Source organism: Chenopodium album, chromosome 21 (assembly GCF_948465745.1).
Source record: "Chenopodium album chromosome 21, dcCheAlbu1.1, whole genome shotgun sequence".
NCBI classification, from domain to species: domain Eukaryota; kingdom Viridiplantae; phylum Streptophyta; class Magnoliopsida; order Caryophyllales; family Amaranthaceae; genus Chenopodium; species Chenopodium album.
Window position 1 is genome coordinate 8,362,021 of NC_137854.1, and position 113,360 is coordinate 8,475,380.

Below are 113,360 nucleotides of genomic sequence, written 5' to 3' on the forward strand. Positions count from 1 at the left end.
ATGTTGCTTTTCTGAAAAACCTACTTGGTTTTCTATATTTATGTTTATAGTACTTCTTTTTATAGGTTTCTCCTCTTGATCTGTCAAATTTATTTTTCTTATAATTCCTTCTCTTATTATAGTTTTTTCTTTCACATCCATAGTTATTTGGGAAATCCCAACAAGTGAGAAATTGTCTCTTCATTTGTTGAGTTCCTGCAACTTCTCTACATTTCTTTTCAATCCATTTTCTTAAAAAGGCAATTCTGTTTCCTAGGGCATCTCTAGCTAAGAATTTTTCTTTCCATTCCAGATATTTTTCACTAATTTCTTCATTAAGGGGACTTGGTAATTTATCATAGAACATTCCAAGATTTGTCTCATTTTCTCCAATTTTATAATAATATGTTTCAAATTCCATAATGTAACTCTCAACATATTTCATATTACAGATGGACAAATTACTTAACTTTCTTTGATATTCTATTCGTTTTTCATTAGGATCAGCTCTTGGACCAATGAATTCTAACTCAATGAATTGACATAACTGCCTAAACATTCTAGTAGGAGATTCACTAGTTCTTAATGTAGCTTTGACTTCTTCATCTATTCCATCGTACCAATCTTCTACACAGCCATAAAAACTATGTTCGATATAGTTTAAGAAATTCTCAGAAGTCCAGTCAGTATTCAGGTTGAGTATACTACTCATGCTCTTTTTCCACTGATCTAAAACATTTTGTCTATCTCTTATTCCGTCTAACTTAAGCATATATCCAGTTTGACTTATGGGTTCAAGAGATACTTCTTCTTGTTTAGGAATTTGATTTGGCATAACCTTGACACTAAACCGGGTAGTTTTCCTTGGTATGTATCTTGGTCGTGTACAACTTCCTTCACCTTGAAATCTAGGTTTTTGGATAACATTATTTACGTTAATGTTTTCATCAATAATTTCTTCTCCCACATCATTATTGTCCATTATTCTTTTACCTAGTTTATTTTCAATCTTTTGTTGGACTACTTCTATGGGTAGAAAATCCAGATCATTTAATTTCATTAATCCCATTTGTTGATATAAGTCTTCTTCTAAAGTAACATAGTTATTTTCTTCTATAGAAGAAATCCCTTTTTTAGAAATTAAATTCATTATTTCATTAAGTTTATTAGGGTCTTCTTCCTTATCGAATAAGACTTGTAACTCTTCAAGTGTTTTCTCCTGAAGATGATGGCTCATTTTTAGTCTCTTGGTTCTTTTCTTGATTACTAATAGGTCTTTTAGGAAATGATACAGTAAACTTCTTATTTTTATCTAGATTTTGAAAAGGATATTTATATTTATATGGAACAATCTTTTCCTTACTAGGTGATACCTCTTTGTTAAACTGATGCCTAACCTCGTTTGTCAAAGCAAGTTGTACTTGTTTAACTTGTTCCTTTAGCTCACTTAAATTTTTATTAATCTCGGATATTTCTGTTGATAGCTTATGCTCACTGCTCATGCAACGACAATGTATACTACCAACTTCTACTTTAAGCTCACCAATTTGATCTACAATATAATTAAGGACTGGGCCAAGATTATTAGAATTTTCTGGAATATGATAGTAATGCTTAAAATCAGGCTTTTTACACTCAGTAGATGGTCTAGTATTCTCCAGTTTTACCTAATTATTACAATCTAATTTAGCTCTTAATAGTATGGCTCTGATACCAAGCGAACGCAGCTAGATACCAACAAAGTTTTAATAGGATATCAACTATAAAGCTAATTACACCAACAAAAATATTTGTTTAAAGTGATACCAACCGTAGTACTATGATGATACCAACAAGTTATAGGATGGTATTTTGATACTACTCAGGATGGTATTGGCTATATCTATCGTTGGCACTCACAGATAAGGTACTTTTTTTTTTTTTTAAATTACGAAAATGACCTTACTAGAGACCACCTTGGTCTCTAGTTACTTGAGACCAAGAATTTCTCGCATTATAAAGCTAAATATAATAATTAAAATTAAAATTATTACTTTATTTAATATTAAAGGATCGTACATAAGAAGATTATTTGCTAAATTCGGATAGATGCTAAGAATTATATAAATCAAAAAGAAATTGAATTTCGCTTTTAGAACTGATGTTAATTTATTTATAATGACATAATATGATTAGTACGGAGTAACAAATAATCTAGGACCACAATAAAGACGTTGCTAGTTTCGTAGCATTTTTCTCATTAAATGATGGGATGGTATAAGGCCAATTGGTTGTTAGTACATTATGACTCTTAAAAATAAAGGGGTAGTTGTATTATTCTTATCTATTACTTGTAAATTAGTACGTCTCTTTCTCTAAATTTTTATGAACACAAAATTAAATCTTCGTTATCCCAATAAGAAACTAATTAGAAAAAGGTAAAGTTTTGGGTGAGACGGACTCACGTGAGTCCACTATCATGTTTTTGGTGTTGCGGGGCTCGCGATCGGGTTTAGTTAGCCCGCGCCTTTTTATTGGACTTTTGTTATTGAGCCCGGTCTCACGTGAGTCCAGTCTCACACAAAACCTTTTGTTAGAAAAATTAATTGAAGTGTAATGTGTATAATATACACCCCTTAGTATGACATGCGTAGAAACTATCAAAAATAATATATTTTAGTCTCATGAATGCATTTTCATGTCTTAAAATCGGAAAGTATTCAATGATTATTATTAGAGATAATCTAGATACTCTAGGATATTATTGTGATATATTTTAGGAAACATATCTTATGAAAAGATATGGTAGAATTTTGTAGGGCTAAGGAGTTTGTTACCCTAGTGTTATATATACTTGTATTAGCCGTGAATATGAATGAGAGATATACAGAGAATATTTTCATAATTTACTCTGATTTAACATGGTATCAGAGCCTTGTAAAGGTTTAATATTTTTTTTAAGTGTTCAATTTTCATAATTGATACACGATTTTTTTTCTCAAGATCAGTGAGTCTGTTTCTTTGCCAAATTGTATATATATTATATATATTATGATAAAATTTAATAATATTAATTTTAATTTACTTTCGTTTTCAAAGCCATTAATAATAATGAAGACCATCTTTGGATTAGAGTGATACCTTTTATAATGGTTTAATTCCCTTTGATGTAATCTTTACTTGAATTGTGAATGCAGTTTTATCTTCATACATTGCTGATTAGACTATTGCGATTGCATCCTTGTCACATTCAATTTGTATATATATGTTGAATCATTTATCATAATTCATAAGTTCATAACCATGCATATTATAAATGTTTTATTATGTCAATTCGGAGGAAAAGTTTAAGACTTCCTTTTTTTTAATGAAATAACCATCAACGTTGGTTTGCTTTAGTTTGTCTATATTATTTTGATCAAATTACAATATCTCTGCATGTGAGCTATTGTACTTCAGCAGATAAACTGACAAAGATGCAAAATTTGGCATGTATTGCTTTGCATCAAAGCATTGGCTTAATAATTAGAGTGCTAAAATTTGATATCGGGACACTAGAAAATATTCTCGTAAAATTATTAAATCATTCAAGTATATCACTAGATCATTGAATATAGACATCATAATGTATAGACGACATTTAATTTGAAAAGGTCTAAAATATTTCATTGCATTGCTATGCAAATCATCAAGGTTACACTAGAACGTGTTCGACAAAATATAGCTGTGAAGGTAGCTGTAAATTGTGTAGGTAGCTTTTAGCTGTTAACAAGCTGTAGCTGTGAATATAGATAATTTAGGTATGAGTTTTCGGTAAAGTAACGGTCGACTAGCTGTTACATATAAAAATCAATATTTTATATTTAAAACTATATATTAAATTTTCAACAGCTACCTCCACTTTCAAAAGCTAATATTTCTAACTTTTCATAAAAGCTACCTCCACCACTAAAAGCTACCCGAACCACTACTTTGCCAAACACTCACATTTTTTGTTAAGTAGTGGTTTGACCAAGTCAAACCACTAAAAGCTACTCAAACGCTAGCGTCGAACACGCCCTAATTATTAGCAATTGTCACCTTACAACGAACTCTTTAACCATACTTACATTTCCCATTATTTCTCAATATAAGTATCATATTAAATTGAGACAAAAGGAGTACTCCGAATGATTTATTCACAATGATTGAAATTATTTTCCATCAACTTATCCTCCATAATCATCGTCATTCATATATTTTTGTTAGATTTTAAATTAGATAGGACAATAAGATTGTTGTACAAGTTACAACAACTGTTGTGTCCCACTATCCCATTTTTTTTATTAAGAGAGGCCTAAATGATTAAGGAGTATTCTAATTTCTAAGATAATGTCGATCATAAATCCGTACATTGTAGATGACTGTATTTTAACTTACTCTATCTCACATATTTTTTGTTATTTATTTTGTTCTTCTTTTCTGTTTTCTTGCTTCTTTGAGTGTAATCGTTGAAATTATTTATATTTCTCAAAAAGTAGAGAGTCCCAACTCTGATCCCACCAATTATTGGTATGATGACATTTGAATATTTTTTGATAGGTGATGAGGTAAGTTGGTTGGCAGATGATTATGGAGCGTAGAATTTGGCAATGATAGAGGATTTTGATCAATCAAAATTTAACTTCAAAAAGTAAATAGCGATTACTTTATTCGTTTCTTTGAGTTTGCTCTTTTATTATAAATTATTATCATTATTATTATTATTATTATTATTATTATTATTATAAAATCTCAAAAGATTTACATAAAATTTGTCCCACTCCTCTTCTATAACAAACCAATTCTAACAAACATGTGTGTTGCCGCTTGAGCCCCAATATCTTGAGTTTATGAGTCCATTATTTTACTCTCACATTCATTACATTTGAATACTTAATTTTTTAAACTTTCTTTTCTATCAACAATACTACACGATCAAAATTTAATATGTAGTGACTGTATTTCAATGTAATAAATAAAAAGGAACAGAATAAGTAATAACGAGCAGTACAGAATATAAGATAAGGTTTATCAACCCACCATCCTTTTATTCCCCTTTCTCCTCCTAATTAGTAGCTAGATTGATTTTGTCCCCTTTACCCCACCCCAATCTTTACGGCCAGCCGACCATATTGCACTACAAGAAATAGGTCATTTTGCGACGGAAACCTTGCAACGGACTACAATTCCGTCGCAAAAAGGGTTAATTTGCGAGGGAATAAATTCCGTCGCAACTTTGCGACGGAAACAAACTTTTGCGACGGAATTTCCGTCGCAAAGTTTGCGACGGAATTTATTCCCTCGCAAAAGTTTGTTTGCGACGGAAATAATCGTCGCAAAACAATATTAAAAAAAAATAAAAAAAAAAACATTTTGCGACGGATTCTGCGACGGAAATTCCGTCGCAAAAAGTTTTTAAATTTTTTTAAAAAAAACTGAAGTTTCGCTGAAGGAGAGAGAAAAAGAAAACGAAGAACAGAAAGAGGAAAGCGTAGAGAGAGATAGAGGAAAGCGTAGAGAGAGAAAGAAAATCCGGCCACTTCACCGCCGCTGTCGCCACCGGAACGACCGGAATCCGGCCACTCACACCTACTAACGCCCACCCCTTCCGTTCACTCCCACTCACGCGCACTCACGCCCACCCACGCCACCCCCTCCGTTCAAGCCCACTCACGCCCCTCCGTTCGCCGGCGGTGTGCAGCCACCACACCACCCTCCTTCCGGCAGCCGGATTTCCGCCACAACACCCTCAAATCCCGGTGAGTATTCCACTATCCCCCTTTGTTTTTGTTTTCAATTTAATTTTAATGTAAACCCTAACTTTTTCTAATTATGTTTTTTAATTTAATTTGTAACTAAATTTTATTATTTAATTACTTGTGTTTAGTGTAGTGTAGTTTAATTTATATTGCAATGTTAGAATTAGTTTAATTTTTAAGATATATTGCAATGTTAGAATTAGTTTAATGTATGTTAGTTTAGTTTAAAATACATGTTAGATTAGTTTATAATGTATGTTATTTTAGTTTAAAATATATGTTAGTTAGTTTATAATGTATGTTAGTTTAGTTTAAAATATATGTTAGATTAGTTTAAAATATATGTTAGATTAGTTTAAAATATATGTTAATTTAAAAATACATGTTAGTGTATGTATGTTTATTTGAATGTGGGTAATTGTGTGTTAATTATATGTGTTTCATCACTAGGCATACATTCACTAGTGAGATAAGATGTCCAAGGATGGGTTAGGTTGGAGTGATAAGGACCCCTGGATATATGTCATAAGTTTACCTTGTTCAAGGTATAAGTTTAACTTATAAATAATAGGTGTCATAAATTTAACCAAATGAATATGTAACTAATAGAGTTTTTTGTATATTCAGCAACATTACAGTTGGGCACCTGCTTTGGAGGGGCAAGTGCGTAGGGCGTTTGATACTTATGCTGCAACTCGGTTGCGACAAATGTTCTACAACGTCACTAAAAGGATGGGAGGGAGAAAGCCAGACTGGATCTCAAAAGACATCCACAAGATGATGATGGATATTCCCCAAGTGGATGACGTTTACAAGAAGAGGTCAGCACAGAACAGATTGAACCGACGATCTGGCTCTATGGATAATGAAATAGAACCGACCCATTTTCAAGGTTCCATCTCTGCGGTACAACATGCAAAAAAGCTGGTAAGTTGTTGTATAAAAAATTGAATGTACGTATTTATATGTGCTTAATTACATTTGTATCTAATAATACTGTTCACTTGTTCACATTGCAAGGCGGCAAAGAATCAAGGGAAGCTTCCATCAGCACCTGATCTCTTCTTGCATACACACTTCAAGGAGGTGCCCGGGAAAGGGAAGGTTCCTGCGAACAAAAGAGCGAAGGAAATTGCGGTAATAACTAGTTTTCGCCCATTTTCAAGCCACTTGTTTCCTATATTGCCACTTATGAACTATTTCAAGCCTCGAACTCAAGTAACTATGTTAGGTAGGTGTATTATGGTCAAAAATAAGCTCATTTGATAACAAATGTGAGAAATAGGCAAGTTAGAACCAAAAACGCCCCATTTTCGCCCATTTTTTCTAGTTTTAGGACCTAGTGAACCTATATTGCCACTTATAAACAATTTCAAGCCTCAAACTCAAGTAACTATGTTAGTTAGGTGTATTAAGGTCACAAAAATAGGTTCATTAGATAACAAATGTGAGAAATAGGCAAGTTAGAACCAAAAACGCCCCATTTTCACCCAATTTTCCTAGTTTTAGGACCTAGTGAACCTATATTGCCACTTATGAACTATTTCAAGCCTCGAACTCAAGTAACTATGTTATTTAGGTGTATTATGGTCAAAAATAAGCTCATTTGATAACAAATGTGAGAAATAGGCAAGTTAGAACCAAAAACGCCCCATTTTCGCCCATTTTTTCTAGTTTTAGGACCTAGTGAACCTATATTGCCACTTATAAACAATTTCAAGCCTCAAACTCAAGTAACTATGTTAGTTAGGTGTATTAAGGTCAAAAATAGGTTCATTAGATAACAAATGTGAGAAATAGACAAGTTAGAACCAAAAACGCCCCATTTTCACCCAATTTTCCTAGTTTTAGGACCTAGTGAACCTATATTGCCACTTATGAACTATATCAAGCCTCAAACTATTGGTTCTCATTCTTTATTTTTATTTCTGCATTGTATATCCTTTGTTTGTTACAGGAGGCGTACCAACACAGACAGGAGGAATCAAGAACCCAGGGTTCCCAACTGTCTGAAAATGAAATTTTCTTTGAGGCGGCTGGTGGTCGTAATAAGAAGGGTCGTGTTAGAGGTCTTGGTGTTGGTGCTGACTTGTACTACGGCACATCTAGGGGACGAGGATCGGGTTCTTCCAGCCAATACGTACCGTCGGTCATAACTCAAATGCAGGAAAACTTCCACAAGGAGTTGAATGAGAGGGTGGAAGCAATTGAGAGCCAGATCGATAGCCGTGTGGCGGAACAGCTCGATGCTCGAGTGGAGGCTCGAGTGGCAGAACGGATGGCTGAAATCGAGAGGAAGAACAAGGAGTTCTTAGAGGAGTTAGCCAGTAGATTTACAGGATTGACCACTCCTTTCACTTGTTCTACGATTCAGCCTCAGATTCGAGACCCCAGGAACGACCCGGGTGGTGGTGGTGGTGGTGGTGCAGGCCAAGGACAGCCAGCTTGTGTTTAGTTAGGTGTCATTTTTCGATTTTTGTATATGGATGACATTGTAGTTTAAAAAATTATATCATGTACCGTACTTGGTAGTTACGGCTACGTGTTGTATATATTTGAATTATGTTAGGGCGTGGACTTTTTGACTGAAATTATTTTAAATGCACGTATTTTATTAAACAAGATTGCATGAATACAGGTTCCAGGAAAACAAAACAAAATACAAAAAAATTAAACAGGATTGCAGGAATACAGGTTCCAGGAAAAAAAAACAAAATACAAAAAAAAAAAAAATTAAAATTACAATAACTTTGCGACGGAATTTCCGTCGCAAAATGGAGTATTTTGCGACGGATTATTTTCCGTCGCACACATGCGACGGAAAATAATCCGTCGCAAAAAACTTCATTTTGCGACGGAATTACATTCCGTCGCAAAATTTGTGACGGACTATTCCGTCGCAAAAGAATCCATTTTGCGACGGAAATACATTCCGTCGCAAAATTTGTGACGGAATATTCCGTCGCAAAATGACTCCTCTTGCTACGGAATTTTCGTCGCAAATGTTGTTTTCAGCTACAACTACCTTTCCGTCGCAAAATCCGTCGCAATTCGTTTTGCGACGGATATTCCGTCACAAAAGGACTGTTTGCTACGAAAGTTCGAGCGACGCCATGCCTGTGACGGAAATCCGTCGCAAAGTCACTTTGCGACGGAATTTTGCCAGTTTGCGACGAATTATTTCCGTCGCAAAACGGCCCTTTTCTTGTAGTGTTGTTTACTTTGTATTTATATGAATTTATAACTTATATTAATAAAACCATCATGGTCATATTATAACACCACTAAATATGGAAGAACAATTGTTGGGTCACACACTACATACTGTAGAAGTGCTTTAGCAATATAATTATATTTCATTGGATTGTGTTTTACTACTTCAATTAGAGCGCGTTGTAGAATTTAGTCAAAACTAACTTGCAATAATAGTGTGTGAATGCAATCTTTTTATGCCTACGAATCATCCAATTTTAAGCAGATAATGATTTTTAGTTTGTACTAGATTAAGCTCATCATTTGGTATAACTTACAATAATAGACTATTGCAGTATTTATTTATTTGCTTAATTTTGTAGATTTGTGCAAGCTAAGCTACGTAGTAGATAGGTTGGATTTGGATCGGATAATAGTATATATATGATATGCATCCACGCATTATTCATTTGAATTTAGGTTTGAGTAGTTTCTTTAAGATTGATCGTCTAATTTCTTTAATAATAGGTACTACATATACATATGTTAATTGTGAAGAGTTTTTATTAGAAGTAGTTTAAGGGCCTCTTCTCTTACGTTGAAATTCAGTTCAGTTCAGTTCAGCTCAGTTCAGTTCGGTTCGGTTCAGCTCCTAATTTCGTCTCTCATAAAATATTCAGTTCAGTTCAGCTTAGTCAATGAGAACAGGCCCTAAATGTAACTTACCATATATACTTCATTGAACTTCTTTTCTCCAAGGAATTGCTCACTATTAGCTTAAGTAGTTGATTTGATATCATTCAATTCCTTTTCTCGAGGAATTGCGATAATGATAGATAGGTAGCTACCGATCGACTTACCGTATTACCTAAAAGTTATTGTCGAACAGAACTTATAATCTTAAGATAGGATCCATATCACGAGTAGGGCTAGCCATGTACCTTCCTAAAAAAAACTTGATCGATCGTTCCATACAAGTCAGAACCCCACTATACTATATTACGACTGGCTACCCAACAAGGCCACAATTAAGAAAGGCCCACGACCCACGAGGCAGTCCCACAGTAAAATAGGGGAAACAATGATTAGATAAACAAGAATTAGGAGAGACATCAGACATGTTCATCTGACGTACAAACAAACAACCACAAATTTATTTGACCAGGTACACCAATTTTATTCTAATTAAATAATCTTTAATAGGTTATACTTTTATCCTCTTTGTTCGACTCACTTACTATTTATAAGGTCAATTTAAAAAACTTTGGCGATTCATTATAATTTTTATAACTTATAAGTAAGTCAAAATTAATCACATAAAATATTATTAAAATATTTTCAATATATAATATCATATACTGGTCGTATAGTATAAAATATAGATGAGTAGAACAAAAAAGAACAGAAGAAATAGAGGAACCGAGTACATATATATTTTTATTATGAAGTAGTGATAGTGTTAGGTTAGGTTCGTTCTTGAAATTGGGTGCAATGAATATATAATATAATCATGATCATATATTATATACATTGAAAAAAATATGATCATATGATATGTGCATGGTTCCAATATGGGGGGCTCTTATTTTTTGGCCCCTGGAATGGGTGGCATACGGTTATGGCAATTATATGCTTAGTTAGTTGGATCACACCAAAGTATTCACATGCAATACTGGTGGAGGGGCTCTTAAAATCATGGCACCCCATTTTTTATTGTTCACTAATTATATATTATATGGTCTATCTACTTCATATGTTTGTGACTTTGAGTCATGATCACACTTTCCTTCCATTAGGGTACGTGGCTATTACCATATTATTGGGACGTATGTTTCATATTAATTGTCTTATTAAGGCTGTTAGATAAGGTTTCTTTCTTTTAGGGATTATGGAAGTGTTTGGAAACTTGTCTATTTTTATAGTCGGTAAAATGTACTCAAACGGTTTGATATGTATATATGCATCCAATATGTTTTACACGAATTTTTAATATTGATTGGCCGGATTTATTGGATGGGTTGGTAAAATTGTTTTTCAACTTGTTATTAGTGAGAAAGTAAAGTAATGAGATCACACGACTATATATTAACATGATGAAATTTTTTTAGATACACTCAACAAAGTAAAATAAAATCTACTTACAGGCATATAGGGACATCGAAAGTAGACAAGTAGCTGAGTTACTCCCTCCATATTTCTAAATAATTGACACAGTTAAATTTGTCATATATGTATGTTAATGCACCAGTTTAACCTTAAATATATATATAATTAAATAGTTAGAATAGAAATAGTGATAGTCAAACTGTCAATTAGAAACAAAAGGAATATTTACTTGCATTCGATTGCTTATAGGAAAATGGAAAAAAATATTTGAAGATTGGTGTTATTCAAGCTGATGAGCGAACCAATTAGAATATTAATTAACATAACTATCATTGATTAATGTCTCTTTAAATTATGTGTCCCATTATTTGCTATTCTGATCCATATATAACATCCATGTGATAATTAAGTTTGATTACGAAAAACTATAATGTGCAACGGACAAACACTAGAAAAATCATCAACTTAATTGACACAGACCAATCACAAAGTAAGGCAATTAATTGCCTTTAAAATTATTGTTTTCACCTTTGTGATTTCATGAAGAGGAGAGGGCAACCGGGCACCGGCCAAGGGATGGTGTGGACTCCTACGCAGCACCACCACGGCACCACACTCCGATCCTCCACATTGCATATGTGTTGCTTAGCTTTTAGGTTGCAATAAAGTATATAATATGATGCATAGCCATCAAAGGGTAGGTTGTAGACAAAGTGTAGGACATTCCTCATGAATCATGATCAAGATGAGTACTCGTACTATCTAGTCTTGTTCTCTGCAACATAATATTCAAGTTTTTTCTGATAGTAGAATTTAAAATAAGACAGACATGATCATCTGATCAGTCCACCACTGTCTACATTTAATCCTAACACATTAAATAAAGTTGCCCTCCTCATTGCTGATACATGTAGGACAACTATGCAACGTAACGTAGGCATTGCCGCAATCTAGCTATTACAATGAAGAATAATTGAATGAACCTAATAATTATCCTTCGATCAATTTTTTGCTTTCAAAATATAATCACCTGTCCTGTTCGGAAATAATAATTACACCGGTAGTCCCACGATCCACGATTTTAATTAAGACTTACCCTAGTTCTTGTTTGAGCTTGGCTTATTAAGGATTTGGCTTGTTCGAGCTATGTATTCACGAACATGCTTTGTTTGCATTTCGATTTTATGCTCGAGCTTGAACGAACTTGATTAACTAAACAAGCCCTACAATTTAGTATTAATAATGATTTCTTTTAAGTTTTGATGCATCTACAAAATTTTATATAAGAAGTCTTGATTATTCTTTCTATAAAAAAGGCTAATGACGTACTTGGGCCTATTCACATTTACTGAATTGAGCTGAACTGAACTGAACTGAACTGAACTGATTGGAGCTGAACTGAACTGAATTGAGCTGAAATGAATATTTTATGAGAGAGGGAAATTAGGAGCTGAACTGAACTGAACTGATGATTAGAGCTGAACTGTATTGATTGGAGCTGAACTGAACTGAACTGAAATTAAGTAAATCTGAACAGGCCCTTAAAAGAGTTTATTTTCATGGATGAAATAATTAGTAAGCTTTACATATATGTACGAGTAAAAGATATATAAATATACTTTTTTAAGTAATAGAGGTTTTTCAAGCTTTAATCGAACTTGATCAACTTCATAGATGAATTTAAATGAGTTGTTCACTAACATTATCTAGCCGAACATATTATCCGAAATTTATTCATTTATTTGATGAGCTTAAAATTTTTGTAAGCTTGATAATGTTTTGGTTAAAGTTTGAAAATGTGTACGAAAACATCATGATAAGCGAGTAGTTCGTGAACGTATTAGTTCATTACACGGCCCTACCTGATGAGAAATAGACCAATAGTTAGGCACTTAGGCATGGAGGTTTACCAGCGGCCACAACAAAGCAAGAAAGGTCAGAAGTGGTGGCGCAGATTAAGGGGAGAGAATGTCGGCAGGTTCATTAAACTAAATGCCGGTTTCCTATTTTCCTGCAATCATGCTTACCATAATCTGCGAGAATTGTTAAAGATTCAGCTTCAGTGTGAAATGTTCCTTACTCCATACTTTCTTTTCTTTTTCTAACAATTCCATCAATTATCTTGTAGGGATCACTCCATAAAACGTTCCTCTAATATTACAACATCTTGAGTTAATTTCTACGATTTTCTATGCGCAAATATGATCATTATTATATTTAGTATTAAAAGTATTAATCGAGATGAATTTAATATAACTTCGGGACTTATTCCATACTTCTTTTTTCCCCTTTGAACTAGTTTCATCAATCAACTTTCAAATTAAATTTTTGACAAAAGATACTATTAAATAAAAATAGAATTACAACCTAAACAAACTAAAACAAGAACACATAATCCTACACAGACTAAGTACCACTATAGGACGATTGAAGAGAACAAAATATGGAAAAGGTCTTAATCAAAATAAATTAGGGCTAAACAACGCAAATCACGCTGTACACTAAACAAGGACATAATTGTTACTTACAAAGTTACAAGATAGCCTTCTCTCAAAAAAAAAAAAAAAAAGTTACAAGATAGCCACTTAAACTATAAGTGTGGGCTTGTCTGGCCATGGATATTGGGCCTTTTGGGGTCCATTCATTGTTGTTCATTTACACTTTGAAGTGGCTTTTTCGGCTTTCTTTTTCAAACCATTCTTCCAATCTTCCCGAGCCCCATACTAAAGTTAGGTATGAATTCAACTGTTGGAATGGAATTATGTCTAATACTTAGGACTCCATCATATAGATTCATAACTACTGTGGTACCAGATTTTAGGATTTAGATACAAATGCAATATCTAAAGAAGAGAAGGAAAGCTAACCAAGCAAACTCCAGGTCTCTAGCTCTCATTCCAAGGTCATGTTTGGCAAAAATAGCGGTGGCGGATAGCTCTTAGGCTCTTTGCGGTCGAGTAGCGAGTAGTTGTTAAGGTAGCGACTAGCTGTCATAGAAGTGGGTAGAGGTTAGTTGTCAAGATAACAGTTGGTAGTATGAGTGTTTGGCAAAAGTAGTGGTTGTAATAATGAAATGTATCAAAATTCATATAAATATTGTTCAAAGTATTAAAATTTGTCAAACGTTACCCAATACTTCTAAAAGCTATTTTTAACATTTGAGAAAGGCTACCTAAATGCTACCTTTTTCGCTAACCAATACTAGAACCGCTATTTTGCCAAACACTCTCAAATTTTCTTGTGTTTTGAGTGGTTAAAACGCTAATCGCTACCTCAAACACTACCACCAAACAGGGCCCAAATCAAAAGGAAACTGTAAGGGCATGTTCCGTTCACTTTATTTTCACTTATTTCAGCTATAAAAAAAATTAGGTTTAAAAAAAAATAACCTTTGATTAGAGATACCCAAGTTAAAATTATATATATATATATATACATACAATAAATTAAAAAAAAAAAAAAAAAAACGCAGTAAATAAAAAAAAACGCAGTAAATAAAATAGGCAAAAAGATGAAGCATTGGAGAGATTAATTTCTTACATTTTAATCTCTTAATTTTTCTCTCCTCCAAATGAAAAAAATAATTCACATCTCAATTTCCTCTCCCCATCCATTCAAGTCACCTTGGACGCATAGGCCCTATTTGTTTGGCTTGCAAATAGGATGGCAATTTGAGATACGGTGGTGTATTTTTTTTCTCTCTTAATGGTACGTTGGTACATTTTTGTGTATTATTATGTACTTGTATGTATAATGTACCATTAAAGCATAAAATGTCTGAATATTACTTTTTGTGTACTACGGAGTACTATACATGTAATGGTACCTTTTGCCATCATATTTTCAACCCTCATGTTCTATTATTTACATCAATGTCTCTATATGCATTGCTTGTAGATAGACCCTATGCGACAGGAGTTCTCCCACCCATTTCCTCCATTTCCTTGCACCAGGCCCGTTTCTGAGATTTTGGTGGCCTATGGGCGAACTTGTAATATGGGCCCTATTTAAAAAGTGATGTTAACATTTTGAATTTTAAAGGTATGCAAGAACAAAATAATATATAAAATAATTATGATTTAATGTAAAGTAATTTAATTTCTGATTTTCATTATTAACAAAAAAAAAGTCATTTTTTCCAACCCAATTAGCATCCACCATAGTATATACATCAAACACAAAACTTACATCAAGATAAAATTATTTTGAAAAAAAATCAAGATAAAGTTACTTAATGGAGTACAACTTAAGCCAATATTCAAAAAAATTATACATGCAACTAATTTAAAACCATAATAGCAAAACCCTTCAAAAATTCCTGGCAAACTAGTATATAAACAAGTAATTAAAATGAATAAACAACAACAGAAAAAATCTAGAATTTACTCTGAACACCCCTAAAAATCAAATTAGGGACCAATTAAAAAAATTGAACCTTTAAGAGATCACCATCATGATTAACTTAATGCTTTTTACAACAAAAAATCATATACGAAAACGATCTGCTCAATCCTTTTTCGTCATTCTCCATTTTTTTTTTTTTAGATTTTTTAACTAGAACCCACCATTATATGTACAAGTAAATAGAGAATCACTTTCTTTCTCTTTCCCCTCCTAATAAATTTCTATGAATAAGGTTTAAATTAAGAAAGAATTTTATTTTCTGAGAATTGGACCTAGTCAAACTAGGGGATAAATACAACTATTAATTATAGAGAGTAACTATTTAGGGAAATGAAGATATTTTACTGCTTATTAGTATCATTATGCGTGAATACAAAGCGTTAAAAATTATGTTCTTTGACTTTTTTAATTAAACGAAATTGTTTTTTTTTTTAAATACTAATTTGGGCTTCCCATTCCGGGGCCTCGGGCGGCCGCCCCGGCTGCCCTGCCCCAGATACGGGGCTGCCTTGCATTTAAGCAATCATCATTTAATTAAGGACCTGTTCTCTTCGGCTCGCTTAATTTCAATTCAGTTTAATTCCTTATTTTCTTCTCACATAAATAATTCAGTTCAACTCAATATTAGTTCAATTAGCTCAGTAAATGAGAACAAATCCTAAATTTTCAAACCTCATAAACATGTTGAAAATTCAAATTTTTATGCAAAAAATTACCCAAGTCACTATGGTGTTTTTTTTGAAAGAATAAGTCACTATTTTGTAGAAAAAACAAAATATGAATATAGGATTATTTATAAATTTAAGAGTTCCTTCATACGTTCTAGTTTATTTTTTATATGAGTGTTTAAATAACATAAAAAAATTATTTTAATTAAAATTATTCAAAAATTAACAAATTACGTATATATATACATACATATATATATACATATATATATATATATATATATATATATATATATATATATATATATATATATATATATATATATATATATATATATATATATATTGCAGAATAGATGTTTGGAACATCTCACCTATCTAGAAGATAACTAAGTTCACTTTTTTCGTGAATTGGATTGGATCAGCGAATTACAAACAGTATTGAAAGACATTTTTCGCATACATTGTTCTTTGGATTTTTTCTAGCATTGGTTAATAAAGTGAATTTTTTTTTTATTCCGTTATTAATATTCTTATTTGGTTATGTATGTAATATTAGACTACTAGGTTAGAACCCGTGCGATGCACGGTTTATATAATGTCTTTTTTTAATTTGTACATCTTAAAATATAAATCGCTATTAATACATAAATATAAATAAGAATTACGTATATTTTGTAATTTTAATTTTTTTTATTTTAATCAAAATTATGATATAATATCTATTTAACGTTGTTAAATTCATAGTTTAATGTAGGAGGTCATTTATTAGTGTGTTATTTAAATTGTTTCAATTTCCTACGATAAATTGATAGATTATAGTTGTAATGTAGAAGCTTTTAATAATTAAATTTCAAAAATGTTAAATATGATAGCTTCCCCCCCCCCCCCAAAAAAAAAAAAAAAGATGACATCATCATTGCATTTAGGCGGAAAAACTTTTATTGATAAAATGACTCATAAGCAATAATGATGTTAGCAACTTCTGTTTAATATAGCAAGGTAGTAATGTCCCAACTAGGCATTTTTTTTTTTTTTTGTGTTAATTGTCCACAAATATGTATATAAATGGTCTTTTCAAAGTAGTTGTAGTAATTGTTTATGCTAAAGTTTGTCAAGTGAGATTGAATAGCAAAATCTAGGTTACGAATTAATTAAGCAAAATCTTAAAGGAAAGCAATAAAGGAAAAAGTAAATGATACAAGGAATTGGTGACGCGAAAAACCCAAAGATGGTAAAAAAGCAGGTATCTTATAGTTTTGACAATATTTATAGATATAATTTGACCCATGTTTGTAATTTATATATTAGAAAAAATATTTTCTCGGGGGTGATTAATAAAATCGTCTCAATAATAAGCAATCCATAATATTCAATTGTTACTAATAAATATAATTAATGATATTATCCATTAAAATTTTGCATCGACAATTATGTCATGCTAAAAAAAAAAAAAAAAACTACCAATAACCAAGGAAGTTGCTTAACGCTACTTTCTTTATTTAGACATTGACTTCACCCCAACTTTTTACCTTTTTATAAATAACTCCATCATCCAACCACAGTAAAATAACCCTACTACCACCGCACCAACCACCCCACCACCACCAAAAATGGCAAATTTCCGGCAACCTTTCATCCTTCTCCTCTTCCTCTGCATCATCACTTTCACTCAATCAACTCCCCTGTTCTTGGGAAAATATGCTAAAAAATCCAATAAAGTATCATCATACAAATATAAAACCCAGTATTTTACTCAACAAATTGATCATTTTAGTTTCCAAAATTCTGGGAATTTTTCACAGCGTTATCTAATTAATACTGATAACTGGGTTGGAGCTCAGCGTAAAGGTCCAATCTTTATGTATTGTGGTAATGAAGGTGATATTGAATGGTTTGCTTCTAATTCTGGGTTTATTTGGGAAATTGCGCCTCGTTTTGGCGCTATGCTTCTCTTCCCTGAAGTATTTTCTCTCTCCTTTGACTTATCAAATGAATTTGACTATTTTGTGTAGTGATGAATTGGAATTTGTTGTTATTAATTCTTGGTTTTGAATTTGTTTACTCTACCTAATTGTGGGGTTAGTTAAATCTGAATTTTTGTCATTTTTGTTGGGTAATGATATATGTAGTCCTCCTATCAAATACATTTAATATATTGATACTAGTATTAATTTGCGTGCATATATCATGTTCTTAATATTGAATTGCAATTCTTGATGATGAAATCAATAAAATGAAGGAGCATTACTATTTTTGGTCCATATTATTTATCCTCTCACTTGTATAATGTTAAAGTATTACTAGTAAGTAGTAATTGACAGTTTACAGCACTGATGTAAATTATTCCGTAGCCAATTCACTTAGAAGCACAAGTAAGGAAAAATTTTCTCAATTACTTGTGAGACTTGAATACCAATGCAATAGTGACGTTTTAATCCATTTGCATAGCATGACCTTTAAATATCACTATTTTGGGAAATTAAATGATATGGAGTAGTAAAAGACACATGCTCGTTTCTTTCAAATTTAGTTGTCACATTGTTAGTTAAACATAACACTGTCAACGTGAGGAAAACTCGTAGTTGTTATTGGAGATACATTGTGATAAATGTTTGCATGGGATATTCCATGTAGAATTGCACAAATAGTTTCGACCCTGTCTTTGAATTATGACTTGTGAGATCATACAAAACAAGAGTTAAATTGAGATTAATCATGATTCTTTGAGTTGATTTTTTACTGCTCTTCTTGTTGCATATCAAAGATGGATTCATAATTGCTTAGTAGCTCATTAGCTTGTAACACAAATGAGATGAATTCCAGGTTTCCTTTTTCACATATATGTCTTATATGTTATTGCCATTTATTATGTTAAAATTGTTCAAAGAATTGGAAGTTTTGATCGTAGACTAGCTGTACTTGCTTACTTAGTAGTTCTGTAATTCTGTATGAACAGTCTTCCTTAGGTTGAAGCAGATCTTTGTATTCTGGTTGATTTAAAGTTGCATAAAAATATGTACAGATGTTCTTTTTGGAAGATTGATGTGATCAGTGTTAATTATTGATTGAAACTTTATTTATGGCAGCATCGTTATTATGGAGAATCAATGCCTTATGGAAGCAAAGAGGAAGCATATAAAAATAGCACTACTTTATCATATCTCACAGCAGAACAAGCAATTGCTGATTATGCTGTGTTGCTCCGGGAATTAAAGCAAAATTTATCCGCTGATGGTTGTCCTGTTATATTGTTTGGTGGATCTTATGGAGGAAGTATGATGCTGGTCCCTTTGCTCTGAAGTTGCTTTAGTATTCTGTGTTTTAGTTAGAATTTCAACAATTTACTTCCAGTGTTGGCCAAAACATAAAAGTTAGGCATTCATTATATTTACATTCATATATGAATGAATGGAACAGTGTTAGCTGCATGGATGAGGCTCAAGTATCCGCATCTCACAGTTGGTGCTCTTGCTTCTTCAGCACCAATACTTCAATTTGAAGATATTGTGCCACCGGAGACATTTTATAACATAGTCTCCAACGATTTTAGAGTCTGTATTCTTTTCCTCTCTCTATATTTAGGTACCAAATAGCATGAACCTAATGTTTGATGCGACTTACTCTCTCTACAGCGTGAAAGTATCAACTGTTTCAATACAATAAAGGAGTCATGGGGTGAGTTGCAATCTATGGGTGAGAATGCAGATGGCCTAAACCAGCTTACCAAAACATTCCATCTTTGTGGGTAATACTAGTATTTTATGAATGTCCTTATCCACTTTTTGGGATAAAATTTAGCCCTTTGCTTATTCGTTTTCTATTTATGTAATCTGAGATAGGGAATTGAAGACTACTCAAGATCTTTCTGACTGGTTATCATCAGCTTATAGTTATTTAGCCATGGTAGATTACCCCTATTCTTCGGACTTCTTGATGCCTTTGCCTGGACATCCAATAAGAGAGGTTAGTCGGCTGCATTTTCTCTCTGTCGCCTCTATCTCTCCATTATGTTGCCCATTTTCTTTCAAGTCTTCAAACTGCAGCTCGGAATTTTCTTATTTTTGAAAATATCTAAACTGCATACTGACATAGGAATATGTCTTGCATGTTCAAGGTTAGCTGTAATTTAGCATATCTTTTTAAACCTCTAAGATTTTGATCCAATGTGACAACAATTAATGTGGTTCTGAGCATCAAGTCTCTGAAGTTATACTTGCTGATCAGTGGCTATTAGTAGTATTTATACTTATGATAGACACTCATTGCTTTTCATGAAGATATGTTGTAGTTACTCTTTAAGAACTTTGTTGACAAACTAGATAGTATTCACTATTTTCCTTTGGGGCAGAAAATTTTAAGCACTATAAATGCTAGCTAATTTAATGCAGAAATTTTGTGGTATTAGTTCTGACTTTTGTCGATGGACCACTGATGTGTATAATGTATGCATGTATCCTATTAGCCATATTAGGCTAAAAGCCTTTTACTCACCCGGATAAAAGAACTTGCTTTAATTTGTTTGGACTGAGGATGATATAGGGTTCTGACAAATCTTTTGGTCATATGGATATGTGGATGGGATGTTTGCTTTCTCTTCTAGTTGATTCTAATGAATTAAATCCTGATTTTGTGCTTAGCTTTACAAGCAAGTGCGCTTAGCAGTATTTCTACTCTGCATTTGACTTCCATGAAATCCGTTTAGTAATAACTAAGAACAAGAGCAAGTGAGCAACCATCACTTAGTATGCATCCTGCTGCTGGCATGTCCAAATGTATGAAGCCTCATCACTAATTGTCACTTTGTCAATATAGTCAGACATCTGTTTCTCAGAGAATATTTTATAATTGTGAGCAATAAATCTGGTAATCCCTTAGCTGTGTAAGTGTATACCTGCTCCTCTCTTTTTCTTGATAGGAATAATTACCCTTTTCAAAACACTCATGCTTGTACTAGTTGCTGCTGTAATCAATAGTAATTTTTTGCTTCTTAGGTTTGCAAAAGGATAGACAGTGCTCCTGATGGTACCAGTGTTCTAGATCGCATATTTTATGGAGTAAGTGTTTATTATAACTACACTGGGGCTGTCGACTGCTTCAAACTGGATGATGATCCTCATGGAATGAGTGGTTGGCAATGGCAGGTGCTGAATCCTCTTTCGTAATCATAAAATTTGCAAGAGAGGGAAAATTACTTAATGTAGTAAAAAAGTTAGATTCATAATTTACATTCAAATGATTTTCAATCAGGCATAATGTGCATTCAATACATATATACATATATAAATTGTCAGTGTGCTTCTTGTTTGTAGGCGTGTACTGAGATGGTAATGCCAATGTCTAGCGATCCTGAAAAAAGCATGTTTCCTATATTTACCTTCAATAAAACTTATGAGGAAGAACGCTGCATGAAATCGTATGGAGTCAAGCCACGATTCAGATGGATTACTACAGAATTTGGTGGACATGTAAGATTCCCTTTGATCTCTTTTTGACTGCAAAAATATATAATTATCTTCAATGTATATATCTTATGTCAAGTGTAGTTTGTTATGATTCCTTACATCTTTACGGAGGAACTGTTCATATCCCACTTCTTCAGAGATATTATATGCATATGTACATCTTTTCAAATCCATTTCTCTATGTACTCCCTCTGTCCCAACTTACTTGCCCAGTGTTTGTTTGCTTAGGATATTATGCTAGTGGAACAGTAGAGGGAAAAAAAAAATTGGGTAGGTGTGGGACTCAACTCAAAGAAAAAAAAAAAATAGAGAGAAACAATTTCTTAAAAGGAAATAGGGCAAGTAAATTGGGAAACCACAATATGAAACACGGGACAAGTAAAATGAAACAGAAGTAGTACTTGATCTGGTTTGCAAGACTAGATTCTGAAAAGGCTTCAGTCTTTCTGACTGGCTATAAGTTAACACACGTAATAGCTTTTTAAGCTTGTTTAACACAATTTGGTATGGAAAGGTTCGTTCTTTGCCATGTTAAGTTCTGCCTTCCTTTAAACAGGACTGCAAGTTAAGAAACTTGCTGACTGAGCTGAGTGGACTTTTTTTTGTGAGTGCTTAGTTTAAGGTGCTATTAATATTTTAGATTTATGTTAACTGATAGTTTCTAGCCACAATACAAAAGTGTCTTTGATATATGTTTGATGGATTGGTATTATATTACATTGTCACTGATTTACAAGCTCTGCTGCTACTAATGGCCTTTGCGGAAAACAAAATGTGCCTTCTGTAACTTGGACTTGATGAAATTAAAATGAAAATCATTACTCAATTAATTCTGCTTAATTGATGTGTATTGTTGCCTTCATAGTATTTCTTGCGCTGGTAAATTATTTGCTTTTATTTTATGGCATGGTAGCTTCATGTGGCTATATAAATCTAAAGTGATACTGTGATACCTGTTATTTGCATTGTGAAGGATTTTAAGACTACCTGGAAAAACAGTGGGAGTAACATAATTTTTTCAAATGGACTATTGGATCCGTGGAGTGGTGGCAGGTAAGAACATTACTTAGCAGTTATGTAAACATAATTGTCTCGAAATTTTCCAGTCTGATGGTCATTATTCTCAACTCCCTTTCAGCGTTCTGCAAAATGTCTCAGAATCGCTGATTGCCCTTGTTACAGAAGAAGGTAGCATATTCCTTTGTATTCTACAGTTCTACTCGTAATTGATTACTTTCACCTTTTGAGACTTACATTGTAGATTAGTTACGTTCTTATAACTGTGTTTTGGCTAATGAATTGTGCAAATCAGTCTAGATGAACATAATTGTTACTGATATCACGGTATCACCTATGTCTGCTGATGCTTAACACATAGATGTATGGTTTACCTTAGTTCTGTATAAGTAGTCTTACTCTTATCATATTGCAATTGTATACCAGGTGCCCATCACCTAGACTTGCGAGCTTCAACTCCAAATGATCCTGATCCTGACTGGCTGATCCAACAACGGACATCTGAGATTCGATTGATTAAAAGTTGGATCGATGACCACAACCAAGGGAAGGGCTCTGCTTTCAGTATGTAAATATTGTAGGATTCACATAACATCCTGAAAAAAGATTCACACCACTTTAACACGTACCAGTCCTTTCTCTTGGCTTCAGTCACACTCGTAACATAGTAATTCGTATGATGTACTAGTACTTCAGCCTCCAGAATCCAGATATACCACGTCATGGACATTCTAATGGTTGTTGATCACGTATTAGTATACTGCAAATGTTCTGGAGACTATCAAGAATTGTTTGTGATTAGTGATAATGTCATAAATGTACAAGCTTGTTAAACAAGCATCTAATTACTTTAACATTGACAAACTTTTTAGTACCTGAATACAAGTTTATGCTTAATGCTCTCTGTTGAAAGGCTGGTGAGCCAAGCCTTTTTTTTTAAAAAAAAACAAAGACTCTTCTTTACTCTGAAGGACCTAATGACCTATATAGGCTATAGTACTAGTACAACGGATTTCAACTGAATTCGTTTTGCAACTTGAATTTTGGCATGAAGTGATTGTATTATTTGTATCTATACAATGGAAGACCACCGAATTTAAAGATTTATGTTCTGTTTGGCAAAATCTGTGATAGCGGTAGAGAAGTGGGTAGATGTAACTCATGTAACAGTGGAGAGTAGCTGCCAATTTGTAGTAAGACTATAGGAGTTAGCTGTCAAAGCAACTGGTAGTATGCATATTTGACAAATTAGTTGTTGAAATATTAAAATAAATTAAATTAAAATTCATACAATTGTTTGAAAAGTAATCAAAATTTCACTACCTTAATAGGCAAATATTCTTAGGGCTTGTTTATAAAACATGAGAATTGAAACTTCCTAGGAATTGCAAATTTTGTATGTTGTTTGGTTGGCAAAAATTTGGTGATATGGAGGAAATCCTAGGAATTTGAAGTTCCCACAATGTAGGAATTCACTTAGGAAGTAACTTCCCTCATTGTTAACCAAACAATTTTTGGAAAATCCCATGAATTTGATTATAGAAATTAAACTAGTTTAAATCCCGTGCAATGCACGGTTGTTATTAAATTTTATAAAGGATTATTAATTTTATAAGAAAATATACTTATAAACTAATTAAAAAGTAAATATAACTTGAATCTTATACCTATACTAATGTATATATTATTGCCACTCAAACTCGTTTTTTTTTTTTAAAAAAAAAATAATAAAAAAAATAAATAAAAAATTGGTCTATTAAAAATCTAAGGATAGTATCCGACTATCCGCGCATAGTGCGTTATTATTGATATAATTTTTAAAAGTAGAAAATAAAGTATATACATATAAAAACTATATGCTAAATGTTTTTTTTTTAAATGACTATACATTATTGCCAAAATAACAAAATTAATTGAAAGCTTTTTTTTTAATTACCTATTATAAATATTACGTATATTTTAACATGTATTAGTTAAGTATATATGGAAAATTATTGTTAAGAATGTTATTTGAAAGAAGATATTTTAGATTATTATAAAATCATTTCGTTGAAGAATTTGAGAATAAATAAAGAAAGTAAAATAGGCGGGAAATCTTTTAACAAGGAGATGACATGTGTCATTCCTGATTCGCTTTTAATATATGTTATTGATTGATTGAGGGCCTGTTCATATTTACTTAATTTCAGTTCAGTTCAGCTCCAATCAGTTCAGTTCAGTTCAGTTCCAATCAGTTCAGTTCAGTTCAGTTTAGTTCAGTTCAGCTCTTAATTTCCCTCTCACATAAAATATTCATTTCAGCTCAATTCAGTTCAGTTCAGTTCAGTTCAATTTCAATCAGTTCAGTTCAGCTCCAATCAGTTCAGTTCAATTCAGTTCAGTAAATATGAACAGGCCCTGATTCCCATGTATTTCCAATTCATGGGAAATTCTAATTCCCTTGTAAACCAAACGACACTTTAATGTTCTTTTTCCTAACACAGTGTTTTATTTTGTTAAAAAAGGCTAATTACCATCTCAAACACTACCGTCGTACATAGTGTTAGATATGTATGTACCATAGTATTCTTGATCATATGCGTTAAGACTTAAGATTATTTAAAAAGGCAATATAAATGTAGAACATCAATTAGTATCCCAACTCTAATATCTCCTCTCTCCTAAATAATAGCCTTCATTATTGAGATTTTTCTTTTTTGACTTATTAAGGGAATTTCTTGCTTGATTCCTTATTTTTTTTGTATGATTTTATGTCGTCGTATCCTAATTTCAAAAATCATAATTTGGATCGCACCTAAAAAAATAACGGAGTATTTCTTACATTTACATGTATAAGACCCTGTTCTCTTCACCTTAAAAAAATAATATTAAGTAAAAATAATTTCAGTTCAGTAAAAATAAGTTTAGTTCAGTAAAATTAATTTCAGTTCAGTAAAAATAATTTCAGTTCAGTAAAAATAAGTTCACTTCAGTAAAATTCAGTTTTCTTAAAGAAGAATTATAATAGAAAATCAGTAAAAATAATTTCAGTTCAGCAAAAATAATTTCAGTTCAGTAAAATTAATTTAAGTTTAGTTAAAATAATTTCAGTTCAACAAAATTAATTTCAGTTTAGTAAAAATAATTTCACTTCAGCAAAATTAAGGTGAAGAGAACATGACCTAAATATAAAATCTAAATTTTAAAATTTGTTCGGTATAATTTGCATATGAGCTCACAATAAGCAAATTGATTTTTTATGATAACAAGGGAGTAAATCAATTGACAAAAAATATATGGAGAGAGAAAAAAAAAAAAAAGAAAGAAAGAAAGAAAGAAAGAAAAGGCAAACTCCAGATCACTCTCCATAAGTGTACAGGAAAGTTTCCAAAACGAGCTTAATTAATTCACAACACCTAGACATAAAATAATCCTCTCTAATAATTACTCCATATAATTCAAGTCAACACTTTTAATTACCCATTAATCCCTCCACTAATCCCATTCAAACCATTTCAAAAATCAAAATATCCCACCACTAAACATGTTTACATGTTCCAAAAGGCGGGGTTAAAATTTAAATAAAAAAAAAAAAAAAACCCTCACCCTAAGACGACGCCGTTTTCCCCTCTACCCTAAAAACAAACCCAAGAAAAAGCAAAACCATTTTCTCTCTCCTCCCTGTTCAAAATCATCATCATCATCTTCTCCAATAAAGTAAAGAAAAACACTCAAGAGAGAGAAAAGTTCTAGAGAGAGAAAGTGAAGTAGTATAGTAGAAGGAATCTTTTCTAGGGTTTGGAATTTTTCAATGGCGAGTCCCCGGATTCCGGCGACTCCTTCGCCGGTGAATTTGAGGGCGATTACTATTACGCCGGGATCGAGGATTCTAGATGTTTCTTCTCCGGCGACTAATGGCCGGAATTCGGGTTTTTCCGATGAAGGGATCTGGAAGCGTCTTCGTGATTCTGGGTTTGATGAAGATTCTATTCGTCGTCGTGATAAAGCTGCTCTTATCGCTTATATAGCCAAACTTGAAGCTGAGGTTTGCCACTTTTTTATTTTAATTAATAAAATTTATGTTATTAATATTTTGTCGGTCCAATTTATTAATTTATTTGCTAAGTGGTAGTGACAGTATTTGAATGTGGTTTAATTCTGACTTTTTTTTTTGGATTTTTTTTGTAATTTTTGGATCTGGGTTATGTAATATGTTATGTGTTGTTATCAATTGTTTGGTAGGAAGTTCTGATTTTTAATTTAATTATTTATCAATTGGCTGAGTAAATTTTGGTATGAAAATCTTGTTGCTTGGGTTGTATGACAACTTTATTAAATTGGACATTTTGAATATTTGTGTTTCTTAGAACTTTAATGTGTTTGAGTCCAATTTTTTCCCTCTAGATTATTTCTGGGTTGCTAAGTATTTACAAGGTTTATATTACGGGTTCTGTAGTTTGAGTGTATGTGGATTAACAAGTTTTCGAGGTAGCGCCCGAGTCATGCCCATTCTTTTAAATTACTTACTCCGTCCCTAAATGATAGGTTGCATTGATTGAAAGCCATTTTCATGAAATGTATAGGAATTCCACAATTATCCTTATTTTGGGTGTCTTTACCTTGCCATCAGTTAAATTTAACATACTAACTAATATTAGAAAGTGGAATATTAATTTGTAACTATCTAAATGAAAAATGTGGTCTATTACTTGTTAGGGAGGGAATATTTTATTTGAATAATTATAAAGAAAATTAGATATTACTAATTTCCAATGAAGTCATTTATTGAAAGATTTGACTAGTTAGTAGTTACGCAGCAATATTTGTTAAATACTAATAGCATGAATGGACAAAACTATGGAGAATGTGTTTAGGAGGGAATTTTAGGACAGTAACTATGTTTTATTGGCTTGTATTCTTTTTCTTAAGAATTTGAAATTGTTACACTTGAGGTATTGAGAGGGGACCTTTTAGCGAGATAGAGCAGGAGGGAGTAGTTATCCCATATAATATGAAGCGTAGGCAACATGATTGGCTGTCAACTAAAATTTATGATGATATGATTTTAAATTGAAGACGCTATAATTTCAATGTGCTAATTTTTACCATCTTACCAATTGAGGGAATTCATTATTTACACTATGATTCCAAGTTAAAGGCTTAATCGCGATATACAGTTAATAGATGGGCAAAGAAATTCATGCTGTTAATCGAAGACGAGCAATATCCGTGATGTAGGATTACAGAGGAATTAATTTAATTAGTGCTTCAAATTAGTGAAATGGATAAACTGGTGAAGCTGGTCAGTGGATATAGGTCATGGTTGGAAGATGTCAGCTATTTAAGGAACAGGAAACATATGTGGCTGGTGGCATTCTATTGAATGCCTATTTTGTGTTATATACTTGTATGTTTAGATGGTCTGATATGAGCAACTTTATTTAGGTTTATGAGCTTCAACACAACATGGGCCTTCTTATTTTGGAAAAGAAGGATTATGCTTCTAAGCATGACGAAGTTAGATTATCTGCGGATTCAGCTGAAGTAAATCATATGCGCAATCAAGCTGCATTATCATCGGCTTTAGCTGAAGCAAAGAGGCGAGAAGATAACCTCAAGAAGGCCTTGGGAGTGGAAAAGGAATGTGTGGCAAATGTAAGTTTGTCACTTCTATTGTTTTTCTGTTATTCTGTATTTACTAATTCCTATGCTAAAAGACTCTATCATCCTCCTTGCAGATTGAAAAAGCCTTGCATGAAATGCGCACTGAATGTGCTGAAGTGAAGGTAGCAGCAGAGAGTAAAACTGCTGAAGCTCACAGTATGTTTGAAGATGCTCAGAGAAAGTATGCTGAGGCCGAGGCAAAGCTGCACTCTGCTGAATCTTTACGAGATGAAGCAAGGCGTAGTGAACGAGCTGCAGGAAGAAAACTTCAGGAGGTTGAATCTCGTGAAGATGATCTTCGCCGTAGAATGGCAGCTTTTAAATCCGAGTAAGGCTTTTTTTTTTTTGATTAATTTTTGTTATTAACATTTTGCTTACCAGTATTCCTCCACAAATTTACTCTGTCTTCCCTAGAATCATTTTGGTTCCGCAGTATGAATTCTTGTAGGCTAGTAACTGGAAAAGAAAGTCATTCAACTCGAATTAATGTTTGAGAATATACCAAGTTATGTATGTGAGAATCTGTTCCAAGACAGTGCTTTTTCTGAATGAAAACATTCTGCCATCACCATACCTCCTATCATGATCATCATTAAAAAAATGCGTTACTTAAGTCTAGTATCCTAAATTCCTTATTATTTTTCCATCACTCAATACAAGTAAAGTTTACCTTCAGGAAAATCCAGCGACATTATCTACCTTCTTCATTTTACTTAAATGCCTTGGTTTCAAGTTTAGTATGAAATCATTTTGGCTACATTTATGGCTCGTTAATATTCTGTACATTAATGCACAATTCAACTACTATCTGTTGCTACTTGCAACAGATGTTAATATAGAGAATACTAAAATAGTACCATTATATGTGAAACTTGTAAGAAAAGCATATGGTTGGTTCTTGTTTTAGGGCTGGTGTAGGGATGGGATGCACTTTTTCCCATACTTTGCCAGCCTTGGCTCTCAGCTTTGTCTAGGAAAACAAAAGGAAGTGTATTATGCTTAAAGTTTACCTGCCATGTACTTCGTATGTACGACAGTACGAGTTAGCTCTTATTCATATCTATAGGGAGTAGCTCATCTTTTGAGCTTTTTTTTTTTGTGGAGAAGCAACTGAAAATTCTGTCATATTTGTATGCTAGTTGTGATGCCAAGGAGAAAGAAATCATGCATGAAAGGCAATCACTGGTGGAGAGGCAGAAAGTTTTGAGTGAATCACAGAATAAGCTGCTTGATGGTCAAGCTTTGCTAAATCAGAGGGAAGCTGATATCCTTGGTAGGTCTCAAGCACTGAGAAGGATTGAGAAAGAGCTGGAGGATCAGAAAGAGAATATTGCTGCCGAATGGAAGAAATTAATGGAGCAGAAGTCTAATTTGGAGCTAAATGCAGTTTCCCTTTCTGAACGAGAGAAGGTCATTGCATGTTATTGACTGTTTGCCTTGTTGTATATGTTTAATCATGCTTGTATCATTGATTTAGTGGGCTATATGTTATTCATAGTTTTCTGTGCTTGCAGGCTGTCATTGAAAAGGAGGTATTTTTAAACAAGAAAGAGCAAGATATGCTTATTTCACAAGAAAACCTTGCAAGCAAAGAACTGGTAATTTGCTGTCTTCCTATTGGTATTGCTGTTGTTGAGATTAGTATGTAAAATTTAACATTGAGATGCTTTCATCTTATGAGGATGATATTTTGTATCATGCAGATTGAAGTCCAAAAACTCATTGCTAAACAGGAGAATGATTTGAGACGAAGAAAGGAGGAATTTGAAGCAGAGTTGGTGGTGAAACAGAAACTGGCTGAAGAAGATATTGAGACAAAAAGGAGGGCCTGGGAGTTGCGCGAGTTGGATCTTAAGCAGCGGGAGGACATTGTTTTAGAGAAAGAGCAAGATTTGGAGGTGCAAGCAAGGGTGATAGCTGATAAGGGTAAAGATTTAACGGAGAAGTTAAAAGCTCTGGAAGAGAAGGAGAGCATTCTTCACAAGTCTGAGAATGAGGTTGAGATAATGAAAAATACTTTACTAAAAGAGAGGGAAGAGATTGATAATGCAAAGATTGACTTAGAGAAGTCTCTGCTTGATTTAGAAGAGAAGAAAAATCATATAGCTGAGGCGGAAAAAAGGTTGGATCTCATGAAGAGTGAATCAAGTGAGCTTCTCATTTTAGAAACAAAACTGAAAGAGGAGATCGATTCAATCAGAGCTCAGAATCTGCAACTCGAGGCTGAAGCTGAGAGATTGAAGGTTGAGAAGGCAAAATTCGAGACGGAGTGGGAGGTCATTGATGAAAAGAGGGAGGAACTGCGAAGAGAAGAAGAACGCATAGCTGGGGAGAGACTGGTGATCTCCAAGTTTCTCAAAGATGAACGTGATGGCCTAAATTTGGAGAAAGAGGCTTTGCGTGAGCAATACAAACGGGATCTAGAATCACTTTCTCTTGATCGAGAAGCATTCCGGAGCGAGAGTCAACGAGAACGGTCTGAGTGGTTTACCAAATTTCAGCAAGAACGTGCAGATTTCTTGCTGGAGGTTGAATGTCGGAAGAGAGAGTTGGAGGATTGTATCAATAAAAGGCGTGGAGATATTGAAAGCTACTTAAAAGAGAAGGAGAATGTCTTTGAAGAAGAGAAAAAGAGAGAGCTTCAATATATTAGTACTTTGAAGGAAGATCTGATTATGGAACAAGAACGTGTTGCTTTAGCATTGAAGAAGCTTGAAGCTGAGAAGTTAGAAATCAAATTGGACCGCGAGCAGAGAGACAAGGCATGGGTAGAGCTACAGAGTCTGATTGATGAGCTTCAGATGCAACGACTTAAACTAAAGGAGCAGAGGGAATTGCTGCATGCAGATAGGGAAGAGATATATTCTCAGATGGAACAACTTAAGAAACTAGAGGATGTGAAAGTCGATAGTGGTAGATTTGTAGTGTCTCCCAGAAAGCAAATCTGTGCAGAGTCAACCCCTGAAGTACGTTTACGCATTCCTTCTATGGAGCCAAATCAGAAAGTCACAGCTGTGGAAGATGGGCAAGATACTGGGAGTGATTCACCACCTAGCTCTACTGTTTCCTGGTTGAAAAAATGTGCTACGCTGATATTCAAACCTTCACCTGACCAAGTTTCATTGAAGCATATGGAATCATCTTTGAACATGGAGAGTGAGGAAAGAAACTCAGGATTTTCGGCAAAAGGATTAATGAGCACTGATGACAAATCACAACAGGGAGTGCCTAGAGAAAATGCAGACCAGACTCCTGGAACTGCTTCAGAAGAGCCGAAAGTGATTCATGAAGTTCCTTCTGTGGATGAAGGTTTAACAGATCTGGAAGCAACAACAGATGTGCATGAAAGCTCTGCCCCTCCTGCAGCAAATGCTGGGCGAAAAAGAAGAGTTGATGACTCTGCTCCTGGAAATGATGTTGTGCTTTTGAATGATGAGAAAGCTAATAAGAAGAGGCGGCAGCATCTTTCTGATACTCCTGACAGTAATCCTCATTGGTAAATGCTCTTTGGCATTTTAGCTACTTTCGCTTTAAGGAAACAGAAGTTTTCTTGTAAAAGCTACTTTATTATAGAGATTTTGTTTTTTGAATGATGGTTAGATGCTAATTATGTTATAAAATTTTGCCTTCTATGTATAGTATGGAATTCAAGCAACCAAGTGCTGTTGATGATCAATTCGTCATCAGTTCGTCGGCACAATGTACAAATAAAGAGAATGAAGTTTATGAAAGTGAAAAAGATTCTGAAGTCTCCCCAGAAATGACTGAATCTGGCAAATCTTATCATCAGGCCAAGCAAATTGACTGTGATAAATCTGTACTGGTAGAGAATGAAGCATTCAGGTGTGTCATTCAGAAGCAAACTGTGATACAGGAAGTCCTCGTAATGGAGGATGTTGGAGAAACAAAGAAGGTTCATGAGGTAACTTAAATTTAATTTGTGCTCATCATTCATCACTTGAGCAGATAATTGCATTTTGTGTTTGAGAAATTTACTGCATATTTGGCATCTATCTGTAGTAGGTTTGAGACATAGAAAAAAGCTATGCAATGCCTTCTATTTTCTATTTCTAGTTGTATTTTATTAAGTGAGGACATATTCACCTGCTTTTTGCTACATTTCTTTGTTGGCTATTGAAAAGTGAAACAGAGGAAAAAAGTTACTAATTGCTTAATGGGTTTGGTGCCCTTTGTTGTGCAGGAGGAAGATGCTACCGAGATAACAGAGCTTGAGGAGGAGGTTCCGTCAAACGCCAAATTCGATAGTTCAGAAATTGTTCCAGAGAGAAGAACACGGTCAAAGTCCAAGCAGAAATCATGAACAGTTGGTTCTATCAACTGCTCCTGTGGTTTTGCTAAAGTCTTCTGTGTTCTGGATGTTGGCATTTACATGCACAGTACGTGTCTTTTCTTTTCTGGTTCAAATAACTTTTCCATGATTTTACTCTCTATGTTATGTATCTATTAATTTACATATTTTGTTGACAGGTTTTAATTTGGAGCATGCTCAATCTAAGGGGTTGGGTGAGCTCTTTTGACCTAGGTCTTCAGTAATCTTGCTTGTGAGTTGTGACTATACATGTAAATGACTTAGATAATAGTGTGATTCAGGGTGTATTTAGTAGATTCTTGATATAATGTCTCGTATAGAGCCCAACTTGTGTTACCATATGATTGGCAGCGTTGTTTTAGCAATCGATTATCAGCGTTTGTGCTGGTGTAGTGGTGTGTTACAGGGAGCTTTTTTTTGCTGCCCTGCGGCTATGTTAGCTTGGGAGTATATTAATGGTTTTGGAATGGTTCATAACTAACGGATCAATTTGAAAGTTTACTGAATGGTAATTTTAATCAAAATCTTGAGATTTTATGACATCTTTGATTCTTTGATGTCATTGGTTCATTTTAGTGTAGATATCATACATTTCCTCCCTGTATTTTGTTCTCTTTTTTGGCTTTCTTTCATTGCTAATTTTTTAAGACGATTGGCAGTTGTATCTTTACAACCGTATTCTGTCTGAGAAAATCAAAAGTTCGTAACACTTGCCTAGTACTGAGTTTTACTACCTGCAGTCGTCCAATGAAAACAAATGTCTGGACCAAATATTTTACGAGTAATTGATTGGATTGATTTGTCAATTCCAGCTCGTATGGAAGGAATGCAGATAGGAGAAGAGGAGAGGTGGTGTATAAATATACAAGTAAATTTTGAAGTGGTGCAGTGGTGCTTATGATGCAAGTTAAGTAATTTGGGTAATTTGAGTCAACCTACTAATATTTTGAGTCTGAGTTGATTCCATTTATAGGGTTGAGTTATGAGTGAGTTGGTCTCACTCAAAGTACGAGTAATAGAGTTATTTTTTTTTTTTTTTTTTTTTTGAAGCAAGTAATAGAGTTATCTAAACTTGAGTAACTTGCAATTTATCCCATCTCAGTATTATATTGCAAGGTATTTATTGAAATGGGAAAAGTTATGAGATAAATTTGGTTACTCAAGTAACTTGCAAATAATCCCATCTCAATTTAGTACAGTATTTAGCCAAGTGTTGATGAACATTGACTAAATTGGGGTTCTAGTTTATAAGGTAAAGCTAATCTTAGCTTAACTTATTTTAGTTTAATTTGAATTTGGAAAACCTTATTAGAACTTATTTTTTATGGACTGAACTTATCTGACCAGACTTTAAATATGTGAAAATAAGGTGAATAAAACAGATTCTAGTTTTCTTGTCTCAAAAGCACATTTAAAATTATGCTTCCTATGTTTATTAATAGTTATCTTGTATTGACATTGGTAATACTCCGTATTCAACTTTGCTCTATTTGGCAATAAGGAGGGAGTCCCATTTTATACACGTGATAAACAAACTTCGTTTATTAAATGGCAAAATCGTAAAAAATTTAACAAAAATATTTATTCATCATCACATTTTTGGAATTATATCAACAAATTATGAGCCTCAGACTTAATACGAACTTGTTGATTTATTTATAATCCTACCATTTTTGTTTATCAAGGTGATTAACTTGTATTTTTCACGCAATAGGAGTATTTACAAAGTTGATATGTTTTAACTATAAAAGTCAAACATATTATGGATAGAGATAGTTATGATTATGCATCACTTTATCAAACATGACTAGACATTATCTAAAATTAGGCAATCCACCTAATCTTGATAACATAGTGTGGTTTTTAAATCACACTATAAATCAAACGCATTTAAGATTTTCCTTGACTATACAAAGTCCTCGACTAAACAATACTTACACAATATAATACGAGTTGACTAAACAACACTTACGGAGTATAATATGAGTATATACCTAACGTTGCTATACTTATGCAAGTACCTGCGTATGCGCTGATCTAAGAATCACAAGACCATATAGTTAAATAATGTCTTAGTGACCTCAATATACATACGTAATCTTGGGATTAAGTACTTTAGCGTTAAGCTTAAAGGGTAGGTGATTCATATTTGATGTCATAAAAAAATAAAAACCAAGGGTTTATGCAAGTTAGGCTAAACATAGTTACCGTACTTATAAAAGGGGGCGCCAACACCGGAGTCGGAAAAACCCAGAAAACTAAACCCAGAAAAACTTGAAGAGAGAGAAAATGGAGAGCATTTTCGCCACCACTTTCTCTCAAACCACCTTTCTCTCTCCTCTTTCGACGCCATTAAACGACTATGTTAGCATCCCTAATCTCTCTCATTTCTCTTTCTCCGATACAAAGTTCGCCGCTCCTTTCTCTCTCAAGGTTTCGCCTCTTTCTCTCTCTTCAATTTCAGGTTTTTCAATTGAATGTTTTTCCGATTTGTTTTGTGTTAATTTTATGAAAAAGTCTTTGATTTTCATTTTATAGGTGTTTTTTTTGAGTAATTTGTGTAAAATTTGATGTTAATGACATTAATTTTCAGTAGTGATATGATGCAATTCGATTTTTTTATTTTATTTTTATTTTTTTATTTTTTTTTTGGTGTTCGAATTTGTTTAACAGGTTCAGAAGCAATTAGCTATTGGTCATAGCAATGGTCGAGCGATTAATTCGGTGAAATGTAGTGCTACATTGTCAGATACTATAAGGTATACTTTCGCTTTTTCGTATTAGTAGTTTTGCTTTGAGAAAACAGGTAATATGTACTTAATTAGGAAAATGAGGTTGTTTAGAAGTATCTATAACTTGGAGTGATAAAGTTACTTTTCTGTTGGAACTTTAGTGATTATTTTATACACTGTGGAATCGTAGTTATGATACTTTGTTTTTGTCGAATTTTGTTAATGACATGTGATGCTAATACTTCGCAATTTTCGTTTATTTGGAGTTAAAAGGAGCGAGAGAAGAGAGAGGGGGATGGAATAAATTATAGAAAAAGTGAAAGGAATTTTAATATTCCTGGAGATTTGGAGGCTATCTACATCTGTAGACTTCAACTGATACTCTTAGTTGCGCCTCGTGCCTTTTTAAACAATGCAGTGAGTTTGGGGAATGGTTAATTGTACCAATGTATGGTGCCTTATATTGTCCGAGAGGCCTTCTTTTATACTTCCTCTATTTTTTTAGTTGACACCTTTCTATTATCACGCTTGCCAACGCATGTTTTTAACGCTTAATAACTTCAATTATCAACATTGTAAAATTATAAAAAGTGGATACTAATAAAATATACATATAGACGATTCAAACAAGATATTTTATTATATTTATAAGTCACAAAAGCGAGTCAAAGTGTAGCTTGTGAATAGTGTAAAAGTCAAACGGTGTCAACTAAAAAAAACGGAGGAAGTAATTGACAAGCAGAGATAGTATTGTACCTTTTTCTTATTCCAAATCAACTGTGTGAGTGTTTTATCAAAAGAATTGACTATGTGAGTGTAGACTGTGCGGTATTGTTTCTTTGTGTTGGTCTGCTGGATGATATGCTATTTGTATCGACAATAGTTTTTCCTTTTGGGCTAAATGACAGAGAGAGTGAGATGCGAACACTTTTTTTATTCTTTTTGGGGCCAAAAATGGAGGTTCACTGAACAATATATATGTTTACTTAACCTGAAAGCTAGGACTTCTATTAGCCACCTTTTACTCTTCTCTGATAATTACTAGATGAATTTATAGTTTAGACATTAACATTGATGATAATTGCCACACAGTAGTTTCTTTATACTAATCTTCATCACCTATGCAGCCAAACATCCACATTAGCCGACATTGATTGGGACAACCTTGGATTTGGATTTTTGCCTACTGATTACATGTATGTTATGAAATGTGCTCGAGGTGAAAGCTTCTCAAAAGGTGAATTAAAGCGATATGGAAACATAGAAATGAGCCCTGCTGCTGGGATCTTAAACTATGGGCAGGTGGGTATTATTAACCCATTGCAAACAGTACTACATGGCTATACAAGAATATGGTTGTGTGTGCTATATTATCTGTTGATCTTCCTTTTTTCTTTCTCCATTACACTAAGAATTATGCTAGTTCTTCTTCCACTTCCTGTCCCCGAACATTTGGAAATGATTGATTAAAGCCATTTGAATTTATTGGTTGTGAAAATTTGAGTGAATACTGGGGACTTTCCTTTTATATTCCATTTTGACTATGCTGGTTTTTATTTTTGCTATGAGGTTATCATTGATCATACTTGGCTGGAGATACAATTTGCGAGGAAGAAACTAGTACTCTTTGTGTGTGATCAGCTTAAGGACCAGTGGTGGTACTTGTTGGTAACTTGTGAAGTATATGTTCAAGGCTATAACCTTGGGGGTTCTGAATATTTGTCTTCTTCAATTGGTATAGGCTTTGTTAGTTATTTTAGAATATCTATTTTTGTTGAGTGCCATACCGATTTATGGAATCAATTCATACCTGTGTTTGTATACTTTGATATGTTGTCCTTTTTATGAACATAAAGATTCTTTTAATTGATAATAATTCTAATTAGCTTTGCTGGTATTGGCCTAGTAAATTAGAAGTAAGTGAAGACTGGTGTTTAACTAGCCAGTTTGGGTTGTAGTTCCCTAACATTGGCTTATATGGTTGTTTAAGGATTTTAATTTTTCTTTGTTGTTGTGGGGTTCCTAGGAGTCTAGGACCACGGTTTTGTAGTGGGATATGAAGGCCGTTATCTTGGTGAAAGCTCATTGTTTTTTATTCCGGGTTCCTCTTTATTGTGTTGAGGATGGGTGGTTGGTGAGGTTCCATTTCTAATAGGCCTGCTTAAACCTCTCGATGATTCTTTTTTAAGTTTCATTGTTAATTATAATAGAACTGGGATATGTGAGAATGGGTTTTGTGTTATCCACAAAAGATAATTGCTGTAGGTTTTGATGTGTTTTGTTTGGAATTAGAGAAGGATGTTTTTGTTGTTGTTTATATGCACCTCACTTCAATGAAGGAACTCTGAAATGCCTTGTGGGCCTTGAGTCTTTTTATTTATTGGTCTTGATGGGCTAGAGGTTTTGCTGAACAGTGATAGATTTTGGATGCTAGCTTGGTAGCTAATAAGTAATTGATAAGGCTAGATAAACTAGGCTGGAAGACAATGTATGTAGTTTGGAATTTGTGACAGCTTATGATATTACTTTTTCAATTCGTATGGATTAGGTGATTGAGCTCTTTGCAGGTAGAGCTAGCAAATTTAAGGTTGCTCGTCGCAGTCTTTCTTTTGGTTCATGGTGGATGTGCTATCTTGAATATGATAAGGAAGTGTTTGAAAAAGCGTGCCTAGGTGCAAGGCGCCAGGTGGTTAGCGCTTAATTTGGTCTGGGCAAGGTGTTTGTGGTTAGGCTCAAGTTAGGCACATGAGGCGCAGCTAAAAAGGGCCCAAGGCACACTTGAGGCGCATCTGAAGTTGACTTCTGCCAATTTTTTTTTAATTGTTCATATAGTGCGCCTCATTCAAAGAGGCGCGCCTAGGCGCAGCAGATTTCCTCTCGCTTTAGCGCATCTTGATCTTTTTATACATTGGGTTAGGGATAGTTTTCTTTCTCTCTTCCTTTTTACTTTAAATTAAATTCCATTGAATCTTAAGGTATTTAAGAGTGAAGGAAGCTTAAGTTTTGGTTTTCAAATTCTTTCGTTTTTTTTTTTTTTTTTTTTTTTTTTTTGCATCATTCTCAACAGTCTTTATTATGTAACACACCTTCATTAGCCTTTCCTTAATTACCCTTTGGAGCACGTTGGAAACACGTCGTCACATCTTGCATACGTGATTGTGATTGGAGGCCTTGGACAAGTCATCACATCAAGTCTTAGCGTTATAGAAAATATTGTGGTTCATCTAGATTCCTTTTTGCTGTCACCACTCACCAGAGTCTTTCTTAAGCTGACTTCAACTGATGTTCAGCATGACTGGGATTTATTTCCTCAGATTTTTCAAAGACATTTTTGATCCTTTGGGTTTTATACAATTAAAATTTCGTCAGTTAACCAGCAAAATTTCCAAAGTTTAAAGAGATATTTTTTTTGGCTATGTGCCTTGACAAAGCTCCACTCTCAGATTTATCTTGGCCTAGTTTGTTGTTCTCCCCTCCCCCCCTCCCCCTCTTAAAATATACTCTTTCCCTACTAGCAGCTCTTGGCATGTCTTTAAGATGTTAACTGTAGCTTTATTATCTTTAGCTTCCTTTCCTAAGATTTAACTCTATATTCTTTGTTATCAATCTTATCATGCTCTGCTTATATTTCAGAAGAGATTAAATTCAATCTTGATAAATCAATTTCTCTTAGCAGCCTCTTGAAATTGAGACTTGTTCAATCATCATACCACAAGCCACAAGGTGTCTAATTGTCTATATGTGGCTGATGTTCTCTTTGATTGTATTGCCACCTTGTTTATTGGTTTTGTTATGTGAGTTGTGTGACTAGATGTTATGTTCTTTTATGGCTTCACTTTTTGGTACCTTGTATGCTCCTAAGTATTACATGTCTTCAGGGACTATTTGAAGGCTTAAAAGCTTACAGAACACAAGATGGTAATATTGTGCTTTTTCGTCCGGAAGAGAATGCGTTAAGGATGAGAGCTGGTGCAGAGAGGATGTGCATGGCTGCACCAACTGTTGAACAATTTCTGGAAGCTGTAAAAGAAACAGTTTTGGCAAATGAACGTTGGGTACTCAGGAATTATTCTTTTTTACTATCATAGTTCAATTGTTCGATCTATTTATCCATTGCCTTTAGCAAATTTTCTGGTATGTCTAATTTCAGATTCCCCCTACTGGTAAAGGTTCTTTATACATTAGGCCATTACTCATGGGTAGTGGTTCAGTTCTAGGGATTGCACCAGCTCCTGAGTACACCTTTCTGATTTATGCATCACCTGTTGGTAACTACTTTAAGGTTAGTTAATGGTTCCCCTTTTCCTAGAATTCATTTTACCTGTATTGCTTACAGCATTCTATTCCTCACATGTTAGCCTTGTATATCAGGAAGGCCTTGCACCCATAAATTTGGTGATTGAGACTGATTTTCACCGTGCTAGTCCTGGTGGAACTGGAGGAGTCAAAACTATTGGAAACTATGCAGCGGTAATACTGCTTTTTTTATTTTATTTTTTTTCACACCTTCCCTCCCCTATACTTCAGTGAATTAATCCCATGATTTATTGACATGACATAATCTGGACTATTTGGATGATTTAGTAGAAGTTTTATAAGGGATGTGATATAGTCTAATTTCTAAAGTAATTGATTGATGAGCCTTCAGCTGCATTATATTCTGTTACTGATGCATCTACTTCATATACATTTCTCTGTTACTTGCAGGACTAGAATGGTTATCAGTTAGATGAGCTAATCTGCTCCTGACGTGATATTGATTGATTTATTTTCCAATCACTTACCTTTTGTAACTGTATTAACAGGTTCTAAAGGCTCATACTGCTGCTAAAGCCCAAGGTTATTCTGATGTACTATACTTGGACTGTGTGCACAAAAAATACCTGGAGGAGGTGTCGTCTTGTAATGTATTTGTTGTGAAGGTATGCTGTCTGGAATATGTATACTATTTTTGTTTTTTGTTTTATCCTTTGTTCTTTTTTGGGAGGTTATTTTTCCTATCCTATTTTTCTTTTTTTTTTTTTTTTTTTTACAAAAGCTATCCTTGTGATTCCAATGGCTCCATCTTTTATGTGTGGGAAAATAGAACAAAATAAATGGACAGAGTATTAAGCTGAGTGTACATTCTGACATATCTTAGTTTTTCTGTCAAGCTTTTCCAACTTAGAAGTCTATCGCATATATGTGAATGTGATAGTGTAAAGAGTGAAGAAGGTTTATGCTGGGAATTGGGTCAGAAAAACAGATCAATCAAGCAAATAAAAGAATTATGTAAGCCGAACCGATAGATTGTATTGCAAGTCCGAGAAACTGCAATACAACTCCTTCCTTTTGAGAGGAAAGGATGCTCTCCCAAGGAAAATATTCCCACAATGATTTTCTAGATACATTCCCCCTCCACAAACTCACCTTAAATAGCTAGAAATAACTAACAATCAGAAATAACAAACTCCTCACACAAAACAAGGACTAACAAACTATCTAACAAAAAGACAGATTTGCCCTTCCTGTAACCAACTTCAGCTTCAGAATACCAGCTCACATTCTCTGCTTATTCTTCTTCCTTGCATAAGTAAAACGCACCATAGGTTTAGGCTGATCTCTTGCAATACCCCCTGCCCAAAAAAGCACCTTGTCCTCAAGGTGAAACTGAGGAAAACGAGCAGCTATTTCCTCATGGTCCTCCCAAGTAGTCTCAAAGTCCTGTAAACCCTTCCACCTAATCAACACCTCAGTAGCAGCCTGAGAATGGCGTACCCCAAGCACAGCCTCTGGTTCCACCTCTAACACCAAATCAGCAGAGAGTTGGGCAGGCAAGACAGTAGGCAGTTGTCCTGGTCCCAAGGCCTTCTTTAATTGAGAGATATGGAAAACAGGATGAATTCTTGCTGTATCAGGAAGCTGCAAACGATATGCCACCTTACCCACACGTTCCAGCACCTCATAAGGACCATAAAAACGTGGAGAGAGTTTGTCAGACTGTCTCCTAGCCATAGTGAGCTGCCTGTAAGGCTGTAGCCGAAGATAGACTAAGTCTCCCACTTGGAACTCACCATCTCTCCGAGACTTATTCTCATAATGCTTCATATAGGATTGACCTTGCACCAGGTGGTATTTCAAGTCATCCAATATCGCATCTCTCTCCAAGAGTAAGTCTTCCAAGGCAGAAAGTGAAGTACTACCAGAAGAAAATCTAACCAAGTGAGGGGGGTCTCTCCCATAGAGAGCCTTGAAGGGAGTGCAGTGAGTGGCTGTATGAAAAGCCGTGTTATACCAATACTCTGCCCAATGTAACCAACTCGCCCAACTAGATGGCTTCCCATTAACAAAACAACGCAAGTAGGACTCAATCCCCTTGTTAACCACTTCGGTCTGCCCATCAGATTGTGGGTGATAAGCTGTACTTCTTCGAAGACTCGTGCCCTGTAGTCTGAATATTTCTTTCCAAAATAAACTGAGGAAAATTTTGTCTCGATCTGACACTATAGAAGATGGCAGTCCATGTAACCTCACCACCTCCTTAACAAAAATTTGAGCAACTGATTGAGCATTAAAAGGATGCTTGAGAAGAATGAAATGACCATACTTGGTCAGTCTGTCAACAACCACCAGGATCGTGTTCCACCCCAAGGATTTTGGAAGACCTTCCACAAAATCCATGGAAACATCTTCCCAAACTTGCTCGGGAATAGGAAGAGGCTGTAAAAACCCCAAGGGAGATAGAGTAGAGACCTTGCTTTGCTGACATATGTGACATTGCTGAACATATGTGGTCACATCCTTGCGCATTCCCACCCAATACCACTCACCCGCAAGCCGTTGATAAGTCTTAAAGTCCCCAGCATGTCCCCCAATTGGTGAGTCATGGTACTCTTTCAGCAACCTAGAGGTGAGTTCACTTTGCTTGGGAATAACCACCCTGCTCTTGTACATCAACACCCCATTTTCGAGTGTATACCCCTTAGGTACTACCTCCCCCGCTTGAATTTGAGCCATGAGCTGCTGAATGGTCTTGTCTTGCTTAATAAAAGAGTTAACATATTGCCATTGAACCCCACAAGAAGTGACCAAAGCACCACACTCTAGCAGAACCCCATGCTGCCTAGATAATGCATCAGCCACTTTATTAGTGGCCCCTGGCTTGTAATGGATGTCAAATGTATACCCCAAGAGCTTGCTTACCCATTTTTGGTAAGCTTGGCCCACCTCTTTCTGTTCAAGCAAAAACTTGAGGCTACGTTGGTCTGTCCTTACCACAAATTGCCTACCTAGCAGGTAGTGCCTCCATTTCTCTACTGCAAACACAATGGCCATGAGTTCTTTTTCGTATATGGGCTTTGTCCTAGCTCTCAAACCCAAAATTTTGCTGAAAAAGGCAATGGGGTGGTTGGCTTGGAGAAGAACAGCACCTAATCCATGCCCCGAAGCATCAGTTTCCACTATGAAAGGCAATGAAAAATTTGGAGCAGCTAGGATAGGGGCTGTCACCATGGCTGCCTTGAGGGCTTCAAAGGCAGAGGTTGCTTGTTCTGACCATCCAAAGCAGTCTTTGCGCAACTGGTGGGTTGAGCAATCATCGCATACCCTTTTATGAACTTCCTGTAGTACCCTGTAAGCCCAAGAAAACCTCTCAATTCCTTAATGGTGGTAGGAACAGGCCATTCCACCATAGCTTGCACCTTAGAAGCATCCACTTCAACCCGGTTTGTTGAAATTACATGCCCCAAATAAGCTACCCGAGTCCTTCCCACTTCACATTTTTTAAAATTTGCATACAATTGGTGAGCAGCCAATGTTTCCAAAACCTTTCTGAGATGGAGTTGATGAGTTTCCTCGTTTGGACTATAGACCAAGATATCATCGAAAAATACCAGGACAAACTTCCTCAAAAAAGGGCGAAATACTTCGTTCATAAGTGACTGGAAAGTTGCAGGGGCGTTTGTGAGTCCAAACGGCATTACGAGAAATTCGTAATGACCCTCGTGGGTACGAAAAGCTGTCTTAGGCACATCCTCATGTCGGACTCTAATCTGGTGATACCCAGATTTCAAGTCAAGTTTGGTGAAAATTGTGGAACCACACAGCTCATCCAATAATTCATCAATCATGGGTATGGGAAATTTATCAGGTACAGTGTCCTTATTTAAGGCTCTGTAATCCACACAAAAACGCCAACTACCATCCTTCTTCTTAACCAACAGGACAGGACTAGAATAAGCACTAGTGGAGGTTTGTATTATACCTGCTCGAAGCATATCAGTCACTAGCTTCTCAATTTCGTCTTTCTGAGACTGGGGATAACGATATGGGCGCACACTAATTGGATTTGCTCCATGTTTCAGGGTAATGGCATGCTCAATGGTTCTTCTAGGTGGTAATCCCTCAGGCATGTGAAAAACTTGCTGGAACTCATGAATTAATTGCTGGAAATTGTCAGGAATAGAGGGCTGCACCTCCTCTACACTCTCCAATTGGTTACATTCCACTATAAACCCATGTCCTTCCTTCTGCAATGATTTGAACATGGCCTTTAATGAGATGCACGTTCTGCCCAGTTGAGAATCACCTCTCAACGTGACAGAGTCTCCTCCTAGCTGAAATTTAAGCGTCTGATTCTTCCAATTAGCCATGGTAGTACCCAATTTTTCCAACCATTGGATTCCCAGAATTAAATCTGAGTTTCCTAAGGGCAACACCAAGAAATCTTCGACAATGGTGATGCCTTGAACCTCCAGCACCACACCACGACACACTCCATTTCCTTGCACTGTGTCCCCTGTTCCCAAAGTCACCCCAAAACTAGCCGCCTCAGTCACCGGTAACTGGAGATGCTCGGCCGCGACGGAAGAAATAAAGTTGTGTGTCGCGCCGGGATCCACCATTACCACCACCTTATCCTCCTTGATCGAACCTAGCATTCGCATAGTCTTAGGACTCGTAAGTCCCATTACGGAGCACAAGGCTACTTTGGGGTTGGTTGCGGGTTCAACTTCGGGTTGAATCGAGTCAGAGATCTGGGTTTCAGCTGCGGACAACTCACCGGAATCCTCCCACTCCGTCTCCTCGTCATCCACCATTAACAACACGCTCAACTCACGGCGGCGGCAACGGTGGTTGATATTCCACTTCTCATCGCACCTGAAACACAGCCCTTGCTCCCTCTTTTGCTGAAGCTCCCTCTCCGACAACCTCCTTATTTCGTCGGTGGATTTGTGGTGGGTGGTTGCGTGTTTGAGTGGGTATGTGTTTGAGTTTGGGTGGTTTGTGTTTTGGTTTGGATGATTTTGGTTCTGGAAGGAAAGGTTAGGTCGTGGGGTAGGATTGGGTGGGCGCCACGTGGTTGGGTTGGTAGTAGGCTTGGGTCGTGGGCTGAGTTTTAACTTCTCCTCGACCCGTAAAGCCAGATCCATAGCCCGATCCAGCGTAATCGGGTCTAGCAAGCGGACCTCGACCTGGATCTCTTCACTTAGGCCATTAATAAATTGCCCTTTAGCAATTTCTTCTGGAACTCCCTCAATCGGAGCTAACAGCTCGATAAAACGACGCCGATAGTCAGCCACTGATCCTATCTGCCGGTGCGCCAACCACTGCTCGTGGAGAGAGCCCGTCGCGGTGGTTCTGAAACGGCGGAGGATCAGTTGCTTAATAGCATCCCAGGTCAGCAAAGGGCGGCGACGATGCTCCCACTGGTACCACAGCAGCGCGTCACCATCAAGCGCCACCACCGCCGCTTCCACCTTATCTTCTTCCGTCAACCGATAAAAGTGGAAAAATCGCTCCGCCCTGAGGATCCACCCATCGGGGTTTGATCCGTCAAACGGAGGTAAGTCAAGTTTCCTCAACCTCCAATTCGCTCCACCACCTTGAGCGCCACTGCCTCCTTCTCCATTCTCAAGGTGTTGCATAGAGAATGGGTTATCCCAGGAGCCTCCATTTAAAGGCCCTGATTCCGGCCTAGCAGAGGTGCGAACCTCAGCTCGAATGGTGTTAATGTCAGTTTTGAGAGCCGCCAGAGCAGCAGCAATCTCTTGAGCCACCTTCGTCGGCATCTCAGCAAGCTCCTGTTCCATCAAGTCCATGCGTTGCGCGTTGGTTAGACGTGCCATTGCCGCTCCGATCGTCACTGCTCTGATACCAATTTGCTGGGAATTGGGTCAGAAAAACAGATCAATCAAGCAAATAAAAGAATTATGTAAGCCGAACCGATAGATTGTATTGCAAGTCCGAGAAACTGCAATACAACTCCTTCCTTTTGAGAGGAAAGGATGCTCTCCCAAGGAAAATATTCCCACAATGATTTTCTAGATACATTCCCCCTCCACAAACTCACCTTAAATAGCTAGAAATAACTAACAATCAGAAATAACAAACTCCTCACACAAAACAAGGACTAACAAACTATCTAACAAAAAGACAGATTTGCCCTTCCTGTAACCAACTTCAGCTTCAGAATACCAGCTCACATTCTCTGCTTATTCTTCTTCCTTGCATAAGTAAAACGCACCATAGGTTTAGGCTGATCTCTTGCAGTTTAGTCACTAACCCATATAATTCATTTATTTATATAGGCGCTGAAGCAGTAACAGGTGTGATATAAAGTATAGCCAATAAAGACAATTGCCACTAACTTATATGCATTCCTTACAAATGTACTAAGCCCGTGTTTTATGACAATAAAAACTGTTGCCATTAACTGAAGGAGCTGATTTCCCCTGAATATAATATGTACTAAGCCCATGTTTTATTGCAAATCTTGTACAAATGTTCTTTTTGTGTTTGTTTTTAGTCCTTGATTTTTTGTTTTCATTTAGATCATTGAAAAATGGTAATTGGACTGACACATCTGTGATTTGTCCAAATCATTATGTGAAATAATATAAATGGTTAATGGACTGATAAATTATAGCCAAAGTGCCAAACTCATTAATTGTCGACACAAATTTGAACTCTTCACCCCATCTGACTTGAGGATGTTGCAAAAGCCCATCCCAAATGTCATGGAGCATGCTTGTTGCCTGTATATTTGTTTGACCTATTAATCCAATGATGTATCATCTGAGAAGCATTTTATGCTGTATACTGATTAGTAGAGCGACACTGATAGATTTTGCTTTTATTCTAATTTTTTTTTATTTTTTAAAGTAACTGTTGAAATTGCCCTTGTTTTATTTTGCAGGATAATGTGATTTCTACTCCTGCAATCAAGGGAACAATTCTGCCTGGCATTACGAGGAAAAGCATAATTGACATTGCTCGTAGCCTAGGTTTTGAGGTACTTATCCAATTTGGTTATCATCTTCCTGTAGTGTATGTAATCTTCTTTCTGTTTTAGCCACTTAGCGATGAATGGGCTGATGACGAAGTGTAACGACTATTACTCTTTTCGTTAATAAGCTTGAGATCTTGATGGGCAAAAATTATTGAGCGTTTAACTTTTTCATACAAATATACATTGTTTAAGTTGATGAATAGTACTTCCTTGGTTGACAATGATTCCATATCAAAATTTCAATATGTACTGTTGTAACTTTTTGTTAATAAAATTTAGTATCACTTGGAGATGATTTCTGATTTTACGGAGGAATGGTAGCCTAGCAGTAGATGTTAATATGATTTGCTTGATCAAATTTTTGGATATTTTAGGCTGCAATCAAAAGCAGTATATTGTGATGGCATGATTATGTTGGACTGTAGAACATTTGTCATATCCTTTCTCACTTTGTTTTTTATTGGGTTAGTGACAGATTGTGACTGATTGCCTGCCCTTAGTTGAATTTATTCTCTTGTTTTAGGATATTTATTGAGGGATCTGCTAGCATTTCGCCAGTTCAGTAGATCAGTTATCATGCTTTGCTAGTCATGTCTTTATGTTTCCGGCTAAATCTCGGTGGATTTATGTAGGTTGTGGAGCAGCTTGTGTCAGTGGATCAACTTCTCAGTGCTGATGAAGTATTTTGTACTGGCACAGCAGTGGTGGTATCACCTGTTGGGAGCATTACACATAAGGGTAAAAGGTAACACTCACACCAATGTTTCAATTGTAGTATGATTTCATGACTAGGCGTAAAATTTGAGGGAGTAGCAATATGTTTTCATGGGTAATCTGCTAACACTAGACATATAACTCTTCCCTCTCTTTTGTTTATTAATACTCAGTATACTTTTAATAGCAATGCAAGCAATGGCATGCCGATGCTAGTTACAAAACTCAAAAACATTTCAAAATATTCACAACACACTGCGGTAATTAGGGGTGAGCGTAGCAGGGGTACCTTGTAAAAATATCGGTACCCGGAACCGGTTGCAACAGGTTCCTAAAAATAGGAACCGGAACCAGAACCTGTTGCAACAGGTTCCTAAGAATTGGGAACCGGAACCTGCAGGTTTCGGTTCCTAAACAGGGTACCCTGTCTTTCAAAGTAAGCTTAATAGTTGCTTGATAAATTGTGACAATTCTATATTTTTAAAAATGGATGTTCACAATAAAAGCTTACAACTTTAGTAAACTACTTCAAATATAACAAACCAACACTAATTGTCTAGAATATTTAATACCATATAGGTTCCGGTTTCATGTACCCTATAGGGGACATGTACTAACAGGGTACCCTACAGGTTCTAAGTCTAAAATTTTATTACCCGGAACCGGAACCTGTTGCAACAGGTTCCTAATTTTATTACCCGGAACCGGAACCGGAACCTGAACAACAGGTTCCGGGTTTGGAACCTGCGGTTCCGAACAGGTTCCGATTCCAGATTAGGGTACCCTGAATTTTTGCTCACCCTTAGCGGTAATGGGATTAGTTTTCCTCCTACTTTCTAGGAAGGTTTTGGGTGTGGAAAGTCACGAAACAATAGTGTACCGTGGATGGTGATCACCCGTGTTTCAGCAATGATCTCATACTTTTACAGAGAAATCCACAAGAACACTGTATAAAAGTTTCTAGAACCAACTGGCTTTCTTTCTTTTTTTTTTTTTTCCTTGCAAACCAGATGCAGCAAAGATTCTGCAAAAAGTTTGACATAACTACCTGAGTGCTAAAGCAGCTGCAGCACCTTCTAGATACTAGTACTAGTAAATATACAGAAGTGGGCAAGTGACACCCATTTGAAAAAAAATGAAAGATAAGAAAAGGGAAAACAATAGCATGTGAAGAATCTGAAGATCACCTCTATATTTCCTCTCCCCTCTCTCCTTTGGTTCTTTCGTGCACATCACAACTTCACATAACTTCTCTCTCTTCCTGCTCCTTTTGGTTCACTCCAAGGCTATGAAGCCTTGTTTCTTTGAATTTCTTGGAGAAGTCAAAAGCCCTAACATCACCTGCCTCTTTTTTACTTCTCTGCCGTGTCTTGTCTAACCTGGATTTTGTATCCGAACTCGGTTCGTCTCATGTTGATACAGGTACGATGGGTTAACTGTCGAGTCTGTGTAAAAGAGAGTGTATACACCTTGGTTCTAGGCTACTATGGGCCTTTATGTTACCTATTAATGCCCTTATATGGCTCCAAATAACAGTATATGACCCCAAGATGCATCCTTCACCATTACAAAAGTTACTGATACTTTAAATGGTTTTAACTTTAAAGTTGTAAGACAGACTTATTTAAGTTTTGAACAAATTTGAATTATTTTGTTTTAAACATTTTTGTTTAATAATAAAGTTCTCCGCCGTCGTACATTGATAAATGTATTACTCTTTCCGCTTTATAATGTTAGTTCCACTTTCTATTTTGCACGTTTTAAAAAGATAGTCCCACTTTCTATTTTAACCCTTAACATGTCCACTTTATATCCCATATTACCCTCATTTTAATGGTCCATATGGAAAACTTTAATGGTCCCAAACTTAAATGGCTCAAATGTATTTTATTCCAAAAAAAAGATGATCTTAATGTATTTTAATGGTCCTAGTGTCCTTTATTCCAAGAATCTCTCCTTTCCTTAATTTACGTAAACGATTCTAAATGGAACTAATATTATGAAACAGAGGGAGTTATATTCAATTAATAGAATTGATTGATTATAGCGGTTATACCCTTATGGTTATCTTGTTTTATGATGCCATAAGCCGAACTTAGTATTTAGAAAGTTGGAATTATAAGGGTGTTACAAAGTGGTATCTTGAGTCTAAGGTTTTTGAAATCAAAAGTTGATTTGCATATCAACTAAAAAAGTGGTGTAGTCATAATCTTGGGTTTTTAATTTTTGAAATTATTTATTTATTTTCGGAAGATCATTCTTTACTTTTTTGAAATTGCCAAAAAAAAAAAAAAAACCAATTTAAATATCGAAATATATATAAAATAATAATAATAAAAATAAATATTTGAAAATAATTAAGAGGTCCGAATTATTATTTATATATTTTATTATTTTACCCTTTTCATTTTAATTAATTAATTTTGGTGAGATTGTGTAGAACAGAAAGTGGATGGATGTATTGATTTTGTTGTTTTTATGTGACAATATGCAAGTCAAATGTATGCTATCATGTGTTTCTTAGAAACTTGTAATAAGTAATTAAAGTGAAATATAAAGCTAAGAATAAAGTGAAGTTAAGTGTGTTATTATTAAAAGTATTTGAATATAATATAGCATGAAATATACTTGTATAAAGTTGAGTATGTGAATTTATAAAATGATGTGATGTGATCATAATATGTTATTGTATGTTTAATGTGCAACGAGCTGTGATTATGCTCATGTGTTTGTATTGATTTTATTTCATTTGCTGGGATCGTGATTATTTTTTAAACAGATGGATCTAACAAGTTTTGACATGAGTATACTGCTTGGTGAGACCTGTGATGCTTATTTATATCGTATCAACAAGTGGGTACAATTTTGTGATAAGATAGGATACCCAAATGCTTGGGAACCATACATTGTCATACCCATTGTTTTGAAGTATCTATATTACGTTCCACCTTACTAGGAGATAATTGAGAAATATAATGATGTGATTTTACCCAATGAAAAGTCTAATTATGAGAAATATTTTGATGAAGATGGATGGATCTTGAGATTTTCTATCCATTTCGTTCTTTCAATTTCCTGCAAGACAGAATTGTATTCTGAACATTCAATTTTAGCCTTTAACAAGCTTAACCAATCCATGTCAAGTATCACATCCAATTTTTTCAAAATCGAACTCAATCAAAGGAAATTTTACTTCCAGCTATCTTCACTTTCACATTCTCATAACATCTAGTACATTCTATAATTTTCCCTAAAGAAATTACTATAGGTATTGCTATACTAGTAGGTTTTCTCAAATTAAGTCTTCTCTCAACATAAATAGCAAGAAAAGAATAAGTAGCTCCTGATTCAAATAAAACTTTGATTGGGATGGAGTTAACATAAAATGCACTAGTCACCACATCATTAGAGTTTTCTGCATCCTGTTACATGTTACAGTTTTCTTGTCGCATTTTCTTAATCCCACTTGCACTTCCATTTCCTCGTCAGTTTAATGCACAGATTGATTCCCTTCAGTAAACCTTGACTTTGAAAGCCCAATTTACATGATCAATCCATAATACATCTCCAATTTCTTAAGGAACTTTTAAGACAAGAACTGATCATGAGTTGTTTCCAGGACTTGTTATTCAAACCTTAGCTCTTGCAGTAGTTTTATGAATTAGTGGCCCACATTTCTTAGTGGTGAAAGTCTCATGGAGGACAGTGGCTTCCTAAATATTAAAGAGGGACTCTCTGTTCTGTAATTAAATGCAATGCTTTATAACATCAAACCCACTCAAAGCATATGGAACTCTTACTCAGATTTGCTTCTGAATCTGAAGTAGAGGATTCAGAAAATCTTGATGAATGATAACAGTTGCACAAATATGGCGTTGCCTCCAAATAAATGTAAATCATCATAAAAATTAAGGCTCATTTAGATTCCCCTGCCCATCTCTTTTGGAGTGTTCCACCTGACGTAGATACATGAGCACTAATGCATGATTGAAGAGTCCAAACATCCTTGGTAATAAGGAGTAAAGCTGTGAATCAGAAGCAATCTGAAAGCTTCATACAAAGACTAGCTTTTGATTTTTAGAAACTTGTAATTAAGGCTTGAGCTCCAATATCACACTTGGTTTCTTGGTAGAACTCGTATGAAATGCCATGTATAGTATTGTATGTGAACTTTATAGCTATTAGCTGAAAATCAGGTTCTTGGATTGGTTTATTGGCATATGGTCATTTTTTGGATAATTGCACCAAGTTACGATAATTTCTTCTACAGGATATCCTTTGGAGATGGTAAGGTTGGACGTGTGGCGCAGCAGCTTCACACTGCGCTTACTAGACTACAAATGGGTATTGCAGAAGATAATATGGATTGGATTGTCAAACTTAAGTGAAGATTGTTGTATTTTTTGTTATAACTTATTGTACACCATGCAAGGGGGGATACTAAATGTTTCTTCAGCGTTAATGTGGTAAAGATTGTCATTGTCTCCTTACATATTTTATCTATCAAGTTCCAAGCAAATTACTTGTTTTCTTTTCTTTTCTTTTCTTTTTATTTATTTATTTATTATTTATTTTCGGGTCCATGCAAAATGACCTGCCTAACTCTTTTTGGATAATCTAAAATACTCCCTGTCTCATAAAGATCAGCAAGATGGTGAAAGTCTCTTAATTTGTTCCAAATTATGGTTAAAGTTGTTTTAGAATGATGTCTAAGTGGTAATTATGCCTTTAATTTGATATCTCATACCTCTTAATCTCTGAACATCCCATTATTAAGCGCATTAAGGATTTTTATATCATGATATTATGAGAGATTGAGAGCTGTCTAGGCAGACTTACCATGCCTTTTTCTTTGTGAAAATTGCATTCGTCACCAATTTTGTTTCATCGAGTGGCTTCTTTATCTTGCAAGAAAACCGTCCTGAAGTTAAATAAAAGTTAAAAAAAACATGCAATTGCGTAACAGCTTTCCTAAAAAACAACCATGTCAATAGCTTTGAGTGAAAATATTAGATAATAATGGGAGAATATTTATTACATAGACCAATACTACTAAAACTCTAGGCTAAAATACAATAAAACATGTACAAATAAAAATTTAAAATAACCGTCAAGCTCCAATGTGGACGGCTTAATAATAATGATAATTAAGTGAAAAAGGCATTTACAAAATCAAAAGGGGGATAAATTAAACCAATTGGTCTTGCTTGTCTTTCTATGCTTCACCCATCAAACATTGCTAATTCTTCTCTTGTTACATGAAGCTAGGCTATCAACAGCAATCCCAAGCTACCCCCGAAAAAAAAGAAAAAACCCAGAAATTACTACTAATCTGGGAAAATATGGACTTAATTTTCTCCAATATATATGTATGTATAGATAAATATATTATCATTATTATTATTTTTTTTCTGTGCAAGATTTGGATGATAGGTTTAAGATGGGAATTTGATGAACTCAGAGTCCAAAACTTAAGCGTTGAACTTGAATTGGTAATCCTTTGGGGAACTCGACGAATGGGTAAACAAAAGCTTGATCTTTCTCCGTTACTTTCCAATCGAAATTGATGACCAAATGGTGGATGAAAATTGCCATCTCCGTTCTTGCTAGTTCTGATCCTGGACATAGTCTTTGTCCTCCACCAAATGGCATGAAAGTGTTTCCGCTAGTCGGGCTGGAGCTCGAGTTTGTAGCTGGTATGCCTCCCCGATTTACACCATTCTGAAATGATGAAAACAACAAAATTGAAGATTATGCATGCATAGTGATAAAATAGTTGTTGCAGATTATGCATGTTGATTATGGATGATTAATTACTCGTAGTTTAAATGTACTGTACTAAGAAATTGCATATATAAAGTACACTTTGTACTTTGTCTTTTCTAAGGAAGAAATGTGACTTTAATACGTTGAATTGATCACAATTCACAAGATTAGGTACATTGAATGGCAACTAACTCTTGTGATCTCTTAAGTGAAGTACAATTTGAGAAAAAATAATTGACGAAGTACTACTATTCTAACAATTCTTTGACAAACATGCAAAAATTGCACCTTTTCTTATTTACATTAATTTAGTACAGTACTCTTTAATGGTCTATTCCTTTACATTTATACTCTGTACTTTGTTATTATTATGCTAATACTCTGTACTAGAATATCTTTTCAAAGGAAACATAAAGGAAACTAGGTCTAATATGAAAGTATTACGGAGATACTATTGCACAGTGTAACACTAATGCCCTACCTCATATAATTATACCCAGCCCTTCAATAAATACTAACCACTCTAAAAACATTAATAATAAAGAGGTTGAAATATGGTGCCATTTACACAACAATTTTCCTTTACTTGTACTAGTACTAGCTCAAAAAGGCTCATATAACCCCAAAATCAACACCAAGATATTATCCTAAGTAGTCTCATAAGAAAGAGATGAGTAACCCTCCACAAAAGTGTTGATTTAACTATAGATAACAAATTAGCCATAAGATATTAACTCGTTCTTTCGAATGAATTCGTTTTAACGAACAAGCACACTGTCATAACTCCCAAAAGTATGGATATTACTTCTAAAAAAAAGAATATAGACATTAAGAACTTAGTATAATTCTTGTTCAAGCAAATAACACAATTTTTTTTTTAATGCATAACATGGTATAATTCTAGTGTCCACTAAATCTAGATAAGGGTTTTCAATTCTACAACATTATGATCAACTATGAACATGATCAACTATGAACATGAACAACTGTAAAATGAATTAGGAGTTTTGGTATCTTCCCTAAAACTAATAATTGAGCAGGGAGAGGAGAATTCATGAGATCATCCAATAAGATATCAAAGAATAATAGGGAGTAAGCAAAAGTGATAAACTTTTGTTGCATTACAAAGTGTTTTTATTCTTAAAAAAAGAGGAAGAAATAAAACTTTCTGCTCCTTTTTCTTTATTTAAGCATCAAAAAGGAATTGAAAAGGAAATTTCTTTATTATAAAAAAGGAAAAATGTGATTTATTGCCATTTTGCAGGGGAGAAAATTCCTGGGGACCGACATCATGCTTTTGCGGACCCGTTGAAAAAAGAAAAGACATGTTGCACGTGCAACCTACAGTCCCACTTCCACGTGGGGCAATTATCACTTTTGGACCACACCCCCCACTCACTCACTTCACTTACTTAAAAAAATCACTTTCTCTCTCTTCTTTGGATGATGATGAGAGAGAAAATGTGGGTTTGGTTTGGTTAATCAAATCAAACCTCAACTTTCTCCTAACCAAACCATCAATCCATCTAAACACAACACAACCCTCCTCTGTACCAGAGTGCTACACCCACGGGTTGATCACGACAATTCATACAGTGGGTCCTAATTAATCTTTATTTGGTTTCACCCCTTGAATAAATTTAATTGGGAAATTATCAATTGGAGTACTTATTATTATGGCTCTTGTTCATTAAGCTAGTGACTTGACTATTCATGTGTTTTTAAGGTCAATCCGGCAAATATAAAAGGTTAATTATAATGTAGGGTTTAGGGATTTTGTAAGCCAATTTAGTAAGAAATGTAAAAACTCAAATTCTTATAAATTTTATTACTTGGTATGTTATACAGAGTACTTATTAAGCTATTTTAGTTTTAGGTATCAATTATTACTCCACATTACCTATTCCTAATGAAAATGAGGGATAGTTCAAGTGATTAGTATTTCCCTCTCGATTCCTGGAGATATTAGGATCGATTATCATCACCCGGCCTTGTGGCTCTCTAAACACCCAAAAAAAAAAACAAAAAAAAACTATTCCTAATTAAGAAGGTTAAACGATAATCTTAATTGACAGACATTTTTTTTTTAAAAAAAAACCTACTGGTGTTATATAGCTCTCGAGAAGACTCAAGAGTACATGAGTAAATAGTTGTTAAATGTGGAACTCAAGTTGAAAATTGACCAAACAAACAAAAATGTAGTGGTGCTCAGACTGCTCACCAAATAGCTCATTACATTTATGACAATTAATTTAGTACTCCTTTCATTTTATTTGCCTATTTTGTAATATGTGGCTTATAATATCACAAACTGCAAAGTACAATATAGTGAAACAAAAGTACATGAACTATAGGAATCAAAATATATAAATTTTTCCTTCCAATTCCAATAAGGAATAGTGAGTTATCTAGAAACTATGTACTTGTAGAGAAGTTATACATACATGAATTTTTTGATTAAAATGCAAATAATAGGTGATAAATTTATTTTTTTTAAAAAAAAAAAAAAAAAAAAAAAAATCAAATTAACTGTATTTCCTTTTTATTGTATTTACAAATCCCCAAGTAAACTCCCTCACTCCGTTTTTTTGCTCTTATTTAGAATCTTTATTTATGGAGACAAAAAAGTCAATAAAAAACAAGGGTACTAAGACAAATTATTTCTTTAGATAATAAAAAAAATACCCTTATTATTAGTCCTATAATTTGTACGAGTATCCATCAAAATAGACCATTCACATTCAACTACCCTGTTTAAGAAGCATGTCTTAAGATTCATTCATATTTCTGTATTTCATACCCGGGTGCAAACGGAAAGTAGGGGCCGTCCATTTTACATAAATTAAATTTGCCCTAAACTTACATTTCACACACATGTTTAGGGGCATTGCTCTCTCTCTCTTATGCGTGGTCCCCTTCCCTTGTTTTGTTTCTAATCCTAAAACTGCTCTTATCGTCCCTAATCAAGACAAATTTACAACTTTTAGTACTCTACCTCTCATTTATAAGTTCCCAAGGACAGTAAACTTACATATAATAAGATTATTCACTAATATATAATAAGATTTTATAACTGAAACATTTGCTTCTTTTGATCTTCTAGTTGTTAAGTCAATTTTAATAACCACAAACTTGTTTGCCAAACTATTAGCATACTGATCTATTTATTACTTATAATAATGCTTTTGTCACTTACAAGATAAACTTTTACTAGATCACAAGTACACATTTATAAACAAGTAAACTGTAAACATCAACTGTGCAGCATCTAAGCTAATGTACTTTCAACAATACTCTAGGCAGCAAGTACGTCCCCTGATCCCCTCCTTCCCTCTCAATTTTTTTGGGTGTTTAGAGAGCCATAAGAGTGGGATAAGAATCGATCCCAACATTTTCTAGAGCAAGGACACTCTCTCCTTCCCTCTTAATTTACACGTCACCATAGTTTGAAGTATAATTTTTAGGTTTAATCAGTTCGAATTTCATCAATTACTTCAGATAAGACATTTAGATTGTAAGACTATAGAGATAATTCAATCTGTATTCATGCAATTCACATTAAGTAATCACCCTCTCCCTTTAAAGAGAATCGAAAAGAAAATTAGAAAGTTCCACTTGATGACACTTTAACTCTACTATAATAAACAAAGTACTAATCTTTTCTTTATCGGCTTAATTCTTAAGTATCTTCATTTTTTGATTTCCTAATGAAAAAATCTACAAACATTACATATTACAAGTACAAGTAATTCATAGGAAGGACAACGAGAATTGGAAGAAAAGCAGTTGGCAGTTATTTCATGACCTTTAATTTCATAAAAGCTTTGGATCCTCGTAGGGACAAGGAGGGAGAAGGGTTAGGGGTCAGGGAATAGCTACAACTCCTACCAGCTTGATTGCCTAGCCCATAGGATTAGGATACATGTCCCCAAACTAGATAAAAAATAAAAAAAAAACTTATTTTCACATTTTAAATACATATAAATATGAATTAAATAAAATACTACTTGGTTGTAAATAATAATATAAAGTGTTTCTTAATTCTTATGTAATGTAGTACTTTACCCAAAATTCACCTCGAATTCTCAATGTGCAAACATGGTTAAAAATGACATGTATTGTGAACGGAATAGATGGTAAGGCGTAAAATTAAAGTAGAAAAAACTGACCTGCTGCCATCTCCAAGGGTTGAAGACATGAGGTTGGTCATAAAAGGCAGGATCCAAATGCACGGCTGCTAAAACCGGCAGCACTTTCCATCCACATGGAATGTCATAACCTTTACAACAGCAACATAACATTAATTAAACCACAGCAACAAAATAAAATAAGATATAAACTTTCCGGCCGGCAAACTTCCCGTGAACCACCCAAAAAGTTTACTCGAATAAATTATTAAAGAAAAACAGATATTAATTCACTAGTAGAGCTGACATTTACCTTTATACCGAACATCTTTAAGAGCCTTCCTATGCAGGAACCTTACTACATTGCCCAGCCTTAGTGTTTCGCTGATAACCTTCATAAATACAAATACATTTAAAAATGTTAATTTTATACTATTAGTACCAAAATTACTATTGTTAATTTTATGTACATGCACTTCTCACTACCTTCATTTGATCATTATTAATCAAAATCCCATAAAAGTTCTATATTATGTTTGTAAATTTCTTTTTTTATTTTTTCTAATAAACTCTACTATAAATTATTATCTAAACAATAAGGTTAAAGAAAGAAATTAAAATCACAAATACCCTAAATAACAATAATACCTAAAACAATATCATCAATATTATAAACGATGACTTAACAGGTTCTTAACCATGGTTTTAATACTTAAAAAAGACAAGATTTCCATATATTTCATGACGTAATGTTAACAAATTCATACAAATAGTTAAGAACTTAAAATATTGCTTGAATTTTGTGGTGATTTAAAATATTAAATAGTATAGTCCTTAGAAGGCTTACACATTGAGTGAATTCCATTTTCTTGTAATCATCCCAGTTCAATTCTTTTTCTGCTGATTGCTGCTTAGCTCTGGCAATCATAAGGTGCTCTTCCTAAACATTAAAACAAACAAATAAGCAAATAGGACCAAATTTTAAAGACGGAATTAATCCATGATAATAATTCTTCAGATAATAGGGCATACCCTTAATTGTTCAACAGCAGAAGGGGAGCCCTCCAAGAAAAAGATGGCTAATGCAATGGAAACAGAGGAAGTTTCATGTCCAGCAAACAGTAAACTCAAAATTAAGTCAAGTATTTGCTCTGTTGATAGATTGGAATACTTCAACACCCACCCAAGTAGATCATCTTCTTCAATATTTTCACTCCCATCATTCATCTTTTTCTTCTTCAACTTCTCTTCCATTTTCATCTCTATAAAATCTAGTATGGCTGTTCTTGACTGTCAATAAAAATTAATAAACTGTTAATCATATATTAATTCTCCTAATCTATAAACTCTAATTTTGCATTTTACTCTAATAAACTTTACTATAAGCTACCCATAATACCAAAAGTACCCTCATGATATGAGAAATGATTTTGACACTCCTATTAGTAAATAGAGCACCGAAAAGTAAAAACTGTGCCCTCACAATGAAAATGCCGAAATGAATTTTTAGAGTACCAAAATCATTTCCACCGTGATATATTGACAATTATGATTTAGGCACTCTTACCTCTACCTCCCCCCAACAAAGATATTTTTTAGGACTATAATTTACCTTTAATGCCCTTCTATAAGGACTTCCTGGTAAATTGATAGGAGCTGACACCACACCTTTCATAAAATTAATATACTCCTTCTTTAGATGCTCTGTTTCAGCTTCCCCATGATCCAAACTCAGTATTTGCTTTGCCATCACATTGAATGTGAACTGCAAAACCCAAGATAAAAAAAAAATGGTTTCATCCAGACAATCAATATAAATGAGATAAAATAAATAAATAAATAAATAAATAAATAAAGAGAATTCAAAGGTGCAGAAGAAAGATACCTTCTTAGCTTCATCTTGAGCAGAAAAGGTGCAATTCTCTTGCCAAGTTTTAAGAACAAGGACAGTCTGCTTCTCAACCTCTTTGATAAGATGAGCTTTAAGCCTACTGTGGCTCAAAAAATTGAGGGATATATTCCTCATGTCTTTGTGTATTTCTCCATTCAAAACCAACATAGACCATTTTCCAAGTATCCCATCAATGCTACTTGGGTAGCTACTTTCAAACAACCTCCCTTCATTTTGAAAGATGAATCTGTTCAACCCAGCATCTGCTGATACAATTGTCGGTTCCCCAAACAAATTTGCCCTGTAAATTTTCCCAAACCTGCAAAAATAATAAAACTTTAGAGAATTTGGGTGGATGAAAGATATACTACAATTTGCTTATTTGTATTATACATGTTATATGGTGGTCTAAATGTGTTCAACTCTGTTCTTAGGTAGACCAAAGTTCCTTTAACAGAGTGTATGATAAAATTCTTGAATATGAAACTGGGAATGCGTGAACCTAAGTAGGGAGAGTTCCATTCTTGGTTGGGGCCTAGCCCGACTCGAATAAGAATTAGTCAGAGTCAGGTAAGCTCCTAATTATGGGTGGTAAATTAACAAAACATTAGAGGATATGGTCTTTTTCATTACCTTGCTATGTGTTGCTCCATGAATTTTCCAAGGGTGGTAGCAGGATGTGGCTTTAAGTAGCCAAAAGTTTCCCCAATAAAGGGCAAACCAGTGTTACCAGGAGGAAGATTTGGAAAGGGTTTCTTTCTCTTAAGGAAGCTGAGGGTCCAAGATAAAGCCAAAACAAATGGGAGAAGGTACAAGAAGAATTCTAAGTCAGACATTAGAGATTATGAAATAAGACTCAAAGTTTCAATGAAATTTGGGAAAGGAGTATATTTAATTTGTAAGTTTTTTGCTACTCTTCTCTCTTCCCAAATATGTGTTTGAAGAATGAGTCAACCTTGCAGTAAACAGCAAGACTGACAAGGGAGAAAGAAAAGAAGGTGGGTGTTTGAGCTTTGAATGGAAAAACAAAGAAGCAAAAACAATAACAAGACAAAGGAAGAGCAAATGTTTAATGAAAAACTTTGGAGCCAATAAGGGGGTTTATATAACCTGCTTTTTTGTCTTTTTAATGGGCTGAATTAACTAAAGAAAAGGTAAAAGAGAAATAGAAATAATTTGAGTATTTACTGATTTATTTTAATTAATAGAAAAAATAAATATGACAAAGAAAAACCATAAAACATCTCCTTTGATCTTTCTTTCAAAAAAAAGAAAAACATCTCCTTTGATCTTTCTTTCAAAAAAAAAGAAAAACATCTCATTTGATCTTTCTTTCAAAAAAAGAAAAACATCTTCTTTGATCCACTTCACTGCAAGATATTAGAGATATCAAGAGAATATATCTTGATATTATAGATATTGTATTAAGATTATTATCTAGGTGACGAGATTCGATCCCAAGATCTTCTAGAATCAAAAGGGAAGTTCTAATAGAGTTATCCCTTGCTCTCATTATCTTGTAACACCATAAATGGTTGTATCCTATCATCAATATAATTAAGCTTTTTCATTCTCTCTAAGCTTTCTCTCATTTATTTAAGCTTTTCAACATTCTCTTTCTCATAACTCTATCTCTATCACATGACACTTTTAACACTATGGTTAATTAAAATATAATAGCCTCATAGCCAATGGTTATCAAGCATTTAGTCATAACAGAGTATTGCTAAATGGACAGGTGGATGTACCTTTGCACGGGTGACGGCCAAATTAATGATAAGGAGGGGTTAATAATTATTTGAGGCTCTCAGACCTTATTAAATAACTTTTTGTATGTTGAATCAGGAATTTAATCTTTAGCTTAGCTTAGCTAGCAGGGGGCCAGTTTCCTCTGTATCTGATCTGACCATTCAAGTGCAATCAGGAGAGCAATGATTCCATGCAATTTAGATTTGCACTAAAGCTTCTATTTCAATTATTTTCATTAAAATAAATATATATATATAAATATAGATTTCGAAAATCTTATTCTTTGCATGTTTTTATTTTATTTAGATACAAAACACAAGATCAGTCCCAAAAATATGTACACTGGTCTCAATTTCACTCTTTATATTATGGGATAATCTAAGATGTATAAAAAATTATCACCAAAAATGTCACTCTTCTTTTACAGAAGTTTGATTGGATTTCCCTACCTTCCATTTTTGTTTGCTCCCACTTTCTTCATTTGATTTTTCATTGAAAATGATTTTTGGCAGTCTGTTTGGCCCCAAAAAATGATTGTGCGGTGGAACATCAATACATCATAATAGTACTTGGTATATGATCCTTGTTAACTTTGGTTTGTAATAAAAACGAAGAAGACATATGTTCCACTAAAACAATTGGAGATGCCAAACTCCCAACACTATATGATGAGTCTCTCAAAGAGTCAAAGCAGCCATACAACACCCAACAGGGTCCGGTGAAGAGCAGGGATGATTAATATACTAGGTAGTTACAGTTTCGCTAAGAAGTATATATAGATATAATAGATTTTAAAAGGTTAACTAAGGTCTTGTTTAGTTTAACTTATTTTTAAGTATTTCAGACAAAAAAAAAAAAGTTCAAATCAGAACATCGTTTTATGTGCGATTTTTTATCGCTAAATATCTTTAATTTGTAATGAAAAAAATTATGAAAATTACATATTAATAAACTACATATTATTAGGAATCTAACAAAATCCCACTTGATATATTTTTTCTTTATAGATCATCATACACTTAAAATCAAAGTTAGGTCAAATCAGACAATCAGATCAGACTAGATCAGATCAAACCAGAGACCAGACCAAATCAGCAAAAATAAAGTGAACCAAACAACGCCTAAGTTTATACAAGTGTTCCCTCCGTTTTTTTTTATATGCATCACTTTGACAATTTCTCTATTCACATACCATGGTTGATTTAATTTTTTCACCTATAAAAAATAAATAAATATTATTATATAATATATCATTAGATTGGTCAAAATGTCTAATTTCATAATATAATTTTGTTATAATTTTTACCAATACACAATTAAAGATATTAAGGGTCAAATTAGTGTCTTGGCAAATGTGGCGGTCAAACTAGTGCAAATAAAAAAATTAAAAAAAAAAAAAACAGAGGGAGTAATAGACTACACAATTTAATCAATTTTAAGCAAGGAGTCTATCTACCCTTATAGAAACATAGATGTACATCTTGATGGTTTTAATTTATACAAGAGTGACTCGTTTGAGTGAAATTGTCTCACACTAATTTATTGTGAGACTTTGAAAATTACCCCTAAAGAACAAAAGATACTCTTATAAAATGAAAATTATGCTGATTTCAAATTAAGTTATTATGAGATCCTCAAATAAAATGGTGTGACAGCGGATAATTAGCCAACTAGGACACTAGGTAGACATTTCAAATTCTTAATTGTCTTCCCATCATTCTTTGGTACTACTCACCAAGCACCAGCTGCTAGAAATCTAGAATATACTATGTATATGATGGAACACAAAAATGAAAGTTACTGAAATTGTTTTCTTGTGTGGAACGAAACAAGACAAAATGAGTTTTGTTGTTGTTTTTCTTTTTTCTTTTTTCTTTTTTTTTTTTTTTTTTTTTTGACAAATGAGTTCTTTTCAGTGACGTGATAAAATGAATTTGTTTGTATATAGAGTATCAAGATTAGTCTTCAACCACAAAAAAAAAAACAAAAAAAAAAAGGGTATAAAGATTAGTTAGAATTTTAAGTACCTCACAAAAACCCACAACAATAACAAAGTCTTAGTTCCAAAATGATTTGGGGTCACTTAACATGAATTGTCATAAGAAATCATCTGAAAAGGAATAAGATCAATATTATCGATTAAATATAAAAAAGTGTAAAGTAAGAAACACATATAGCACATAAATCAACTTTAAGAGAGTTTTTCAAGCAGTTTCAAGACATTTTTTGTAATTATAACATTTAAATTCGATTAGATCGATTTCGATTTCAAACTAAAATCGAATTGTACAATATATATTCAAATTAAATAATCAGGTAGTAAGCTAAACCATATCACACCTACTAACTATAAAATCTTATCTAATACTACTATAATTGAGAGGAGGAAAAAAAAAAAAAAAAAAAAAAAAAAAAAAAAACTATATAATCTCATGAAACTAGTCTCTACTCTCTCTAGAGCTAACCATGCTCCAAAGTCACTATATAATCAGGTACTAACTAACCATGCTCCAAAGTCACAATTCCTTTTCAAAGATCTGAAACTAGTCGATCTACTCTCTCTAGAGCTAAAGTATCAATGATTAATATCATAGAAGTGACATGGCACTCCCAAAATCGCATAACTCCCTGGACTAGGGATGCTTAGCAAAATGATACTCGCAATTAGTGGCCACTAATTCTGAGATGGTTGGTAAAGAAATCTATTTTTTATTTTTTTAAAAGGAGAGATCTGTAGATCTTAAACTATAATCACATTTCACACTTACACAGCACTGGTTTCCTCTATTATCTACCAGTATTATATCATTATATGCCATGCTGACAAGAATATAAAAACCATTTGACTTTGCAATTTCATCTTGTAACTATAAGAAACATATTATTATAACTTAAACTTGCAACCTCACAAGTAAATTTTTTTGGATAACTTCCAATTTTCTGAAATGAGACTGTGTGTTCTTGGAAAGATAACAATCATTCTAAGTTGGAAAAGAAACCCATTGATGACAGTTAAGAAGAAACTAAGGCTATGGATATCAGAGTTCTTTCAAGGCTTGGACTATACATACCTTGAGGATCCTAACTATGCACCAAAAGAACACAAGTGTATATGTAAAACAGTATTAGAAGTAAAATATAATATAGGTTAAATTACTTTTAATTGCATATCTAATCGTCCAAGTAATTTGGTCTCTAATGAGTACATTAATAACTTTTTAATTGGGGAAAAATAATATAGGTATAAAATAAATATTATTTCAACGAAATCTCAAGTAAAATAACATATTGCATACTTTCTATAAGATGATACTCCTATGTTATGTACATTAATATTACATTCATCATACAAATAAACAATACTGTACTATTTTCAACCATCTTACTTTTGATTCTTCAAGTTTTACCTATGCTAAAATGAACATTTCTAAAATATAAGGTATATCTACAAATGTCTTCATCTAAAGATGAGCAATTACTGTAGGATAAACTTTAAAATCAGAGAGACATTTCACTTATTTCAATCCTCAATTTTTCGACAAACTAAAGATGCATCCTTGGATACTATTTTCACATTCTCCAAGTCCCAAAATAAGGTGAAGAGTCATACAGCATAATTAGTCATGATAAGGCTAGCCCTGTCATGAATTCCTATTTTACCAAAAAAATCATATCTCAAAACTCAATAAACCTATTTAGGAGATACATGATATCCTATGATTGTAATAGTAATATCAACCATTATAAGTATTCTAATCTTATTGACTGTGACATATACTTGAGGTATTATTGAGTACAATTATCTTTTAAATTGTTTTTATTGTTACTTGTAAAATGGACCACTTATTCCTAAATACTTGCCTAGTTAACTCTAATTTCGTATAGTAGCAAGCCAATCTAAATAACTAATGAGAATTTATTTGATTTTTTAAAGAGTAAACCCTACATTTCTATATATATATATATATATATATATATATATATAACACTTATGATTTGATTGATCAAAATTATTGATTTCAATACCACAAATTGTTGATAACCCTTTACAGCTAGGGGAAAATAATGAATCAATAATTGTCTTAAAAATAAAGCAAAGAGCATAGAAGAGAATTTCCAGAAATAATCAGTCACCCAGCTTTGCCACAGAAGCAATCTAAAGCGGATGGCCAACTAAGATCCCTACATTGTTGGTCTTCACGTGGAACAACACTCTAATTGGCCGTCTAATTCCTCCAAGTTTTCTCTCTCCAACAAATCACATGCTTGGAGAGAGAGTGGGGGTGTTATGCTCAGTGGCCTATGACGAATAACCATCATATGTTCATCATATATATCCTCACCCAATTCTAAACCCAGAGCACATATTTTATCATCAAATGAAACATAGCATAATCTAACCTTCTAGCCGTGCCAAAATTAGAAAATATCCTCACCCAATTCTAAACCCAGAGCATATGTTTTATCATCCAATGAAACATAAAATAATTTAGCCGTGCCAATGTTAGAAAAATGTACCTCTGAACCTATTGTGTGTACCGCAAAGGGATACAAATAACGAACTAAATATAAAAACCGACTATGTGTAAATATTATTTGTTAACTTGATACCATTTTTAAAAGTTAATTTTTTATTGCACCATATCAACGAGATTTTACCTTAACAGCCTAAGCTGTCAATTTCAATTCCATCATCTCATACTCCCTCTGCCCCTTCTATAGTTCTCATTTGGAATTTTGACACTATTCATAATGTGAAAGAATAATCTAAATTACTATTAATAAATAAGACATAACATAATAATGTTGGGTCTTATTTGATTCTTCTCAATGAATAGATTATTAATATTCAATTTTTAAATTTTTTTTACTAATAAGTGTCTAATTTGGTTCATGTTAACCGGCTCCACTTATGGGATTAAGACTTTGATTGAGTGATTGATTGATTAATTGATTACTAATAAGCATCTAACGATATTTATGGTCAAAATATTACATTGGCAAACGTACACAATCCAGACGGGAACTATAAAAAGGGGCAGATGGAGTACAAGAAAACAAAGTAATTTTAGGGAAAAAAAATAAATAAAAAACTTACTAAAAAAAGAGTTTAAATGTTCTTAATAAAAGGTATTTCAATGAGTTGTTAAAAACATAAAAGAATATCAAGATAATCAATATAAACTTCTACTAAAAAAGTTACCAGCTTTGTTTGTATACAAATGATATAAAGAACATGTTACTTTCACAACATAAAGTATGATAATTTATTTAGTAAATTAATGATGAAAGTTTTCATGCATTGACTTGCCATAAAATCTAATATAATTTAATTTTTTCGAGTTAAATATATTAGTATTTCATATTAAATAAATATCTAATTAATTTTATTTATTTTTTTTTTAAAAAAAAAGAAGTAAAACTCCGATTTCAAGACAAGTAAGGGGCAACTGTTTGAAATGTTCACCACTTGACTAGTAGAGCTTCATGAAAAATAAATAAATAAATAAATAAAACAGGGAAAAAAGAAAAGAAAAGAAAAGAATTGATTATTGCCTAACCACTCGTGCGGGTTGCCCAAAGATAGTGGCAGACCAATGATTGCAAATAGTAAAGTAAAATTTCTTTTCATTGCATGGGAAGCATTATCATATCCACGTGTGTTGACCACAATGCATGACGGCATGGGTCTTCAAGGCAACTCCGTAGTAAGAGCAAGAAATTGGATCCTAAAAACAATTGAGAAAAATTTATTACCCAACCACCACTTAAGGGTTGTACTTTAATGCATGGATCTTTAAGATCCGTTGCTTTACAACCCGATCTGATTAGACCCTCTAACATACTTTCGAGAATAAATTCAAAATTAGTATGATGACAAAAATTTGGGTGACACAAGCTTAATTAAGACTATTTTTAAAAAAAAAATTAATTTTTTTGAATAATAATTTTTTTTAAATAAATAAATAAATAAATAAAATTATTTTTAATTTAGTTCAATTCAATTCAACATAGATTATTGTTTTTTTAAAAAAAATTTAGCTCATTTAATCAAGTCTAGTCTATGAGCATGTTCCCCTTGAACTTGATTTCAGTTCAACTTCAATCAGTTCATTTAGTTTAGTTCAGATCAGCTCCACCAGTTCAGTTCAGCTCCTAATTTCCTTTTCTTATAAAAAATTCATTCCAGCATTCAATTCAGCTCCAATTAGTTCTATTCAGTTCATTTCAGCTCATTTCAATTCAGTAAATGTGAACAATCCCTACTTTAGCCCAAAAAAGGCCTAGGTGACTATTTTCCTTTACTTTAATTTTTAGAAACATCGTCTTATAATAAACGCAAAAATTAATAATAGGATAAAGAGGTTTATATATAAAGTTAACTTTTCAAAATAAATAAATAAATAAGTAAAAATGGTAAGGACATTTTAAAACATCTATTAAAATAGTTTTAACAAATCTACACAAAGAAATTTCCATCACACCAATTTCTAACACCTATTGTACGTAAACTCTCTTAGATATAACTTGAGCTTGTTAATAATAACACACCAATGTACCACATACACTATGTACCTCAAAGGCTCACACATATTTTGATCATTTAATTAGAATCCTTAAAATTAAGCAAAGCTAATAGACAAAAATAGCACTAAATGTATGGTTTACCTAATAAAAATTGCCACAAACTTGTCAAGAATAGGGGGTTCAATCTCAATCCCTGGACCATCCTTAATTTCTTCAACCCTATCGAAATGCAATTAGATTACCAGATTCAATCCCCAACATCTACAAAGCAAACAAATACTGTTTTGAATAACCAATTCAACCATCAATTCTACAAAACAAACAAACTGAGAACAGCTATAAATAACTACTCATAAAATCAACCAAAAAGCCAGCAAAAACGAAACAATGCCATTATTAAACGATGCACACATGAAGCCATACGTGCCCCACTCCATGATAACAAATTCCAACGTAGGAAGGAAGGAACACGTATGTTATGACAATATATTGACCCTGCTCTCTTCTCTTCTTTTGGGAGGATATCCATAAAAACAATTATAGCTTTCTTCTGCTGCTGCTAATACACTGTACATATATACATATACATACATAAAGGTAGTCAAACTTCTACAATGTCTAGGCCCCTTGGTTAGAGAGCCAAGGACGATCCTACAACTGCCTTAACATGTCCTTACACAACATTCAGCCCCTCGTTTAGCTCCACTCTTTTAATGTGTTATCCTAGACGACGAGTCTCCAAAAATTTGTCCTATATATTAATAAATATCCTTACAAGATTGTATCATACATTGGTTGATAATATATTTTATCACTTATAAACTCATTTGCTTTTTTTTTTTTTTTTTATGCATCTTCTCATTAATATAGTCTCCACCCTTAAACACCAAGGGCCTATTCTCATTCGCTGAACTGAACTGAACTAAAGTGAATTGAAATAAATATTTTATAAAAGAAGGAAATTAGGAGCTGAATTGAACTGAAAATAATCGTATGAAAACAGGCCCTAACTCTATGTTTGGATAGAGAAAGATCGAGGGAAAATAAGAGAATGGAACAACAATAGTGAGTGAGTGTAAGAAAAATCTAAATATAGTAAGAGGTAAAAAGTTAAAAACTGTAAATAGTGTGGGAGCATGATAGCACGAATTTTTATCACAGATTTTCGAAACAAAATAAATATAGTAGAAATAAATTAAAACTTTATGTAACGGTTCAAAATTAAATAATTGAGTCGAACATTTTAAATGGCTCAAAATACATTGTATGGAACATGATCACCAATTTTTTGTTTATCTCCTTTTAACTACCGTAATCTAAACCTGGCAAACACCTATTCGAGTTGGGTTCGAATCAGGTCAATTTTGGGTCAGCAAATGTTCGAGTCGGGTTCAGGTCGGATTTCGGGTCAAATTCGTGTCAGTAGTTCGAGTCGACTCAGTTCGGATCAGGTCAATTTGAGTCGAGTTAATTTTTAGGCCAATTTTCAAGTCAATTTCAAGTCGTGTTAATTTCGGGTCTGGTTAATTTTGGGTCAAATCAATTCAGTTCGGGTCGGGCCAGTTTGTGTCAAGTCACTAAAATAAATTCACTTACAAAAAATAGTTGGAAAAATAAAGTAAAATCGTTAAAAAATATTTTAAAAAAAAACGTGAGTACCTATTACTTATTAGGAAAGAAAGAAGCCCTAAATTAAGTAATTAACCATTTCACTCTATTCATTTCATAAATCAGGTCACTTTGGTACGAGTCAATTCGAGTCAACTCACTTCGGGTCAAGTCAATTCGGGTCAATCAATTGGGGTTAAAATCGGGTCAGGTCAAGTTCGGGTTCTGGGCTGGGGTCGGGTCATTTTTCAACTCCATTTCGGGTCGGGTTCAGGTCAGGTTAGTTCGGGTCAGGTCAGGATTGCCAAGACTATTGAAAATTGCAAATCTACAATAACATGCCTATATTTGTCATTTCTTCTGATTAAGTGAGAATGCAACCTCTTCCTTTTAATCAATTTACATTATGCATTCTCCAACCGCTAGACTGTTCTAATTCAGTCAAATGTCGTAGTAATTGGTGTACTTCAAAGTATTAAGAGGATAAACTACCTACAGGTTTGATACAGGCAACTTCAATTGTATAATTAAAGGCCCGAAATTCTCCAAATCTAACAGCTTATAAGAGCGCAAACATGTAATACAGTCTCAACTTTCAACCTTGTTCTCAAACAAAAGAATTATACAACCATTTATCTCCAAACAAATCTACAGATCTCATCCATGCATACACAAGTCCATATAATTCTAAATGTTTGGTCATGAATGTGTATACAATCATTAAAAAAATCAACAATGCACAACCACAAACAACTATTTATACCATTTAAGCTAAAGTAAAAGAGCAAGAACACATAGGATAATGTAATGAGTTTTATAGTTGCATCATAATGTATGGCTAATTGGGTTGTTGAATGGTTGTCATAGTGTTCAAATCCAAACTAATGTAATCAAAGAGTGGCTAATTGTGAATCGGAACTTGATCACCGGAATCTATTACTCCAAATTCCCATCAAGCATATAGATGTACATACTATTTGGATTTAATTTTTTAAAAACACAGTGTTAGAAATCTCCCCTTCTTGTAGATTAAGGTAATGGTAATTTAATGTGAAAGTAAATTTTAACTTAGTAGCTTTTCTGACTAGCCTAAACTTTTTATAACCTGTACCAAATTTGAGCCTCTTTAGTTCATTCCATAGGATTACATACAGTTGTTAAACCCTTTATAATCATACGTCACTTACCCTACTATATCTACACATTTTCACTATAATAAGAGTTATTTACGGAATACCAACCTTTAGTTGTTTTAAAGTCACTCAGTATTTCAAAATCCTCTCATGTGTTGTTTGGTTCACATGGGAATTAGAACTTCCTATGAATTGCAAATTTATGAGAATTAAATTCTTATTATCGAATTTATGGGAATTTTCTAAAATTGTTTGGTTAACAATGAGGGAATCAATTTTTTATGGGAAATTCTACTTATTTAGGGGGGTAGGTAAGTAAGTTCCTATATTTTGTTGGAACCCAAAATTCCTAAGAAGTTTCACTTTCCTATTTCACCAATTTTTGTCAACCAAACAACACATAAAACTTGCAATTCCTAAAAAGTTTCACTTCTCATGTTTTTTTTTATGTCAAACAAACAAGCCCTCAGTTTACATGTTAGAATAGTTAACTTGAACCAAAAAAAAAAAGGTATTGAGTTAATACTTCGTCGTAAATTTTGAACTGTACAGGTTCAAAGTTTGGGAAGTTTTAAAGGGAGGAAAAAGAAAACCCAAAGTAGTGAGAGGTTAGAATAAGAGTGGGACCTATACATAGTATGCAATATGCACACGCTCTTGAGGAAAGAGGTCCCATTATAGTAAAGAGTTCATGAATTATGATGATAACATCGCAAAGCCCCAAAAACAAAAGTCCCCCGTCACTTCAATCATTGCGCACGCGCTGATCTGAAGCCGCACATTCTTTCCAACGCACTGTCCCCAACGCCAACTACTTCTACTTATAACTTGCTTTACCCTTTCTACCCTTCGCCAACTTGTTAGTCCAAGACTCCAGTTTCTTGGGTTTGTTCCTAGCCTTAGTTTTTTACAGTACCATCAGTTTTTTACAGAATGAGGCAAAACCTAAATATTTACTACTATGTACTACTACTAATGGTAAAAAGGAACACGTCTTCAAATAGCCATCATCACTCTAGGATCAACTTCTATAAACTTTGATTAAGACCTATGGACTATAGGCTATACTGTACAAATCTAATTTTATAATATGATGTAATTATATAAATACTATGTATCTAAAGTTTTAAATTACCATGTATAATACTTGTATGATGTAATAATACAGTTTCAAAGTATTGTGAAAGATTGCAGATCACACTTTTAGATACAAACAACATTATCATGAGACTGCAATAATAGTTTTTAAAAGGTCAACTCTTGTGCAATTAGCTTCATGCAGTCCATTTTACTCTAGGATCTATGAAGCTTTGGCCTCTGCTCAAGCAGTGTAGGTCAGGTCTCAACTATGATACTACGAGCCAGCACTGAGCAAGCCTAAGACCTGAATCAGTTAGCTCATTTCCTTGTTCCACAACCTTTCTAGCGCTAACTAAGGTTATAGGCCTGTGTTGCACGGCTTAGGTTGCTGCTTTTAAGTTCAATATAATGGTTTGGTTTGGTTTGAAATGGATAGTAACTGTGAGGATTTTAGCCCGTGTTTACGACTAGTATGCGAAGATGGGGAAAAAGAAGAAATAGTTTTTTCTGCTTCTGAGATCAATTATCATGAAAAGCATGAATAAAAAATGGGTCACCTATTGGTGAAATTTCCTCGATAGTATGGGAAGACAGAGAAAGGGAAAAAATATTTTTTTTTCAAGTCTTTTTGCTTGTGAGAAGATTAATAATCATGACAAGCATGAATAGAAAATTGGGTCAATTTTCACATGTTATGGGCTTTGGCCCTAGAAAACCCAAGTCAAGCTCCAATCCGGAGAGAAACAAAATGACAGAGATATATTCCACAAAAAACATCTTAGTGAAATTTCCTCAATAGTATGTGAAGATAGAGAAGGAAGAAATGCTTTTTTTTTTCCCCAATAGTTCTTTTGCATGTGAGAAGATCAATTATCATGAATAAGCATGATTAGCAAAATGGGTCATTTTTCACATGTTATGGCCCTAAAAAAACCCAAGTCAAGCTCCATTTTGGAGAGAAACAGAATGGCAAAAATATATTCCACAAAAAACACATTTCTTAGAGACTTAGTATTACAGAAATTTTGAAAATTTTCTACTTTCTTGGAAGCATTTGGCATTTTTAATCTCCTATTTTCCTCAAGTAGTCTTGCCCTTTCTAGAGATAGTAATGATTAATATACAGAACCATGAACCAATATTTTGAGAGCTTTTCAAGAAATCTAATTCACATTAGAAAATTCAAGCATTTGGATCCTTACTCCAATGGACAGGACTAAGCCAATTGTCAGATCAACCCTATTACAAAAGAGTGAAAAGACATCATGTGAAAAATCTCCAATTGTTGCTGCTAAAAGGAAACTCTAGCACGGGGATACTCTTTGAGGGACCAAATAAAGGAATCATCACTGGCAATCACCATATATGTGCGTCTCATCAACCCAACATTTGACTTATAAGACTAAACAAAGCAAAAGAGATTGAAGAGAAGGGATATGCTTTCTCTAATAGGTATTATATGTACATATATCCTTAGAATACTGGCTTAATTACTCGTGAAAGTGTCACCTAAATAAAAGATCTAATGATTCTATTAAAGAGTCCAACTAATTGCCTAGTCGAGGGCGACATGCTAATGGTAACTTTAAACAAAGTCGAATTCCAATTTGCTCATTGAGGATATTAAGGACATTTTTTTCCCTATGTTACTCAAACTCTCAAGGCAAAATGAAGAGTATAGGTAACCTAGTTTTTCCCACGGATACGTGTACAAATGTTTTTGTGAATTTCTTTGAGTTTGACACAAAATTCGAGGATCCAAAAGCTTGGGGCAAAATAGGAAAAGGCTACACATACAATGGTTGTATATGGGCCACCCACATACAACTATATACAACCATTGTTGGCAACATTTAATGGGCCCACTAATTTCCCCTATTTTTTAGTCTTATTTTTTCTCCTCCCTTTTGATGTGGCATACATACAATGGTATTGTATGTGGTAGCCCACATACAACCATTATATGTGTAGCATCACTCGGCAAAATAAAGAGTCCGAGTAACATAGTTTTTCCCATGTTAGTTACCTAACTAATTAATTACACACGTAAACTTCATTTCAATAAAAACGGCTAATATTCAATCAGTTTATTTTCTCCAGGATAAGAAACAGTTAATGGTAAAATTTTGTTGAAAAACTTAAATCTGAATGCAATTAACTTAGCATACTTGAAGAGATGAATAGATGCCGAAAACCTCTCAGGCCCTCACACATCAACGCCTCCCCTGCGAAACGTGAGCAGGAGCAGAGAAGAAAAAGCTCCAGGTGAAAGATAGTGCCTAGTGTTTACACATTTGCCACAAAAAAAATTAAATAAAAAAAATATATAAAAAAAAAAAAAACTAGGAACCTCAAGACAAAATTCTGGGATTACAGGAAGCAAGGAGATAATCTCTAAATCCCTATTGTCCTAAATTTCAACTATCCTATACAGTATTTTAAGCATTTTGCTTGCAGGAAACCTTGAAAACTATAGCTTTCCTTGGCAATCATAGACATTTTGTCCTAACTTTTGAGCATTTCTCCACTAAAGGGTCTAAAAGTGTACTCAAATTTATATAATGCCAAAGCGACGAGTCTAAATTGAATCTATAGTACCAAACAAGGAATCAACAAGGTTGCAAAATCAAGCACAGCATGAACACATTGTACAAATAAGTGGAAAGAGGTCCCTATCAATGGAAGCACTTAATGGACCATAATAGAAGAACCATCATTGAGATGCACCACACTGGTGTCCTCTCTGCCCATCATCAACCCAACAAAGGCCTACAAAGGTTGACAATGGGTCAATAAAGAGAAAAAGAAAGGGGTAACTTTGACCTTTTGGAAGCCCAAAATTCTCAATCAATTTAATCCAAATTTTACAAGTAGCATTCCATGCGTTTCATGCTGTTTCTTTCACATAAAATATAAACTTCACAGCACATTAAATAAGATAGTTAAAAATGGCCATTTGAGCATACAAAAAGGGTAGGATAAAAAAGCGAACCTTTTCAATATGAGACATCAGACCTGGATTGTAGCTCAGTAGCTTTTACTTTCGGCTGCATCTTTCATTGAACAGGACCCCACCAAATGTTGGCCGGTCGGAATTTGTACAGAGTATATCTAAATTAAATGCAGGCAGAATTGCAACACCGGCAACAAAATTCAGTTAGGTTTAATCACATGCCTAATAAAACAATCATAGTATCTCCAAAAAAAGAGTTGCTTAAATTACTATGGAGTAGCAAGTAAATTATTGTATGTTAATCTAGATTTAGTGGCAGAGGATAAACTAGCCCGAAAATTTCGGCCTTTTGAGCTATAGAGTAACTAATTGTTACTTTCTCTTTCTCCTATCAATAATGGGAAAGGCGGGCTATCAACCTGTGACAAGTAGCTCTCAAAACTCTAATAAAAAGCATAGACAAATATAATAAGTTGTTCTAGCTGGTATGGATAGGTATTGCATCACTATCTAAAAATGAGAAGCATTATAGTATAGTAGATAGCTCATTGCTGTAAAAGTAATACATGTTTCCTCCAAAACCAACACAAGTATTCAATTTCATATTTTCAACCATCAATCCATGCAGAAACATACAATTGATCTAGCATAATGAAACTTAGAGAACAAGCTTCTATAAGTTTAATAATAGATTAGCTTTCCATAATTAAATTTACTGTAAAAAAAGTTTCCTCAACATAGAAATCAATGGGAAAATTGCAGTGAACTCGGGCCTAGAATTAATTTCACTTCCAATAAAATAATACAGAAATAATTATGTCCTTTGAATCCTCCAAAGTTATCGATTCTTTCAGTCCACTATGGCCAAGTACCTGTGTCAGACTGTCAGTAGCAGCACAGCAGCCGATTCCAATTTGTGAACCAGACAACCATTGACCTCAACTGCTGATATGTGTACCTGTAGAAGTAACTGTAATAATCAATACTTACCTTAAAGGAGCTTAAAAAGAGAATATAAAAATAATAAAAATTATTCCAAATCAAACACACACAAAACTAGAGTTGCTAGACTAGAACAGAAATCAGCAACAATAATCTACAATTAAGAAATTTGTGGTCTTAGAACACAGAGAGCCTCAACTCCCATTCACAAAGATTGAAAGAGGGTATTTCATAGACAATCAATTAAAAAAACTAAGAAAACTTTTTCACAATAAGTAACTAGAATTTAAAATGTATGCTGAGTGTTTCATTAATTTGTAATTATCCAGAAATGAATTTATCGTTAGGTGACACCATCATCTAGTACATGTCAACATCAAACCCAAAAGAAAAGATGAGGGAAGTTCCATATACATCAAACAAATATAGACATACATACACAAATGAATTCGGCAATACATAAGTTATCACTATGCCACTTGAAACCGGATACTAATGTCAGAAATGGGTGCTTCTCCAGGTGTCCCGCAGCAAACCTATAAACTAAATTGCTTATGATTGATCCATAGTGAAATGTCAAGTGTCCACATCCATGTCAAAGAAGAGTATCAGACAAGCGTATTTGGGGTAAAATAAGGAGTGGAAAAAATGTAAATCCGTTAAGGTCCCTTCTAAGAAGTCCACAAACACAACATGTGACCATTCATACACTGAAACTAATATGATCCTCCATCTAGAAACAATTAGTACTATATTCACGCAATTTATGCCATTGATAATATTTTCAGCTTGTCCAATTCAATCAGAGGTAAGGAAGTCACAAGCTCTACCAGCAATTCATGTTGGGATGTTGCTATTAAAAAAGACTATAACAGCTTTCTTTAAGCTCAAGACAACTAAAGCGCCCTTCATCTTAAGAATAGTTATTGTATGCAAACTTTAATCTGACTCAGAACCAAAATATCCTTAAACCACTTGATGAAATGGCCACATTTGTAAGAATCTGACTGACTTAATGCGTATGAGAATGTATGACAGCTCCAAAACACAGAAGTAAGTCAATAATCAACCACTATCCTTACAGAAAAAATATGTAGCTCCCTGGGACCAAAACTTCCACTATGAATTTGTGTGAAGAATTATAAAGGAAAGGTAAATTCCACCTCACACAAAACCAGGGAGTATAAAGAAAAAAGAAATCCAATATGGTGAGTTCAGCACTTCAGCCTAAACAAATCAATAGTGCCCAAAGTTTGGCAGAGTACCAATTTGGTATTAAAATTAAAAACAAAGGATCATGGATCTTTCCGGGCTGGGAAGTTGCTAGGCCCCATCTAATTTCAGGTTTTCCATGTATTACATGGACAAAATTTCATATATAGTAAGTATCTTGTCTCACACTCTCACCAATTTCAAATATTGTAGTATATTGAAATCAAATTTCAACATCAAATATTGATCTTGCCTTCAATTATACACAAGTACATAACTGCTACGGATACTAATGGGATCCGGTGCTTTTCAGAAAGATATGTCCATAAGATGCTATCAACTGATGTCAAAAGTATATTATACAACCGTAAACTCCAAAAACAAAGGCGTACCACTACCAACTTATTTGATATATGCTAACGAAAATACAAATATATTCCCCAAGCTAATCACATAGTTACCTTTATGATGCTCCCTATCCAACTAGAAGAGTCACGAATTGACTAGGCAGAGGCATATTAAGACAAATGGTCAAAGCGTAATTAAATAACTTCCTTGCATAACGAAAATTCTTAATTTGACTCAAATAAAGTATCATAAATGATTCATTTAGATATCATGTTATGGGACAGAGGCAGGATAATTGGGATTTGTTCAAGGACAGCTTCAATATAGAAAACTCATTTTCACTGTAAAAAATGTAGATCATACTTAGCACATGCAAAGAAAGTCCTTGTATCAAATTATTTTGGCAAACATATGGTTGTTAATTGGAGAGTTAAAGGATAGTAGTTATTTGACCCATGCATCCTAGTGAGAAGTCAAATCCCTTAGGCTTTCAATTCATTGTTATTAATCCCATTTTCAAAATCAGTTGTCTGCTCTGCAAACACTATTGATTTGTTAATTGGAATTTAGTTTAGATATCATATTGGCTCTATGAGTCATTTTCTGTGGATTCAGCTCTACACGCCCTGCTACCTAATTAATGGTCCAAGCTAGGTATTATCTTTCACATAGGTGTGACCGTGCGACAACAACAGATTATTTTGGGGTCAAATGCAATAGAATTGCAACCCAGATTCTTTCAATAAGAGAAATTCACAAGAAACTTACCTATATAAGGTCTCTCCATAACAATCCAAACTCTGAGTTATTCCATAAAATCCTGAATTCTCTACTAAGGGAGAGTTCTTCCCAAAGTGAACCAGTGACCTTAATAAACCAACTCAGACAGTTATTGAGGCTACGTGGCATGCTATAAATTGGTTCATATTAATTTTGTTTTGGTTTTTCTAAATTCAACCATGCTTTCCATCCCTCCTAGTCTCCTACCCGTGGAATGCAAATTCCAGTTTCATTCCTTACAGTAGCACAAACTTTGTGTTCCCTATCTCTCTATCTATTTCACAAATTCCAGAAGTGGAAGGGAGTAGCGGTTTTTCTCCATGTGTAGTTTCATCTAATTTTGGTCAAAAGCGATTAGGATTTGAATGGGCAATTCCTTTTTGTTAATATATCAAACCCAATAAATTTGGTTAGCAGTTCAGCAGTACCTTTATCACTTACTGATCAAGGAAATGTTGTTTTGGTAATTGGAAATATTTCAAATCATAAAATCAGCTCAGTGAGAATGTTCAGAATTGCTTCAGTAGTAAAGTAAAAGAGTTAGCTATTCATAAAATCAAGTCCAAGCTTTGATCAAAATCCATTGTTATCTGGGTTTATACATTAATTCTATCAGATACCAAACCAACAACATATCGCACTTTGGGCATCTGATAAAAGTATATTAAGAATTGCTTCAGCAAACATATGGTTTGGCAGGTAAACTGTTTTATTGAGTTCATTTTGGAAAGACGAACCCCTTAACTAGGATTATCCTAGAGTAATTCAAAGTTGGGACAATAACGTTGGGACAATAACGAGAAAACTGCCTATAATTGGGATAACTGCCGTGAATTTTTCCTTTTCAATATTACTCTTGCAAGTGCAAAAAAATCTATCCCTTATATCCGAAAGCCAATTCCGTAACTTCTGCTTCATAGCAAATAAGTAAAGGCACAAGGAGACAATTGATTCAGCCCATTGATGTCTGAAGTTAAAACTTGCTCCTTAGAGGAATAGACAATTTCATTTAGATAAAGTATAGTTCACACTTCACAGGCACTATCTTAACTCTTAAATTTCGCCTATGATGCAAGTATCACTATCCCATAAAACATGTAAATAAAGCTTTAATAGATAGCAATAGAAGAGAATAATTATTTGCATATAAAAAACAAAAGCCAAGGGGACATACATTTCAGACAGTTTAAGTTCGTACAGATTCCCTATTGAGTTAAGAAAAAAAGGCAAGCCATTTGTGTCCATCATTAGCAACAGAGCAAGTCTTCAATTTGTAAATATCTGTATCAACAAAATCATTACATAGTACTACCAGTTATCATATGAGGAAGAATTACATGGCATGGACAGATTCAATATAGGAAAAGCAATGCTAAAAATAGTTTGCAAAGAGAAAGAAGATCCAAACAACAATTTCTTTGTTTAATGGCCAAAGGACTTAGTCAATCAAATCAGCAAGAATATTAAAGTGAAAATTGCTCATACAGAATCACCAACATTGAAGAGCAGGTGCTATGTTAAACCCTGCTAACAAAAAAACCATCATTCACTAGCTCACTTCTCCATTGGAGTATCTTCCTGGTCTAATGGTCTGTGTCAACCTCATTCTACTTGAAAAGATTGAGTGATTGACAACCAGTTTGCTACATATCCTATTTTGCAGAAAGTGAAACGGCAACAGCATCACTACTATATATTACGAGTAGTAGTTTAGTACGTTGCATCATATATCTTCCTAAGCTAAAAACTTCCTTCGGTTTCTTTTAAATGCAACACGCTTTTCTAGGAGTTGATTGCAGTACATAAACAAGCTACTTTACCCAAAAAAAAAAAAAAAAAAAATAAAATAAAATAAAATAAAAAAGATTAGTAATAGGTTAGCTACTACGTGTATAAATTATTTTGATTAATTTGTCCATTTACATTACTTAATCTCTTCCTCAAAGTGTGTGCCAAGAAGGTGTGTTGCATTTAAAAGAAATGGAGGACGTATTAAACAACATGCTAATCCTATTACCTCCTTAAAATCAGATAAGCTGGAACACATTTTTTAAAGTGAACTTCTCCTTCCTCTACCCAATGTTCCACGACTATATTATGGCATTTCCCAAAACCCTTAATTTAGGCCCAAACAAGAATCGTGCAACAGTATAGAAGGTCTTTTAACCAGACCCATACAATTGTAATGAGATTGTTTTGTTTGATCCGCGGTCATTGGCTTTTCACTTGAAAACAAACAAGACACAAGCAGCCAATACAATAAGATTTTTCCGCCATTACAAGTAGTTTTTACATTTTCCATAACGTATTAAAATTAAGGATTTGGTGTGATCTGGCTAGCAATCTAACATAAGCTTGACAGTAGTTTGGCTATTCCATCACTATTCTGAGTGGCTATTGTAATTTCCTACACCTTTTTTTTTTTTATTAACGGACATATTTTGCTCTTGAAGTCAAATCTTGTTAAGCCAAATTTTTTCTCACTTGGTAAGAACTACCATATACTTCGTAATAATCTAATGATATAAGATATAACCACATGTGCTAATTTCAAACTAGAGCTTAAGATATATGCTTATACTTCATGAAATTGGATCACCAAAGTCAATGTGGCTCATTGTTTTGACAAACAAATTACTTGAAGTTTTTTCTATGCATAAAGTATAATTTGGTCGACATAATCCAAATGTGAAACACGTCAATCAAGACGCTATCGACATTATTAAAAACGCATAGACCTTGCATTACCATTGAAAAAAGTACGTAATCAATCATCTTTTTCAATCGCAAGAGTACACGACCACTAAAACGTGACCTAATTACAAACTACACAAGTATACAACTCCACAATTGCATTCAAACATCCACATATACAAAATACGAACAATTATTGACTTTCAGCAGAAAATTTGTACACAATTCCAAAGAATTCACTAAAAAAAATTGCAAAACAGCTAAAATTTATTACAATTAACATAATAATGAAGAAAATCTGCCGAAATCAAAGCAAAAATTCAAACGAGTAAAGCGCAGCAGATTAATCGACAACTAATAAAACCTAAAACATGAAAATGCATTCAACAATGAAAATTCGAAGAAAACAATTGGAAATTCAAGTAAGAACGCATGAATTGGACATGATCGAAAAGAGTAAGACATCGCAGAAGAAGAATTATGGAGAGAGGAGAGAGAAATTACGCTGCGAAAGCATGGTGATCATCGACGAGCTTCGCTGTTATCTCGCTCGCTGTTTGGTCAGCCGGGAAATTCAATTTCAAATTGGAAATGAGGTTTTTGTCTATTTGAAGGTAAAAAAAATTAAGCGGCATAGCCCCAAATTACGAGTTAGGAGACCATTGATAGGATTCCCCTTTTGAATTTTAGGGTAAGTTCTGTTCACCTTAATAAAACAGCTTTTATATTTCGATCATACTTCTAAAAACTCATTGTATGAGTAGTATTTGTCTTAAAAGTTATTTACGTGTATTAACTATGACTATGTAAATTAGTAATAGTTTCTCTCTTCTCAAATTTTTGCCCCTATAAAAAATTTACTTTGTTACTTGGTAAGTTTTGATTAAATGTAAGTGATGTAAGAAAAAGTGGTGGGATTATGAAATACTTTTTGTAACAGTAAAGTGGTGGGGCAGGTGTTTAATGTATATAGCAATATTTAAGGGGCGACTTTTAATAAGAAAACTAGGTTAGTTCCCGTGTCATGCACGGTTATTTTATTACCCCATATTTTCTTTTGACAAACTAATTTATTTATAGCATAAAATATAAAAATTGTTTAAAATATCTTGAACAAAATTGAATAAAAATGGTAAATATTATTGCTCATTTTATATATTTGACAAAAAAAACATCTTTTTTAAAATAATTTCCTTAAATAAACTATAATTCGTAGTAATTAATTATTGAAAAAATAATATACTAAGGACACACCAGAAATTGACATGTGTCATTGCTAGTGTGTCTATAGACCTTTTATTATATATTATTATCATTATTATTATTTTTTTTATTTTAATTTTTGTTAAGTCTTTTATCAAAGGGTATCCTTCTTAAGTTTGCAAATTTAAAATTAAATTTTCCTTATTTTTATTAAATCAATGATTTTTTTAAGGGAAAATTTGCATAATTATATATCACGGTATATATGTTAGGATAATCATGGTATATTTAGTAAATTTTTTGTTGGTGATTATTATTGTTTCCTTAATTCTGTGAGATAATTGATGGTGGGAATATATATTCATATCTTTGTCATTATTGTATCTTTGTCATATTATTTGTTTCTTTAAATAAATTTTTATTTTTTTAAAAAAAAAATATACTATAGACACACCAGGAGATGACACGTGTCATGGCTGGTGTGTCTTTTAGTATATAGCTATTGATTGATGACGCAAACAAAAGCTACAAAGGGAATATAATAGTGTAAGGTTGTAAGCCGATAAATTGAGAGTAACGGTGTGACCTGCATGCATCATATGGATGAATTAAGCAAGGGGAAGTTTTCATTTAAGATAATTGCGAAAATTCATTATGATTTTGATCCTCTAATACGTTTTTATATTAAAACCAAAGACATTAACTTAACTAAACTAGATGATGGGCTACAAGATTGTCATCCCATCTCTTACTCTCTTCTCTACTTTCCCATAAAGTGATGAGATGCCTTCTATTTTCATTATGGCCTTGCTCCTCCTCCTTCTAATTAGGTCTCTCAAATGCTCCTCTATTCTCCATTGCATGATTTCCTATAACTTCAAACCTATACAAGGAATCGTTTACACAAATTGAGAAAAAGATGCATATATGCCCTAAATACACAAAACAAATTGAAAAAAAATATGCAAATATGCCACAATCTAAAATGCTACTTTGTATAAACTACACGATCATTATCCAAAATGTGCCTAATAAATCAGAAATAATACCTATAATAGCTTTCCTCCCTCCATTTCAATCATAGACAACATTCTCTTTAAATTTTAAAATTTAGAGCAATAGTATTTAAGATCAAACTTTACCAACTTTGGTCATCATAATGTAACAATAAATCAAATCAACAATTTTTATAATGAAATATACGCATGTTATTCACACTATAACTCAATACACAAATCATAGACAATAGTATTTAAACAAAATTCGATCTTAGAAATTTAAACGTATTTGTTGATTGAGAATTTGAGATATAGTAACATATATATAAGCACTACAATTTTCTAAACTTTTGTGTTCATACACAATTACACATGAAGAGGTACTAAGCTAATAGGGTTGTGCAAAACCAAGTGATAAAATCCTAAAAATCCATGATAACTCAAAACATCCAAACCCAAATAAGTTTTGGATTGGGTATCCAATCTAAAAAACTAGATACTTGGTAAAGTTACAAGTTTCGTCTTATAATTCTTGGGCACCTAATAACAGATTAAATAACCCTATATTTACTCCGTAAACAATACTCCGTACTTGATTTTGTCATATATTTCTAATGTTCCTAAATAAAATAAGATATAATAGTCGAATAGAAAAACCAAATAAAGTTTTTTTTTTTTTTTTTGACAAATAACCAAATAAAGTTAGTTAGCCTCATTTGATGAAATAACGAACTCCAGAAAAACAAAAGAAAAATGGGAACAAGAGAAAGAGAAAGAGACAGAGATCTAGAGCTACTGATCCCCGTTAGTGTTCCGCCATTGGTGTCCACCCTCGAAACCTCGAAACCCTCAGCCCCTTCTTCTCCCTCGTCTTCCCCTTTATCATTTCATCACACTTCCCCCGGCAAAGAGGTTCCTTCAATAATCACTTTTGGTTCATGTAGCCGACTCCACTTATGGGATTAAGGTTTTGATTGATTGTCTATTTTTGTTTTTAATAGATTACCAGATTTAATTATTAAATGATGATTTGCGTTGATCACCTGGTTACATTTGAATATTTGATGATCAATGTGATATTTACATAAATAATTCTTAATGATTTCCTTAATTTGTTGGTCGATAACCTGATCTTTTGAATTGTTATAATTTGTGTTACACTCAATTGTGTAGTATTATATGTTCGTTGATTTAATGCATGTTTTAGAGATTTTATTGTTGTAAACATCAATTGTTTTTTTATTTCAATTGCATAGATGAGATAAACTTTTGCATGATTTGTTTTCATACATTTTGGTGTATATTTGGTTACATTTAGCGGCAATGTTAATCGTGTAGGCATGTTGCAAAGTCATCCGAAGTTGGGCTACAAAGAAGTTTATGTCTGGAAGGTGAACATCTAATTCTTATGCTATAATGTTATATGTTTACTCCCTTCAATTATATTCCGTGTTTGTAACAAGATTGCACGTAGTTTTGATCAAAATGTAACATCGTGTTTCGTCTTAAAGTTTGTTAAGAGTATCTTTTTTGGATGTTCCATATCAAGTTATCCACTCGTCTATTTCTTTCTCTTTACTTTATATCTTTGCTTCATCGTCCAAACCTCAATGTATGGATCAAAATAGGGCGGAAGGAGTTAACTTATACTACTTTCGTTTTTTTATTAGTTGACACGTTTTGATTTTAGCACTATTCAAAATTTCAAGCACTTCCCTTTGACCATGTTTTGTGATTTATACGTAATGAAAAATATAATCATGTGGGCTCTTGTTAGATTCGTCACAGTATATATTTTTAAAATATCAACTTTTTCTAATTTTTACTTATCAAAATTAAATATATTAACGGTTCAAATATATTGTTCATTGCTTTATGTGTTTTTTTTTTCCAGTGTGATTCTGCTTCCTATAGCCATCACCTTTTACTTCACTTGGTGGTTTATTCACTTTGTGGATGGATTCTTCTCACCAATTTTTACTCAACTTGGAATAAACATATTTGGTTAGTTGTACTACTATATCCTTTTCTGCTGTATACTTGTGTTTTTGTATGAGATAATTATTCTTCCTAGTGCTTGGGTCATTGTGGATTGAACGAGGAACAGGATGCATTTTGTAAAGAGAATATGATAGTGTAACTTTCACTAGTATTTCTCGTATTATACATGTAAATAGAGGTGACTCTTGTTCTCATACATGCTTAAGCTCTGAGCCCTGAAACTAGTGGCTAGTGTCCATTAAGCTAAGCATTTTCCTCATCTGATAGGCAACGATTTGTTGTTCAACTTCACTAACACCTCATAATGCAGTAGAAGATTTGATGGAGAACCTTTAACAAAACCATAACACTTTAAAACTTTCATAAATTATTACTTAACCTTCTTAAATTTTAAGCTAATGTAATTCTAACTTGCTTTCTGAATGGCTGATAATGGGCTGTGATCAACTGATTATTTGCGAATATTGCTAGGCCTTGGCTTTGTGACCTCTATTACATTCATTTTCTTGGTGGGAGTGATTATGTCATCGTGGTTGGGTGCTTCCATCCTGCAGCTAGGGGAGTGGTTCATCAAGAAAATGCCCCTTATAAGCTACATATACTCTGCTTCGAAACAGATTAGTGCAGCTATATCACCAGGTACATGCACATACAGCTAAATCCTATGAGCCTAGCTTCACCTGATCTTTGAGTTAACAACTTGATGACAATGGTCATTATTTCAGATCAGAACTCGCGAGCTTTTAAGGAAGTGGCTATGATCAAACATCCTCGAGTAGGAGAATATACACTGGCATTTATCACGTCTACTGTCATCCTTCACAGCCACTTAGGTGAAGAGGAACTTTTCTGTGTCTATGTACCAACAAACCACCTGTATTTGGGTGACATGTTTCTTGTAAACTCTAAAGATATTTTGAGGCCTAATCTCTCGGTCCGTGAAGGCATAGATAAGCTTAGAAAATTGTAATATAATTCAAATATATGCAAAAACATATACTAGTAATTGCAAAGTATCAGTCTTATTGTTTTCTGACTAGTTTGAAATAACTTTGGTGCAGAAATTGTCATCTCTGGGGGCATGTCAATACCCCAGATATTGACTACAGTAGATGCACAAATCATGCGTGCAGTAAGAGGCGAAGATATTTCAAAATTACCAGTTTAACATTGGGGTCTGCAGATGATGAAGCTTTAGGAATTAAAACAGAAAATGCAAGGTGAATTCTCAGACAGGCCTTAGCAAAAGCACAAGAAACCGGATTAAGATAGTCTAACACGGTGTGTTTTGCCTTAGGTTCTGGAGTTCAGCTTTGAGACGGAAGACAGGAGCCTCTAATGATGATGAAAACTAGATTTTGACAATGACTATCTTGAAAATTGTAAAATTAGTTGTTAGAACAAGAGTTGGAAATGAGATCAGTATTCTACTGTAAAATCTGTATTTTTATCCTTCAGTTACTGTGATGAAGGAATAAGACTTGCTGTTTATTAACCTTTTCTTCGAGGAAAATCCCTTTAATCTTTAAACTGCCAAACATCACTGTCCTGGAGAGACTAGAGATTCCATTCTTGGTACTCCGTAATTGAGTTAACTTTCAAATTTAGAGCTACTTAGCTTAAGGCCAAAGAGGATAACTCTCTTCTTGTTTGATTAGTGTGGCAACGCAACGTATATACCTTTCAAAACTCGTCATACTCAACCACCTACCTCCATAAGAGAAGCAGCTTCCGTTGGTGGAACCATTAATGATACGGAGTAATTAAGTACTCTGGTTTCAAAACATTTTGTTTTGAGATTGTCTTATACAAAATTTTGTTTTAAGAAAACTCAATGTACTTTTTGATATTGTTTTATAAAGAATCACAGCGCAAAACAATAGGAGAAAAAGAAGAACGGTCATTGCATCTTACAGCATTTGTATTGATAAATATAATGATACTTTGAGCCTGTAATTAGTGTGTTGTAAAAGGTACTTTACTGAGATTACCAAATTCATAAACTAATAACATCTTCCGTTGTCGTCCAGCGGTTAGGATATCTGGCTTTCACCCAGGAGACCCGGGTTCGATTCCCGGCAACAGAATTCTTTTTTTTTCCACATAATTGGCTGTCTCGTACAGATAGTGTAGAAAACAATATACAATCACTTTCCGCAAGCTTTTCATGCTGCTATAATTTATGAACAACTAGCTGCCATTCTAAGTAAATAATACTCCGTATGAAGTACTACATAAGCCAAAATTGCTGGTTTAAGCAATTAAGCCTTCAAGGTGTCATATTTTAGCTACCAAGTTCAACTAGCTTATATAGAGAGCAACATTGAAAAAGAAAACCCCCATTATATACTGCTCCATAAACTGTCGATTCATTCATAGATAATAAGAGTCAGAACACCAGGACCAAAAACCTACACATCTGACAACGTAATTTACAAAAATCAGCTTCCTTTCTCATGGCCTTTCCTACTCTTTTAATGCCAATGAAACAAAATGAAAGGAGCAGGAGATATTCCCCCACGATGCACAAAGATTAATCTACTAACCTCCCAAAATAATCAGCCAGCCCCCTGCTGATAAAATGTACAAGGGGAGTGTCCCATGTTCACTGGTAGAGAGAAGTTTCAGACTATTAGCTATTAAGAGTGGACAAGACACCACCTGTCGCGGTAGGTATAACCACCTCCCATCCAGGCCCTTTGAGGGGCAGCACAAATTTCTCAACTTCAGCGTCCCCTTTATCACCTGATGCAATTAGCAAGTCAGTACGATCAAGCACTTTTTCAAGGTCTTCATCGCTGATTTCTGTCTGCACAATTTTATCTTCAGCATCTTCTTCCTCTCGGAGAAGTTCCAGCAGATCCTCCTCCTGGTAATGAACAAGAGCGGTTTACAAAGAGAAATCACGACAGTATGACACATCCAATGCACAAAAAAATAACAGCATACAAACCACTCGAAATGAATTAACATCAATATACACAGGTTTGACAAAAACCAAAACAGATAAATGAAAACATGTGAAAATTAGACATGCTAGCCAGAGAGAAATGTAAGGCGCTCAGCTGTAACAATAACTGTACTTAACAACAAAGCCAGAGAAGAATGTAAGACACCTAAGAGCATCAGCGGCATAACAGAACAGGCAATGTAGTCATTAGCAGTCATGACAAAAATGAAATAGAGCGTGGGGCATAACAACACCCTACCAAAATATGCACTGCAAGTCAAGTTTTGTTACTACGAACTAAGGCTCCATTTAGTTGGATGGAAGATGGATTCGATACAAGATATTCAAATAACAATTTTCCAGTTGGACATAATCATATTGATGAATATTATAGGTGCGGATAACCCCTTTATAAGATTAGGCTTGAGCACTTGTTTTCGAATTATTTTCCTCACCGTTGAGAGGAACAATGATACAGATTTATTATTCTCATTTTGTGCTATATGACAAATTAGCAAAGCATTTTTCATCCTACCACCCAAAGCAGCAGGAATAAGATGTTGCTAGAAAGATACCTCCAAAATATTACTCATTGTCCTTTCAGCCTTGAATTGCCCCTGACCAATGACTACATGTTCGAGCCTCAGCTTACTAAAAGCCCTTTTCAGCATTCGACCCTGAAAAAAGAAACCCCAAGTTCCTCAACATATACAAAAGGCATTGAAGTCTATTTCACAAGAACAGAGCAAATTTAACCAGGAAAGTACCTCAACCGATAGTGCAGTGGCAAGCCTGTAAACATGAACAGGCTTAGTTTGACCAATTCTGTGACAACGATCCATTGCCTGCAGATCCATTTGGGGGTTCTGGCAAGTAGATGCAATTCAAGTGAATAAGATAACAATTCAGGTGAGAAACAAAAATAAATAATCACAGAACAAAAGTGAAAATTTACCCAGTCACTGTCATAGAGAATACAAGTGTCCGCAGCAGTAAGGTTTATTCCCAATCCACCAGCCCTTGTACTGAGAAGAAATATTCTATATTCACTGTCTACGTCATTAAAATCATTAATCTGTAGAATAATAGATAAATCAGAAAATTTTCAAGTTAATTAGGAAACACAATTTTTAAAAAAATCCAGAATGAAGGTAACACAAGCTATGAAAATAACATGATGAGCAAAATCGGCACGAATTTTAGCGCAAGCCCACAAGCACTGACCTGCCTCCTCCTATCTTCAAGTTTCACATGGCCATCAATTCTGCAAACCTTAAATCCCTTCTCACTGAAGTAGTAATCCATTATGTCAAGAATTTTGGTCCACTGAGAGAATATAAGAACCTAAGAGTAATAAACTGCTAGATTAGAAATCAGTAGAAGAAATAAAACTACATCACCCTGTAAGGCATTACTAGTGCAAAACTTCAACTTCAAATACTTGCCTTATGCTTTCGGGCAAAGAGTTTAGCCAACAACCTGTCCAGCAGCTGGAATTTGCCGCACTGTCCAACTATTTGTTCCACAGGAGGATAGAAGTCTGCCACAAGGAGAATACCAACATCATTAAAGAAGAGATACTAAGTAGCAGACTTTAAAAATTCAGTCATCCTAGGCACTCACATGATCCATCAAAAGCAGATTCCAAGAGATCTGGATGATTGCAATTTTTCCGGAGTTGAATCATCAGATTATTAAGCTTTCCTTTAAAACCGCGTGGTACAGGTCCTGCAATTTTGGAATGAACACTTAACACAAAAGGAAAAGGAGCTGAACAGAATAATTTACATCACTGTATTATCAAACAATCACTATCTTTAAATTTGAAGCCTAAATGGCAATGTGAAATAATCCATGTAATCAGACAATAACTAATTGTAAATTTAAAGCATAATAGCTTGAAACCAAAGTATCAACAATTCTATATTATACTAACATTAATAGGTGCTATTACAGCTTGTGATTGCTCAATTCAATTTTATTTACTGAGCTACACATAATCCACTAGATTATCAAGGGGTAAAAAAAACCTAATGGAAGCTAGTCACGCTACAACATAAACAACTGACACTGCCAATACTGCTAATTTATGAGTAATAACGGATTGTGGACTGCTCTTTCAAAACAATCCATCAACCTCTAATAGCCAATTCACAACCACTGAGCCATCAACATACTAATACAGCAAATGATTGGTCAAAGTTCAACTTTATACACTATCTCTTTCTTTTTCCATGCATTTTAGCACTTATACATACTAGTGCATCCACAAAAATGGCAGGCAATTAAGCCATATCAAAGAGAAGATATAACAGTCAGAATACTCCGAACAATAACCTTGATTCTCAGATATAATAATCTCAATTGTCAAACAAAGCTTTATATAGGCATGCCAAATTTGGAAGAAAAGTAAAAATACACGATACACATCATCATCTCCACATATATTGTTGGTATCATAGGAACGGAAAAGATGTACTTAACTACAATATACTTGCAGTTCACCAGAGAGGGATGCTTCTAAGAAGCTTTAGGTTTGTTAACCAGTGTGGACAAGAACCATAATATAAACTGTATGCCTTACCTAAGCTTACATTCGTCACTAAATGATTTTCCAACGTTCGATTGATGAGGTGGTCCTGAAAGCTCTTTTGATGCTCAGTCATGGTAGCATACAAAATAATTTCCTTTTTGCCAGGGAGGGATTGTTCAACATCAGCCTTCATTCTGCGAAGGAGAAACGGACGTAATATGGCATGTAGCTTGGCCACCACCTAATAACATACAGGTTCAGTATACCACAAAATAAAATATTTTTTAATGAAATCACAAAATAAAGTGTATCAAAGTTCACAGCAGTCAAAAAAATAGCTTAAATGCATGCCTGAACCCTCCTTTTCTCTTCTACTTCCTCCTTCACTTCTTCACTGCTACGCTTTCCAGACAGGTCAAACCTGTAAAAAAATGACCTTGCCATTAATACCGGACAGCCCAACTTTAAGTGACACAAGGGAGATAATCTTATTACCCCTTACTCAAACTCCACAAAATTTTAATCAATATAACATTAAAAAAAAATACTAATAGTCAATTACTTAACAGGAAGTGCCATCACAATCAAAGATTATGATGATATCGAATAACTCAATTATGATGATTTTTAAATAACTCATTTAATAATTAAAAAATTAAAAAAATAATAAAATAAAAAATAAAAAACCCTACTTTAAAAAATCTAATGGAAGTATGAAACCTTAAAGAAACAAATTTAGGTGCCGCAAAAGATATGATCAATATTCATGTTGGACAGAGAAATTTTTTCAAAAGATATGAACTCTATTCATGCTGGGTACAAATTTTCCGTATTCCGAATATGAAACTCAAAACTTAGTTCTCAGAGCTATGACAATAGAATCTCCCCAGAGATTCAAGAGTAAATAAAAGTTTAAGGAGTCAGTCTTATTAAATCAATCACTATAAAAATAAAGTTTCAGTGTCAATCACTATTTATAAAGTCATGGTGCAACAAGGGTACTTTGACACCCAATTGTACAAATGTTGCATGTCAGATCCTCCTACACTTCAACACAGCACAGTACCTAAATACAATGGCCTCATATGAACTTTTATTTAACTTTACATTTTAGGGGATCCAATACCATGTCAGAAACGACACCCAAATCTGAGTATGAGCCACATAGGTCAGTCATGACCGCAAAACTGACTGTAACCTATGCACTGGCAGCATTTCAAAATTAGATTGCATTTTTGATGAGGTAACAAGCCAAAATAACTAGTGTAAGTAAAATACAAACCATGACTCAAATTCTTCATGAGATGAGAATATGTCAGGCAAAATGAAATTCAACAACGACCACAGCTCAGCCAAGTTATTCTGCAATGGTGTTCCGGTCAACAAAAGCTTGTTCTCAATAGGCAAACGCTTCAACTCTTTGAATAGCTTGCAATTTGAATTTTTCAGACGATGGCCCTATTCAAGATACAACCACCACTGGAGTAAGCCCTCTAAAAAGCAAAGGTAAAGGACAGATAATGTAAAGGCAGACATCGCATTAATAATTTAACTACAACCACCACCGGAGTAAGCCCTCTAAAAAGTAAAGGTAAAGGACAGAGAATGCAAAAGGAAGACAACACATTAATATTTTACCTCATCGACAATAACATATTTCCACTTGTAATGCCTCAAGTGTTTCCGGGCATCATTAAGAGCTACCTCATAAGAAGTAATAACTATAGGAAAATTCGGACCAATGCTTTTGGGCATATGTTTCAGGCGTATCTGATTCCTTTCTTTTGCATCACCATGATAAATTATGGCTTTCACTGATGGCGTAAACCTGATAGTTAAAGAATAAAATGGCATTATGTTTTAAAACTAAGGAAGCAACTAAAACACAACCGCAGTAGTAAATACTTGCCTAATCATTTCATTCATCCAGTTTGACAGAGTAGATAGAGGAGCAATAACCATATAAGGCCCATCCAAACCTTTCCCTTTAAGATGAGCCAGAAACCCAATGGTCTGAATCGTCTTTCCAAGTCCCATTTGATCAGCTAGGATTCCATTTAGACCATTCTGCCAGAGAGAAATAAGCCACTTCACTCCTTTGATCTGGTAAGACTTCAGCTTCCCACCAGTCAACAATGGTATAAGATCAGACTGCTCCTTCTCAATTCTTTCTTCCTCAGTAAGATCAGTATCTTCAGCAGCTGTACCTTCTTTAGATCTAGTAATCATTGCTGCAACTGCTCTCTTAGCTTTCTTCTGCAAAAAGGGGTACAGAGCAATTACACCACAAAATAGATAACCAACTGTCACAGATATATATACGGAGTAATCAAAATAATTTGGCCTAAGAATCTAATAAACTTCATCTCCAACAAAACAACTTATCAAAATGTAGATCACATATCAAAAAAATGCAATAATGGCACTTTTTAATTCATTAAGTAAAGTACTTACATCATTATATTGGGCAGCTTTCTTCTTTCCACCTCGTCCTCTCTTTTTTCCTTTAGTGGTTTCTTCTTCTTCTTGCTCTTCCACTCCGTTCTATAGTCATCAAGCACATAAAAAACATAATCAGCAAGTGAAAGCGCAACAACAATCAACGATAGCATACAAAATAAAAAGCTAATAACACATACCAATGTAATGTCATCCATCTTTTCCAACAAGAACTCGGAGTAGAGCTGTGTTTGACTTAAAAGATCATCTAACTTAGAAAACTGAGACTCGTTAAGAGTGGCCGCCTCAGCCGCCAATCTTTCCTTCTCAGCAATCTCTTCTTTCACTCTCACTTCAAGCAGCTTCTCTTCTTCCTCTGCCATTTCTTTCGATATAAGAATAGCATCTCCATTTTTTGCTTCTATGAGTACATCACTGACTTCAGGTTCTTCCTTTACTATATCCTGCAGGTTCAAAGAAACACAAAATCTATGTTAATTATTGGACTATTTAAATAAATAAAATAAAACCCTAAAAGCCTAAAAGCAATGACAAAGTGCAACTCGGAACAAAGAAAAATCAATCCGCGGAACAAGATATATAGCAAAGCTAGACTAAAATCCAGCAACTAGCTATCAAAGCAAACGCCTACGAACAAGAGCTCAACAACACTACTAAAATGTTGTCTAACATACCAATTGAGAGTCAAAATTATAACATAATGACTATTGAACAAGACACTGAACATCAATGCTAGAAAACCTCGCCGAATATGTGAGATTTCAGTAAAGAATTACAGAACATTAGCGAGGCAAACAGGTATTAGTTTAAAGACTTTCAACTATTCAAATAATTCAGAAATTAAACAGCATAGAGGATAAACACACAAATTTATATGAAAAAACAGTAAATTTAAAGGAAAACACGCTCATACTAAACTGAACTATTCCAAAAAAAAAAATCGGAGTTAAAAGCAAATTACACAAACTAAATCAAAATTTATAGCTTGATAATTCAATTAACAAATTAAACGAGAGAAAATCGAAGAATACCTCGTCTCCGAGAACAGAAGTAGGAGAATCAACGTTAGGATCATCAACCTTCATCTCATTATCCTCTGCCATTATCAAACCCTAACCTCTTCCAGAATCAAACCTAAAAAAAGAGAAAAAAAATCAGAAACAAAAGCAAAATTCAAATAAATACAAGCATCAACAAAACAAAAACACAAATAAAATTCAAAAACTGTAAATACATTACATAAACCACTCAAAAACTTAGGGTTTTTGAAATTTGAAATTCTACCAAAAAATCGAAATGCGAGAAAAATGACAAAATAAAAGAAGAATCCAGAGAACAAACCTTGAAGAGAGAGAAAATGGAAGAAGAATTAGCACAGAAAGTTGGTTTGCTCAAGGAAGAATGTGAAGAGGTGAGGAGAGAGAAAAATGGAGGAAGTGACTAGTGAGAGAGTGGGTGAAAGGCAGTAGTACTACCACTATTTTTTAAAAATAAATAAAAATAAAAAAGAAAGGAAAATATGGTAATTTAATGAATTAGACCATGCGACTTGGGCGGGAAATCGAAGTTTTTTAGGACAATTTTGCCCTTGCCTTTTTATGTAAGGTGGGAGGTGGGATATTCCCAGTTTTTGAAATTTCTCTACTGTTGTTCATGAATATCTGCAGATCTCTATACTTTTTTGTACTGGGTACAGCTATTTTTTTATTTTATTTTTTGCAGGGTGTGGTTAATTATAAATTAATTTAATTTAATGTGGTGATTTGATTGTATGGGTCTCTGTGTTTGTGGATAATGGAAATAAAAAAAGAAGTGGTTAATTTCTCATTTTACAGTGCAAAGTGGCAAGTATACTTGTAGGTCGTAAGGTGCACCAAAGTGTGTTATGCTCAGTTGATATGGAGTATATTTTTTTCACTTATTTTAAAATTTAAAATAAGTCAAATTATACTATCTTCCTCCCCGAAAGAATGACTCATCTGGGTTGATTACGCGGGTATCAAGAAAGTTAAATAAAAAGAAGTAAAAGTATGTTAGAAAGATAAATTTACATGGGGTTCGTAAAAAATAGAGAGAAAGAGTAATAAATTTACATGGAAAATCAAATTTTTATATGGGAAAGCTAATTTTGCACAAATATTGTTGTAAATTGGTGGGTGTTTTAATGCAAATGGGTCATTCTTTTTGGGACTAAAATTAGACCAAATGGGTCGTTCTTTCAGGGACGGAGGGAGTATCAAATGAACCAAAAAAAATATCTTTGGATGCACCTATCTTTGGGTGTGTTCTATTCACCTGATTTTCACTGATCAGAACTTATCTGAACTTACCTGAACTTATCTGAACTTATTAAAACTTATTTTAGATGTAATTTGTACTTGGTTAACCCTTATTAAAACTTATTAAACCTGATCTGAACTTAATTGAACTTATCTGAACTTATTACACTTGAAATAAGTGAAAATAAGATGAACAGAACAGACCCAAATGTACACCTGCATGTATATAAAAGGTTCTCACAAGATGGTCATTATTCACATGATAGGGATTATCTATCTAGCTTATTCTTTATTTGACTTCATTGAATTCAAGTTGCAGAGTATTTTTGTGAAATTTGTATAGTAATTATAGCCTTAAAGGTGCAACTGATAACAAATACGGAGTACCTTTTCAAACTTGTTTTAATGATAAGAAAGTCATGAAAAGTAGAAGATTATGGAATTGTTTGGTTGACGAAAACATTAAAAGTCGTATCCCTACCTTATGAAAAGTACAAGATTGCTCTTATGAATAGTGTTATGTCAATTTTACCCTTAAAAATGTGTATTTACATATATACTTTCATTAATTATGTTTAAGTTTTTTAAATGAATAATGTTTGGATAATTATACGTCTCAAATGTTTATTTACTTTGCCCTCATTAATGATAATTACCTCTTTATTTTAACTATTAAAATGGTGTGTGGACATTTATACCCCTAAATATATTTCTTTATATATTTTCTCTAATTAATTTGCTAAAACTAAAATTTTGATGTAAGGTCAAACCGAAAAATACTCCAGAATTATAGTGCGCGCATCGTGCGTGTTAGCTGCCATACTTAAGAAAATGGAAGAATTACTAATATAAGTAAGACTCTTTAGGTAAGTTCAATCAAACATTAATTCTTGATTTATTATGCATTCTTTATTCGACCAACCAATCACTAATAATGATAGATTTGAACTTAAACTAGTGTGTGGCTCGAGCGATGCCCCGAGTTGCTAGTTTATAATTAACGTTTGATTATTTTTGCTTAATGTATTGATAATTATCTTCAAAATGTAATTTTTGAATAAAGATTTGTATTAGGAGAATCATATTCAATATTTGTAACAAAATTTAATATAAGTTGTTATATTATCCTATGATATGTAACAAATGGTACAATTAAGGACTAATCATCTTATCTAAGTTAATTATAATTGTGTTGGATAAATTAACACAATATATGGTTAGCTAAGGTGGTAAGACTTGTATCGTAGTACTTATTGGTCTCAAGTTCAAGTCATGTTGTAAGCATTTTTTAAATGTCAAATAATGTAATTATGATCTTGTTGTACTGTGGAGGTAACATGACATATTTATAGTGTTATTAATGACTTGGCACGTGTATAGAGCTTAAAAGGGTGACACGTGGCACATATTCTGTTTTAGGAACGTTTTTTAATATATAAGTATAGATTTATATGTTGTGGTGAAATTTTAATTGGTTGTTGGTACATTGGTGATCAGGGCCACACTTGATAGAGCCATAGAGGAGATCGTACATTAAATTGTACTACTAGACATATCAATTAGTCATTGATGCAATGGTAAAGAGGATTTTTTCTCCTACTTTACACATTCATCAGTCATTCACTCCAGAGATCTCTTAATTTTTTAGAACCCTTGGTATGCTACTCAGTCACATGTTCATGGAGCGCAATATACAAGTACTAAAGGAATTTTTATAGTGAAAGAGTCGATCATCGACTTTATGAGACAACAGAAATCAGAACAATACATGGCTGATACATTAGACATTTCAGAGCAAAACATGTTGCTGATTTACGAAAACAAAAAATATCTATGATGCTATGATTGAATTGAGACATTGCAATTTGGCGAAATTGATCGCCTACAAAAATAAGAAATTTGAAAAAAAAAAAAAAAAGAAAAGTTGAACAATTAGAGTACCTCAAACATAGGTGATGAGATACAACAAAATTTTAATTACAAGAGGATTAACTAACGACGACAGAAATTCTCGAAACCCATGTACTCGTGATTCTGCAGCTTACTTATAATGTTCGCTACTCCAACTCCACCTACAACGTACAATGTTAACAAAATTCAATTATGTAAGAGATTAAACAATACGAAGTACTCTCTTAGGCTTTATATACGAACAAGAACACATTTTACGGAAAATTTTAGGTACTTTAATTCGATTGTAATTCATTATATGTGCTAGTGCACCGGCTATTACCAACCCGTGCACTAGCACATACGAAGTTATGAAGTATATATATATACTATAATAGTATACTGTACCAAAGGATAACAAAGATATTTGTTAATGGGACTATTTTTTTATGCATTGTGTCAACTTAACATAAATTCAGTAGTAGTTCCTCAATTGTAATCTCAAAGAAATAAGGCAGAGATAACAATAGATGATGAAGCATAATTGAATATGAATGGATGATTGTTTGTACCTAGGGTGAATGCGCTAATAAGAATCGTTGATGCGAGGATAAAGATGATAATCGAGGCTCTGCCTAGCACTTTTACTGCCCTCGTTACAACATGCTGACCAGCGAAGGCTGCTAGTGTAGCAACCAGGACGAAATAAGCCGCTGAAATAAACAAGAAACTGTTATATCAACAGCACAAAGTTGATTTTAATTTATCACTTCTAGCAAGTTATGAAAAAAAAAAGATGCATTTTACTAAGCATGTGATAAAAAATTTACCATATGGAACTGGGAATCGCTTAAGGATGTAGTATTGGATAACAGACATCGAGGATGAGAATATCATTGAAAATGTTGAAGTGGCACTTGCTACCTGCATACCATACAATAATTGATATGATGGGTTTTTTGTCAGAAACTACCTAATAAAGCCTAAATTTTGTGAGAAACTACCTAATAAAAAGATGTTATAACAAATAACTTAATAAATGGTAAAATGTCTGCATACCTGAGGTGGGATACCGAGTTCAAGAAAGAGAGGTCCCATGATGAATCCGCCGCCTAGCCCAAGCAAGCCACCAACCATACCAGCAGTTACACCACACATAGAGTACAAGAAGATTTGATGCACCTTGAAATTGGTGATTTCTTTTCCCTTGGATGAAAGAACCTTAGTCCCTTTGTATAAACCTACTGCTTCAAATAGTGTGACTGATACAGCTATAGGTACCTGCATTCCGAAAGGTAATTATTGTCAGATCACTGTGTGGTATGTTGATCATATATACTCTAACATTTCCTTGTCCGGAATCAATAATCACAGAGTCCTGGCCCTTGTACAATTACAGTCACATGACTATTAATTCCGAATGGATTCATGTTTTACCTGCAATAGATCTAGAAGCCAGTACTGAATGGAGCAGGTCACTGTATATCTCTGCAAACAAAGTAATTCAATTAACCATCTACCCCAAACATAAGGGGAAATATTACATGTAAGTTAAGTACAAAATGACTTAATAATTCATGGAAATCGCGCACCTTGATGAGCTGAATAGCAAGAAAACCAACCCAAACAAATATAAGCAATGACAGCTCTTTCCAGTATATGTTGGATAGCATAGGAACCTAAGATCATGCAACCAAAAGGTTAGTAATTGGAAATTTAAAGGGATTTTATATATAAGAGATGTTTTTCGTGTGAAAACCGGACCTTAGTGTCGTGTGCAGGCTGAGCAGGAGGTCCGCTGGCTAATGCCTTGTAGTCTCCTCCAGACTCCTCTGTAGATATTAAACATAAATTTTCTGATTATAAGGAATACTTCTTGAATTTTTTTTCTTATTTACTTCACTTATTTCTTTTGCATTGAATCTGAATAATAGAATCCTGTGACATATTTACAGGTTCAAAACTTAAGCTGACCTTCTGGCTTAGGCAATGAGGCCACTACCTGAAACAATAACACCAAACGCGATCAAACTCATCAGTAAACAATTAAAATTCTCTTCATGCTAAAAGTGAAGGTTGTGTAATTAATAATGGTATTATTATAAGCTAATATTAAGTACCTCCTTCATTCGCGATTCTTTCTTCCATGTATCGACCCCTTTGAGAATAGCTTTAATTGATGTAACTGCCAGCCATAAGCAACTCAATGTCAAAGCTTGATAGAAATTGTTAAAATTTGGTTGAACAAAAAATTTAAAGTTTAGCAGATGAAAAAATTTATGTTTATAATCAAGGCACCTAAGAAAAGGATGATGAGGAGGACAGTGACCATCCAATCAGCAAACACGACGTTGAATGTAACTCCAATGCTGATTCCGAGCATAAGCATAGGCTGTATTAATACAGCCAAGTCATAGTCTATAAGAGGCATGTCCAATGTTGGATGCCTTTGACCCAGATTGCAGTACACTGTTGATGCAGCAGCTCCCATAATCATACCTGAAATATCAAGAATTCGCACAATTTAGGCCAAGATCATTTTGTTGTTTCAGAGATATGAAGGACAATCTCAACCAAAAGCTTAAGCTGATAGTTGAGGCTTAGGAATATGTTTTATACTCTATCGATAAGTACTCAAAAAACAACTTCTAAATTAAAACTATACTACAATAATCAGAAGAGTCACGAGTAAAAACCCACATTTTGAAATGGCAGTGGATGATTTAGGATCAAAACCAATGATCAAAGTAAGCATTGGAACGAATATTCCACCACCGCCAACACCACCAACACTTCCAAGTGCTGCACCAAGGAACCCTATACACGATCCCACCACGATCCTCCAACCAAACTCGATGTCCTGCTCAACAAACACATACACAACATAAACAATGACAACATCAGAACACCAAAAAATAATCAACAATTCAACAAAAGGCGCCAGAAAGAAAATTCGAGCCAAGTGTAAGTAGACTAACAGGCCAAACAGGTTGATATGAAGATTCTCCTGATTTCCATAGGAAATGATACATCTTAGTCAAAAGGCCTTCTTTCACAACTTGCTCTTGATCAACTATACTAATTGCAGGCTGATTCGCGCTATCCCTTAACAAGGGTCTTTCGGCATAAGCTACTGCATTCAGAAGCAGTATGATTAAACAAACCATCCATGCTACAACTTTTCTTTGGTTCGAGCCATTCGATTCCTTAAGCAAAGCCATTATTAGCTAGCCTAAACTTAGCCTTCAAATGCACGCTTTTTTGTTAAGAACTTCTCTAGGAAAGCATAAAAAAGAGATAAGGTGCTTTTAATGTTCTCTTGCAGCTTAGCTACTTTGCTTGTATTTATAGACATGGCCGGCTGAGAGCCTGTGCAAACAGACCCTCAGCACAGGGCCTCCAATTGTGTAGGGCCCCATAATTTTGAAGTCCAGTTGATGTTATATTTCTTCTGGAAATGCGATGTTGCTCTTCCCCATTAACCAGCTTTCATTAAACATTCATCCCTCAAAACTTCCTACTGAGTAATAAATTTCTCCGTGAATCTTGCAATTCCCATAAGCAATAATTATTTCATAACATTCCATATTCAAATCACTCTAATTTCTCATTAATTTTCAAATTCAAAATTTTCAGTTTTCGTTTTGTTTTTGGGGGAAAAATATCAAATTCAAACCTTTCATGGAGTATAATCATTCAATGATTTCCACCATTCTCCTTTTTCGATAATTATTCCAACTACCACTTCATTTTTGGGTATTTTGTGTGTTTTGGGAGGAAGAAGATGACGACTGTGAACAATAAATTGCGACAAAGCTTTTGATTTTTTTTTCATCAGTAATTTTTCTTTTTCTTTTTTTTTTCCATTGTTTTTAATAATGGGCTAGTTTTTTTTTTTTTTTTTTTTTTTTTTTTTTTTTTTTTTTTTTAAGTTATAAACTACTCTGTTGGATCCGATTAGTCATAAGCTTACAAATTAAATTGGATCTAGTACTAGGACAAGAATTATACGAAGTGTTTGAGTTTTTATATGGTGCTTCATTTTATAAGAAATACTACGTATGAGAGTATAATTAAAATATAAATGATACTGTGGAACTTTGTATAAACAGAGTGATTTAGTTAAGTATTTGATTTTTTTATTTGGTGCATCATATTATAATAATACTAGTATACAAATACTCTTGTCAAAAAAAATAAAAAAAATACTACCTCCGGTCCAAATTACTCGCAACTTTGGAATATTTTATATCTCACAAATAATACCCCGAAGTTGTGAGTAATTTGGACCGGAGGTAGTATAAATATTACTATTATAGGGCCCATTTTAAAATTAGAACAGGGCCTCCAAAATGGTTGAGACGGCCCTTTATAGAGTATAGATTACTCTTGGATAATTGCACTACTTCCCACTTCAGTGTAGTTTGTCTTTTAAGAGATCGATTTTTGCATGTTCTTTATCGTTTAGGGTTTTTTCTGAAAAAAGTAAACTTCACTCATAATGTGGAATAATTAGTTTTGGTAACTGGTAAGTAAAGTGTCCTACTTTCACAATCCTTTTAACTGGACCTAGTTTTACTCTGGCAATATTTACAATATCATTTGATTTGAATTGATCGTATTTTATAAATTATATTTAAGAAAAACCTAATCATATGGAATCATATATAAATATACGTAATATATTAGAAAGTGTTCCTTAAAAAGTATACGTGCAGTGTCAAATGTTACCTTTTTCAAGCACTAGATAGGTGCCACAATATTCACAATGAAAATTTTAAAATGCTAACAAAAATTCGATTATATAACAAAATTACTTGTAAATCATGACGATTACTTATAAGTTTTAAGTAGTAGAAATAAGTTTTGAGCATTTATAAACTAGTTTTTTTTTTTATTTATTTACACTCACTTCTTTAAATAGAATTTTACTAGAAAAAAATGTACTACGAAGCATGTATATTGAAAGAGATTTTGGCCATATGTATTTTAAAAGAGTACTAATTATAACCCAAATGACGGTGAGAGGATTTGAACATGAGACATAACAATAAAACATACACATAAGCATTAGTCAAATTAAAGTACTATTCTAAACTCAATCTGTGATATAAATAGCGTAGCTTGCCAATGTTATACATATTCGTCATATTCCTTCTATTTCTCAATTACATGTAAAGTTACTCCTTTGTATCTGAATAAGTGCGTCACATTGACTTAACAATCATATACTAATTTTGACTTGAATTTTAACTTATATGTAAAAAACAGTTAAATGTTACTTTATTATGTAAACGTTGGTGAGATTAATCACAATGGATACCTTCACAATATCAAATGTTATAAGTTAAACTATTTAAAAATTAAAGATATAATGGTTGAAGTAGTTCATTGACAATTTGACATTGACACGTGTGCCAAATAAACTACTGTAATACACTTATAAAAGTTATAAATAAAATAATTCGTACAAAGGGAGTATTTTCCTACCATTGCATGCACTTAAACATATACTTTTTTGTTTTAAAATATTGCTTATTTTGACATTTTGCACTATATTATTCATACAACCCACTTTGACCAACGTTAGTGTCTATACATAAGAAAAAATAGTCATGTACCTAGGTACATTTTAAAATCATCTCAATGTATATATTATTCAAATATTAACTTTTTATGATCTATACTTATGATACTTTTTTCTGATTTTATTAAGTGTTAAATGAAACATTTATTTTAAAACAGAGAGCAGAAACTAGATACATGTCGCACAACCACAACGTTAAATACGAGGAGTATCTTATGTATAATCCATCTTTGTCGCGGGGCGACAATCTTCCCCCGTACGTTGTTAGATACTGTTAAGGAGGAAATAGAGTGATACTGGAATTTAGCTCAAGAAAGGTGTGTTTCGTTTGTTCCTGTCATATTAATTATTCCCGAGGTTACAATTAAATCCCAGAACAAAAACACATTGTACGGTTAAGGAAACTTCTTCGAAGTTTACAGGATAAAGGCCAACGAAATTTCGTAACAATGGTGTGGGGTTATTTACACAGTTGCAGAACTATCTTATACGTTCAAGTTATGTAACTTGATGTGTGAACTTATTTGCAAGTACAAATTTACATGTCAAGATAAAATATTATTGGACCGATTTGAGTATTTCTACGCAATGTAAATTGAATAAAATGTGCTAGTAAATGCCAAGAAATTTCATGCTAATCCTTTTCGTATACTCTTCGTATATATAATGTCGTCGTATTTATTTCTGATATACATGTTGAACATTTTGAGGTTTCCTGTAACTACATTATTTATTTTATGTGGATAGGTTTTAAAACTAGTTATTGACTTATTGTGTAGCAACTTTCGTAATTTTAAAGGTTGCCTATAGGACAACTTATCAAACGTAGGGCAACGTTTACAGCTACTTACAAACGTTTGGATTTAATGGATGAATAAGAGTGCCCTATCCAATTATTGGTCTGTGCATTCGATGATCAACGCTAATTGTGCACCCAGTGATATAAAAATTTATTTTAAAGAATGTAATAAAAGTTTAAACAAATAAACATGAACTAAAACATAAAAATTTACATAAGAATATAAACTCTGCATACAACATAAAATATATCGTTAAAACACAATGAACACATAATTCAAAGCCAAAGCACATACACAATAGATAAAAAAAAGAATATGTAGTTCAAACTTAAAAACATACGATGTACAACTCAAAACCTAATACTTCATATACGGTAGTTCAAAACCACCCTTGCGGCCTTGCCTAAACCTTACCCGGCCTAGTGGCCTACACCCTTTTCCAATTTCCATCACTCTTTCCACCTCTCTCCCCCTTCCTCTACGTCACATATCGCCGCCATCCAACATCGCACATACTAGTAGGAAATTGCGGTGGTACCATAATGGCATAGAAAATTTCAAGTGTAATACATAATCGACACAATATCACCCAGGGATTTTTAATGACACCATGGCAATACAACCCAAAATTTCCATATCGGGAATTCAAACAATACCACACAACATTATTCATAATATTCCAAAATTACACATAATATAAACAGAGGTAGAAATTTTATAGGTGGTGGACTGGCGGTTAGTGCTAGGTGTGTGGAACACGGGTTGAGTGAGTGGAAGTGGATGGTGCCGTGGTGCAAATGTGCAATGATTATGGAAAGAGAAAGAATAGTAGCATATGGGTAAATTACCTCATTAAAATTTAAAGGCGTGACAACTTTCAATAAAATTCTACAGTTTCTTTAAAATTCTACAGTTTTAAAGGAGTATAATTCATTCTTTAAAATTGAGCGTCTGACTTTTACAATTTTACACTACAAATATACTATTGTTGATTTTTTTTTCAATATATACTTGTATACTTCAAAAATATTTATTTATTTATAAGCTCTACTAAAAAGATAATTAACTACTGTAACAATCAAAGTCATAAATGCAAGTAAAAAATGCGAGGAATTATGTACACGGTAAAAATAATATACTTATTAAAAAAATATTGACAAGAGGTCCTGTGATTTTAAATAATTACTCTAGAACATATCTACATTATTCAATATATTTATGCTTAATACAAACAACTTTTGGGTAGCTTATTTGCGGGGTAAAAAAAGAAAATCATATCCATGTGATATTAATTTCAGAAGCCATATTAAATCATCATACAAGTCCTGTTGGCAACTTTCCTAAAACACACAGCTTCAGCATAAATACGACTAAATAGTGAACACTGGAGCTCAAAACCCTAGCGTTATGGCAATAGCTGCAAATCTGAAACTCACTTTTCTATGCAATTACCAAGAGAACTTGCATAAATCTGAGATTAACCAAACATCTGAAACTTTCTAAAGGGACGTAAAAAATAAAACCATAAGACATTCATAGCGAGGGTCTTGCCAGGGGCAGAATGAATTACAAGTCACAACATACACTCTTAACACCCTCCGCCAAACCAAACAAATGAGCAACACATAATGAACAAAAGTTCTGAAATTTAACAGATTCTTACCTAATTGGAAAAAAAAATACAATACCTCCTAGAAGCAAAATGCCCTAATCCTCAAACACTGCAGACAACCAAGATGAGAGCTTGAGTAAACTTTCAACAAAAAGGTCTGCAAAGGTAAAGTTTGCCAACACTTTTTTTTTTTCTTGATTTCATAAGCTCTTCAGCTTCTTCAGACTTCCCGATCATAACTATAATCATCTTCTTCCATATGACTACTCTCATTAGCATAATGATTGTATCGATCATGATCACCCAGATCATCTTTATTATCATATTGTCCACGACTTTGATCAGCATCATACCACCCTCGATCCTCCTCACCTCCAGCATGATCATAACTTCGTTCTTTTTCACCATGCCTGCCACGGTCATGTTTTGCATCCATGCGATCATACTCATAATCCCTATCACGAGAATGGCCGCGATCATGGTCTGCCTCTCCGGTTTCATAATCGCGATCCCTATCACGATGCCTATCACGGGAACGTCCGTGATCCCGATCTCTATCATAGTCACGACCACGGTCTTTACCTCTATCACGATCACGAGTACGTTCACGATCGCGATCACGGCCACGATCTCTGTCCCTGTCCTTGTCTCTGGTTCTATCACGATCTCTATGGTGTCTATCCTCCCTATGATCACGGTCTCTAGACTTGTCATGGGATCGTTCACGAGATTTTTCCCGCTCTCTTTCTCTCTCCCTACCACCCCTTTCTCGGGATTTTTCTCTGGAAAAATTAACATAAATTTTGATCACAAAGCAATATAATAGATTTAATGCACAGATATATAATTGCATATCCTGTATCTAAAACCAGGAAACACAACGGGAACAACAGGAAGTGTTTTCTTCAAAATACAAACGAACACTATCCGTCAAGGGTCTTTAGTCATAAATTACCAAACTTTATATAATCCCTTTATATTTAACTAAAAAACTAAAAATATATCGTTGACAAAAAAAAAGAAAAGGTCTGTAGAATCAGAAATGCTCCCGTCAATATTTGGTTTGATTCCGTGAAATTTTATCAAGTAAAACACACAATATTAGATTCCTAATCAAAAAGACAGATGTATTGGATTAGTTTTAGCGTTTCCATGGTGACTTAGTATTAGCTAATACCCCAAGCCCATGGTCCACATTTCAGATCCCAAAAGCATTATCAATCCATTTTTAGAAATAAAAATAAAGCAAGTGTACCTATCCTCTCGTATCCTCGGCTCCTCTGATCGAGATGGCACTCCTGCTTGAGGCTCCCTAAGAAGAAAGGAACAAAATTGAGTTTTCAACAACAGAATGAAAAATAATACAGCAAAAATATAAACAAGAGCTCAGACAGCAAGCAGCAATTTGAAAGTACAGGCTCCACCCTATATTAGGGAAAGAGAAGGGTGGGGGGAGGGATTGTGAATCATTCTTTACACAACTACAGCAAAACACTATCATCTCCAAGCATATATCCCACCTATAATCAACCTTTCTATTGTACAAGAAAGAAATGCCACATTTGAATCAAAAATAGACAACTTAACAATGTAAATTGCACCACAAACTGTAATTTACAAAAAAAAAAAAAAAACCTTATTGACCCCAAAATGTCCGCCCATCCCAAAACTGCATATCTCAAAATGGTCATTTACCTTGTAGCACTCTTTTGATTGACATCTTCACCTCCAACTCTAGTCGTTCCTAGTCCACCACCCAGCCTACGAGGTCGCCAGTTAGGAACAGTTCTTCCACGCTCCACATCCACCAGAACTCTCCTTCCATCAATTTTCCTTCCATCAGCTTGTTTATAGGCAGCTGTATGGATTCATTAAAGACGTGTCATACAAGCAAAATTAAAGGTAAAAATAAACGATTAAGAATTAAACAAAAAAACCAGCAGTACAGCAAACCTTTCATGTCCCTTGTATGAGAAAATTCTATAAAAGCATAGCCTCTTGGTTTGTTCGTCTCCTTGTCATAGATCATTTTGACCTGAAAAAAGGAGAAACAAACTATAGGAACAAGAAAAAAACATACAAAAGATATATGCTAGAAGAATTCAAGAACATTTCTTTTCATCTGAAGAAGCATAGCTTAAAATCTACAAGTAAAGTCCTTAATGGCACGGCAGCCAGGCGCTATGCCGCGCACCTTTAATAGATAATGCTCCACAAGTGAGATGAACTGCCATCGCTAGAGTTGTAGTGACACTGATGTAAGTGGCCAATCTACCAGCCCTTGAACCAACTAATCCCCTTACCAGGGAAAATTAAAGTAAAAACTAATCCCCCTTACCAGGGAAACTTTCAATATAGAAGGAAGTGTTTAGAATTAGAAATACCAGGATCCTTACTTGGCAGCTGATAGGTTTTCAGTGGCCTTTGGACGAGCAAAAGAGCTTTGTAAAGCATCACATGTAGAGAAATTAAATTGAAAGGAAAGAGAAACTAAAACTCCTGAAATTTTTTTACCAAGTGCAGCTAATATGTGGAAGGTGTCTCCTTTTGTATCTTGAACAAAGAAAGCCACAAAGGCATAACACATCAGCTGTTTTTAACTTACTATTTCAGCTTTGCCAAGGAAGATGAAGTACCAGCTTTAAATTCAAAACATAAAAAGGGAAGAGTAGATTACCATAGGGTTGATAATTCATACCATTTCTCCATGAAATTTACTTAAAGAACATGGACCTTCATACTCAGGTGTGTATCATACCTAGGTGCTAGTACTGAAAGCAAATAACCAACTTCGAGAAACCACCCAAATCTAAGGCAAAGGAACACTGTTTTTCAAAGCATATGCAAAACAGACCTACTGTTATACAAGGTAGACAGTCAATGGTACCTGTGCTATAGGTTCCAAAATGAAAGCTCCTTTAGCAACACACAGCTTATGATGTCAGCTTTACCATCAAGGATTAACAACCATTCATAATAAAACCATCTCTATAACAAATTATACTATTTAACAAATAATAATAGTCAAATTTGAATCTAATTACACCAAGAAGACAAAACTAAGGCTAAGACAGAATCCCCACTCACCGGTCTTAGTTAAGCAGAAGGCAAATAGATTTAGCACAAATTTATGCTACAAAAGAAAAATGTCTACTCTATACCAGTAACATATGAAAAGAGGAATGCATTGTACTAAATTAATATTACTTCATGCAGGATGCTACATTATTGAAACAGGATTGTTCAGCAGTATGAAAGCTTGAATATAACATTTGCTGAAACGTATTTTCAAATAACCTCGCCTCACCAGTTTTATTACCTCAAAACTAAAATGAATCCAGAACCAAATATTTGCTGAGACTACAATCATGGAAAATATTTCAATTTTTTTCTTTCTAGTATTGTAAAAAAAGAACAAAGATAATTTACCAAGAAACAAGAAGTCTTCCAGCAAATCCTGAATACCGTACCTAATCCTCTCTCTTACATGAGCATGGACCTTCATAATAATTTATCATGACGCATACACAACCCTCACTCTTAAAATTTAAAACAAAAGTCGACAAAATTGAGCAATAAGTTCAGAAACGTTGGGAACATTTCAAGGTCATTACCTGTCATTTAATCAAAAACCCTAGAGAAAATCCAACGCTCATCACAGAGGCTAGAGAGAGCTACTATTCCATTTTTATTTTTTTGTTGCAAAAACAATTAAAACAAAAAAAAATGATTAGCAGAAATGGAAAACTTTATTTTCAAAAACACCATCAGGGAATGTAAATACTAAAAACCAATTTGAAAAAATCTCCAATTAAATGACTGAAAATGTTTTCCAATTATCACAAGGAAAGAAAGAAGAGTAGGCTGAGGAGAAGCCATCATAAACACAAGTCACCTCTTACCGAAGATAAAACGCAAGAACCTGATCCCCCAAGGGGATAATTATAAATACCTACCCGCTTTATGGGCCCATAGGTTTCAAACTCCCTTTTCAGCCTGCTCTCTGAGGTCTCATAACTCTGCAAACAAGCAAATCAACTACTTAGCGCTGTTTCACAGTAGACCAAAAAAAAAAAAAATATGCTATTGATATTGATAATCTATGAAGTAACAGCTCGATTCAACAGGTTAAAACTGATTAATCTAGCTACATTGTTTAAGTACGAGAATTTAAAAGCCTTGAGATTCTGAAATCTTCTAATCAGAGCATTTTAATAGACTAAGACTATCAAGGCTAACATTGCACTCCACAGAAAGAATAAGGAAAAAAAAACATTTTCCACAAGCACAAAATAAAGAAGTGAATAACGCAAGTAGCTGGAGCATTCAAGTTCGAAAAGAGAATCTCAACATCTTGAAACATGTCACTTCGGTCACCATAACATTCTTTGAAGAACAAAGTTAACAAGAGATGTATACAAGCATATCAAACGAAAATATCTAATCAGACTTAATTCACCACCCAAACAAGAATGTCCACTTAGTAGTTTGTGTCTTTGTGAATCACATTATATTGGAAATCTTCTACAGATGACGGAAAAGGTAGATCAAGAGTAAAAAATAATATTGACAGGAGAAAAGATTGATTAAATTATAACAAGAATGTCCACTTAGTGCTTTATCTAAACAGCAACTGTCTAAATCTTTCAAGTTATCGTATAAAAGCAACAGGCTGAATTGACCATAATCAAAATCAAAGAATCACACAAATAATGGAAACACTATGTTTCAGATTTCCAAAAATGAAACAAGTCAGCTGGATAGGAAACATTTAATCTTCCAAAAATTTCTAATTGATCTGTGTACACCAAGGGTCTAGTACTCTAGTTTGAGCCCAAACACTATGTTGCATGAGAAAAACAGCACTACAGCAAGGGCATGAAGATAAATAGTTTTTTCAGCTCATTCCAAAGTACATGAACAACTAAAACATCATTCTCCAAAATAATTGATCTTTTTTTTCAAAATAACATAAACACATAAACAGCACTGAAATTAGTTTAAAATATGTAAACAATTTTTTAATACAGTTTCTGCATTATTAATCTCATTTTTAATGCAATGAAGTCTCCTCGTTCTTGTTTTCCATCATTCTATTTTCTAGTTAGTTATTCTTATGAAAGTTCATAGAAAGATAAAGATTACAAACAGCACACAGAATTGAAAAGTATGGCTTACCAGCCTAGCAACAAATAGCGTCTTGTATGGGTCTTCGGTGGCATTTGGATCACTTTGTGGATCATCTGAAATGCACAATAATGAAAATTATCACTCTCTTTATTTTATTTTATTTTTTTTTTTTTTAAAAAAAAAAGTAGTACAAATTTACAAGGGTATTACATTTCTCTAGCTCTTCTGCAGCCTTTGCAGCACCCTTCTCCAATCGTAATTGGTGAACTCTGGCTCTCCTTTGGCTCTGCTCATGGAGGCACAGCATAAAAATATAAAAGTGTTCAGACATCAACTCAGCAAGCAACTTTAAATCAAAATTGTTTCACCCAAGTTCAAACTGAGAAGGATGGACAAGCACAAAACATTCAAAATGTTCAAAGTCCAAGATCAACAAGATTAAATGTAGTATTCAAATCCATCAGATTTTTTATAATTTGCTCAGCCACTAACACAGATATATTTTTCGGAAACAAATAGCCATGGTTAGAATTAATAGAAAGTTTTCTATAATTGAACAATAAATGCACAAATTCGAACTGACAAAATCAATCATAAGAGTAGAATACAAAGGGCTAGGGTCAAATACCTTGAGGCTTAAACGCATAATAAATGGACTTCAATCTTGCTAAATGGACAGAGGTACAAGTATTTAGTCAATCAATAATAACTATATACTAAAAGACACACCAGCAGCGATACGTGTCAATTTCTGGTGTGTCCTTAGTATAATTTTTTTTTTATTAATAATTAATTACCTTTTTTTTTTGAAGGAAGTTATTTTAAAAAAAAAAAGTATGTTTTGTCAACTATATAATGAGCAATAATATTTACCAAATTTATGTAAATACGAAATTAATTATGGAATAATAAGGACAAATATAATCTTTTTCAAGAAGATGTAATTTTAGTGGAATACTTTTTAAGAATTTGATCTTGATCAAATATTCTATGTTACTTCAATTTCTTCAAGATACTTGACAAGTTTATAACTTATGCGATAAATAAATTAATTTGTCAAAAGAAAATACGGGGTAATTAAAATAACCGTGCATGGCACGGAACCTAACTTAATAGATGCATAAATGCAAGTGTCCTATTGATGTGGGGAATATGGTTGTCATTTCCCATACCATAGTAAATAAAAATTAAAAATATTAACAAAAAAAAGTAAGCAAAAGTAAAAACCAGCTTTCAACTATTTGGTTCCCCCCCGAGCCCCCTTCCAGATCTAGTCATAAGCTCGTAATGGCAATCAGTGTGCAAAACCTCATATCCAAATTGTATTTCAGCAATCGGTGTAACATATATGAACACCAGAACGGAAGCCAAAATGCCATGTCTGATTAACATAGACTTCAACTCCCAATCTCTTATTCTCATCTATTTGCTCAACTTTCAATCTTAACTGGACTTTCTGGCTCTAAAAGTCAGAAAACTCATAAGATGTATTACTTCAAAATTTCTAAAAAGCAATGTAGATTACATGAATGGATAACCCATGCTGAATAGATATAAAAAGACATCATTTAAACCACAAGAGGATAACATAGAGTATATAAGAAATAATCAAAATTACAGAAGTCAACAAGAACTTCTCCAATCATCTTATATAAACCATGTTTTTTTTAAAAAATTTATGCAATATAACAAATGTAATGGAGTAAATAATCAAGCACCACAGACACATAATAAAAAATAAATAATGAAATCACACCAGCATCAGACAGGTAAACAATATATTTACCAATTAAGACAGCAGAAGTAGCTTTTCTAAAACCAAAATAAGAGCATAAACCAATTATAACATTTAAAACTAGGTGTGACATTTTTGCATCAAATCATATCTTTATATTATTACACCCCCTCCTCATCCGAGAAAAGGGTGCAGTTTACTCAAGCCTTAAGAAACTTATAGGATGCGCTCTACCAGCATACACTAATACCAATGTCTTAATGATGAGTGATTGCCAGCACAATTAACGAGAAACATAGTCAATCAAAGTATTTGCACTATCAAGAGCAACATACCGGAGTTTCCCCTTCTTTGACGGGGGGCGCATACTCAGGATCCCCAGGCTCAGCAAAAAGATTCACATATTGCCCCATACCTTCAAGAAATAATTTACAATTTAAATCTAAATTGAAGCTAACAAAAGGAATTAACAAAAGAATCATGCAAACATTAATTACCCATATAAGGAGGGCATTTCCTCTTCTCTGGTGGCGGCTTATACTCCAACGGAGGCCGAGGCTCGAATAGCTTCAGCAAGTTAGGAGTCAGACCAGTCGGATGAGACTGTCCAATCTGCAAAATAAAATCACACAATTCAACTGCTGTTAATTAATTCACAACTACAAGTAATCGAGGCACCATTAACGCTTCATAATCACACTTTAATCCACCATCACAACTTAGACAATACAATCATATCAACAGAGCCACAATTACCAGCTAGAAATCAATTATTTCAGCTTCTTAAGTTCCATCTACAAATTTATCTTATACCTAAGTTCAAATTCATAATCAAAATATTGATTAACTTGTCTCAAAAACAAAAAAATTCACACTATCGGAGAAATCAAACGAACCCTAAATAAATAAACCATCACAAAAACAGCAAGATCAAACAAAAAACACAAATTAAAAAAATTGTAAAACAAATCAAAACCCTAAATTGTACCATTTTAAGCTGAAGAACATTAGCACGATTCTGCGCTTTGGTGCGACCCTGAACGGCGGCATTCTGATTGCGCAAGAAGGCATCGTTGTCTCCCATATCGCTAGAAATCTTGGAAATCTAGGGTTAGGGTTTTGATTAAATTAGGGATTAATTTCTTCGGAAAATCGGATTGGGAGGAGAGAGATAAGAATGCATCAGATTTGGAAGAATGAATGAGTTTGGTAGTCGGAAAATCGAGAGAAAGAACGAAGAGTGAGGAAGACAGCGAGAATAAAAAGAGAAAAGAAAAGAAAGAGGGTTTAGGCTCGCATATTTATACACAACTAGCTTTTGGACCCGTTCTACGCACGGGTTATTCTTAAGTTATAAATTTATTTGAAACTTTACAAATTATCTTGTCACCAAAAAAAAAAACCCCCTTTACAAATTATTTGAATGAATTATTTTATCATCTTTTGACATATTATAATATTTTATGAATTAGTGGTAATAGACTAATAGTTGTAGAAAAAATGGCTTAAAATCGTAAAATCATATCTCTATCGCATGATATATTAATCAACAATTTGTATAAAAAACTACTTTGTAAATACCAAACACTTATTATAATTTTACAATTTTTACATCAAATGTGGAGGCATGATATTCTTCTTTAGTCTTTACCAATATATGTCTCTTATATTGCGCTTAATATCTTCAAAATTAAAGCCCCATGACACGCAAACAATGTCATCCCATGGAATTTCCATAGTATTCTAGCCACCTCAATATTTCCCTTTTCAATCATCATCCTCATTGTTGTAGAAATTTCACATAGAATTTTGAGAGATGTTTCTCTAATTTTTTAGTTTTTGAAACTTAATGAGTGTGAAAAAATCTTTATTGAAAATTTGTATTTATATAAGAAGAGGGGGAAGATAAAGGGTCAAATTAATGAAATGAATTATGAATGTGAATAAATTGAATTGATAGATGGAATAATGAGAAGAGGAGAAGTTTTAGGAAATTTAATTTGTTATTGAATTAAAATAAAGATTACAAAATATAAAAGTTATTGAGAAATAAAGGGGGAGATGAAGAGAGAATTTCACATAAGGAGGGAGAA

The 113,360-nt window shown here is 33.9% G+C and overlaps 9 protein-coding genes, 1 long non-coding RNA gene and 1 other non-coding gene across 12 annotated transcripts; 6 read left to right on the forward strand and 5 right to left on the reverse strand.

Annotated features, from left to right (window-relative positions):
• The first annotated feature begins 5,341 nt into the window (after positions 1-5,341).
• LOC145602317 (uncharacterized) lies at positions 5,342-8,446 on the forward strand. Its single transcript, XM_081658507.1, has 4 exons — positions 5,342-5,738; positions 6,366-6,665; positions 6,759-6,875; positions 7,696-8,446. Exons 2-4 carry the CDS (start codon positions 6,447-6,449, stop codon positions 8,191-8,193), a joined length of 834 nt encoding a protein of 277 aa, XP_081514633.1. The 5' UTR covers positions 5,342-5,738; positions 6,366-6,446; the 3' UTR covers positions 8,194-8,446.
• A 9,157-nt stretch (positions 8,447-17,603) lies between these two features.
• Positions 17,604-23,534, forward strand: LOC145601478 (uncharacterized). Of its 2 annotated transcripts, XM_081657495.1 has the most exons (10): positions 17,607-18,072; positions 19,198-19,384; positions 19,529-19,662; positions 19,744-19,856; positions 19,951-20,074; positions 21,103-21,252; positions 21,421-21,576; positions 22,547-22,626; positions 22,712-22,761; positions 23,017-23,533. In XM_081657495.1, exons 1-10 carry the CDS (start codon positions 17,722-17,724, stop codon positions 23,160-23,162), a joined length of 1,491 nt encoding a protein of 496 aa, XP_081513621.1. In that variant the 5' UTR covers positions 17,607-17,721; the 3' UTR covers positions 23,163-23,533. The 2 variants fall into 2 exon arrangements, with proteins under 2 accessions (XP_081513622.1, XP_081513621.1); XM_081657496.1 differs by lacking the exon at positions 21,103-21,252 and having other exon boundaries at positions 17,604-18,072; positions 23,017-23,534.
• Positions 23,535-26,304: 2,770 nt separating this feature from the next.
• On the forward strand, positions 26,305-33,143 carry LOC145601949 (uncharacterized). The gene is made up of 9 exons (XM_081658041.1): positions 26,305-26,614; positions 28,015-28,224; positions 28,308-28,561; positions 29,373-29,643; positions 29,748-29,831; positions 29,937-31,729; positions 31,873-32,155; positions 32,435-32,630; positions 32,722-33,143. Exons 1-8 carry the CDS (start codon positions 26,381-26,383, stop codon positions 32,552-32,554), a joined length of 3,249 nt encoding a protein of 1,082 aa, XP_081514167.1. The 5' UTR covers positions 26,305-26,380; the 3' UTR covers positions 32,555-32,630; positions 32,722-33,143.
• A 1,618-nt stretch (positions 33,144-34,761) lies between these two features.
• On the forward strand, positions 34,762-51,814 carry LOC145601652 (branched-chain amino acid aminotransferase 2, chloroplastic-like). Its single transcript, XM_081657702.1, has 10 exons — positions 34,762-34,996; positions 35,237-35,322; positions 36,423-36,597; positions 39,174-39,350; positions 39,446-39,577; positions 39,667-39,765; positions 40,101-40,217; positions 46,472-46,567; positions 47,197-47,309; positions 51,549-51,814. Exons 1-10 carry the CDS (start codon positions 34,853-34,855, stop codon positions 51,664-51,666), a joined length of 1,257 nt encoding a protein of 418 aa, XP_081513828.1. The 5' UTR covers positions 34,762-34,852; the 3' UTR covers positions 51,667-51,814.
• A 459-nt stretch (positions 51,815-52,273) lies between these two features.
• LOC145601651 (cholesterol 22-monohydroxylase CYP90B51-like) lies at positions 52,274-60,139 on the reverse strand. The gene is made up of 8 exons (XM_081657701.1): positions 59,696-60,139; positions 59,057-59,381; positions 58,784-58,936; positions 58,204-58,461; positions 58,019-58,111; positions 57,485-57,563; positions 57,214-57,323; positions 52,274-52,999 (listed from the first exon to the last, which is right to left on the reverse strand). Exons 1-8 carry the CDS (start codon positions 59,896-59,898, stop codon positions 52,736-52,738), a joined length of 1,485 nt encoding a protein of 494 aa, XP_081513827.1. The 5' UTR covers positions 59,899-60,139; the 3' UTR covers positions 52,274-52,735.
• A 14,748-nt stretch (positions 60,140-74,887) lies between these two features.
• Positions 74,888-80,649, reverse strand: LOC145600238 (uncharacterized). The gene is made up of 3 exons (XR_014104288.1): positions 80,594-80,649; positions 78,570-78,676; positions 74,888-75,071 (listed from the first exon to the last, which is right to left on the reverse strand). It is a non-coding gene; the product is annotated as an uncharacterized LOC145600238 (long non-coding RNA).
• Positions 80,650-83,043: 2,394 nt separating this feature from the next.
• Positions 83,044-85,459, forward strand: LOC145600290 (protein LIKE COV 1-like). Its single transcript, XM_081656208.1, has 6 exons — positions 83,044-83,202; positions 83,629-83,681; positions 84,185-84,294; positions 84,763-84,930; positions 85,017-85,239; positions 85,351-85,459. Exons 1-6 carry the CDS (start codon positions 83,044-83,046, stop codon positions 85,457-85,459), a joined length of 822 nt encoding a protein of 273 aa, XP_081512334.1.
• An 847-nt stretch (positions 85,460-86,306) lies between these two features.
• TRNAE-UUC (transfer RNA glutamic acid (anticodon UUC)) lies at positions 86,307-86,378 on the forward strand. Its single transcript has one exon. It is a non-coding gene; the product is annotated as a tRNA-Glu (tRNA).
• A 154-nt stretch (positions 86,379-86,532) lies between these two features.
• Positions 86,533-93,827, reverse strand: LOC145601739 (chromatin remodeling protein DDM1-like). The gene is made up of 16 exons (XM_081657808.1): positions 93,576-93,827; positions 93,266-93,368; positions 92,414-92,677; positions 92,229-92,318; positions 91,684-92,030; positions 91,413-91,602; positions 91,057-91,232; positions 90,126-90,195; positions 89,826-90,015; positions 88,865-88,969; positions 88,687-88,781; positions 88,466-88,585; positions 88,197-88,316; positions 88,009-88,107; positions 87,817-87,918; positions 86,533-87,160 (listed from the first exon to the last, which is right to left on the reverse strand). The coding sequence occupies exons 2-16, from the start codon at positions 93,335-93,337 to the stop codon at positions 86,924-86,926; spliced, it is 2,277 nt and encodes a 758-aa protein (XP_081513934.1). The 5' UTR covers positions 93,338-93,368; positions 93,576-93,827; the 3' UTR covers positions 86,533-86,923.
• Positions 93,828-96,248: 2,421 nt separating this feature from the next.
• On the reverse strand, positions 96,249-100,268 carry LOC145601153 (sulfite exporter TauE/SafE family protein 3-like). The gene is made up of 12 exons (XM_081657104.1): positions 99,382-100,268; positions 99,104-99,263; positions 98,702-98,902; positions 98,524-98,588; positions 98,378-98,405; positions 98,168-98,235; positions 97,996-98,082; positions 97,841-97,891; positions 97,463-97,684; positions 97,234-97,327; positions 96,976-97,116; positions 96,249-96,585 (listed from the first exon to the last, which is right to left on the reverse strand). The coding sequence occupies exons 1-12, from the start codon at positions 99,622-99,624 to the stop codon at positions 96,506-96,508; spliced, it is 1,440 nt and encodes a 479-aa protein (XP_081513230.1). The 5' UTR covers positions 99,625-100,268; the 3' UTR covers positions 96,249-96,505.
• A 4,032-nt stretch (positions 100,269-104,300) lies between these two features.
• LOC145602413 (U1 small nuclear ribonucleoprotein 70 kDa-like) lies at positions 104,301-112,516 on the reverse strand. The gene is made up of 10 exons (XM_081658607.1): positions 112,256-112,516; positions 111,765-111,879; positions 111,603-111,682; positions 109,743-109,818; positions 109,581-109,645; positions 108,359-108,421; positions 106,356-106,437; positions 106,098-106,260; positions 105,658-105,714; positions 104,301-105,184 (listed from the first exon to the last, which is right to left on the reverse strand). The coding sequence occupies exons 1-10, from the start codon at positions 112,349-112,351 to the stop codon at positions 104,623-104,625; spliced, it is 1,359 nt and encodes a 452-aa protein (XP_081514733.1). The 5' UTR covers positions 112,352-112,516; the 3' UTR covers positions 104,301-104,622.
• Positions 112,517-113,360: the final 844 nt, after the last annotated feature.

Coding starts and splice junctions, on each gene's coding strand:
- LOC145602317 (XM_081658507.1), top strand. CDS start 6,447: ATGTTCTACAACGTCACTAAAAGGATGGGAGGGAGAAAGCCAGACTGG. Junction 6,666..6,758: donor TACAACATGCAAAAAAGCTG/GTAAGTTGTTGT, acceptor TCACATTGCAAG/GCGGCAAAGAATCAAGGGAA. Junction 6,876..7,695: donor AAAGAGCGAAGGAAATTGCG/GTAATAACTAGT, acceptor TGTTTGTTACAG/GAGGCGTACCAACACAGACA.
- LOC145601478 (XM_081657495.1), top strand. CDS start 17,722: ATGGCAAATTTCCGGCAACCTTTCATCCTTCTCCTCTTCCTCTGCATC. Junction 19,857..19,950: donor AAAACATTCCATCTTTGTGG/GTAATACTAGTA, acceptor AATCTGAGATAG/GGAATTGAAGACTACTCAAG. Junction 20,075..21,102: donor CTGGACATCCAATAAGAGAG/GTTAGTCGGCTG, acceptor TTTGCTTCTTAG/GTTTGCAAAAGGATAGACAG.
- LOC145601949 (XM_081658041.1), top strand. CDS start 26,381: ATGGCGAGTCCCCGGATTCCGGCGACTCCTTCGCCGGTGAATTTGAGG. Junction 28,225..28,307: donor AAAAGGAATGTGTGGCAAAT/GTAAGTTTGTCA, acceptor TCCTCCTTGCAG/ATTGAAAAAGCCTTGCATGA. Junction 29,832..29,936: donor ACCTTGCAAGCAAAGAACTG/GTAATTTGCTGT, acceptor TGTATCATGCAG/ATTGAAGTCCAAAAACTCAT.
- LOC145601652 (XM_081657702.1), top strand. CDS start 34,853: ATGGAGAGCATTTTCGCCACCACTTTCTCTCAAACCACCTTTCTCTCT. Junction 35,323..36,422: donor ACATTGTCAGATACTATAAG/GTATACTTTCGC, acceptor TCACCTATGCAG/CCAAACATCCACATTAGCCG. Junction 39,351..39,445: donor TTTTGGCAAATGAACGTTGG/GTACTCAGGAAT, acceptor GTCTAATTTCAG/ATTCCCCCTACTGGTAAAGG.
- LOC145601651 (XM_081657701.1), bottom strand. CDS start 59,898: ATGTCTGACTTAGAATTCTTCTTGTACCTTCTCCCATTTGTTTTGGCT. Junction 58,112..58,203: donor CTGCTGTTGAACAATTAAGG/GTATGCCCTATT, acceptor TTTAATGTTTAG/GAAGAGCACCTTATGATTGC. Junction 57,564..58,018: donor AAATGGAATTCACTCAATGT/GTAAGCCTTCTA, acceptor GTATTTATGAAG/GTTATCAGCGAAACACTAAG.
- LOC145600290 (XM_081656208.1), top strand. CDS start 83,044: ATGGGAACAAGAGAAAGAGAAAGAGACAGAGATCTAGAGCTACTGATC. Junction 83,203..83,628: donor ACACTTCCCCCGGCAAAGAG/GTTCCTTCAATA, acceptor TTAATCGTGTAG/GCATGTTGCAAAGTCATCCG. Junction 83,682..84,184: donor AAGAAGTTTATGTCTGGAAG/GTGAACATCTAA, acceptor TTTTTTTTCCAG/TGTGATTCTGCTTCCTATAG.
- LOC145601739 (XM_081657808.1), bottom strand. CDS start 93,337: ATGGCAGAGGATAATGAGATGAAGGTTGATGATCCTAACGTTGATTCT. Junction 92,319..92,413: donor AGATGGATGACATTACATTG/GTATGTGTTATT, acceptor TGATGACTATAG/AACGGAGTGGAAGAGCAAGA. Junction 88,108..88,196: donor TTCTCTATGACAGTGACTGG/GTAAATTTTCAC, acceptor TCTACTTGCCAG/AACCCCCAAATGGATCTGCA.
- LOC145601153 (XM_081657104.1), bottom strand. CDS start 99,624: ATGGCTTTGCTTAAGGAATCGAATGGCTCGAACCAAAGAAAAGTTGTA. Junction 98,903..99,103: donor ATCCACTGCCATTTCAAAAT/GTGGGTTTTTAC, acceptor TTGATATTTCAG/GTATGATTATGGGAGCTGCT. Junction 98,406..98,523: donor AAGAATCGCGAATGAAGGAG/GTACTTAATATT, acceptor TTATTGTTTCAG/GTAGTGGCCTCATTGCCTAA.
- LOC145602413 (XM_081658607.1), bottom strand. CDS start 112,351: ATGGGAGACAACGATGCCTTCTTGCGCAATCAGAATGCCGCCGTTCAG. Junction 111,880..112,255: donor ATGTTCTTCAGCTTAAAATG/GTACAATTTAGG, acceptor TTTATTTTGCAG/ATTGGACAGTCTCATCCGAC. Junction 106,438..108,358: donor CCTATGGGCCCATAAAGCGG/GTAGGTATTTAT, acceptor TCCTTTTTTCAG/GTCAAAATGATCTATGACAA.